Consider the following 144179-nt stretch of genomic DNA (forward strand, 5'->3'; position numbering starts at 1 on the left):
ATTCCCAGCCTGCCGAATGAGGCTACAGTGGTGAAGAGAGAGAGAGAAAGGAGACTAATGGACAGTTTAGTGTTTAACAAAAGACATCGTGTGAGAGATCTTCCTCAGCTTTCACCAGGACAACCGGTGTGGATCACAGACACCAAGAGTGAAGGGACTGTTATCTCACCTCATTCTACACCCCGCTCATACATCGTGGAAAGCCCTTCAGGAGTCATCAGGAGAAATAGACATCATCTATTGCCATTGCCTGAAATCACACCAAAGGTTCAAATTCCAAGTACACCAGTCTGTCCAACAGAGGGCGCCAGGCTCACACCAAACTACTCAGAGTCTGCAGTTAAGACTCCAAAGGCAGCTTCCCCAGGTCCTGTCAGAACCAGGTCTGGTAGAAGTGTTATAAAACCTCAAAGACTGGACTTGTGAATACAAAAGAGTACGGGAAAAAAATAAAAATAAAAAAGAGAATGTGTTCTATAAGTTGTTAAAAGAAAAGAAAAGAAAATGTTTTCGTTCATGCAGTAAATGTTCATTTAAGTCTGCATTCATCTCCTAGAAAGGGGGATGTGGTGTAATGGGTTTTATTATGAAAGGGGGGTTTTATTATGAAGCGTCTAACAGGAAGTACCGGAACTACTAGGTGCTCAGGGTTATGTGAATCAATGTGAGTTGGAAAATGACGCATGAATAAATGCTGTTCAGTTGCTCTACAATGTGTCGCTTGAATCTATGCCCAATAACACGACATGCGTGTTTCTTTGTTTGCGTGCACCTGCATTTATTTAGTCTACTTCCTTTATCCGTGAGTTTTATTTGTTCACAAACAGGAAAAATGTCCACATTCACAATACAAAATGTTATCTTTATTGGTTTGAGTTACTAGGAGTATGCAATGGAACAGATTGTTGTCATGTATTTAATTTACTGATGCATTCATTCATTAATCTATCCATTCATTAATTTTTTCTTCTAAGATAATGGTTGCAAAACATTTTGCGACACAGTGCTTTCCCTCACTTTCACCAGCAGAGGTCCTCGTTGAGCTCTGATTTGAAAAGCTTTGAGTAATGAACCTTTGTCTGATACAATTGTGCTGAAAGCTTCACTGGTTCAGAAAGCTTCACTTTGCCATCACTAACTACAGGTTTTTGGCAGGTGGACAGTGTTAAATAGAATCGAGTCATGGGTGTGGGAGAGAACCTGGCGGGAGTCTTGCAGTTTGCACTAACGTCTCAACAGTTTCAATCATTGGACGTGTCAATCAAACATCAATTTAAAGAAATATTCACGTACAGTAATAATCATGAAATATTTTGAATGGGACTCGAGTGGACTCAGGAATGAGTCGAACTCCTTATATGTTCAAGTACGAGTCAATACAGAGTCCAAATGCACACGAGTCCATGACAAGACCAAGACCACAAATATGGTCTCGAGACCGAGTAAGAGTCTGAGTACTTCAACACTGGTGTCAGTAATGAACATATGCTTTTTTTATTGACCCAGATGGCCCTTATCTGTAAATATGAACAATAATACTCACAATTTTATAATTTACTGGATGCATGGAAATATTATGATGAGATGATGAGTGTCATTCTGTGTTCAGATGTTTTCAGAGCGTCTGCCAGCGCAATGATCCAGGAAACAGGCGAGTGAATCAAACTGAAGGAAAGATTTGAATCACATTTAAGAGCTGAAGCAGACAGATGGTGTTTTAATGAATCTGAATGTGTTTCTCTCAGGGATCCTGAATCTGATGATGAGACGCAGATGAAGGTCAGATCTGATTCTCCTGATTCACTTCAGTTCAACGGCTCCGTGTCCAGAGGATGATCATGGAACAACTCTATTCTTGGGTCATTGTGTTACCGATGTCTTTGACATCTACAGATGCTTCAGTATAAAGTCTAACGGACACACTTTGTGGTTATGGAACTGAACTGAATCAACACTGACTCAAACTGAGCTGATAACAATGACTCTTTTGTCTTTTAGAACATCCGTTTCTTTCTGTGAAGCTGTACTTTATAAAGCGTTGTAGAAATAAAGCTGATGGATGATTCCAGATGAAAGCCAGTGGTTGGTCCAGTGTGTGTATTTAGTGTCTCTGTTCAGACAAATGAAGTTGTTTGTGTGAGAGGATCACAGACGCTGTTCCTCATGTATGTGATGATCTTCTGTGCTGTCTATGTAGGGAGCGAAGAATCTCACTATTGCTGAAGCTAAACTAGAGAGGTTAATGACTAGTTCATCTGTGCTCAATCTTATAAATTAATTTATTACGTGTTTGATGAGGTTTGATCTTTCGCAATTCATTAATACAAAGCTTCAATCTGATCATGTCACCGTTATTAAACATCACAGCGTCAGATCTGGTATATTATTGCTGACAGAATCAAAAACGTTAATTCTGTTCTGAACAAGTGCTCTTGTGTATGTGTGTCTGTCCGTGTGTGTGTGTGTGTGTGTGTGTGTGTGTGTGTGTGTGTGTCCGTCCATAAAGGCACATGCAGGAACATCAGGCACCACCTTCGTGTGATCACGCGATGACGTCGACGAGAGGATTAAATGATGTGGAACTAAAAAGTGAAAGTAAACGACCTTGAACAGCAGCTCGACCAGTGTTGCCACATTGGGCGGGTTTTTGAATTTGGTTGTGCAGGTAAAAATGGGCTTGGGCGGGTGGACAAAATTTGGGCTGCATGTTTGGGGTCAGTTTGGCAGTTTTCAAAAATCAAATTTTTTTTAGTCTAACCGGTTAAAGGTCCCATGGCATGAAAATTTAATTTTATGAAGTTTTTTTAAACATTAATATGAGTTCCCCTAGCCTGTATATGGTCCCCAAGTGGCGAGAAATTTTGATGGGTGTAAACCGAGTTCTGGCTGTCTTTCTCTGCCTTTGAGAAAATGAGAGCTCAGACGAGCTGATCTGGAATTTTCCTGTTATGACGTCATAACAGGAAAGGTTACCTCCCCTTCCTCTGCTTTGCCCATTCAGAGCACTCAGAGAAAATGGATTCAGTGTATGTCAGCACAGGCTTTACAAACAGACTTTACAATATGGATTTGACTGCACCGCGACAAACGGTGAGTAACAGTGTTCATTACACTGCACAGCAAAGCTCTTTGAACTGTATTCATGTCGACGTCCTGTTTGCTGTTAGTTGTGGTGAAAGCATTTTGTGAGAGAAAACGCACTGCAATGACAGAGTTTGGGACTGTTTATTCAGAACTCTCAGATACAAATAAGCTTGCGCTAACAGCAACAACTCAGTACAATAAATGAAGCGGACCCTGTCCGAATGATGGCTAGACTTTACTGATGTTTCAGGAGTTTATTGAAACCGTTTATCTCTAAAAATCACTGTAAGAGCTGAACAAAAATCAAAGTGCGCATAAACACCTCTTACACAAACTCTCTCTCCATAGCATTATCAATAACAATACAGCGAAATACACAAACATACTCATTACAAATGACAGTAAACAAGCCCATACACACCTATTGTCTTTTCGGGGGGTGCTAAACAAACTGTAAACTTTAAATCTGCTTAAACCCACTGAATGATGAACCGCAAGCTCTCGTGAGCGCTCCCTCTTTTTTCATATCGCTCCGTAGACTGCAAACCCGTCAAAATAAAAGTCCCGACTTATTTGCACAGATAATACAGACCTAAAACCTATTTAAATTCACAGAAATGTCAAAAATGTACACAAAAACGAATTATAAGATACATTACAGTGAATTCTGTTACAATAAAACTTCCTCCAGCTCTCCATGGTTCATGAGTGCCCAGTCAGTCTCTCTCTCTCATGTATGCAGTGCCTCGCTAAACCACGCCCCCTCCGCAACATTTCAAATGCAAAGATGTCAGCCAATCACAACAGTGGGCGTTTTGCAGACACAGCAGACACGCCCCTTGAAACAGGGCATTCAGCCACAGGGCAAACAGCAGTATAGAAAAAATGCCTTTTATTTCTAAATTATGACATCAAAAAATCATACTAACAATATAAGTACACCTTGGAAGACATTATAAAATAACAGAAAAATGCCATGCCATGGGACCTTTAATAAACTAAAACTCAAGTGTGCATGTACTCCATAAAATTAGTCATTTATTTACATTTATGCATTTAGCAGACGCAGATGGGTTAAATGCTAAGCACAAATTACAAGTATGGGTCACCATACTTGGCCACACGTCACTTCACTTCAATGTTACAGAATCACACATGCATGCACATCATATTGTAAATAAGAATCATCTACATTCTGATGAGCATCTTCAAGCATGGATCTTCATGTGTTTCTTCAGGTGACTTTTAAAAGGGAAACTCTTCCCACACTGATCACACGTGTGCGGCTTCTCTCTGCTGTGGATCCTCTCGTGTGTTTTCAGACTTCCTGACTGACTGAATCTCTTGTCACAGTGTGAACACTTGTAAGGTTTTTCTCCTGTGTGAATCCTCTGGTGCAGTTTTAAACAGTTTGCTCTAATAAAGGTTTTCTCACACTCAAAGCACATGTACTCTCTCACACCGGTGTGTATTTTCTCATGTGCTTGTAAACTATACAGCAGTGAGAAACTCTTTCCACACACAGAACATGCATGTGGCTTCTCCTTCGTATGAACTGTCAGGTGTTTCCTCAGGTCTGATGCCCTGAGAAATGTTTTCCCGCAGTGATCACATGAAAAAGGCTTCTCTCCGGTATGGATCCTCATGTGTTCTTTAAGGTGTGCTAATTGTGTGAAACTCTTCCCACACTGATCACATGTGAATGGTTTCTCTCCAGTGTGGATCCTCATGTGTACTTTAAGGTGTGCTAATTGAGTGAATCTATTCCCACACCGATCACATGCGTGTGTCTTTTCACTGGTGTGAATGCTCATGTGCATTGTAAGATGTACTTTTTGTGTGAAGCTCTTCCCGCACTGATCACATGTGAACGGCTTCTCTCCGGTGCGGTTTCTCATGTGTTCATGTGTTTGAGGGAAACTCTTCCCACATTGACCAGGTTTGACATGATGTTCCTCTTCCACTTCACTCAGTTCTTCACTCCTCTCATTCTCTTCAATCACATCTGAAATGAAAAAAAGTTGGCACTTTTTTATTGCCTTTTTCATTTCACATTTTTTAGTAATCATAATAAATTAGGTATCATTCGAAAGCTTATAAACTCAAAATTCCTCCTGTTTTCCCATGGAAACGGTACTCCAAATTCTTCTAGCAGGCTCCTCCCCTTGTGGGCATGTTCATGTTTAATATTACAAAATTCATTATAACTACTCTATAATCAAAACCTTTTCTAATCGTGACAAAAATACATATCGTCAGAAAGATCTGAGTCTGTCTCACTGTTTTTATGATAGAAGTGATATTTGGACAGAAATGTATTAAATGGTTATTGGACGATACATAAAAAATAAACATTGGAATGTGGATGACACCTGGTGGCTATTTTTGGTACAGCACAAAAGTAATTATGTAAAAAATAATGAAGTTTTAAAAAAAAAACTGTTTAAGGGTGAGTTAAACCATTGATTGTCATTTTTTTACCATTCAGGCTCATAGAGAACTGAAATCGGGATTTGATTACTACGCACAATAACTTGATAAACTCGTTTTGCGCATGACTTTATCAGCCACATTCTCTAATATACCGCCTTCACTAACTGCAAGTTAACCGATAACGAATTGGACCACCCATCAAAGTCAGGACATTAAAAATAGAGCTAAAGTACGGTCAGGTCAGCCGACAAAAGAGGCACATCATCAGTATGAAGACTCTCTCGTTCCAACATAAGAAAACATTTCTCAAATGGCCACAGGAGTCCATATTCTGGGCTTGAGTGGAAAATTAAATCAACTGAGGTTGTGCGGGCACTTGTTTGCACATTTGCAAAGAAATTTAACCATTTATCTAACTTGAAAACACCAGATACACACAAAAATGAGAAAAACCTGCTTGCTTCTGTGTTCTTCAGATGTTATTTTGTAGTAAGTAATGGGAAATGCAATGGAGTATACAAGTATACATTTTATTTAAAAAATGTAGTGGCGTAAAATTAAAGGTTGGGAGAAAAATTTAGGCAAATGCAGATTCTCCCAAAATACTTACTATAAAAGTATTATAATTGTTATATTACACCACTGCTGAATTTTTTTTTACTTAGTTTGGTGTTACTGCTTATATATATAGTTATATACAAGTTCTCCCACTTGGAAATCATGGAGGGGTCTGAAATTGTCACCGTAGGTGCATGTCCACTGTGAGAGACATAATCGGAAAAAAAAAATCCAGAAATCACAATATATGATTTTTTAACTATTTATTTGTATGATACAGCTGCAAATAAGTATTTGAACAGCTGTCTATCAGCTAGAATTCTGACCCTCAAAGACCTGTTAGTCTGCCTTTAAAATGTCCACCTCCACTCCATTTATTATCCTAAATTAGATGCACCTGTTTGAGGTCGTTAGCTGCATAAAGACACCTGTCCACCCCATACAATCAGTAAGAATCCAACTACTAACATGACCAAGACCAAAGAGCTGTCCAAAGACACTAGAGACAAAATTGTACACCTCCACAAGGCTGGAAAGGGCTACGGGGAAATTGCCAAGCAGCTTGGTGAAAAAAGGTCCACTGTTGGAGCAATCATTAGAAAATGGAAGAAGCTAAACATGACTGTCAATCTCCCTCGGACTGGGGCTCCATGCAAGATCTCACCTTGTGGGGTCTCAATGATCCTAAGAAAGGTGAGAAATCAGCCCAGAACTACACGGGAGGAGCTGGTCAATGACCCGAAAAGAGCTGGGACCACCGTTTCCAAGGTTACTGTTGGTAATACACTAAGACGTCATGGTTTGAAATCATGCATGGCACGGAAGGTTCCCCTGCTTAAACCAGCACATGTCAAGGCCCGTCTTAAAGTTTGCCAATGACCTTTTGGATGATCCAGAGGAGTCATGGAAGAAAGTCATGTGGTCAGATGAGACCAAAATAGAACTTTTTGGTCATAATTCCACTAAATGTGTTTGGAGGAAGAAGAATGATGAGTACCATCCCAAGAACACCATCCCTACTGTGAAGCATGGGGGTGGTAGCATCATGATTTGGGGGTGTTTTTCTGCACATGGGACAGGGCGACTGCACTGTATTAAGGAGAGGATGACCGGGCCATGCATTGCGAGATTTTGGGGAACAACCTCCTTCCCTCAGTTAGAGCATTGAAGATGGGTCGAGGCTGGGTCTTCCAACATGACAATGACCCGAAGCACACAGCCAGGATAACCAAGGAGTGGCTCTGTAAGAAGCATATCAAGGTTCTGGCGTGACCTAGCCAGTCTCCAGACCTAAACCCAATAGAGAATCTTTGGAGGGAGCTCAAACGCTGTGTTTCTCAGCGACAGGCCAGAAACCTGACTGATCTAGAGAAGATCTGTGTGGAGGAGTGGGCCAAAATTGAGATCAGATCTCAACCCAATAGAGCATCTTTGGGATGTGGTGGAACGGGAGCTTCGTGCCCTGGATGTGCATCCCACAAATCTCCATCAACTGCAAAATGCTATCCTATCAATATGGGCCAACATTTCTAAAGAATGTTTTCAGCACCTTGTTGAATCAATGCCAGAATTAAGGCAGTTCTGAAGGCGAAAGGGGGTCAAACACAGTATTAGTGTGCTGCTCCTAATAATCCTTTAGGTGAGTGTACAAAGTATGTAAATGAACACAAATGAATACAGTCTCACACTTTTTCATTAAGTTTTGAATTATGTGCTGGTAATGTAAATATTTTATTCATGCCATGTATGTAAATTCAAGTTCACTCAAATACATATTCATTATTTTTAAACATTTGCTAACTAACAAATCAGTCGTGATGAGAACATAATGTTAAGTGTGGACAGATATTAACGTGGGTGACTTATGCCTGATGGTCAAAGCTTATTATTTTCTGTTATTGGTAAGAATCAATACTCTCAGATGACCAAAACCAGCTTTGCTATTGCCTGATGCATGATAATAATCTGTACAGTACTGTGATTGGAGCACAGTGTACATATATTGTTAGCTAGCATTATCTATACGCTAACACTCACCGAGACACCTGCTCTGTTCTCCACTGTTTCTCCTCACACGACAACTAAATTTGTCTCCTCTAATCATTGATCTGTGTAATCCTGGTCTGTCTCTAGTTGTGTGTCATAATTGTATGGCTGTGGTCTGCCATATGAGCACCATGACGCATGCGCGAGAATATGACGCAGATCCGGCGTTCGGGAATCCATGAAATGCACACTTTAGCCCCATTTTGAGCTCTACGCCGAGACCTAAAGCACGATCAATGTAGAATTCAACAGCTTAGATACGGCGCGTCTTCCTCTGCTTGTAAACACATCTCCTCCTCGCTTCTGGGTCATGTGTCCGAACGCCGGATCTGCGTCATATTCTCGCGCATGCGTCCTGGTGCTTCGTGAGTTCACGCCTAAGGCCAACAAGGAAGACAAGAACAAGTTGAATAAAGTCGTTATTTTGATTTAGTTTTTCGCACAAAAACTATTGTCGTCGCTTCGTAAAATTATTGTAGAGCCACTGTAGTGAGATGGACTTTGTAACAACGTTTTTAGTACCTTTTATGGGTCTTGTGAGTGTGAATGTACTGAATGCCTATCTGAGGCCTTTCTCAGCCATCAGCTTTCAACAAAAATATCTTCATTTGTGTTCCGAAGATGAACGGAGGTCTTACGGGTGTCAAACGACATGAGGGTGAGTAATTAATGACATGATTTTCATTTTTGGGTGAACTAACCCTTTAATAAACATATCATTTCCTCAGCGTCCAAACTGCCATTGCGATCCATTGTTCCCTTTCGAGGGAACTCTCACTGCGTCGGAACGACACTTTGGGGATACTCCCTAAGCACTAGCGAATCTGAAGTCCGTATAGCCACTAAACCAATCTGATTGGCGTGCGTGATGACGTCATCGTGACGGCGTACCCGGAAGTATAAAGCGGGAGCCGGCGCACTGAAACGGCAGTTATTGCTCTTCAGCATAGCGCTCTCTGTTGAAATTGTCTGTCTATTTACTGTTGTTTGTCACAGTTGCAAAAGTGTGTGAATGAAAAGGAAAGAATGGAAAAAAATGTGAGAGAGTTTAAGCAGTGTGTGCATCTGTGTCACTGCTTTATTCGGGGTCAGATGCACACCTGCTTTGTGTGCAGTGTCTGGGTGTTGAGCATGCTCGTGCAGTTCTCGAGGGAACTGCCTGTCAGTGGAAAAGCTGCTCACACTCAGACTGCTCCACTCTCGGCTGGCCGTGTTCGATGAGACCGGCCAGCTTTGTGAGCCCCAGGGTTCTGGACCCGCGATCGCTGAGGCGTCTCGGTGTCACAGACCATGGGGTTCACAGAAGGACTTGTCAGCGGGATCTGGGACTGCTGCGGCACTTTCCCAATCCTTGTCTGACAGTTCTAAAGATCTTCCTCCCCGTGTGGAAGCCCGCGCTGCGGCTTCTTCCCCCGGGGTTGAGGATCTGATGCTTAAAAGCTGGACCCGCGATCGCTGAGGCGTCTCGGTGTCACAGACCATGGGTTTCACATAAGGACTTATCAGCGGGATCTGGGACTGCTGCGGCACTTTCCCAATCCTTGTCTGACAGTTCTAAAGATCTTCCTCCCCGTGTGGAAGCCCGCGCTGCGGCTTCTTCCCCCGGGGTTGAGGATCTGATGCTTATTCTCTCCGGTTCCGAGGAGCCAGATGAGTGGTGCATCAGGGCAGGTGGAGAAGCAGGAAGTGTTTCATCGCTTCATCCACTCGCCCAAGAGGAGCTAATTGAGGTTTTTGACTCGTGTGGTGGCCAAATTGAAGAGCAATTGGCCACAGGAAGTGCCGGAAATTCAGCCACCTAGTAGGCTGGACGACCGGTTTCTTTCTCGCCGGGTCCAAACACCTCGCCGGGGTTTACCTTTCTTCCCGGACCTACACATCGAGGTGTGTAGGTCGTGGAGGAAGCCCTAAAGAGCTCGATGAGGGCGACGGTCCCTCTTCGGAGGATGTGCTGGAGCTACGGAGGGCTGCAGATTTGTCTCTCCGCATCACCAGGGAGATGGCCCGTGCTATCGGCCGGGCCATGGCCTCCGTGGTGATGGTGGAGAGGCATCTCTGGCTGAATCTATCGGGGATGAGGGAGAAGGATAAGTCCTTCCTCCTAGACTCCCCGATTTCGCCTTCTGGTCTATTTGGTGACGCGGTTGAGACCGTTGTCGCCGGGTACCAGGAGGCAAAGATGCAGTCAGCAGCCTTCTGTCAGTGCCTCCCTCGCCACTCAGAGCCTGGGAAAGCGGCCCCTAGGGGGCAGCCTCAGCCGTCTACCAGCTCCTCGCACCGCCAGGTGCAGAAGGAGAGCGTCGCCTCTAGAGCCCCTCCTCCAGGAGCCTGGCAACAGAGGCGGCGTTCTCACCAGCAGTCCCAGCAGCGGTCTTTCACTCCTGGAGGCGATCTGAGGAACGTACTCCAGGGAGGGAGGCTGCTGGGAAGAAGTCCTAGCTTCGGCTGGACTTCCAATAGCGGTCCCCCCCGCGGGGGAGCAACCGAGGTTGCTTCCTCTGCGGCGCTCTGGGGAAATCGAGGTAATCCCGCCGTCTATGACGCTTCGGGCCCCATCGATTTCCCGCGAACGCATGCTGCTCCAGCCGCCTCCGGAAGGACTTGCGGCTGGGCAGCTAACGCGTCCGCGCATAGAGAATCGTTCCCAACCACTTCCTGCCGGTCATCCGCTTCAGGGGGTTGGGGACGACGCTCGTGTAACACCCGAAGCCAGCCTCGAAATGCTCATGGTCTCCATCATCGTGAGTTAGATCCAGTTCGAGGACTGGTTCGTCAGGATAGATCTGAGGGACGCATACTTCCATATCTTCATCCTTCCATGTCACAGGAAGTTCTTGAGGTTTGCTTTCGGGGGCGAGGCGTACCAATATCGAATGCTTCCCTTCGGTCTAGCTCTTCACCCATGCACATTCACAGGGTGCATGGATGCAGCTCTGGCTCTATTAAGACTCCAGGGCATCCGTGTGCTGAATTTTCTCGACGACTGGCTCATATTGGCCCAGTCGTACGGGATGGCAGTTCGGCATTGAGGTGTCGCTCTGGCCCGTATAAAGTGCTTGGGGCTGAGACTCAACACAGCAGGTGTGTTGACGCCGTCCCGGAGGACTACGGTTCTAGGGATCGTATGGGACTCGACGACGATGCGGGCACAATTGTCTCCCGCGCGAGTCGAGACCATACTGGCGATGGTCTCAGAAATTAGGCTAGGCCACAGCATCACTGTAGAGCACTTTCAGGAAGTGCTGGGGCTCAGGGCAGCAGCGTCCAACGGGATACCCTTTGGCCTGCTGTACATGAGACCTCTACAGTGGTGGCTGGAAACCAAGGGGTTTCCCCCAGAGGGAATCTTTTCCGTATGATCAGGGTAACGCGCAGATGCCTTCGTTCCCTAGTCACATGGAAGAAACCTTGGTTTCTGTCCCAGGGGTCAGTGTTGGGAGCATCCTGTTGCCGGGAAACCGTTTCAACAGACGTCTCCTTCATTGGCTGGGGCGCCGAAGGCGCTTGGGTTTCCCTAGTCCTAGTTGTGCCCGGTCTCCGGCTTCACACTAGGGCAGGCACGACCCTCGGTAGGTCCCAAGGGTCAGTGTTGGAGCGTCCTGTTGCCGGGAAACCGTTTCAACAGACGTCTCCTTCATTGGCTGGGACGCCGAAGGCGCTTGGGTTTCCCTAGTCCTAGTTGTGCCCGGTCTCCGGCTTCACACTAGGGCAGGCACTACCCTCGGTAAGGTCCCAAGGGCCAGTGTTGGGAGCGTCTTGTTGCCGGGAATCCGCTTCAACAGACGCCTTCCTCACTGGCTGGGGCGCGGTCATGGACGAGGCCAGCCTTGAGAGGCTGGTTCCCTCAGTAGATTATCTCGGCGCATGGAATGCCTTCCGAATATTTCTACATGGGTCCTGCGTACTGTAGAAGAGCAGACATCCTGTCGAGGCAGGGGCTGAGGCCCGGGGAGTAGCGACTCCACCCAGGGGTGGTGGCGTCTCGAGGGACGTCCCACTGTCCACTGTGGTGTTCCATCACGCATCCAGCCCCGCTGGGGTTGGATGCCATGGTTCAGACTTGGCCGAGGCTGCGTCTGTATGCTTTTCCCCCGATTGCTCTGCTCCCGGGAGTCCTGGACAGAGTCCGCCAACAGGGGGTCAGCCTACTTTTAGTAGCACCCCGTTGGCCGACGCGAGTTTGGTTCTCGGATATCATAGCTTTGCTGGCAGGTCCTCCATGGCAGATTCCTCTGAGGAGGGATCTCCTATCTCAGGCAGGGGGCACTATATTTCACCCCCGGCCGGAGGTTTGGAACCTTTGGGTCTGGCCCTTGAGGGGGTCAGGTACGTAGATATTGGCCTGTCGGCAGAGGTGATAGAGACCTTACTCAGTTCTAGGGCTCCATATTTCAGGAGACTGTACAGCCCCAAGTGGTGAGCCACTTGGTGCAGGGAGCATGAGGTGGTCCCAGTTAACTGGCCGGTGGCTTCAGTGCTGGAGTTCCTCCGAGATCGCTTCTCTGCGGGTCCAACCCCGTCCACACTCAGGGTGTCCGTGGCTGCCATAAGGTTTTCCACACTCCTTTGGGTGATGGGCTTGGGTAGACACCATCTGGTTGTATAGTTCCCCTGTGGGGTTCGGTGGATGCGGCCTGTGGCTCGTTCCAGAGCTCCCAACCTGGGATCTGGCAGTGGTTCTCGAAGGCTGGCTGAGGCCCCCTTCGGACCATTGGAGTCAGATGAACCAGGGAATTTAGGATTGGCAGTTCCCTGGTTCTTCAGGCATTACATCCCCCGCCTCACGTGACGGCGGAGTAAGATACCTTCACTGTGCAGCACTTTTGAGTGCTGGGGCTCAGTACAGCAGCGTCCAAGGTGAGACCTTTTGACCTGCTGCACGTGAGACCTTGACAGTGGTGGTTGGAAACCAAGAGGTTTCCCCCAGAGGGAATATCTTTCGTATGATCAGGGTAACGCGCATATGCCTTCGTTCCCTAGTTATATGGAAGAAACCTTGGTTTCTGTCCCAGGGGTCAGTGTTGGGAGCGTCCTGTTGCCGGGAAACCGTTTCAACAGACGTCTCCCTCATTGGCTGGGGCGCCGAAGGCGCTTGGGTTTCCCTAGTCCTAGTTGTGCCGGGTCTCCGGCTTCACACGAGGGCAGGCACGACCCTCGGTAGGTCCCAAGGGTCAGTGTTGGAGCGTCCTGTTGCCGGGAAACCGTTTCAACAGACGTCTCCTTCATTGGCTGGGGCGCCGAAGGCGCTTGGGTTTCCCTAGTCCTAGTTGTGCCCGATCTCCGGCTTCACACTAGGGCAGGCACTACCCTCGGTAAGGGTCCCAAGGGCCAGTGTTGGGAGCGTCCTGTTGCCGGGAAACCGTTTCAACAGACGCCTCCCTTCATCGGCTGGGGCACGGAAGGTAAAGGAGTGGAGAAGTTCTCCCTACGGTGCTGGCGCTAGGGTACTCAAGTCCTAGTTGTGCCCGGTCTCCGGTTTCACACTAGGGCAGGCGCTACCCTCGGTGTGGGCTAGTGGGTACTCGTTCCCCAAAGTGTCGTTCCGACGCAGTGAGAGTTCCCTCGAAAGGGAACGGCTCAGGTTACGTCTGTAACCCTTGTTCCCTGAGAAGGGAACGAGCACTGCGTCGCGTCACCACACCTCGGCACGCCTGGAGCGCATGCTTCAGAGCAATAGCTGCCGTTTCAGTGCGCCGGCTCCCGCTTTATACTTCCGGGTACGCCGTCACGATGACGTCATCACGCACGCCAATCAGATTGGTTTAGTGGCTATACGGACTTCAGATTCGCTAGTGCTTAGGGAGTATCCCCAAAGTGTCGTTCCGACGCAGTGCTCGTTCCCTTCTCAGGGAACAAGGGTTACAGACGTAACCCGAGCCGTTTTCCTATCGTTGAAATTCACTGCACTCCCTCCCGTTATGTCCGGTTTTAGATGAAGAAGTAAAATTCTCTCACAAAAACGACTCCAAAAGCCTTAATAGTTTATTAATAAGTATATTTTAAAGAAAATCTAGTTCCTACATTATTTTTATATACATTGACTCACTGGGGTCTCTAATCTGCAATATGCCCTTTAAGAATCCATCTCATTCAGTTCTGATCGACTGCCTGCTGTGTCTCTCCATTAATATCAGCATCAACGAACCCCTCCATTTCTCCATGGATCTTCATGTGTTTCTTCAGGTGACTTTTAAAAGGGAAACTCTTTCCACACTGATCACACGTGTGCGGCTTCTCTCTGCTGTGAACCCTCTCGTGTATTTTCAGAGTTGATAACTGATTGAATCTCTTGTCACAGTGTGAACACTTGTAAGGTTTTTCTCCAGTGTGAATCCTCTCGTGTGATTTCAGAGCTGATAACTGATTGAATCTCTTGTCACAGTGTGAACACTTGTAAGGTTTTTCTCCAGTGTGAATCCTCTGGTGCCGTTTTAACTCACTCCCCCATATAAAAGTCTTCTCACACTCAAAGCACATGTACTCTCTCACACCAGTGTGTATTTTCTCATGTCTATGTAAATATTGGAGCAGTGAGAAACTCTTTCCACACATAGAACATGCATGTGGCTTCTCCTTCGTATGAACTGTCAGGTGTGTCTTCAGGTCGGATGCCCTAAGAAATGTATTCCCACACCAGGGCCGGCCCTGACCAATTTGCTGCCCTAGGCAAGATTTTACTTGGTGCCCTTGTATCAAGGTTTAGCACTACATGTTATCAGTCTAAGTTGCGGAAACACTGGTACTGTTTTATTTTTTTAATGCATTGATGTTTTTTTATTTTTATTGTTGTTGTTTTATATGATGTCCAGTCCATTCTACCCCATCATTATGTTCATGATATTATTATTATTTAATTTTTTTTAAAAGGCTTGTGATAGTTAAACTATACAAAAATAGCACCTACGCCACATTACAGCCTAAACACAAATAAGTACAAGCACAAACTATTGAGAACTAGCAAAAGTGTTTGTTTTCCAGTAGATGGCAGCAAACTTCCACTAATATGCACATTCATGTTTTCACCATGAATTAAACTGAGAAATTTAGATATTTAATGTCAAATTTACATAAAATTTTGCTATTTTAAATAAACCTGTATATAAATATCATTACTAATTTCCGCAAATTCATTTTAAAATGTCCATATGTCCCCTTAAAACTGCACAACTGTAGAGTAAAAACATTAGGCTATTAAAAAAGTGATATTACATGCGTTTAAAAAAACAGATATGATTTTTTTATTTTTTGACAAAATACACTGTCTGTGGCCACTGGAGAACCCAAAACAGCTGCTTGCATATAGTTTAAGGTAAAACTGGAATTAATTAGCGTACATTAGTATTTTACTACTATGCAATTAAATAAACTGTTCATTCATTACATCACTTTACCTCTGTCTTTACACTGCAAAAAATGCTCTTCTTCTTTAGTAAATTTTTCTTGTGTCCAGTCCAAACATCAAAAAATTCTTAAATCAAGATGTATTTACTAGTAAAATGACATTAGATAAAATTTTTCCTTGTTTTCTGGGGGGAAAAAAAATCAAAATTAAGTGAGTTTTAGCTTAAAACTAGCACAATTATCTGCTAAATGGGGTGAGAAAAATGATCTTATTTCTGTTTGGGACAGAAACATGAAACAAGATTTTAATCAGAAAAAAGATTATTTTTCTCACCCCATTGGCAGATAATTTAGCTTGTTTTAAGCATAAACTCACTTAAGAAAAAATAAAATTTTACTTATCTAGTAAATGCATCTTGGTTTAAGAATGTTTAGATATTTAGACTAGAAACAAGACAAAAATACGAATAAGAAGAGCATTTTTGCAGTGTTTCCCTTATCTTGCCTGCATCAGAGGGCTTCTGTTTTTTATGACACTACAAGTCGGCCATCCGTCATAAATTATCAGGCAACTTTCACCGTGTCAAAACCTGGAGCGAGCGGCCAACACCCTTAAAAATGAAAGCAATCCTGTCTACATTAGATGCGGCGAGAGGCGACGCGACACAACAAATTCCCAACGTTAAACTGATCACGCGTTATATTTCTGACGCACTTCAGTAGCTCGGCGGGGGAGATCGATGAGGCGGACCGGGAAGATGCGGGGGACTTAGTTACGTTTTTTTGCGCTTTATTTGGTAATATTTCAAATGAATGTGAATAAAATAGTATCAGTAATACATTTTGGCGCCCCTATGGATGAGTGGCGCCCCTAGCATTTGCCTATTCCGCCTATGCCACGGGCCGGCCCTGTCCCACACTGATCACATGTGAACTGCCTCTCTCCAGTGTGGATCTTCATGTGTTCATTAAGGTGTTCTGATCGTGAGAATCTCTTCCCGCACTGATCACACGAGAACGGCCTCTCTCCGGTGTGGGTCTTCATATGTTCATTAAGATGTGCTGATTGTGAGAAACTCTTCCCGCACTGATCACATGTGAACGGCCTCTCTCCAGTGTGGATCTTCATGTGTTTCTTAAGGTGTGCTGATTGTGAGAAACTCTTCCCACACTGATCACATGTGAATGGCCTCTCTCCAGTGTGGATCTTCATGTGTTTCTTAAGGTGTGCTGATCGTGAGAAACTCTTCCCACACTGATCACATGTGAACGGCCTCTCTCCAGTGTGGATCTTCATGTGTTTTTTAAGGTTTTCTGATCGTGAGAAACTCTTCCCGCATTGATCACATGTGAACGGCTTCTCTCCGGTGTGGGTCTTCATGTGTCTCTTAAGGTGTGCTGATTGCTTGAAGCTCATTCCACACTGATCACATGTGAACGGCTTCTCTCCAGCGTGAACTCTCATATGGACATCAAGATGTTGTTTGGTTGAGACACTCTTCCCACACTGAGTGCAGGTTGTAGATTTCTTGGCTCTTGTTTTCTTTATAAATGTGTTTTTAGTCTTTGAGCCACTCAAAGGTTTCTTCTCTCTTCTACTCTCTTCCATCACGTCTGAAATGAGAGGAAAACAGTTTCATTTTATTTTCAGTACATCAGTTGCAGTAAAGTGGAGTAGACTGTATATTTTTACATTATAAAATGATTATTATTTATGTAAGTTTGTAATAGTTTTTTCTTATCATTAACTGTGTCCTGCATGTTTCACTCAAACTTGTTACTTCTGACATGATTTTCCTCCTTTTAAAAATTGACATCATCTGGGCTCTTTAGACAACATGGTGTGTACTAAACTGAGGTCTGTGTTATTCAAGTCTTAAAGATAAGATTTGGTTTTATTTCACAATGAGCTTGTGCTCAAACTTTAATGTAGGTGTTCTGCCCCCGCTTCTGTGTGTGTGTGGCACAGTCTAGCCTTTTACATCAGCTCGGCAGATAGTTAACAGTTTCCCCAAGACAAAGAATGAAGCTTGTTTATCCTTTCCAAACTTTACTCAGGAAGCACTGTAAAACTGCAAAGAACAATACATTTCAGTATTCCATTCAAATACAGAAGTTGTTTATGAATAATATTGCAATTTAATCTGATAAACATAAAAATAAATGCGCTAGCTTAATGCTAACTTCTATGGGAATTTACATTACGAAGCTAGGGTTTAGCATATGCGATCAAAATGCACATTCAGAACTAACAAAGGATATCATACTATTATTCTTAGTGCTAGATGATGAGATAACTATATGACTTCGTACTTACAGACAAACGTGTTTTCTGACCAAATTAAATCAAGAGAGAAAAATGAGGCCGCTTAATTCACCGAGAGACACTGAACTGACGCGAGACTGCTAGTAAAATGTAAACAACATGCTAGGTTAGGAATCGCCACAAGAGGTCTCTCTTTGCCCAGATAAACAACAGAACATAACACTCCCCGCTTGTTATAATGTATTATAACACTATTCCCTTTTTACAAGTAGAATAACTTCTGAGACTGGTCTAGAATACACCCGCTGAATGTCTCGTCTGCCCACCCTCACATCCACTTTGCGAACTTTAGAATCTTTGCTGGGAATGGCGTTCACCACCACTCCGACGGGCCATTCATTCCGCTTGACCTGAGCATCCTTGAGCAGCACAACATCTCCTTCGCTCAGGTTTGGCTTGTCCACGTGCCACTTTCTCCTCGGTTGGAGTAACACCAGGTATTCTTGACGCCAGCGTTTCCAGAATGAGTCGGCTAACGCCTGCACTTGCTTCCACTGCTTGCTGTAAAGGTCTTTAAGGTCATACTCTCCCGCTGGTGGCAGCACTGGGTCGACTTTCTGTGTTAGCAGCATGGCAGGTGTGAGCACTGTGGGCATGTCTGGGTCGGATGACACAGGAACAAGGGGTCTAGCGTTCATAATGGCCATAACTTCAGCCATGAGTGTGACCAAAACTTCATGAGACAGGTGGGCAGTGTTTGTCTGCAACAACAGTGCATCCAGTATCCTACGGGCAATACCTATCATACGCTCCCACACTCCACCCATATGGGAAGAGTGGGGGGGATTAAAGGTCCAGGTGCAGCTTTGATTGTGAAGGTAAGCATTTAGTTCCTGATCATCAGATTTGATCTGAAGTTCCTTGCATGCCCCAATGAAGTTCGTTCCCTGGTCAGAACGAAACAGGCGGACAGGACCACGGACCGCTGTGAATCTCCTTAATGAATTAACAAAGCTTGAGGAGGACAGAGACTCGAGAACTTCGATATGCACAGCTCTTGTTACCATGCAAGTAAAGATGACTGCCCAGCGTTTGTTCTCTGCAATGCCGCCGCGAGTTCGTCTTGAGCTTATGGTCCATGGGCCGAACACATCGACACCTACATTTGTGAACGGAGGACCTGGGTCGAGTCGTTCAGCAGGTAGGCTTGACATTTTTTGTTCTTCCATTCTTCCTCTCAGCTTATTACAGGTCACACATTTATGTATGATGCTTGACACCAGTCTCTTGCCTCCAATCAGCCACAATCCAGCAGAGCGAACAGCACCCTCTGTCAGATGTCTTCCCTGATGAGCGACCTTTGCATGGTAATGTCTCACCAATAAGGTTGCTACGTGGTGCTTTCCGGAGACAATGATTGGGTGTTTCTCTTCCCAGGGTATGTCAGCCAAAGGAATGCGTCCTCCAACTCTCAGAAGGCCGTCCTTATCCACAATTGGATTCAGTTTCCTCAGAGGGCTCGACTTTGGAACGACTTCACCTCTGGAAAGGCATTTCATCTCCTCAGCAAATGTATCGTGTTGAGCGTTTCTGATGACTATTAGTCTTGCTTGTGTCGGCTCATCCGTATTGGCGATTGAGCCCTTTGTATAAGACCTGGCCTTGTGTATGAGCTTGGAAAAGGCTCGAATAAGTGACTTCCAGTTGGAGAAGCGTTCAAATCGGTTTGATCCCAGCTCTCCTTCAAAGGTCTTGGTTATGAAAGCTTGGATCTGTGGGCGTACGTCTGCGTCTGCTTCAGGGTCAATGAGCTCAAACTCCTCTGGCGGTGTGGTGTCTTTGGCTAAGAAGGCTGGACCTTTGAACCAGTTGGTGTCTTTCAACATGGCAGCTGGCACTGAGCGAGTCCCATGGTCTGCAGGGTTGTGTTCTGTGCTGACAAAGTGCCATTGTTCCGGGCTTGAAGACTTTCTGATGCGTGTGACTCTGTTGGAGACATATACATAGAATCTTCTACTTGTGTTGTTGATGTAGCCCAATACAATCCGACTGTCTGTGTAGAATGTGACCTTGTGGATGTCTACGTCAAGCTCTTCTTTAATTAAGTCTGCCAATTCAACAGCCAAGACAGCAGCACAAAGCTCGAGCCGTGGAACAGTGTGTGGGGGATGAGGAGCCAGCTTTGCCTTGCCCATGAGGAATCCAATGTGAGTGTGTCCATTTTTATCTGTTGCTTTGAGATAAGCCACTGCTGATATGGCCATAGTGGAGGCGTCGGAGAAGATGCAGAGTTCTCTGTGTTTTGTGGAGCACAAGGAAACTGCCGCATAGGGTCTGTCAATTTGAAGCTGCTCAAGCTCACAGAGTGAGTCCGTCCACATTTTCCACTGTTCCTCTTTCAGCGCTGGCAGAGGAGCATCCCATTCAGCTTGCTCGGCAGACAGCTCTCTGACTAAGACCTTTCCTTTGATTGTGACAGGTGCTACAAACCCCAGGGGGTCGTAAAGTCCATTGACTGTAGAAAGGATTCCCCTTCTAGTAAAAGGCTTCTTTTCTCTAGATACACGGAATGTGAACGTGTCTGACTGTAAGTTCCAGGTGAGTCCCAAACTCCGCTGCAGTGGCAAGGGGTCAACAGTTAGCTCTAGATCCACCAAGTCTTTGGCCCTCTCCTCAGGGGGAAAGGCATCCATCACAGTACGACTGTTAGAGGCTATTTTGTGTAACTTGATGCTTGACTCTGCTAATATCTCTTTTGTGTTTTTCAGTACAGCGATGGCCTTTTCGTCGGTGGGGAATGAGGAGAGCCCATCATCAACATAGAAATTTCTCATGACAAACTGTGTAGCTTCACTGTCCCGTTCCTTTACTCCATGCAAGGCTGCTCTTCTCAGGCCGTAGATGGCTACTGCAGGGGAAGGAGAATTGCCAAAAACGTGCACTTTCATGCGATACTCAGTGATGTGTTTGTTTGGGTTGTTGTCTTTGAACCACAAAAATCTTAGAAAATCACGATGATCTTCATGGACAATGAAGCAGTAGAACATCTGCTGGACATCTGCAGTTACCGCTACAGGCTCTCTACGGAAACGCATGAGGACCCCCAATAGGGTGTTGTTCATGTCGGGCCCACTGAGAAGAACGTCGTTAAGGGAGGTGCCTTCGTGTTTCGCACTGGAATCAAACACTACACGTATTTGGTCTTTTTTCTGTGGGTGATAAACGCCGAATATTGGTAGGTACCAGCATTCTTGTTGTGGCCTCAGTGCTGGGGCAAGCTCCGCTTGATCAGCATCAAACATTGCTTGCATGAAGTTGAAGAAGTGTTCTTTCATGCCATGTTTCTTCTCCAGCATGCGACAGAGGGAGGCGAGGCGATTGAGAGCATGTTGTCTGTTGTTGGGCAGACGCAGCCTGTTTGGCTTAAATGGCAGCGGTGCTACCCAGCAGTTTGCTTCGTCTATGTAGACTTCCTTATCCATGAGGTTAAGGAACAACTCATCTTCGATGGACAGGCTAAGCTGATCGTCGCGCCGTGTTCTTTGAAACACGTCTCTGCTCAGGCTATCTGCTTCATTGGCTGCATGAGACACACATGGAAAGGTGTGGGGTGGTACAGCACTGTCAATCTTCTCTCTGACCATTAAGTTGCTGATGCATGGGTTTAGGATGGAGTGGCGTCCGCTTGTCAGCACACTGGTTCTGAAGACGCTGGCAGTAGTGGTTTTATGTGCTCTTCCCAGACACACATCTCCGATTATCACCCATCCAAGGTCGAGTCGCTGTGCAAACGGTGCATTGTGTGGCCCATTACATTGTTCACGCACTTTGTGCAGCCGTATTATGTCTCGCCCAAGTAGGAGGAGGATGGACGCATTGGGATCCAGGGCTGGGATTTTGTCTGCCAAGTGTTTGAGGTGCGGATGATGTCTGGCTACCTCTGGTGATGGTATTTCGGACCTGTCGTCTGGCAGCATGTCACACTCAATCAGAGTAGGCAAGGAAATGTGGATGTTACCGTCTACTGATTCCACTATGAAGTTGCTGGCGCGTCTCCCTGCTGTATCCACCACTCCTGAGCATGTCTTCAGAGTGTACCTCGACCCTGCACCTTGAATTCCAAAATGTTCAAAGAATTCTGTTCTTCCAAGGGACTTATTGCTCTGCTCGTCAAGAACTATGTAGGTCTTCATGGCTTTGTCTCTTTGTCCAGCAGGATACACTAAGGCGAGACAGATTTTGGAACAGGATTTTGACGTGTTCACACTCCCACAGATTTCTGTGCATTTGGACGTCACAGACGGAATGGCCTCCTGCGGCTGCCGCTCCCCGCTGTGATCCACGGTACTCACATGTACATCAGTTTTCCATGGGGCGGGCCCTGGATGTAGCGCTGACAGGTGTTTGTCACTGTTGCACTCCTGGCACAGCAGAGGCCTGTTACAGTCCTTAGCAACATGAGTGGATGAAGCACAGCACTTGAAACAGATGCGTTTTTCTTTCAGATACGTTTTCCTTTCCTCCAAAGTTTTGTTTCTGAAGCCACGACATTTTCTCAATGGATGAGGCTTGTTATGTAGTGGGCACTGTTTGTCGGGATCCTCTTGTTTCCTGACTATTGTTGTATTATCTCTGTTGCTGTCACTTGTTGAGATTTCAGTCCTCCTTACAGCAACTGATGTTCTCACGTGATGACTGGCTGGCTGATAAGCACTCTTTTCTGTCTTTGTTGCACACCATGCTCCTGTAATGCTGGCAAAACTAGGATCGTTGCGTATTTTTGCCTGTTCACAAACAAAGTTGACGAATACTCAAAAGGGAGGATATGGCACCCTGTGTTGTTCTTTGTAACGTGATCCTACAGTAATCCACCTCTCTTGTAGGTTGGGAGGGAGTTTCTGGACTATTGGGCTTACTCCACGGGAGGTGTTGAGATATGAGAGACCAGGTAAGTATCCATCTGCTCGGGCTGCTTCAAGTTCCATGAGAATGTCTCCCAGTTCTCTTAACTTGTGGTTTTCTTTGGCTGAGATCTTAGGAAATTCCTCAGCTTTTCTCAGAAGAGCATTTTCAATCTCCTCAGGTGAGCCATAAACATCCTCCAGTCTTTGCCATAACATCCTGAGGCCAGTGGGTGCATTGTGAATGTGTACCGCTCTGATTCTTTTAGCTTGCTCAGATGACGAAGGCCCAAGCCATTTGCACAGCAAATCAAGTTCCTCTCTAGCGGAGAGTTTCAGGTCATCAGTTGAACTGATAAAGGACGCCTTCCAGGCCCAGTAGTTCTCCGGCTTGTCGTCGAACTTCAGTAGACCCGAGCTCACCAGCTCTCGTCGCATCAGGTACTTCCCTAGATCTGTTGCAGTCATTGCACTGGGTGGGCTTGTGTTGTACATAGGGAGTTGGGAGGGCTGTGTGTAGTAAAACTGGGGAGGCTTGAAATCGTCACTGGTTTGTTTCACATTGTGGGAGAGCTCACTGTATGATTTTCTCTGTGCAGTGCTGGTTATCTGATTTGGGGTCCAGATTGGTTCTCCTTTGTACGAGTGATTTTGAGTTTGTTCAAGAAACTTGTGTTCACTGATTTTACTTGGTGACGCGTTGACCTGATTGTCATATCTGTTCGCTTCACTGCTGTCCATGAAAAGCTGGCGCACTGGTGAAGTCGTCTGTGGTCTTGTATCTGATTGTGAAACTGCAACTAAATTTACTGTATTGGCTGCTTTTGCACTCTGATAAAGCTGGTGACCTGGATGTATGACAGGAATCTGCATTGCAGCATTTCCACAATGAATTTCGACTGGAGTTAGAGGCATTGGGGTTTTTTCTATTTGTTGAAGTGGATTTAACAGTTCATATTCCTCCTCAGCAGCTGCTTCAAGACTTTCAGCTTCGGCGTTAGCAGCAGCCGCCGCCTTTGCTAATTTCAGTTCATGCAAACTAGCGTTTAGAATGGCTTGTTGTTTTATTAGTTCTGCCTCTTTTCTAGCAAATGCAAGCTCAGCACGTGCGGCTTCTGCTTTAGCCCGTGCTTTCAATGCCATAGAATTAGCCACAGATTGTCTGCTGGTTCTTGAGCAGTTAGATATTTGTGATCTGGTTTCTAATCCATCCAAATCTTCTTCTTGTATTCTGTGTGTCATGATGGTTGCTTTAAGTGATTTTCTACTTACAGATCGACAAACGCTGGCCGTTAGAAGAGTTATGTCTTTTTACTGTTCTGCCCCCGCTTCTGTGTGTGTGTGGCACAGTCTAGCCTTTTACATCAGCTCGGCAGATAGTTAACAGTTTCCCCAAGACAAAGAATGAAGCTTGTTTATCCTTTCCAAACTTTACTCAGGAAGCACTGTAAAACTGCAAAGAACAATACATTTCAGTATTCCATTCAAATACAGAAGTTGTTTATGAATAATATTGCAATTTAATCTGATAAACATAAAAATAAATGCGCTAGCTTAATGCTAACTTCTATGGGAATTTACATTACGAAGCTAGGGTTTAGCATATGCGATCAAAATGCACATTCAGAACTAACAAAGGATATCATACTATTATTCTTAGTGCTAGATGATGAGATAACTATATGACTTCGTACTTACAGACAAACGTGTTTTCTGACCAAATTAAATCAAGAGAGAAAAATGAGGCCGCTTAATTCACCGAGAGACACTGAACTGACGCGAGACTGCTAGTAAAATGTAAACAACATGCTAGGTTAGGAATCGCCACAAGAGGTCTCTCTTTGCCCAGATAAACAACAGAACATAACAGTAGGAATGAACATCACCCAAACCTCGCCTGAATCTACTCTTCTTCATATCCCACACACACCATGGTCATATCACTAGATAATCTGCTGGTCACATTGGGCATTACAGTTGACTCACTACATATCAACACAAGGTCCAGTCATTTACTGTGTTTATACAGTTCTTTGTAAATGTGCAATAGTTAATTCTCTGTTATTTAGTCAGGAGTCAGTAACTCGCCTGTTGTTAGGGACCAGGTGAAAAGGACCCGGATGCTGACGCAGTTTAGTTTCATTTACGAGCATTATTACTACTAGAGCAAGACGAATCTAACGCAATGATAATGCCAGTTCATCCACGAGGCTGCAATACTGAGTAATCACATGTGTGAAAGTGTGTCAAAGATAAAGTTTGTTTCTTTATTATACTGTGTTAATATTATCATTCATTTACGAGCATTATTACTACTAGAGCAAGACGAATCTAACGCAATGATAATGCCAGTTCATCCACGAGGCTGCAATACTGAGTAATCACATGTGTGAAAGTGTGTCAAAGATAAAGTTTGTTTCTTTATTATACTGTGTTAATATTATCATTATAGTTTGTCTTTTGAGACGAGCATATCAATCGGTGTATACACATATTTCTAATGTTGATGTCATACAAAATGCGGATTGCATTCATTTGCATATTGATGTTTTATCAGTGTTGTATATTTATAATGTATTGTTGTTTCTCTGTTTAGAACCACACTTAACTACTGTGCAAGTCTGGAATGAGTGGTGTGTGCATCTGAATGCAAAAATCATTTAAAGGGTCACTTCAGCGCTGGGAAGATGAATGTGTATTTAAACTGTCATTTATGTAGTAGAAATGTGAAATTATTTTTGAATTTGGGGCCATAACTCTGGAAGACTTGGAGTTTGGAGCTTTTCTTTGAGAAAAGAACAAAGTACAGCACTGAAGTCATCCTTAAGAAAGGAAGATGTGTTCAGAGTTTTGCCGACCGGATATGGTGAGAGTTTAATCTATCATCTAGGCTTGCTCCGCTTCACCTTCTCCATAGCTCTGGTTGGTTGTAGCACTATCCTATTGCGTGCAGAGGAAATATGAAAGACAACCGTTTATCCCGACCCTTGGATTGAGGCCAACCAATGGTGTGTTCCCAGACCCAACATCTTGATGTGGGTCTGGCTTGTCAGGCTAGTCTTAGGCTGCTGTCACTTTAAGATTGAATGCTAGGATCTAATATACTGATACAAAACTAGTGTTCACAGAGATGTTTACGTTCACTTAAGCCATAACCGACTGCATTTACAGGTGATACTCCACATGATGGGCATTTTGACATCTGTGTATGTACAGGGGGTGGTCATATAATTAGAATATCAACAAAAAGTTGGTTTATTTCACTAATTCCATTCAAAAAGTGAAACTTGTATATTATATTCATTCATTACACACAGACTGATATATTTCAACATTTTCAAATTATTTATCTTAATTTTGATGATTATAACTGACAACTAAGGAAAATCCCAAATTCAGTATCTCAGAAAATTAGAATATTGTGAAAAGGTTCAATATTGAAGACAGCTGGTGCCACACTAATCAGCTAATTAACTCAAAACACATGCAAAGGCCTTTAAATTGTCTCTCAGTCTAGTTCCTATAGGCCACACAATCATGTGGAAGACTTCTGACTTGACAGTTGTCCACATGACGACCACTGACACCTTGCACAAGAAGGGCAAGACACAAAAGGTCATTTCAAATGAGGCTGGCTGTTCACAGAGCTCTGTGTCCAAGCACATTAATAGAGAGACGAAGGGAAGGAAAAGATGTGGTAGAAAAAAGTGTACAAGCAAGATTGTGAAACAAAACCTATTAAAAAATATGGGGGAGATTCACAAAGAGTGGACTGCAGCTGGAGTCAGTGCTTCAAGAACCACTACACACAGACGTATGCAAGACATGGGTTTCAGCTGTCGCTTTCCTTGTGTCAAGCCACTCTTGAACAACAGACAGTGACAGAAGCGTCTCGCCTGGGCTAAAGACAAACAGGACTGGACTGCTGCTGAGTGGTCCAAAGTTATGTTCTCTGATGAAAGTAAATTTAGCATTTCCTTTGGAAATCAGGGTCCCAGAGTCTGGAGGAAGAGAGGAGAGGCACACAATCCACGCTGCTCGAGGTCCAGTGTAAAGTTTCCACAGTCAGTGATGGTTTGGGGTGCCATGTCATCTGCTGGTGTTGGTCCACTGTGTTTTCTGAGGTCCAAGGTCAACGCAGCCGTATACCAGGAAGTTTTAGAGCACTTCAAGCTTCCTGCTGCTGACCAACTTTATGGATGCAGATTTAATTTTCCAACAGGACTTGGCACCTGCACACAGTGCCAAAGCAACCAGTGCCTGTTTAAGGACCATGGTATCCCTGTTCTTAATTGGCCAGCAAACTCTCATGGTTCGACGCATGCGCAATGGTATGTTACCTCAGACAGTCGGTATCCTTTTCGTGCAAAATAAGAGGTGTATGTTAACATACAGTAAAAGACAGTAAACACAAAGTGCTGCAGGTCACATCACGTGTAGATATAAAAAACTAATTATTACTGTACATTACTAATAAAATAAATAAGGTTGACTGTATCCTAAATTGTGGATATTTATGATATATACAGAACCAAAAACCGTGACCCTAAAACTGTGATATGAACCGAAACGTGGGTATATATATTTTGAGACTACAAGCTAGCTAAAGCCAGGCAATTTAAGCTTATTCGCCATATTTTAAAACAATCCATGTCAGCCATTTCACAACAAGACTGGAGCCGCCTGGCCGAAGCCCCTTCCATGACGCAAATTCACATCTTGAGGAAGCTCAAGATAGTCAAGCGTCCAACTGCGTGCATTATTCACACAAGTCGTGTCTGGTGTGAACGCAAAGTAAGAAAGAATAATCCCTAGAACTATTAATAACTTCTAAATTTATGAGAAACACTTCATCAGCCATTAACAATGGCCTAGGCCACTGCTGTCACATTCTGGAACAACTGATGAGCACAAACAAATTTAAAGCACGTGCGGCTCACGTGGCAAGGTTCAATCTGACGGCGAGCGTCCTATTGGTGATGAAAATTGTGTCATGTAAAAACTGAAGAAGGAATATTCTGGAAGTGTCTCTGTAATCTTGATAAGCACCACAACAAATACAAAAATATGAAAAAATACAGTTTGATGTTCTTTTAAATAAGCAGGTTTAAGAAACAGAAAGTTTCTGCTTTTCCATGAGCGACACATACTGTCAAGAGAGTGAATATGCATTTTTTGCATGGGTCTGAACAGACAAATCTTGTGTGAAAATCAAACTTAATATTCATTCCGATCATTCTAAAAAACGAAACTCCTCTCACAGCCCTATTGCTAGCCTGTGCTGAATTGTCACCATGCATGAGAGTCACACGGCAGCAGGGGCATAAATTTCCTCTAAAAGTTGGGGGGACAATAAACATGAAATTTCTCAAGAGCAAAAAAAAAACTAAACAAAAAAACATTTCGTACTTATTTGGCGTTTTGGTGAACTGAAAAATGACCTAATATCATTTCTTTTCTCTAACACAAAGCGATAGTAGTTTAAATACGATTAAGGTTCACCACGCAGTCATATTATAATTATTAAATTATCTTGCGTCCTCCACAGTATTTTATACTATGATATTCAGATATTTAGATATTCATGATCTGCCACTTATTATCATATTGAGCAAAACCCTACACACATCTGACTGAACTTTCGGTTCAGAATTAGCCAATTTTTAGTATTTGGGGGCGGTTGCTTGAATTTTGGGTTCATTAGCCGATTATTCGTAATGAAAAACACAACAACAATACAGTCCAATGACACACTCCCTTAAATAGGCGCTTTTACGCTTTGAAACCAAATCTTTGATAATCTTGTCTATCAGCGGTTTGCTCGTTCGGCTCGTGCTGTATTGAGCAGACACGTTCAGTTTTTAATTGTTTTGTCAGTTCTCTAACTGAACTAAATGATGTTATTACTGTACAGCGGAGCGGGGCGGTGCGGCGGTGGGCAAGGGATGTTAACAGTGTTTTGCCTAATCTGTATTAAAGAGAAAAGAATCACTTCATCTGACGTTTAAAGTGAATAAAATAGCCTTGACAGCTACTTACTGGTGTTTCACAACTGCTGTCTGAAGAGCCTTGTTCTCTCCCCAAACTTGTGTGGTAGTTTTTCTACGGTCTATGGGGAACGTTAGTTGAGGTGCACGGTGGATCAAACCAATGTGAGGCAAGAGGGGAGGGGGCCTCAAAATGTTTCTAAACTTAAAACGCATTTTTTGTCCCGTTTGCGTTTGTATTGTTTTACTACTTACACATTTATTTTAAGTATATATTGTTATATTATTTACAAAACTCTGCATGGTTTTTAGGGGGGGACAGCGCTCATATTGGGGGGGTCCTGTCCCCCCGTGATTTACGCCCCTGCGCGACAGAGACGCGCGATATAATATAGGCAGTCATTGCTGTAGTTTTTACATTATTATGAAGACATTAAAGATCACAATCTCTACGATTCTCTTGAAAAGTAGTTCATAAACTTCTACAAGATCAATCACGATAGCTCCTGTAGCTCAAACAGTACAGCGTGGTGCTAGCATGGCCATGGGTTCGATTCCCAGGGAAAGCAAGAACTGACAAGATGTAAATGTGTTCCTTGACTGCGATGTAAGTCGCTTTGATTAAAAGCGTCTGCCAAAAGCATAAATGTAAAAGTAAAATGTCCCTCATCATAAACTTATTGATTTCTCCACTAAGTGGTTTCTCCACTGCATGGATTCTCATGTGTTTCTTCAGGTGACTTTTAGTAGAGAAACTCTTCCCGCACTGATCACATGCTTTCATGTGCTCACTCACGTGCTTTCATATTTCCTAACAGACTGAATCTCTTGTCACAGTGTGAACAGTTGTAAGGTTTTTCTCCAGTGTGAATCCTCTGGTGCAGTTTTAAACAGTTCGCTGTAGTAAAAGTCTTCTCACACTCAAAGCACATGTACTCTCTCACACCAGTGTGTATTTTCTCAATTATATTTTCTATTCTATTTTCTCAATATCAGCAAAGGTGTTTTGCAATACAATTTGAACACAGTAAGTACATTGTACTTATTTTTTTGATGTAAGTACATAAAAGTTAAGGCCACCTAATATAAAGTGGGGCCGGGAAAGTTTATGTACTGTTTATTGCTAAAATAAAATTGATTAACTGGATAAAGTTAAGAGACCATTTAACATACCGTACCAACTTGGTATCAAAGTACCGGTACTAGTCCGGACATCTCTAAAGGACACCAGTCATTTTTCCAAGAGATTTTCTTTTTTATTATGTTATATGACAACATAGGAGAGAAAGACAATTTTCTGGAGGGATGGTCTTCATTCCAGCTTTCTGGACACAAGGTTGTTTTTTATAGGGTACTTAAACAGAGAATTAATTGTATAACCAGAAAAACAGGTTGTTTACGCTATACCTCGTGCTTTCACGCGGCACAATATACCCTTGAACAAATGCATAGAGAAACATGTTGTTCATTGTTCAAAATAGATGTCTTTTGGAGAACTTGTGACTTGTGTCATGTGCATTAGTGGGAAAACAACATCATGCTACACAATTCTTCCTTACAGAGAATTTCAGTCACGTGTGCATAATTGGAGAATTTATGCTACATATTCCTGTGTTTAAGATAATCTCACCATGTAACCCTCACACTTCAGACCCACTCTGACTAAATAATGATTATGAATATTGATATTAAATAATAAAATCTTAGTCTTCACAGACATTTGAATTTGAATTTGAATTGAATTTATTTCACACACTTCATCATTTTAAAGACAAAATTAACAATTAACAATAGTTTCAGAAAGGTTATTGTGTGTAAAATTCAGTTTTGTGTGTGTAACATTCAGTTTTATATTTAGGTTATTTTCAGGCCTTTAACATTTATGTCTCATCCAAAAGAATTTCAATAAAAAAATCACTTGCATGTATATTTATTTCACTTGTTTTACTCTGTTGCTACTGACTCAACAGTTTTCAAGTGTCTAGTTTAAAATGAGACCAGATTTATGAACATAGACCATAGGGTTTAAGAGCGGCAGACATTTTTACTTGGGTATGTTGTTTTAAGAAAAAGACGCAAAATGGCATTCTGCGGCGCGATTCGCGCAAATGAGGCGGCGAGATTTGTGCGATTTGCGCGATTGAGGCGGCGCGAATAACGCGGATTGAGCGTTTTGAATGCGCGATTTACGCGAATCGCTCAAGTTGAAAAATCTGAACTTTGGCGGATATTTCACGATGCGTTAACCAATCACAAGCTTGCTCTAGTAGTGACGCATTTACAAGCGGAGGCAGAAATCCCAACAACAATGGAGGACAAGATAATCGTGGCCGCATGTGGATACCCGGAGCTGTATGATACATCATCCTATCACTACAGGAACAGGAATAAAAAGGATCTTGCTTGGAAGAAATTGAGTTACCCTCTCAACAAAATCTATGTCAGCCATTTCACAACGAGACAGGAGCAGAAAAAAAGAGCCAGAGCCAGCGGCAAATGTGAGAAGGACTAGCCGAGGAAAGGCGGGTCTCGCCGGGTAAACGATCTCACAACTCCGAAAACGCCAGATAAAATGCTCAAATAGGCACTCTTTTTATAAATTAACCACAGATTTGAGCTTTAAACAACTATATTATCGCCTGAAAAAGTCTTTAAACCATGTTTTGTCATACATTAATAGTAGTATTTTTTACAAAAAGACGTCAAGTGACCGAGACGAGCTGGCTCATATAGGCTTATATAGGCTCATATAGGGCAGAAGCCCCTCCCATGACGCGAATTCGCGTCTGTTGTGTAGTTGTCACACACGAATTTCACACGCGAATGAAGCGAGTAAACTCAAAATGTTCAAGCGTCCGGTGTGAACGCCACATAAGAGATGAATGTCTCTAGTATCGACAGCAGAACCGGTAACGTCAGAGCTTATTGATACTGTGGCCTTTCGTATTTTAGCGCCGGGGCTCGTTTAATATCGGGTTTTGGTAGCCATTCCTACTTAAGCCAGAATTTTGACTCTGAGCGGCTTTATATATATGGCACAGGTTTTACTTAAAGGTCCCATGGCTTGGATTTTTTTATTGTATTCTATAATGTATCTTGAGGTGTACTTATATTGTTAGTATGATTTTTACATCATAAAATGTCATAATTTAGAAATAAAAGGCTTTTTTTAACTGATTACTGATTTTAGCCTCTGGCTGAATGCTCTGTTTGAAGGGGCGTGTCTGCTGTGAGACTTCAGTGAAAACGCCCACTGTTGGAAGCAGAATGAAGTGTACCTCCCCTTTAAGAAACTTTGGACGGGTTCTCTCCTCGCTCAGTTGATAAACTACGCTGAGATGAGGATGTATGGTGGCTCACGGAGCAATTTCACGATTTAAGTCATGTTTACCCATTTGGTCACAAGCTAGTGTCACATCTCTGAAACCTCTTCAATCACTTTACAAACGAACTGTAAAAATATTGGATAAGAAACCATGCATTTCTCATCATTGTCCAATATTACAAAAACACATATTATTCAGCTGGGAAAACATGGTAAAATTTGCAGATTTATGTCTTTTCTATAAAATTATTCATGGTCTCTCATCCCCTCCTCTACGTCAGTTTGTCAATATTCGAACAGCTGATTATAGCAGAACCAGACGAGGGGAGATTGATTATTCCTTTTAGGAAAAGTGTATTTGGCCAAACCGCTTTTTTTGTTCGAGCTGCTACTGAGTGGAACCTAACCCCCATATACATCAGAAAACGTAACCACATATAGTACATTTAAGATTCAGTTAAAGAAATGGTTAATTGAAAATCAGAGCTGTCAACATTAGCCCAATACTAGACCTGTTTCGCTGCCTCCTGTTTGATTCTTGCGTTGTGTGTATGTCCTCATGTATTTGTCTGCTGTTTGTCTGTTGTTGGTCGGATGTGTTTTTATTGTACATCTTAACTTAGTACTTTTTAAAATTGTATTGTAATTGTTATATTGTTATGTAAAATGTAAATTTTTTACTCTCTTTTAGGATGACATCTGTCTAGGGACTGCAGGTGAAAAATAGCCTTTTGGCTAACTCTGGCATATTGACAGAAATGTTAATTAATATGCACTGTCCCTGTAAGTAAATAAATAAATAAATAAATAAATCAGAAATACAGTAACCAGCAACAACCCCCTTACATAAAGCACGCGCCTCTCACTCTAGGCTGGTCGCGACTATGGTTGATATGACGGGAGTCACACGCGTGACGCATGGAGACAGGATCTATTATTCGCCTTGGCCAATCACGTTGACAGGACAAAAATAAACAATGTAGCGACTGCAGGTTTAGGGAAAATAGCGCAGTAAAAGTACAGATACAGCACTTAAAATGAACTCAAGTAAAAGTAAAAGTACACTGTTTTTAAACTACTTAATAAAGTACAATTCCTGAGAAAAACTACTCAATTACAGTAACGAGAGTATTTGTAATTCATTCCTTTACACCACTGGAAATCACTGATCAGAGATCAGGCATTAATGAATGTTTGTGGCGGTGCTGTCGAATCCATTTCGTAAAAGCCTGTGCTGACATTGTGAGTAAAATAAACTGAATCCATTTCCTCCAAATTCTCTGGGCTGGCAAAGCTTTTCCCCATATGACGACATACAGGGAAGATTCCAGATCGGCTCGTCTGAGCCCTCATTTTCTCAAAGGCAGAGAGAGACACCCAGAACTCGTTTTACACCAATCAAAATCTCTAGCCACTTGGGGACCATAGACAGCCGAAGGGGACTCATATTAATGTTTAAAAAACCTCATAAAGTGACATTTTCATGCCAAGGGACCTTTAAGTTATGTTTACAACCCTGTCAGCCATTTTGAAAAGTGTATGTACTTGATACAGTTTGGTGTTTACTGTTTATTGCTAAAATAAAAAAAATTAAATAAAAAAAACACAATGTATGAAATGTGAACTATATTGAGAAATGTCCAAAATCTTGGTACCATCGTAGATATAAAATATGGAACAGCTAAAATCATACATTTCATTTGACCTGATGTTGACAGTCAATATGAAAGCTTCTCAAAACTCCCTTTACTGACCATTTGTTGAAAACAAACAAACAAGACTCGTTCTGTTCTCCAGCATCATGAATGAATGAAGAATAAACACCAACCTCTTTGTTCTTCAGGATCTTCAGTGTGTTTCATTCTGCAGGTTCTGGATCACTCGTGTTCTCACTGTCCTCTTTAATAAACTCAGTCTTTGCAGATTTCAGCTCTTCCTGATGCGCTGATGCTCGTCTTCACTTGTAGTCTGATGGGAATATTCCAGCATTTATTGATCAACTGATGTGGGCGGAGCTTCACTGATGATGTAATTTATATGGGAGGAGCTTCACTGATGATGTAGGTGCAGTGGGATATATATATAAGTCCCTCCAGTTTTTTTGCGATTCCACGATCGCTGAATATCAACATAATGTCACGTTTTTTTTGCGATCCTGCATAATTTGTAATTTTACCGCAAAATAAATTGCAAAAAAAAAAGACAAATACACTCATAATTACGCCTAAATGTCCATCTTGGTGGTTATGTCTTGAGTGAACAAGTTTGGAACGTGTCTGTCAGTTTTGAATCTGTGCATTACTGTAGGTCTTAGAGTGAAAGCAATCTAATATCTAGCCCATAATCGCTCCTGTCTGTGTGTTAATGCTCATCAAACTACAACAACAGGGGAAAAACACACAGTAGCCTATTCAAACTTAACGTGCTGTTTGTATCTGTATCTTTATGTTGTACTATTTACTTGTCCTATTGTCAATTGTTTTTTAGTACTTATTTTATTTCTGACTGTTTACTTGATTAATTAATTACTTTAAGACGTTGGTCATATTCCCCAAGTTATCATGTTATTAAAGCTAGACAGTACAGCACTGGATTAGCCTTTTAAGATACCAAAATAAACCAGATTCGTGCATTTTGTTTGCTCTATTGTCATGTATGACTATTGTGCATCTAACATAAAACATAATATGGTAAATAGGCCTGTCACGATAACTACTTTTTGTTTCGCGATATATCGTCCCAGAAATATTTATGATAAACAATATTATTGTCATTTTAAGACAATTTCATGCCACTGAATATACAGTGAGGAAAATAAGTATTTGAACACCCTGCTATTTTGCATTAGAAATCATGGAGGGGTCTGAAATTGTCATCCTAGGTGCATGTCCACTGTGAGAGACATAATCTAAAAAAAAAAATCCAGTAGCCTTTGTTTTAAATTACAGAGGTCAAACGTTTCCTGTATCTTTTCACCAGGTTTGCACTGCAGAAGGGATTTTGGCCCACTCCTGCACACAGATCTTCTCTAGATCAGTCAGGTTTCTGGCCTGTCACTGAGAAACACAGAGTTTGAGCTCCTCCAAAGATTCTCTATTGGGTTTAGGTCTGGAGACTGGCTAGGCCACGCCAGAACCTTGATATGCTTCTTACAGAGCCACTCCTTGGTTATCCTGGCTGTGTGCTTCGGGTCATTGTCATGTTGGAAGACCCAGCCTCGACCCATCTTCAATGCTCTAACTGAGGGAAGGAGGTTGTTCCCCAAAATCTGGCAATACATGGCCCCGGTCATCCTCTCCTTAATACAGTGCAGTCGCCCTGTCCCATGTGCAGAAAAACACCCCCAAAGCATGATGCTACCACCCCCATGCTTCACAGTAGGGATGGTGTTCTTGGGATGGTACTCATCATTCTTCTTCCTCCAAACACGTTTAGTGGAATTATGACCAAAAAGTTCTATTTTGGTCTCATCTGACCACATGACTTTCTCCCATGACTCCTCTGGATCATCCAAATGGTCATTGGCAAACTTAAGACAAGCCTTGACATGTGCTGGTTTAAGCAGGGGAACCTTCCGTGCCATGCATGATTTCAAACCATGACGTCTTAGTGTATTACCAACAGTAACCTTGAAAACGGTGGTCCAGCTCTTTTCAGGTCATTGACCAGCTCCTCCCTTGTAGTTCTGGGCTGATTTCTCACCTTTCTTAGGATCATTGAGACCCCACGAGGTGAGATCTTGCCTGGAGCCCCAGTCCGAGGGAGATTGACAGTCATGTTTAGCTTCTTCCATTTTCTAATGATTGCTCCAACAGTGGACCCTTTTTTCACCAAAGCTGCTTGGTAATTTCCCCGTAGTCCTTTCCAGCCTTGTGGAGGTGTACAATTTTGTCTCTAGTGTCTTTGGACAGCTCTTTGGTCTTGGCCATGTTAGTAGTTGGATTCTTACTGATTGTATGGGGTGGACAGGTGTCTTTATGCAGCTAACGACCTCAAAGAGGGGCATCTAATTTAGGATAATAAATGGAGTGGAGGTGGACATTTTAAAGGCAGACTAGCAGGTCTTTGAGGGTCAGAATTCTAGCTGATAGACAGGTGTTCAAATACTTATTTGTGGCTGTATCATACAAATAAATAGTTAAAAAATCATATATTGTTATTTCTGGATATTTTTTTTTTTAGATTATGTCTCTCACAGTGGACATGCACCTACGATGACAATTTCAGACCCCTCCATGATTTTGAAGTGGGAGAACTTGCAAAATAGCAGGGTGTTCAAATACTTATTTTCCTCATTGTATAATCCTAATATAACAGCATAATAATGCAAGTAGACCTACACACTTTCAAATGACAACCTTTTAATTCTTTAGATCATGGAAATTAAGGGTAAAAATATATTATTCTAAATAAAAAAAGAGTAAATAGTAAATAAACATCTTGTGGAATGGCTTTAACACTCGTCATTCTGCGTTATATATTTACAGGAGATGTGAAGACATCATCATAATAAATGAGGTGAAAACAGGAACTATGGAGATGAAATAAAGAGTCTTTTCAGCAGCTCTGTTAATATTGATGAGCCTCAGACTATCAACACTCATTCAACAAGACATTCAGATCATCAGCAGATCATCTCACTTTATTCTGACTGTTTGCTCTTACAAACACATTATTCCACTCAGGATATATGACAAAAGACTGTTAAACTGCTCTACTGAGAGACAATACTGTAATATCTCACAATAGGACAAAACATAAAACAATAGCCTAATCTTCGTCAATCACCACAGATAAATAACAATAAAGTAGCCCAATTACTCTAATAAAAGTACACACACACTCGCTGCTGCTGCACTAAATGTTTATTTCAGGAGGAAGCCGCTCCAGTAGCGCTGAGCCCGATGAGAACAACACAGAAATGAGCCTTCATCAAACTCTATAAAGTGTGTGTGTGTGTGTGTGTGTGTGTGTGTGTGTGTGTGTGTGTGTGTGTGTGTGTGTGTGTGTGTGTGTGTGTGTGTGTGTGTGTGTGTGTGTGTGTGTGTGTGTGTGTACGTGTGTGCCCAGAAGAACATATGGTTTCCATTCAAACGGAATGTATAAGTCAACATATGCACTAAAACCTCTCTCTCTCTCTCTCTCTCTCTCTCTCTCTCTCTCTCTCTCTCTCTCTCTCTCTCTCTCTCTCTCTCTCTCTCTCACACTCACACACACACACACACACACACACACACACACACACACACACACGCACATATAGGGGTTTTTTTGTGAAATGTGTTGTTGATCTGAAAATTCAGCTTTGTCCCCGTTATGATTGAATCACAGGACCGGGTACCAGTTGCCTTGCCAAAAAACTCTTTATTGTCATATGTATCAGACATAGGAGAGAAAGTTGTCTTCGTGCCAGCTGTATATGTTTCTCTGGGGTGGTGCATTAACAGTAAGCATTATATATCACTGACTAGACAATTTGCAATTCCTTACAAGGTAAAGAAACATGTTGGTTTGTTTAAAATAGAATGTATACTTCATGCTTACATCAGTTGATATTATAAGCTACTATTACATCATTGGAAACAGGTGCTACACATACGTTAAGGTCCTTCATACAGTCCTTCATGTACACACATGACCAAAATTATCTCCCTGTGTCCCTCTCCCTACCATATGACAGTTATATGTCATGCAAACTTCAGCTCATGCAGTATATATATCTTTCTCATGCACTTAAACTTCACAAATACATTATAAATTCAATTATGAATATAAATAATATTAAAATAACATTTCTGATCTACATGTGGGGATAGGCGTAATGGTTTTTATACCGTACAAACCGTATTTTCTATCCCCTTACACTGCCCCTGCCCCTAAACCTACCCATCACACACACACACACACACACACACACACACACACACACACACACACACACACACACACACACACACACACACACACACACACACACACACACACACACACTGCCCCTGCCCCTGCACCTACCCATCACAGGAAACTGCACAGTTTAGTGGAAACTACATGTGTGCACATTCCTGTACCAAATATAACTCCTCCCATCTCTCCTTGGGACACATGTACGGACACTGCCTGACTCTACATTATACAAATAATTATGAAAATAATAAAACAAAATTAAACAATAAAATTTCCATTCATTAAAATATCTTCTTGTGTTCAGCAGAAGAAAGACACTCGTACAGGTTTGGAAGTAAATGATGACAGAATTTACATTTCAGGGTGAACTATTCCTTCCCCTTGTTCATCCTTATGGACATTTCATGGCTTTTTCAGTTTTTGGTTTAGTTTTTTTGATAACGTTGCCTGTGTTCATGCTAACTGCATACACGTGTGTGTATTTTTATTGGAATTGTAATATTTTACCGCCATTTTGGCACACAAGATACTTCCCCATTGAAACCCGTTAAAACTGCAATGTTTAATCCCAGTGGCATTTGATGCAATCTTTGTTAATAGGCTTTTATTTTTGTTGGCAAATTTTAAATTTATACTATTTTTTTACCAGATGGTGCCATTTTCTCAGGTTTGGCCTATAAAGCAAATACTCACTTTATTACTGTTTTCTTTTTATGCAAATTATAAAGCCAATTTGATAAATTATGTAGCTGTAACTGTGTGGTGTCTTGGTATGGATGTCAGAGTGTGGTGTGTATGCATGTAATAAAAAGAAGTGTGTGTGTGTGTGTGTGTGTGTGTGTGTGTGTGTGTGTGCGCGTGCGTGCGTGCGTGCGTGCGTGCGTGTGTGTGTATCAGTGGAGATCTGCTGGCACCTATTGGGGAACAGTTGGCACTGCGCCCAAATAAAATCTTACTGAGAGCTCATTTATTCAGATATCAACCTCAAATTTGAAACAGTTTTTTTTTTTTAGATTTATGGCTTTGATATTCTAGCAGTTTTAGAGTTTAACATGTTTCAGTTTTTTTTTTTATAAAATATTATGGTAACACTTTACAATAAGGTTCGTTAGTTAACATTAGTTAACTACATTAGTTAACATGAACTAATAATGAACTGCACTTATAAAGCATTTATTTATCTTTGTTAATGTTAACTTCGACAGTTACTAATGCATTATTAAAATCTTCATGAACAGCTGGATTTTTTGAACTAACGTTAACAAAGATTAACTAATGCTGTTGAGGTGTTGTTCATGGTTAGTTCATGTTAACTAATGCCTTAACTAATGTTAACTTATACAACCTTATTGTAAAGTGTTACCAATATTATTCATCAATCATTTTCATAAACTGAAACCTCTATAACTTTTTTGGTTTCACTTTTAAACATTTTTGATTTCAACAATAATCTGCCATCTTCTTTAAAATGAGACCAAACTTAAGTGTGTGCGCCCAATATTCATTTGTATGACTGTTTTTTGACATGGACATTTTTGTTCATTGATCCTAATGACCTTGATTCGCTGCTTCAGGTGTGTTTTATAGGGCTGGAGAAACTAAATCAGACACACTTTCTTTTGATATTGACGCATTAACAGATTTTAGAAAACTAGAATAAATATAAAGAATTTAACGGTACTATAATCATAATTTGAATATTTTGTTTTGAGCAACTTTTTAAGTGAATCATATTGTGGTTAGTATATTAACATTATTGACTGAATTGACTTGTTCTTAAGAAATATCATGCTTTCTTTTTCCGATTTCAGAGAACCAATAGGAAAAGAGTCGTCTGTAATGATGGACAGACCGAGCCTTCCTCATTGTGAATAACTATAGGTTCTTTTTTGGTCATGAAAAATGAAGATTAATAAAATAAACAAAGCCACATTTGTTACATAACATTTATATTCCTAAATATTAATTGCTCTGCTGTTGAAGGATTTAGCCGACTTCTTTTTTTACATATTATTTCTCCAAAATCCTCTCACAAGGGATACTTGTTGATAACATGCACAAATATTTTTTAGCAAGTACATACAAAAGAGGGAAAATTACTGATCTCTCTGTACAATAAGTTAAGTTAAAGGATTAGTTCACCCTAAAATGAAAATTTCCTGATGATTTACTCACCCCAATGCCATCCAAGATGAGGGAACGATCGGCCGTTTTAAAAATAAAAATGAATATACTTTTTAACCTAAATTGCAGCACTGCGAGGTGCTAAGGATGACATAATCATGTCGGAAAGGTCACGCTATATGTAGAGGGAAGCACCTCCCCCGTGTTTACAAAGTACTCATGTAAAGACTAATGCAAAAAAAAAAACCTACTACATTTTCAACTTCAAAATCGTCCAATATTGTTGTTTTGTCTTTTTTTTTTGTTGCTAAAGGGCGTTTGTAATATTATTCTTCACATGACAAGGTGGGTCGTGGAGTGGAGTTAGTCCAGGGGACTGTCTTAGTGAAGCAGGGGCGGGCCTGGACCGTAGAGCAGAGGTGGGCCTGAACCATAGAACAGAGGAGGGCCTAGACCGTGGAGAAGAGGCGGGCCTGGACCGTGGAGCAGAGGCGGGCCTGGACCGTGGAGCAGAGGAGGGCCTGGACCGTGGAGCAGAGGAGGGCCTGGACCGTGGAGCAGAGGCGGGTCTAGACCATGGTCAGAGGCAGGCCTGAACCGTGGAGCAAAGGCGGGCCTGGACCATGGAGCAGAGGCAGGCCTGGACCGTTGAGCAAAGGCGGGCCTGGACCATGGAGCAGAGACAGGTCTGGACAGTGAAGCAGGGGCGGGCCTGGACCGTAGAGCAAAGGCGGGCCTGGACCATGGAGCAGAGACAGGTCTGGACAGTGAAGCAGAGACAGTCCTGGACCATGGAACAGAGGCAGGCCTGGACCGTTGAGCAAAGGCGGGCCTGGACCATGGAGCAGAGACAGGTCTGGACAGTGAAGCAGAGACAGTCCTGGACCATGGAGCAGAGGTGGGCCTGGACCATGGAACAGAGGCAGGCCTGGACCGTTGAGCAAAGGCGGGCCTGGACCGTGGGGCAGAGGCACGTCTGGACAGTGGAGCAGAGTAGGGGTTCACCGTGGAGTTCACTGTAGGGATGGTATTGGCCAGGTGATGAGTGGTAGGAGCGAGTCAGAAACATTTGATATATCTTCATATCTTCATATGAAGAGTGTGTGAGTGATTTGAGCAGCTCTCGGATGAAGAAAAATGATCACTCAAATGTTCTGTGTTTCAGGCACCAGTGGAGCTGGTGATGATCATGTGTTCATTAGTTCTGGTGCAAATGTCCATCTGCCCTGTAATAATGCTCTTTCTGATTCTGACTGCACATCAACTAAATGGAACAAAACAGAAATTTAACATCAGTTGAACTGATAAATGGAGGGATGAAGATGAAAGACACAGAGAGACATGAGAGACAGAGTCTGGGGTCTGACTGCTCTCTGAACATCAACAACATCACAGTAGAAGATTATGGATCTTACACCTGCAAACAATATGTGAAGAAACATAAACAAGGACCTGATGCACGTGTTTCTCTGCATGTTCTTCATGGTTTATGATTGTGTGGTCAATTAAAAAAAATGGCAAATTATCCCTTTAATCTTTCAGATGATGATTGAAGAGTCTGTGATTTGTGTCTTGTGTTGTGTTTCAGTGTCTCCATCATCATCATCATCATCATCATCATCATCATCATCATCATCCTCCTCACAGACTGAGATCAGTCCAGGCCGCTCTGTGACTCTCTCCTGTCAGTTGTATTCATATGATGGATCCTCCTGTGATGATTGGGTCCGTTCTGAGGGAATTGAGCTGTTGTGGTTGAATCAGGCTGGTGTTGATCTTCAGACAGACTCCAGATATCAGATATCAGCTCCAGATCCCTGTATCATCTCTCTGACTACAACACTCCTGAATGAAGATCACAACAGAGAGTGGAGATGTGAAGTTACTCACAGGAAAAAAAACTCAACCCCCATGGAAAGAACCTATATAAACATATATGTTTTAATATAGGTTTTGATATAGGTTTTCAAATCAAATCAAATCACTTTATTTGTCACTCTACCATATGCACAAGTGCAACAGTAGGTGAAATTCTTAGGTGCAGTTCCAAGCAACATAGTAGTCATGACATGACATGTACAACATTTAAGCAACAACAGATTACACATCTGATGCGCCCACAATTACTCACAGCACAGTATACACTACAATAAACAATAAATGATTTACAATAATGTATATACAATAATTATTGTATATAATAATATACAATAATTAATATATGTGACATATATAAAAATGGCCGTTTTCCTATATTATATGTACATATATGCACATATATGTACACCTATATGTGCACCTATATGTTTATCTAGAAACTGCATTAAGACCATACAGAAATTTGGTGGATGTAACGGTGAATGTGTGGATGTGTATGAGCTGTAATGTGAATCTGGAAGTGACTTGAAATTGGAAAAAAGGCTCGATTGACAAAATAAAAAAAACACAAACCATTTTGTTATACATTTCCTTCTTTTCCACTATCTTCATACAAAAACAAAAACAAAAACCTTGTAAATGTTTCAGGAAGACGTGTAGACATAGCTTTCCATCTCCTCTCACTTAATTGCCATAGATAAATTCCATAGCATGCCAATTACACGTGTTCTTTTTTTTAGTTAGTTCTTAGTTATTGCAGTGATAATAGATAATATTATAATATGATCACCACCAGAGGGCCCTGCCTTGTTTGCCTGTTTGGACTTTTATTCTATTTCTATTTTAATTTCTTGTAACTGTTATTTGCACTGTCCATGGAGCGGACCTGTTTACATTTCACAGCCAGTTGTATATTGTGTATATAACTGTGTATGTGACAAATAAAACTCTTGAATCTTGAATATGAGCTAGGCATCATGTATGACAGTTGCCAAAGTGAGATATGAGCTACAAAATGACCAGATCCTGCCATGAGCTATATAGGAGACATATCTTGTATGTATAGGGCTTATGTGTGGATATAAATAAGCAATACAGGAGACCTATATATGCACATATATGCACCTCAATCTTGCCTATATGTGGCATATATACGCATATAGGTTTCATATATGTGCATATATCCTCATATAGGTTCTTTCGATGTGCAAAGACCTCAGTCACATACACTTTCATGTAGTCAGGTGAGACAACACTCTTTATTTCCTAAATACATTTTGGAAATATCAGTGGTCAAAGCCAGAAAATGCATAAAAATCCTTATATTTCCTAAAACTGACCTCCTATATGGGTCATACATTGAATATAAATCAGAATAGTCCACTAAAGCCCAGTGTGAGCCGTGTAGGACAGTTGGCAACCCTATTTTTATCTCATGCTGTGTAATATTATAGAGCATATAATGTTGTACTTGTATCTTTATTTAGCATTGAAAGGTTGCCTACCTATTTCATATTTCAACATGTTGCCATTGATTTCAAACATTATAGTCTGGCAATAGTTCAAATAGTAGCCTACTGTCACAACTCACCAGTGTGAGTGTCCATGATCACCACCAGAGGGCACTCCAACCCGGACTGTCTTAATGTCACAGACTACATTTCCCATAACTCACTGCTCCTCATCCCTGATTCCATGCACCTGTGTCTCATTACCCTGTTTACCTCAGCCTATATAAGCCATGTTCATTCTGTCTTTCACTGTGAATTTTTGTTTAGTGTTACACTGCAATTCTGAGCGTTCTTCCCTATTTCCTGTCTTGTTGGTTTTTGGATCTCCCTGACAACCAAAAACACACATCTTTGGATGTCTTGCCTGTTTCCCGGATTACTCTTTTGCCTCTGTCCCCTGCCTTGTTTGCCTGTTTGGACGGCCTGCCTGTGTTTTGACCTTGCTGTACTTTTGACTACGATTGTGGATTACCCTTCAATAAAGCTGCATTTGGATCCTCAATCTTCGTCCCTCGGAGCAGTATGTAACAGAAAACGTCACCGCACCATGAATACAGCAGTTCCTCTCATGTGTCTCCAAGGTAACCGCAGTTTGAGGACTGTGGCTGAGTTTTTGGAACTCATCCCTCAAGTGAGCTTTGAGGAGGTGTCTCTTAGAGACTTTCTTTGAGGGGGACTGAGTGAACCACTATATTCAATGATGCCACTGTGTGTCTGATAAATATTCCCATGACTTTATTTTTCAGGGAACAGAAGAGGCACTGATGACTCTGTGGTGAGTATTGCAGGTCGATCCGTGAGTTATTAATGTTCATAAGCTCTACTCTACAGAGGACTGAAATGTGTATTAATCAGATCAGATAATGACAAGTTCGCAAATTTGTACTCTTTCTGGTCTAAAGTCACAGATAAGAATAAATATGATGGAAACAATAGCCGTGTTTCCATTACTCTTCAAATTGCGCAAATTTAAGTTGCGAATTGAAAATACGCCAAATGGAAACATGTCAATTTCGCAAAAACTCCCATATATTGCAAAAAAGTTTATGCTCGCATGAGGTGGTTTTTCAGGCAATTCGAAAAAGGAATGTTTCGCAAAACTGCAATGGAAACGGTTTTTGCATTTACACGTCACCTGGTGAACATTTTTTGAACTCAAGTATGTCGTAATAAGATCTTATGACGTTAAAACGTCATTTTCTCCTAATAAGGCAAGGCAAGTTTATTTGTATAGCACATTTCATACACAATGGCAACTCAAAGTGCTTTCCAAAAGAAATAAGAATAATTTAAAAGATAAAAAGAAAAGAAAAGAAATATACAGTTGTAAAGAGAACTAAAACCAACAATGAACAAAGGAAATAAAAACTTAATAAAAGAATAAAAAGATGATGCATAGATAAGATAAGGTGCAATCAGTCATACGTACAGTGGCACAGCTCATTCAGTAAATGCACAGCTGAACAGATGTGTTTTGAGTCTGGACAGATGTGCACAGATGTGTTTTGAGTCTGGACAGATGTGCACAGATGTGTTTTGAGTCTGGATCTGAAAGTGGCTACTGTTGGAGCACATCTGATCTGTTCAGGAAGCTGGTTCAGCTGCGGCTGGCATAATAGCTAAAAGCAGACTCTCCTTGCTTTGAGTGAACTCTTGGTATTTCTAATTGACTTGATCCTGATGATCTGAGTGATCTGTTGGGTTTGTATTTAATCAGCATATCTGCAATGTATTGAGGTCCTAGGTCATTGAGTGACTTATATACAAGTAATAGTACTTTAAAATCGATCCTAAATGTAACTGGAAGCCAGTGTGCAGACCTGAGGACTGGTGTGATATGGTCAGATGTTCTGCTTCTGATCAGCGTTCTGTATGAGCTGCAGCTGTCTAATGGTCTTTTTGGGAAGGCCGGTGAGAAGACCATTACAATAGTCCACCCTACTGGTGATAAAAGCATGAACGAGTTTCTCTAAGGGCATTTTCACACCTGAAAGTCTGCATCAAGGTCCGAACCGAAGTTCATGTTTTGATGCATTTTATACATTCGGTTAGTTTTGGTTTGGTTTCACATTGCAATTATGCGAGCGCACTAAAGAACTTTACATGACACACTTGCGTCCACTCGTCATCATCTATGTGGACTGCATCTGGACATTGATTGGTTTGTAAACGGACGTGCGTCTGACGTCAGCGTCTTTGACAAGAGTGAATGAACGGACGCATATCGTTGCCATTATTGAAAAGTGCCCATTGCTTGACTATTTTCTCTTCGTTACGTTTAAAAGTGGACATTTCAAGCTTTATATACACATTTCTCATGTCTGTGAGACAAGTAGCTGCTGAGTTTCGGTTTGAGACGCGCTTCAGTTTATGTGCAAAGCATGTGATCACTCCCGCGATTATTGTCTGCTCTAGACTATTTGCTTCTTATTTATTAATTCCAGGCAATTATCTGATTAAACGTTGATTAAAATTAAGATACAATTTATACAAAATGAAATTCACATTAAAGAAAGGCTTTCTAAGCTAAATTTATTTCAAAATCATTTGCCCTTCTGTCTTCTGACATATTGCGCATCTTTTCACTTTTCATAATCAATGTAGCCTAGATGAAATTTAAAAATAACATTATAATATTTAAACATAACCAGGAACTTCCTGTAAATGGTCTGAAAGTCCGAACCATACAGAAAATGCTTTCACACTACAAACGAACCGAACCTTTGTTCAGTTTGTTCAAATTTTGTCTATTTGGTCCGGACCGTGGTACGGGGGAGGTTTCACACCTGCAATTTTGATTCGGACCAAACTGAAAAGTCAGAAAATCCGGACCAAACAAGGCGTGAAAGCGCCCTAAGTCTTGCCGGGAAACAAAGCATCTAATTCTTGATATATTTTTGAGATGATAGTAAGCTGATTTAGTTATTGCTTTAACATGACTACTGAAACTCAGGTCTGACTCCAAAATCACACCAAGATTCCTGACTTGATTTTTTTGTTATTAGACCTTTAGCCTCAAGGTATGCGTTCACCTTGAGAATTTAATCTTTATTTCCAAATGTAGTGATTTCAGTTTTGTTTTCGTTTAACAGAAGAAAGTTTTGACATATCCAGTTGTTAACTTCATAAATGCATTAGCACATAGAGTCAATGGAGCTGAAGTCATTAGGTGATAGGGCTAAGTAAATCTGGGTGTCGTCTGCATAGCTGTGGTAAGCCATTTTGTTCTTTCATTATTACTTATGGTCACCTATACTCACATAATAACCTCTCCCTTCTAAGTATGACCTGAACCATTTGAGGACCATCTCAGAGAGCCCAACCCAATTTTCTAGCCTGTCAAGAAGTATGTTGTGGTCAACAGTGTTGAATGCAGCACTGAGGTCGAGTAGTACTAGAATTGATGTTTTGCCTGTATCTGTGTTGAGGCGAATATCATTTATTATCTTTATGAGCGCTGTCTCTGTGCTGCGATGCGGTCGGAAACCAGAATGAAAATTGTCAAAGTATCCGTTTGAGCATAAGTATTTGTTCAGCTGACTGAAAACGACTTTTTCAATGATCTTGCCTATGAAGGGGAGATTTGAGATTGGTCTGTAGTTGCTCAGTATGGAGTTATCCAGATTTCTCTTTTTCAGGAGAGGCTTAACTACTGCGGTTTTAAGGGAGAAGTGGGGAGTGTGTCAAAGGCGCAGGTTGATGTTTTAAGGTGCTGTACCGTTTTTTTCTAAAAATGTACCATTAATTTCTTTGAAATCAGACATGGTAACTTTCTGAGGTTGTGGTCTGATCTGACTCACCCCAGAGCAACTCAAGGATGTGCTGATCACCTTTCTGATATTATTGATTTTCTCGGAGAAGAAGATAGCAAACTCACTACATTTGCTGTCTGAGAGCATTTCACTGAGAATGTGACTCGGAGGGTTTGTTAGTCTCTCTACAATAGCAAAAAGAGTGCATGTGTTGTTTATGTTTCTGTTTATAGAAGAAGGTCTGTCTAGCTTTGCCTAGTTCCACATTGAAAGCACGAAGACTGTCTTTATAGATGTTGTAATGAACTACAAGTTTTGACTTCCGCTACATGTGTTCAGATTTCCTGCATTGTCTTTTCATACTTTGGACTGCTGTTGTGTTTCTCTAAGGTGCTTTTTGTCTGCCCCTATTTTTCCTGACTTTTTTGACATGTCCAACTGGGAGGAGGCCCCGGGGAAGACCGAGGACACGCTGGAGGGACTATGTCTCCCGGCTGGCCTGGGAACGCCTCGGTGTCCCCCCGGAAGAGCTAGAGCAGAGGTCACTAATAGGCGGACCGCGGTCCGGATCCGGACCCAGCCGCCGTTCTGTCCGGACCCGGACCAATAACCCATAAATTATTGAGAATTATTTACTTTTGACGGAGCGTTTCTATTTTAACTGCGCAGCTTTTCTAGCATCTATGGTACTGGTTTAGCGCGGCCCAGGAAACTCAGACCAATAGCATGCGTTGTAAACATGTCACGTGATGCTACTCGAGTCAGACAGCGAGAGATATATACACACACACAGGGAGAGACGAGACGAAAGAGAGACAACGTTTCACATGGTGTGCTCTAAAAAAAGAAAAGTGGACAGCGAAAACAGAACTTTTAATCAAGAATGGACAGATTCTTACATGTTTATTCTTCCCACGGGCAGTTCCAAACCGGTATGTCTCATATGTTCAGAGACTGTCGCGATTATTAAAAGCGGCAATGTGAAGCGCCACTATGAGACAAAGCACAAATCTTTTGACCAAACATACCCACCTAAATCCGCACTGAGGGCACAGAAAATAAACGATCTAAAAGCCCAATATGATCGATCCAGCAGAATCCTAACACATTCATTCACTGCCCAACAACGTGCTAACGAATGTTCCCTTAAAGTTTCTTGGATTTTGGGCAAACATAAAAAACCATTTACTGATGGAGGGATTGTCAAGGAGTGCATGAGTGCGGTAGCTGAAACCTTATTTAAGGGAAAACAAAAAGAAGACGTGTGTAAAAATAAAGCAAATACCTATGTCAGCATCATCAGCCACAAAGAAAACAGAAATATTAACCCATGATGTGCTAGCTCAGCTGGATGAAGCAATTCACAATGCACCATGCATAGGCTTAGCTGTAGATGAGTCCACTGATGTGTCTGACAATGCTCAGCTGTTAGTTCTTGTGAGGTTCTTCAACAAGGACAAGGAAGAGTTCTGTGAAGACCTGTTAGGTGTCACAGCCCTTCAGACCAGTACAAGAGGAGAGGACATCTACCTGGCCATAAAGGAGATGTTACAGAAGAGGGAAATAGAGCTGAAGCAAGTGGTTTCAATAACCACAGATGGAGCCCCTGCCATGGTAGTGTAAATCTCCATCCATTAGCCCAAAAACCGAAAACTAATGACGTGGTCAAAAGGAATTCTGCGTGTTAGCCTTTTCAGTTTTTCGGTGAAGTTCTTTTAATTTATTGATATCTCATTTTAAATCTGACTCCATTAATAATTTTATCTGACTCCAATTCTAAGTGACTCCATAAAGTGTGCTACATTTAGAGTTTATCAGCTGATTTTACGATTAGTTGCGATTTAATTTAGATCGTTGATTTTCTTTATATCTTCCTAGTTTTTATATTCGTTCATCGAGAGACCCTAAATCGCACAGAGACATGACGCGTCCGGATTTTGCGCGCTCACGGGCACAAAACGGTTACTTCTGTGATTAGTCAGAGGATGTAGGGTGAATATTTTACCTTTAAGTGGTTGCACATGCTCACTCAACAAAAAGTGTAATTTTAGCAATATTCACGGACTACAACTTGCTAACCCAGCGAGAGTCCGAAATCGGAATATCGCGCACGCTGCACTCCATGCTTCAGTCGTGGCATCATCGGTTTGATCTATCATAACCCTAGATTTTGCGGTAATAAAGGACTCTACATCGATCCATACTAGAATAACGATTTCGGAACCATACAAGAGAAATCAAGGTTAACATTTATTTTGGCCAGACAGGAAAAGTAAATACGTAAGCAAGAATCCATGGTACACAACTGATCAGCGTAAAAACATAAAACACAATTGCAAAGCAATATGAAAATAATTTAAAAGAGTCATCATGTCTGGCACATCTACATGCAGTTTGCACGGGGGGTCTGACTACAGAATATTCCCCCAGAGAGTTAGAACATCCAGCCTTAAATACTCCAACTAGAACAAAAGGTTTGTAAATATTTGCAACACCCCCACCTGGTTTTGGGGAGTGGATCAGATATCTTTGAAGAGACTACTCAAAGGAGAACTGAATTCTCATTAGTTTTCCAATCTTTCTAATACTACCAGTGACTGCAGTGAAACTGGGACCATTTTACCATTCGCACTGAGACCTTTAAAAAGACATCAAACATGAAAAGGATAAAACAATAAATTTACAAATAACATCATCACTGATATATCTGCATTTGGTGACTTGAAACCAGGACAAGGAGAGGGCAAAATGGGGAGGGGGGAGGAATGTTTGTCAGGGTGTTGTCACAGTTTCTGTGAGATCTTTTCCTCAAGATTAGTGACTTTTATTGTTCAATTGCTGAGGTATGTATCTCAGCTTTTGTCTTAGCACCAAAACCGACTCTTACAGACGGCCCCTGGCCAATTGGGACAAATTCAGATTAGTTCCCAAGGGGACATACTTGGACATTCCTTGTTTCCATATTTTGGATGTAATTTCCGAAGTGTTCATGGTGCTGATCCTGGAGTTAACAACACAAATCAATGAGTGCCGGAGTCAAGCAGTCACCTGAAATAACAACATTAAGACAGGCTGAACATGAAGATGAAAACACTGCTGAAATACACCTCAGCGGCACAGTTCCTTTAGGTGTAGGCGTACTGTGCTGATTGGATGCTGAAGCACTTAGGCAGGATATCTGTTATCCCGTTGGTCAGGTTTGTTTCCACCTGCCGATGATTGTGAGGGTTTTCAGTTTGTAGAATGACTTGTTGTCCCAAGTTAGTTGCGTTAGTAAGCATGAGCAGAAAGTGTCAGTGGAAAGTGTCTTTACACTTTGAGGAAACATCTGTGTCCTCCCCAGGATTCTTATCAATAGCTGACCCTTAGAGAAATCCTCGGTCACCTTCAAGCAGAAGGTTTGGTTTGCCGGGCAGGTCAGATCTCCATGGGTGAAGGAATCATTTCACTGATGATGCTCCATCGTGTGCTAGACACCTGAACAAATTCTGAATAACCATGCAATAATTGAACACTGATGACTTTGTGGTTATTGTGAGATGGAAAAAGAGAGTTGTTGGATAATCACAAGAACATCAAAATAACAACACATGATAAACTCCTGTCAGAAGTGCGAGTGGTAAAAACGGTCTCATTTCTCAGTGTCATATATTTAGTGAGCAAGTCTCATTTGATCGCCAGATTCTTCAATACCACTAGTGATATTGAAGTGGAATTTAAACACGGTCTGGATGAATTGAAGGAAGGGTATCAAAACCATCAATAGAACAGTAGGTTTACCAGCAGTAAGCATAATTAAAATATATCACATAATTAAACATGGAAATACACAATTGGATAATTGCCATTATAAAATTGTTTGTATCAGTTGTTTTGAATGCAAATCATTATTGAATTCTTATGTTTCAATCAGATTACTTAGAGAATGAGATTTACAGAAAAAGAGATTTAAAATCTTTAGTTAAACTTTGGCACTCATCTTCTGCGCATTTGATGTACAGGCGGAGTCACACTCAATGATGCAGGTCTGACTGAGAATTGTTTACTTAATTTATAGAAATGCCTGCATCCCAGATCTAAGCCTTTAGATATATTTTATTGTCATTAGTCATATGTTGGAAACCAGGGGCCCTTCCAGTTTTCAACAATGCTAAGGACTGGACATATTAAACATTTTGTCCATCAGTTTACTGATCAATTAATTGTCCATTAATTAATGTGTGACAAAGCCATGCACATGTTTTATGCATCTTGCAGTGTTTACATACAGGAAGTTGACATGGCTGTAAGCCGTAAAATTATTAAAACCAAATAAAAGGTAATTATGAAAATAAAATTGTTCAAACCAAATAAAAAGGGAATCATGAAAAATAATTCATTTTGTCCTGTATGTATGAAGATTAATAGTGTATGATAAATTTGCATTATGTGTATGATTTTGGCCTGGATAGTCCCATGATCTATGCCAGGAAAAATGTGTTGTGCGGTGATAGAATTAAGGATGTGTGTTGTGTATGGATGTGTATAGGAGATGGGTGGTGTCTATCCTACCATAATCTGTGTTGTATAATTTTATTCCAGTTTTTATACTGGGAAGCCATGTAACTATGTGTGCTGTGAAGTGTGAATGGCTTCATGAAGTCTTTTCACACCCATCTCCGAGATGTTAAGTTGTGTGTGTGTGTCCTGACTTCAGACCCAGTGGAATCTGGATCTGAAGGGTGGCAGCCATTCACCTGAAAGGAAAACAAGCACAGAGCGAAATACAGTTTAATCTTGAACCTTTACACAAATTTAATTAAGATAGATGAGGCTATCTTATTTTTTTCTTTACTGGTCTTAACCAGATATATTGTTGTAGATGGCTTTAACCTGTTACGGTTTTATGCCATTAGGAGAAAATTTGTTGTAGTTTACAAAGACATGTATCATTATCATGATCATGTTTCTGTGAAGAAAAGGTTAGATAAACTGATTTATAATGGTCAGATCTGACTATGTGTAAATGCAGTCAGACCAGTTGCACCTCAAGTTGCTGTTGCAGTTGTGTTTACACAATCTGCTGCATTGTGATTTTATCACACCCAGGTCCCCTGGGGCAATCTCTTTAAATGATGCTGTTTATACAAGTCAGATCTGTTGTTTAGAGCATCAGGTCACCAGGTGTTTATGGTGTCATTTGAACTCTTGACCCTTTGGATCTCTGTGATGTGTGACCCTGTAGAGTGAATGCCTCAAGTTAACATAACACACAACTTTACATTCCCAGTAAAATGACTTCCCCAATCAGGTCCCCTGTAATCTGCTGCTCCCAGAGAGGAATTTGCTAACACTTGCGAGTTTCTTTGCAATGGAAAACTTGTACCTCCCCTTTCTTATTGGGTTGAGATCAATGAAATGTAAATTATTAGGCCTTGCCTGAATTCAACCTATTCAAGTTACAACAATCAGGTTACTAATTTAACTGGGCATTGTAATTTTTCTCATTTAAATTCTTGCACAAATAGAAGGAACATGGCTCTTTCTCTTTAGGTTTTTTCCCTCTTCAGTTTCTTCCTTCACATTTCTTTCATTAACCATTTATATTCTCCTTCCCATCATTTCAACACTAATAATGCTCTTGCCTCCCTACTTGCACATCCCATCTTTCTACATTCTAAACCTTCTCATACTTTCCCAACCTTCTTTCCTCTTCTAAATAATGCTGAATTATCCTGAGATTAAAACCATTTCTGGCATTTATAATATAATTTACATTATAATCATAATATAAATCATATTATATTAAAATAGTATGAATTAAATAATCATTTTATTTGCTGGTCTCAAGAGGATCTCTGCTGAGTCATTTGTCCATAATAATTTGTTATCATCTCACTGATCTTTAGATTGACCTGCAGCTGCTGCTGTGCTGGCCTGATCATTGGGTGCACAGCAATACGACCAAACTGGAAGCCAGTTATAAACTTAGTTGCTGTGAACGCTCAATAAACTGCAAACACTGAGAGCACAGATCAAATAATTGCTCAATTCAAAGATTTTTGTGACTACACAATATAGAATTGGGCACAATTTTCTTGTTTTAGGCTGAGAAGTTATCAATTGCATTCTTTGGAGAATCTATTTGCATATGAAAAGGAAGGTTTGACAAACACAGGTCTGATGGAGAAAGCCAAAGATTATCTTTGGTCTGTTAATTTTCTCAGTCTCTTCTGAGACATTAATAAACACACAAAAGTGCAGTGATTGCAAAGTCTGAAGTAAGACCATAGTAAAACGATATGTTTTATAAGACATTTATAATTGTGACATCAGACCTGAACCAGTTTTGTCCACCTTCACATTTTACACACAAAGGATTCCAGTGAGATCGTTTCAATGTTATTTTAGCTCATCTACTCACAAGATTTCATTCACAAGTTAACGTGACCATTTGTTCTTTTTCTTTGTCGCGTTGTTGCAGCAAAGCAAATTAACAAATGTAACTGGACATTTTCCTCAGAATTCAAGGTTTTAATTTACAGAGCTCTCTTGAGTACAGAAATAAAATTTCCTCTCTTGCTGCGTGTGCAAACAAGGAGAATTTTAAAGCAAGGGATATCATTTCTACTCTACGCTGTTGCTTTCATGTCCCTGATAAGCAATATGGTTGTCTTCTTTTCACGCCCCATCAGATTTATACAGTATTCAGTACTATACACTCCCAACATTTCTAAAAGGCAAATAAGAATGGACTTACCATAACAGCTGAAGAAAGAGAAGAAGATCAAACCTCTCGCTTGTAGCAATCCCAATATTTAGCTGAAAAAACACTCGCCGCCACCGGGAGATCACGTCGAGGTCACCAACTGTAAAATTCCATCCAGTAGCCCAAAAACCGGATACTAATGACTTGGCCAGAAGGAATTCTGTGTGTAAGCCTTTTCAGCCTTTCGGTGAAGTTCTCCTAATTTATTGATATCTCATTTTAAATCTGACTCCATTAATAATTTTATCTGACTCCAATTCTAAGTGACTCCATAAAGTGTGCTACATTTAGAGTTTATCAGCTGATTTTACGATTAGTTGCGATTTAATTTAGATCGTTGATTTTCTTTGTATCTTCCTAGTTTTTATATTCGTTCATCGAGAGACCCTAAATCGCATAGAGACATGACGCGTCCGGATTTCGCGCGCTCACAGGCACAAAACGGTTACTTCTGTGATTAGTCAGAGGATGTAGGGTGAATATTTTACCTTTAAGTGGTTGCACATGCTCACTCAACAAAAAGTGTAATTTTAGCAATATTCACGGACTACAACTTGCTAACCCAGCGATAGTCAAAAATCGGAATATCGCGCACGCTGCGCTCCATGCTTCTGTAACCGAATAAATGAGAAGTGGTGCTGATTGACAGCTTTGAGCACCTATCAGTGAGGAGTGCCGCCTATTTAAGAGCTGGTTGGTTGTAGCCTGTGATGCGCCACGTCCGTTATGTCCGGCCCCTCCCCTTTGTTGTTGACGGTAGCTGCAGGTATGTCGTTAGCATGTAGCAGTTTTGCCCTGAGTTGCTGTGCGTGTGGCATTAACAATTCATTGTTGCGTTCTAGCCTGTCTTTTTCATCTCCTTCTGGTTCCTTCGACTTGCTGCATTGGTGGAATTTAAACTGCTCACCTCTCAGGTATGTGGAACTGTTCAGTGTAAAGCAGATTGTTTTGCGTTGCTGGGGCTCATGGATAGGCTGACGTTCTGAGTGTGTGCAGTTCCCTGTATCCCAGTTGAACGACGGTGTATACAAATGCTGTGTATCCATGCTTGAGAAGGGATAAAAGTGCACATAGTCCTTTCCCGGTGAGTGTTGTGCATGTAGGATATTTTCAGCAAGTGATGCATATGTTTTTAGTAATTTTGTTTCCCTTTTGTTTTATATTTGGTTCAGGATTCTCCCTCTCGTCTGTGATCATTTTCTCTGCTGTCGCCATAGTTACAGCCTGTCGTTTCTCCGCGCCCATACAGAGTGAACGTCGTTATATTCCAACTAATCAAGAGGATTGTTGCTGTCTGGTTTTACTGAGTTTTATAGTTTATATTTACTTTTGGGGTTGACGCTCACTGGTCTTTGGAACATGAGCACAAACATATTTGCTTTACGCACGCCTGTCGCCCCTGTCTTTTGAATTGAGTTGATGTGTTTTCTTTATTTTTGATTGTTTGAATCATTTTGTATATTTTTGTGATTTTGATTTGTGTTGGTATAGTTATTATTACTTGCGGTTTTGTACCGCAATTAAATTGTGGTTTAATTGAGTTGTTTTGAAGTTTGTTGTATTTATCTTTGATTTATCCTTTCAGGAGCTGGGGTCCCACGGGTGTAAAGGTCTCCACTGGTGGTGGTGCTCCTCCGATGTTTGCCGTGTGACACTTTTTGAAGTGTTGTGTGACCTGAGTGCACTGTGGCGTGTGTGTGTGTGTGAACCGTGTGTTTTTGGAGAACTAGTTTGGTGATCACTTCCCTTGTGGTGAGCCTCAGCTCCGTGAGTGGTTTTCTTTTCTTATTTGTTTTTCTTTGGAATCTGTTGCCAGCTGTGCACCTCAACATCCCTCTGAGGTTGCTTGTATCATTGATACCATTTTAATTCAATTTGTCCTTTTTCACTTAACCTTGTATTAATAAAATTTTGTACTTTTCTATGATACCCACGTTTCTGCCTACCTTATTAAAGAGAATCGAACCTGTGTGACCTAATGACAATTTGTTAGGTATCATTCATATTTCCCTGGGTGAAATTCCCAGGGTGGCGTAGTCGAAATTCCTTTGAGTAAGAAATCTGCACCGCTCCGTCACACTTCAGTCGTGGCATCATCGGTTTGATCTATCATAACCCTAGATTTTGCGGTAATAAAGGACTCTACATCGATCCATACTAGAATAATGATTTCGGAACCATACAAGAGAAATCAAGGTTAACATTTATTTTGGCCAGACAGGAAAAGTAAATACGTAAACAAGAATCCATGGTACACAACTGATCAGCGTAAAAACATAAAACACAATTGCAAAGCAATATGAAAATAATTTAAAAGAGTCATCATGTCTGGCACATCTACATGCAGTTTGCACGGGGGGTCTGACTACAGAATATTCCCCCAGAGAGTTAGAACATCCAGCCTTAAATACTCCAACCAGAACAAAAGGGCTGTAAATATTTGCAACACCCCCACCTGGTTTTGGGGGAGTGGATCAGATATCTTTGAAGAGACTACTCAAAGGAGAACTGAATTCTCATTAGTTTTCCAATCTTTCTAATACTACCAGTGACTGCAGTGAAACTGAGACCATTTTACCATTCGCACTGAGACCTTTAAAAAGACATCAAACATGAAAGGGATAAAACAATAGATTTACAAAATACATCATCACTGATATATCTGCATTTGGTGACTTGAAACCAGGACAAGGAGAGGGCAAAATGGGGAGGGGGGAGGAATGTTTGTCAGGGTGTTGTCACAGTTTCTGTGAGATCTTTTCCTCAAGATTAGTGACTTTTATTGTTCAATTACTGAGGTGTGTAGCTCAGCTTTTGTCTTAGCACCAAAACCGACTCTTACAGTTCCTCCATCATGTCCTGCTACATTACTGTAGCAGGACATGATGGAGGAGCTCAGATTACTGTATAAACCGAAGCAAGACAGTCTGGACATCTGGGGCTTCATTTATAAAACTTTGCGTAGGATTTGTGTCAGTGGCGTACGGATGAAACATAGGACGTGCGTACGCACAGAAATATTGGGATTTATAAAACCGTGCGCACACACATCCTACGCAGTTTTCCCTTAATAAATCACAATCAATTCTAAATGTAGCGCAGCTTTTGCGGCTTCATGTCAAGCCCATAGTTGCCCATAAATAGTCAGTGAAAAAGTTAATATTCATCGATTGCGAAATCATGGCAAACACAGAGAGGAAATAAAAAAAACGTAACTTAATTCAATTTTGAAGTAGCAGTTATCGTTGGCAAGGTTGAAAAGAGGAGAAAAATGTTGTTTTGGAGGGCACAGTGTAGGCATTACTAATGCCAAAAACGCACTTGAGTGGCAAAAGGTTGCAGACGCCGTAAATGCTGTAGCCTCACAACCTCGGACCATGGCCCAAATAAAAAAGAAATGGTCGGACATCAAAGTCGAGGCAAGAAAGCGTCTAGCACTCCATCGCCAGAGTGTGGCCTCGTTTGCCAGCAAGTCTTCTTGCTGTCTGAAGATGCGTTCACTCCGAATCCTTCCATTTGCCACATCTTCAAGAGCGCAAGATCAGCCATTGTGCGTCATTATGCATTGTGATAGGGCATTTTATTTCCTTCCATTTCATTGCATCTGACAAGCTACAGATGTTTGTTATAATCTACGTGGAAATTGGACATAGTTCAGTGCAAATGTAATGTCTTGCAGCTTTCTGAATGGTTGAGACAGACGTCATACGTTATTTTATCAAAAATAAAACTAAAGGCATGAATACCATGATTCCGTAGCTGATGAAGACATTTTACTATGAAAGCAACTTTCCCTAGTGGACAATTAATACATCTATCTATCTATCTATCTATCTATCTATCTATCTATCTATCTATCTATCTATCTATCTATCTATCTATCTATCTATCTATCTATCTATCTATCTATCTATCTATCTATCTATCTCCCTAATTATCTATCTATCTATCTAATCGCATCTATATCTGCTCCGCCAGACGGACACATTGACGATCAGTTTTGTACATTAGCCATTTTCCCGTCAAGTTTGCTTTTTATAAATACCAATTATTGCGTGGAGAGCGGCGTACGTCTTCTTTTGTGCGTATGCAACGTTTATAAATGAGGCCCCTGGACCTGTGCTGAAGGGTCAACACACAGTTACTCCTGCAATGACTGATCTGAGAGCAGAGACGGAGTATGAGATCAAATGTGCGGCAATGGGGAAACTCAACTACACCAGAGAAAGTGATCTGATCAGAGTCACAACACAGGTATGAAGAGAGACATTTTTTAAGAGACTTATTTAAAGTATATGTAGCTATATGATAGGAGTACTTTATAGATTAATCAGTTGTTAATTCGTATTAAATGTGTCTTTCAGCAAAGTACATGGAAACAAGCAGTTATGGGCGAGTCTATCAACTTTTGATACATTTCTAATACCTTTTTTAATGGTGTCATTTTCACACAAATTGCTGTGAGATTGTAAAAGACAGACAAAATTACAAAAACAAGGATGAATGATGTTTGAGAGGCAACATGTATTAGTCTTACCAATAGCAATACAATAATTTAATATACAATTTAATATGAATATAACAGATTTAATGCTCCGTTGAACTACAGAGAAACGGTGCTTTAACGGGAGCAACACCACAAACACTAAGCCATGTGACACCACATTTATTTGCATTGTTGTCATGTTTTTCTTGACAACAATTGTTTCCAAACTAGTTTTCACAAAAAAAAAATCCTTGCATGGAAACCTGGCTAGTGACACAGAATGCAGTTTCTCCCTCAAGCATTATAGACATACCATTATGAATTTCGCTGAAACTGCTGTAAAGCAATGAGTTTGGGCGGCCCGACCACGGAAACGCCGCCGGAGAAGGGGAAGCAGAGCCGGCGTGCTCATCAGAGTAAGACGCCGCGCAAACCGACCCCCGCTTCCCAGTATTTTACTGGCAAATGTTCAGTCTCTGGACAATAAACTCTGCAAGCTGAGAGCACGGATCTCTTTCCAACGAGAGACGAGGGACTGCTGCATTATCTGCCTTACAGAAACTTGGATGTCCGCTGAGATTCCAGATTCGGCCATCGAAACCACGGGGTTCTCCGTGCATCGGATGGACAGAGAAAAAGATCTCTCCGGGAAAAGCAAAGGCGGGGGTGTATGTTTTATGATCAACCGATCCTGGTGTGATCAGAGGAACGTACATTCTATCAAGTCTTTCTGTTCTCCTGATCTGGAATTTCTCACGGTTATGTGTCGACCATTCTGGCTACCGAGGGAATTCACAGCGGTCATCATCACAGCGGTGTATATTCCCCCACAAGCCGACACAGACCGGGCACTGAAGGAACTGTATAGGACAGTGAGTGAGCAGGAAACCGCGCATCCTGAGGCTGCGTTTATTGTGACCGGGGACTTTAACAAAGCCAACTTCAAGCGCATCGCACCCAAATACCACCAACATGTTAGCTTCAACACACGAGGGAACCGAGTTCTGGATCATTGTTACTCTCCCTTCAAGGATGGTTACAAATCACTCCCGCGCCCACCATTTGGCAAATCGGATCACGCTTCCATCATCCTTTTGCCCGCATACAGGCAGAGGTTGAAACAGGAAGCACCCGCCCTCAGAACCATCCAGTGCTGGTCGGACCAATCGGACTCTATGCTACAAGACTGTTTTGATCACGCGGACTGGGAGATGTTCCGGTCGGCCTCTGATGACGACATCGAGGTCTACGCTGATAGCGTAACGTGTTTCATCAGGAAGTGCGTAGGAGACGTTGTTCCGACCAAAACAATACGGCTGTACCCAAATCAGAAGCCGTGGCTAAATGTGGATGTTCGCGCGGCACTCAATGCGCGGACCTTCGCCTTTAACTCCGGTAATGCGGAGGAGCATAAACAAGCAAGTTATGCCCTCCGGAAAACCATCAGAGCAGCAAAACGCCAGTACAGGGACAAGATTGAAGGACAGTTCAACACCACCGACTCCAGAAGCATGTGGAGGGGAATTAACACCATCACGGACTACAAAGGGAACACAAACTCCACCGTGAACACCGCTGCCTCTCTCCCGGACGAGCTAAACACCTTCTATGCTCGCTTTGAGGGAACTGACACCGCCCTCGCGGAGAGAGAGCTCGTGGCTGAAGATACAGAGGTTAGTGCACTCTCCGTATCTGTAGCGGATGTAACCCGATCCTTCCGGCGGGTGAACGTCCGTAAAGCCGCGGGTCCAGACGGCATTCCGGGCCGCGTCATCAGAGCGTGCGCGCGCCAACTGGCTGGAGTTTTCACGGACATCTTTAACCTGTCCCTCTCCCTGTCTGTGGTCCCCACATGCTTCAAAACGTCCACCATTGTTCCTGTACCGAAGCAAGCAAAAACCACCTGCTTAAACGACTGGCGTCCTGTTGCTCTGACCCCCATCATCAGCAAATGCTTTGAGAGACTAGTCAGAAACCACATCTGCTCTGTTCTCCCCCCCTCACTGGACCCACTGCAGTTTGCATACCGCAAAAACCGCTCCACTGATGATGCCATTTCATCCACTATTCACACTGCTCTCTCCCACCTGGAAAAGAGGAACACATATGTGAGAATGCTGTTTGTAGACTACAGCTCAGCATTCAACACCATTGTGCCCTCCATACTTGACATGAAACTCCGGGCTCTCGGCTTAAACAGCTTGCTATGCAGCTGGATCCTGGACTTCCTGTCAAACAGACGCCAGGTGGTCAGAATGGGCAGTAACATCTCCTCATCACTGACTCTCAACACTGGAGCCCCTCAGGGCTGTGTTCTCAGCCCACTCCTGTACTCTTTGTACACACATGACTGTGTGGCAACCCACAGCTCCAACACCATCATCAAGTTTGCTGACGATACGACGGTGGTAGGTCTCATCACTGACAATGATGAAACGGCCTACAGAGAGGAGGTGCACACTCTGACACGGTGGTGTCAGGAGCACAACCTCTCCCTCAACGTCAGCAAGACCAAGGAGCTGGTGGTCGACTTCAGGAGGATTGAGAGAGAACACCGCCCCATCACCATCGATGGAGCACCGGTGGAGAGAGTCAGCAGCTTCAAGTTCCTCGGTGTCCACATCACAGAGGAACTCTCATGGTCCGTCCACACCGAGGCCGTTGTGAAGAAGGCTCATCAGCGCCTTTTCTTCCTGCGACGGCTGAGGAGGTTTGGAATGAGCCGCCACATCCTCACACGCTTCTACACCAGCACTACAGAGAGCCTGCTGACTGGCTGCATCACCACCTGGTACGGCAACAGTACTGCCCGCAGCCGCAAAGCCCTGCAAAGGGTAGTGCGCACGGCCAGCTGCATCATCGGAGGTGAGCTTCCCTCCCTCCAGGACATTTACGCCAGGCGGTGTGTGAAGAGAGCTCAGAGGATCATCAGAGACTCTAGCCACCCGAGCCATGGGCTGCTTTCACTGCTGCCATCAGGCAGACGGTACCGCAGCATCAGAACACGCACCAGCCGACTCCAGAACAGCTTCTTCCCACAAGCAATTAGACTCCTGAACTCTTGATCCATCAGGATCATAACACACACTGGACAGAATATCACTCAGCACAACCCACTGTAGATACACACACATTATATACACATTTATTATAATTTATTATTTATCATATAGCACCTATTGTACATTGGATCTCTACTGTGAATAATAATGTATACTGTACATTGTATATTATTATTATTATTATTATTATTATTATTATAGCGTAATGTATATTGTTTAATGTATGTTTTAGTGTGTATATTGTTTAAAGTATATTGTTTAAAGTATATGTATATTGTAAGTATGTGTATATTGGTTAAAGCTGTGAGAACCACACTCACATTGTGTAAATTATTTATTGTTTATTGTAGAGTTTACTGTGCTGTGAGTAATTGTGGGCGCATCAGTGTAATCTGATGCTGCTCTAAATGTTGTACATGTCATGTCGTGACTACTATGTTGCTCGGAACTGCACCAAGAATTTCACCTGCTGTTGCACTTGTGTGCATGGCTGTGTTACAATAAAGTGATTTGATTTGATTTGATTTGATTTTGATTTGATTTGTATTGTGAAAAATTATATGTAAATCAAATTTAACTTGTTTGTTTTGTGTGCGACTGACCTTGTCTTTTTCTTAGCAGGTGTAACACATGAGGTTGAGGATGTGAGGATTGTGCTGCTGGGCAAGATGGGTGCTGGGAAAAGTGCATCAGGAAACATCATATTGAGAAGAGAAGCATTTAAATTAACAATTAAATCAATTTCAGTGACCAGAGACTGTCAGAAAGAAACGACTGAGTTCAACAGAAGACAGATCACTGTGATCGACACTCCAGGCCTGTTTGATGCTGGAGTTGATAATGTTGAGATCAAGAAGGAGTTTGTAAAGTGTGTCTCAATGACGGCACCTGGTTTCTTCTGGTGATTCCACTGGGACGATTCACTCAAGAGGAGAAAGATGCCGTGAAGATGACCTACGAGACTTTTGGAGACACATCCAGAATGTACACCATAGTGCAGTTCACTAGAGGAGATGAACTTAAGGGAAGAAGAATGGAAGATTTCATTGAAGAAAATTACATTTTACAGTACCTCGTCCATCAGTGTGGAACGAGATACCACGTGTTCAGTAATAATGAGACTACAGATCAGACGCAGGTTTCTGAGCTGCTGGAGAAGATTGACTGGATGATAAAAGCAAACGGAGGGAGTTTCTACACCAATGAGATGTTCCAGCAGGTGGAGAAGAACATCCAAGAGGAACAGGATATAATCATGAAAGAGAAAGAAGAAGAGATCAAGAGAAAAGAAGAAGAGCTGAGAGACAAATATGAAGCAGAAATAGAACAAATGAAGAAAGAAAAAGAGAGAAATACAAGAGATGGAACTGAGAAAAGGTGAGGAGAAGTTCAAAAACACAGAAGAGGAGATCAAGAAAGAAACAGATGAAATTCTACGAGAAGAGCTGCAGAGGAAACTAGAGGATGAGCAGAAACTATCTGAAGAAGAGAATAAAAGACAAGAAAAGGCTTTAGAAAATCGTCAACAGAACTTCATAAAATACCTGGAAGAAAAGCATAAAAAAGACAAACAAAATCTCCAGAAGAGAATTCAACATGAATCAAGAGAACAAGCGGAACGTGAATATCTTATACACCTTAAGAGCAGTGATGCCAGTAACGCGTTACTTAGTAACGCGTTACTCTAATTTGACCACTTTTTCCAGTAACGAGTAATCTAACGCGTTACTATTTCCAAACCAGTAATCAGATTAAAGTAACTTATCCAAGTCACTGTGAGTTACTTTTTTTTGTCATTTTCCTTAGTAAAAATATATATTTTTGCTTTCTTTTTTAGTCTCAGCAGGGTTTTTCCTGCATAGAGAATTACGAGGCGGCCGCTCCGTCTGTCGACAAAACTCAAGACAGGCAGTCACTTGTTCAGATTAGGCATGTCGTGATAATTAAATAATCATCAGAAATATATATTGTCACATTATCCTTCAGCAATCATTATTAGTATATTATTATTTGCTAGTAGCCTACAAAGTCATCTAAAGCCATAGCTGAATGTCTTTCCTCCGCTGCTCTGTCATTCTCCGTTCAGCATTCAAACTGCGCGTCGTTCGGTTCCAGTCAGCAGCAGCACGGTAAAGCTCACTCCGTATGATATATTCCCGTTTTAATACTTGATATGTTGATAAAATAATTTATCTTCCTGGAGTTTATCTTGCGTTTTCTGAAAGATGTTGTGCTCACTACTCAGGTGACAACACAAGGACTAATTAGCATCACACGCACAATAACCAGAATTAAAAACTGTGAAGAAACAAATAATCAGTGAATGTTTGGACCGATAGGCTACATAGTAGACTAGGATTTGTGGGCTCGACGCTCATCTTCTCTTTATGCCGTGGACTTTTCAATGTGCACTCGCGCTGCACTGCACACTCTGATTCCATGTTGCTTTAAGCGCATCATTCTGCACCCGGGATGCGCATAAGCGCTTTGTTGCCGCTCTGTTTTGAAGCGTTTCATATATTTTCATAGTTTTGTGCACTTAAAGATTATTAAAAAATTTATTGTTCTCACGGATCGATCATATATTTGTTGTCCCTTTACAGAGCTGCACATTACTTTTACAATAAAATATAAATCTTGTAATTTTATATTATTTGTGTAGGCCCATATAATTATTTACATTCATATATAAATATAAATTAAAAATTAAATATAAATTGTTTTTCATAAATGTATTTAATAAAAACAAAGTAATTTGTACCTTTTCATTAACATGTTTAGGGTTTTATGTTTAGTGTTTTATGTTTAGTATAGTGTAACATGTTTTATGTTTAGTGTTGGCAAAAACGGTTGTCATTTTTATGTTGAGGCTGCAGAGGTGTTGTCGGCAACTGATGAATGTAACTAATAAAGTAACTTGTAATCTAACTTAGTTACTTTTAAAATCAAGTAATCTGTAAAGTAACTTAGTTACTTTTAAAATCAAGTAATCTGTAAAGTAACTAAGTTACTTTTTCAAAGTAACTGTGGCAACACTGCTTAAGAGAGAAGTGGATAAAGATTTAGAAAAAGCTGGAAAAAAATCTAAGGAGGAAAATGCTGCAGCTTTACAAGTCGATGAAGCAAAACCTGTATATAGATCAAATCCAGCTTGTGACTTGAGATCCTACACTAACGAGATTCTCCAGCGGGTGGAGAAGAAGATCAGAATTCAAAGATTGAAGAAAGTCAAATATGTTGCAGACATTGAAAAATATAAGAACGAATACGAGAGAGAAAGACACGAGACGTGGAATGAACTGAGAAAAAGAGAAGATGAGCTTAGAAAAGAAGAAGAGGAGCTCAAGAAATGAAAATGCACGATAAGAGCTGCATAGAAAACTGGAGGAGAAGCAGAAAGAATTTGAAGAGGAGAAGGAAATCAGAAGGAAAAACATGGAAGAAAATGTCCTATCAAATGAAATGGCTATACTTATTCACATTGGAGACTGCCTCGATACGGATGACCGATTACAAGCTCTGCTCTCACAGATAGAAAATAGTTATATTCGGACCATTATAGCAAAAAAAATGATCAACTTAAAAAATTTACTTCATGCGGTGACATCAACAATAACTGGTTTTGTTGAATTGAAATAAATAATTTAAGATAGCTGATTATAACTGAATTCAACCAACCTGAAAAAGGTTTTACTGAAGCATGACTGTCAGTAGATATCACCTGATTTCTCCAGCTAGGTAAAATTACTTAATACGTTTGATAAATCTTTTTGTAGTCCCACTTTATATTAGGTGGTCTTAACTACAATGTGTGTGGAGGTGGGAGGGGATCATTTATGAAGCATTATGGGGGACCAGGATGTTTTAGTACAATTTGGTACATGGTTTGATTGTTTATATCACATTTATTTTCATCTGTCATTATACAATGAAATACCTGTTGTTTTACAGATATTTGCAGTAAATAAATAAACAGATATACCATAGAAAACAAGGCATTCTGGGTAATATTTGTCATTTTCGAGAAAGTAGCCTATGAATAGCCTATACTGTATATTAACAGTGCTCAATTTCAACACTCAGAGGCTGATCCATATAACACCCTATACCCTAATTCACTATTCCCTACATTAGTTGACTGATATAGTCCACTTGACCGTGTTAATCCAGACACTGATGAACACCTGCTGTTAACAAGCAGAATCACTGGGAAATACAGGAACTACAACTGACTTCAGCCACAGCTTTAAATAAAATCAGCTGAAGATAAATGAAGATTTAAAGGGGATATATTATGCCTCTTTTTACAACATGTAAAATAAGTATCTGATGTCCCCAGAGTATGTATGTGAAGTTTTAGCTCAAAATACCCCACAGAATGTTTTAAAGCATGTTAAAATTGCCAAGTTTTTGGGGTGAGCAAAAATTTGCCGTTTTTGTGTCCCTTTAAATGCAAATGAGCTGCTGCTCCCTGCCTGTTCTTTCAAGAAGAGGGTGGAGTTTTAATAGCTTGTGCAACAGAACATGAAGCAGTGTTCAGTTCGACCCGGACTCTGACAATAATGCCTACAGAGCCAGAGAATATCTGCCGCATAGAGATAGAACAGGTATAGTTTAATTTATTATGCTTATAATTTATGTTGCCATCTTGCTTTGTTGCATCTCTCCCTTGCATTATTATCAGCAAACACAGCAATATACATTAACACTTCTTAGAACTAGCAAACAAATATATACAGACATTATGCCTTTTCAGTGGGTAAACTGGTAAACTTTATATCTATAAATCAAATCAGATGAACTGTAATAAAGTGTGTGCAGTCCCTTTCATGACTGCCGTAACCAGTATCACTCGCAGACTATAAGCTGGATCATGAATAGTCGGTACTGATCAATCCTTGAGCTTTAACTGTTTAGCAAAAACTGCCTTGAATTGCCCTTTGTACAGGTAATGCACCTGCATTGATTACAAGACATTGTTGCTACAGCAGCTCGAGGAAATGGCAGACAACGGACTGAGGGCGGGAACTATGCTAATACGGGACAGTCCGTCAGTGCCGTGGGTGGAGACGTGCAGATTAAGGGGTGGTAATATTACCTCACTTATTATAAGTGGCTCGTTTTTCCACAGGCTTGTAGAGAAAGGCTTACCAACACAAAGTTACTAGGTTGTCCTTTTTTTAGGTTTTCTGTGTTGGAAGATGCACTGGGACCCGATTATAGCACTTAAACAATGATAAAGTCAGATTTCCGTGATATGTCCCCTTTAAATATGTTATTTATTATTTTTTTTAATAGTTCTGATGATTTTAATTTAAGTAAAATGTTATTTCAATGAGAACCTCATGAAAGATAGGTATCAGTGTCTTAGGGGTTAACTCTTTAAAATATTGTTTTTAAAGGGATAGTACCTAAAATGTCATCATTTACTCACCCTAATGTAATTCCAAATGTATTTTTCTCCATTCTTATTCTCAGTGAATAAAGATTACTTATTAAACAAAAAGACTGAAAAAAAATGATTGCACAACCAACAAATAGGTGGCGATGTGCACTAAGTAGGTTGTGTAACTCGCCATTAAACAAAAGAAGAAGAGGAAGAAGAATCAACCGAGAGTTCAAGGGTATATGTGACGGCTTTCTGGAACACCCCCCAGAACAGAAAGAGAGATCAGAAACAAACTCTAAACGTGAACAAACTCAAAATGTGACACTTTTGTGTTTCACAGAAGAGAGAAAGCCGTACAGGTAGGGAACGACACGAGGGAGAGTAAACGACAGCATTTAATAGCAGTAAATGTACGGCATCCAAGCTCCAAACCAGTGCTTTACTCTCAAGTGCATTTCTGTGTGACAATTAAATGTGTTAACTAAATTCAATAATATCATTATATGTCCTTGTCCTTGTTTTATTCATTTATATTCAAAAACATTCATGGTTAACCTGTGGGCCGCATGGGCTGGGTTTGTCCAGAGCTGAATTTTAGCCCCAGTCCAGCTCTGTCCACCCCAGTTTTTCATTCTTCCTAAATGTTAATCTTCTGCTATCATGTTGTTCTTTCCAATCCAGTAATGGGCTGTATTCTTTTAAAACAAATAAATGCATTCTTGAACCTTTTTGTCTATTTGATGTGGCTTCTGTGTTGCCATTGCACTGTTAAAAGGGCAGAAGGAAATGAATGTGAACATGAGTTTCAGTGTAAAAGGAGCCTTTTTTGTAAAAGTTTTTTTTTGTTGCTTTTTTTACCTAATTTGACCCATTTCATGCCAAGTCATACTCATTGCAGGACTGTAGGTCTTCATATGCATGATAATCAGTGAACATCTGCAAATAAGAGGTTAAAGTTGCACTAAAATCAAAATCAAGACAATTTGCTGTTATAATGTTGACTGTGAATTGTTGTCTTCTCTGTTCTTTGCACGTGGGTTTTTGGCCATTGTATTGTGTGCTTATAGCGCTCATGACACAATGAAGAGATAGTGCACTAATGGAGACACAGAGTGCATCTTAACCCTCCTGCTACCCTCAAATCTGCTAACATTTTTTACCCACTGGGGTCAATTTGACATTGACAATTTGATATTGGAAAAATACCATGATGTTAATTTTGTTTACACAGTTGTCCCCATTAAATTAGGAAAAGACATTCAATCTGAAGCACAAAAGAAATGATGTTAATTGTGTTTTTACAGACATTAAACATTGAATTTGGTCAAATTGACCCCAAAGATAATATAAGGGTTAAATATTGTTGTTGGAGCCATGATATTGCGTAACAACTGCGTAACAACCTGTAATAAACCTGTTCGCACATCATACTCCTGTTTACACATTATACTCCTATTTGCAATTATACCTATTGCTTACACACATACTTCTTATATATATATATTTTATGTTAACCACTTATTTTTAAGTCTACAGTTTATCTCACTTATCATATCCACTTATTTTTATATTTATATTTTTATTTTTATTTTTATCTTATTTCCTATTTTTATCTTTTACTTGATTTATTTATAATTCTACTTATGTTAATACTTTTTATTCTAATTTTATTCTATTTCTATTTTAATTTCCCCTTGTGTTTCTTGTAACTGTTATTTGCACTGTCCATGGAGCGGACCTGTTTACATTTCACTGCCAGTTGTATATTGTGTATATAACTGTGTATGTGACAAATAAAACTCTTGAATACACTTGAATACACTTGATATTGAAGTGTAATTTTTGTTTGTGACACTAGAGGGCGTACTAGTTTTTTGAGTATGTTTAAGTAAGAGGATGATGAGTTACATGTGCGCATATGGAAGGTCAAACAAACTTTTTGACCGTGCTGTGTTGAGCGTGCTGTGGAGCGTATTGTGCAAGACTGTGCTTATGCACAACCTTTGTTTTAAATTAAATATATAATTTATTAGTAGTAAGAAATTAGTAAAGTTTGAAGTATTGATTTACTCGTTGTTTGCAATGCCAAATGGACAATAAATGGATTGGCATATCCGAATGTATCCTCAATGTATGGACGGTAACTTGATTTACTCAAAGCAAAGGCACGCGTCAGAAACAGACTTCTAAAAGCCCATGTGCGTCCCTACAATTGTGTTTGGGTCGGGATGCAGAAATATGCTATTGATCAATGACAGTGTTGACGGTGGAAAAACAAATGATAAAATCAGAAAATACAAATGCTGAGGTAGATTTTTCATATCAAGCCGCTGCACATTCAAATGAACATGTTTCCAAAGAATTACAGCAACAATGACCAACACAACACAAGATGCGGATCCACGTCTTCAGCACGTCACAAATGATGTGATGCGCTGAATGAGGGATGAGAGCAGAGATAATAACATCAGACTCAGGACAGAAACACACCACCTCTAAAGTAAGAGCAACTCACATGTTCATTCTTCAAACACAATTAGATAACTCAATGATTGTGTATGGTGCATTTATGTTCCTGTGTAGATGGATTTTTAATTCTCACTTGAATTTTTCAGAAATGGACCAAACTCTATATTTCATCCTCCTCATCGGTGAGTGTGTTTGTCATTTGATCTATGGTTTATAGCAGTGTTTCTCAAGAGCACTTCTCTGCACATTTTGTATGTCTCTCTTATTTTACACTCATTACTCATTATGAAAGAGCTCCATGACAGAGATTGACTTATTATGGGAGATGAGAGTGTCTGTGTGAATAAATGCTCTATATTTGGTGTTATATTGCTAGTAAATATAAAGTAGGTTTGCATTGCTTGTGAAATGTGCTTTGCTGAGCGGAAAAGAGTGCAAATATTTCTATTAACAAACTAAAAGTGCACCACAGGGCGCATAACATTTTATTGTAATTTTTGTATTTTTACCATCATTCATTAATACGCATCTCATCATCATTAGACACACAGCAGTCATATATCATTACAATACAAGACTAACTATACAATATAACACAAAATGTATAAATAATTAATTTATTTTCTCTTTATTCATTAAAATGTATAATATCAGCATCATGTAGGCTATGCTGTTATAATGGTTCAATCATAACTGGTGAAACCTGAGAGCCAATTCTGGGCCATGTATGAGCCATCGCATCAGGGCAGGGTGACCGAGAGAGAAGTAAAGGGGACATTGCGCTGTCTGATAAGAGGCGATGACGTCCACTTCTTCTCTGTAAAATCTTGTCCAGATCTGCCTGACTACTTCTGGGTGGAGTTTTCATTCCCCCGCATGTAATTTCTGTCTGGACAGTAAATCTGCTCCCACATTCAACTGCTCTGAGTGACAGGAGCTTGTCCTGGGCCCAGAGAAAAATCTATCTTGCTTAGATCGCGCGAGCGCAGACCTCCCTGGTGATTTATGTATGAGACTGCTGCTGTGTTGTCCACCCACACTAGTACATGACAGCTCCTCAAACGGGGGAGAAAGTATTTCAGGGCCAGAAATACAGCCATCAGCTCAAGGCATTTGATGTGCCAATCACGCTGATGACCCTCCCATTCCCCTTGAGCTGGACGACCACACCAGCCCGTCAGGGAAGTGTCCGTCGTTAGCAGTTTGCGATGACAAGGTACACCTAGAGTGGGACCCAAGGTAAGGAACCGGGGTCTGAGCCACATAGTTAGTGTCACTTTTATTAGCCTCTGGGGGTTGGCCCTTGGATGAAACCCCCTTGCTCTGAGCCACAACTGAAACGGTCTCATGTGCAACAGCCCCATAGGGATCACCGTGGATGCCGAAGCCATGAAACCTAACAATCTTTGACACCGATGAATAGTGAGATTTTGACCTAGCCTGACTTTCTTCAGGGTATATAAAATGGTCTCGACTCGAGCGGGAGACAGATGTGCCCGCATTGTGATCGAATTCCAAACCACCCCTGAATAAGTCGTTCTCTGGACAGGAGAAAGAACTCTTTTCTTGGCATTATGTCTCAGCCCGAGAGAAACTAGATGAGCTAGCATGATGTCTCTGTGCTGAAGCGCCATCTCTCACGATTGAGCTAGTATCAGCCAGAGCTGCATCCATGCATTTGGTGTATGTGTGGGGTGATAAGGCTAGGCCGAATGGAAGAGCTCGAAATTGGCCTCCGAAAGCGAACCTCAGGAACTTCCTGTGTTGTGGCAATATTTCTATGTGAAAATACGCGTCCTTCAGATCGATCGTGACGAACCAATCGCGATGTTGGATTTGCGACATGACCATCTTTATGGTTAACATCTTGAACTTGAGTGCTTTGACTGAACGGTTTCAGCCTCGAAGATCTAAGATTGGACGCAACCCCCTATCCTTCTTTCATTCTTCTCCGCCACTGGACAGAAACCGATCCTCAAGCTTACTGCGTTTGGGGATCTCTTGTTCACTGGGCAAGTCAATCGGCAACCTGGCCACCGTGCGAGTAACCCCTTCCAATAATTCCTAGACGGATTTACTATTGTGCGAGGAACGCTCGGAAAGTGGCTGCTCGAAGTCCGCAGACCCAATCGCGCGGGGAGAGATCTGGATCTGGTAAACGAGCAGTCGAAAGGGACACACCCATCTCCTGCTCGTCAGCCAAATCCATCCTAGAGCCCCACGACCATAATGTGGGTGCGGACTGAAAGAAGCCAAGCCGAGCGCACAGCATTTTCAATGAACAGTTCACAATGCTGGCACTCGCCTGACTCCAATGCAGCCATCGCGTGCTCTTCCCCCAAACACACAAAGCAGTAATCGTGTGTGTCCTCGTCCGCTATTGGGCAAGAGCATGGAGGCACACACCGCTTCTGCTGACTCATTCTCTTAACTGATTTTCTTTCTTTTGGCTGAACTCTTTTCACTTGCTTCTTCTTTCAAAGACTTTGCCACACACCAAACACAGAGTTGGTCTGAAAACAAAAAGACCTTTTGGCTCCAGTGTAGCAGGTGCGCCTATGACGTCACCGGCCGAGGCTATAAATACCTCCTGGTCAATTTCATTGATGTTTTTCACACTATTTTCACAGCTGGTTATGTCGAAGACATTTCCCATTTGCATATGCTTATGCAACATTGAGTGTAGCTTTTGAAAGGGAACATTCATTCACTGCATGGAGTGTGTGTGGCCGAGCAGTGTAGCGAAAAGATCATCCTTGATATCGGGTCAGAAAACAAGACAAGGGACATGCAAATGAAGTCTCATTTGAATGCATTTTTAATAACATAACATAAAGGCAGAGGCAAAAATATCACAGAGCATGGACTAACAACCTTATTTGTTAAATGTTCTGTTTGCTAGGAATGGTTTTATTTTGGATAGTTCAATATAAATAAAATGTTCAATACACATGCATAGGCCTAATAGATTTTACATTATACGTTTTTTAAAACAAAAATAACGTAAAATTTAAGGTTATATACTGTACAGTATAATTACATTTATATATAATTTCAGTGAAATATGTGCATACATATCAACCACAGGCCAAACATTAAAAATCCAGAAATACTAAATGAAGAGCCATAACGCCAGACTCCACTTTAATCTACTGGAAATAATGATTTCAGTAATAATAATACAGAATAAATCATATATAGCATTTTATTTGTCAGGTTAAAATGCATCATGCCAATTACATAAGTAAACAATTAGAAGCCAGTTCAGAAATAAATGCATAACATCAAATGCACAAAGATGACTCTATGCATACACAGGACACACAGTGTCTAAAAATTCTAAAATAAGTGTGTTTTACTTAAACCAAGTAATATTATCTGACAGTGAGGTAAGAAAAGTAATCTTAATGCAAACAGAAACAAGATAATTTTCCTTACCCCACTGTCCGATCATTGCAAAATATGAAAAATGCACTTCAATTAAGTTTCCCCCAGGAAACAAGACCAGGTACCTTGTCAATTTCTTATGTAGAAAATGCATCTTGATTTAAGAATCTTTTGATATTTTGACTATGTTAAATAAGAAAAGTGTTTTTTGCAGTGCAGGTACATTCATTCATTTCATCATGCAGGCACCATCCCACAAATGGCATGTCCTTTACAGGATCCTGTAGATGAGGAGGCTGCATTCATTCATAGGGAGTTACGTTGAAGTGCGGAGAGGATTTGTTTTGTTGCCATATCCACATGCAGATTAATTTGAGCACATCATAGTAGTTGTCTATATAACATCGGGGTTGAAGAACACATTAGTAAGGCGCTGTATTTAAAGCTGTAACATCTGGAAGAAACATAATCATTAGAATTTCCTTTAGGATTTCCAGTGTGGTGGGATGCATTGATGACGCTCATATTCCCATCATCACACCTTCAGAAAATGAAACGGATTACTGTATGAAATGGAAGGGTAGTCTGAAATTTATGCCATAACCACAGCTGTTAAATAAACACAAATTATTCACAATTCATTTGGTCATGTTTATTTCCTAAAAATACAAAAGCAACAGTTTCATACCTTAAATGAAAGAACATTTAATTGTGTGAAAAGAGCATTAGACTATGTGGGAAAAAGACACTGAATGATATTTATTTAATATGTCAAATGTTTGTAAAGTCGTGTAGTCTTTTTATAAATATATTAGTATTTTAGTCTGGTGAGTAAATAAAATAAAGTGTACTAACCCAGTGGTTCTCAAAGTGTGAGAACCACATGTGAGATGGTGGTCCAGTGGGTTAAACCATGGAACTGATATGCAGAAGGTTGCTGGTTCGATCCCTGCGGTCTCCACCAGTGTGTCCTTGAGCAAGGCACTTTACTCCATGTTGCTCCAGGGGGATTGTCTCTGTAATAAGGGCACTGTAAGTCGCTTTGGATAAAAGCGTCTGCCAAATGCATAAATGTAAATGTGTGGAACTGAGGCTGCCTCTAGTGGTACGCAGAGGAATCACTAAATACATCAAACACAATACATTTTAATTTAGTCTTTATTTGAGTAAATCTTTTTTTTAATTTTTTTTATTTAAGTACAGTACAGTTTTAATTTACCTTTACAACACATTTTAATTTAATCATTTAATTATTTTATTTACCTGTATCAGTGTACAAACTGTATTTACAATGTTAAAGTGGCTGACAACAATAAATATTATAATATTAAATAAACTTTTTGAGCTGTGCAGAGCTGTAGCTGAATAGTTAGGCCTACTACGCTACTGTATTTTAATGTTGGTCATTATGGCGGTACTTGGAGAGACAAATATTTTCTAAGGTGGTACTTGGTATAAAAAGTTTGAGAACCACTGGACTAACCAATGGCGATTCTATTATCAAGGTGTGTGTGTAGAGGGTTGAAAAGCATTAAATCAAACCCTCTCTTTCACAGCTCTCTGCTCCGTATCTGAATGTGTTCAGCGTCAGTATCACTTTATAAACGTGTTGAAGACCTGGACTGAAGCTCAGAGATATTGCAGAGAGAATTACACAGATCTGGCCACTGTTGATGGCATGAACGACATGAGCGAGCTGAACAAGAGTGTGACTGGTAGAGGTGTTCTGTATGTCTGGATTGGGCTGCAGAAGACGGGTGTTGATAAATGGCAGTGGTCTTCAGGTGAACCGGTGCTCTATATCAACTGGACTGCTGGACAACCAGAAGGCAGAGATGATTGCGGAATGATGATGAATGGACAATGGGAAGATTTGCCATGTAGTGATGAACGTCATTTCATCTGCAACAACAGTGAGTGCTCATTTATCATGTACTATATCAAATATAACGGCTCCCACATGCTTTCTTCTGATTATAAAAAACATGCCTAATGTTCTTCTTCAGAAAGAGTCAGTGCCATCGCCATCGTCACAAATAACATTTAGATGCATAATGTGTGAATGCATTTTATGTCCATGTCGCAGTTTATCTGCAGTGTAACATCTTCATCTGTTTGACATTTCTTCCATCCGGTTCTTTGTTTTCAAATCAAATATTCCAGAGAATAAGTAATGGACAAATAGAGAGTAGGCGCGTCACGTCGCTATCGGCCGGAGTGACTGCGGTTACGCCCACAAAGACTGGGCGGCAGCATTGGTTTCAGTGTGAATACTGCGAAAAACACTCAAAACACATCTAAAACAGGAAAGAGCTTTGAGATTGACTGTACATATTTGACAAGAAATCTGAGGTAAATTTTTACAGACCGCCGAAAGCTACAGAAAAGGATCACTGCAATTCACAGAAACGACGGATTTGCAGTTATCATTTTGCTGTCAATATTTTGGGGTAAAAATATACCCTATACATTTTATTGTTATACACTCACCTAAAGGATTATTAGGAACACCTGTTCAATTTCCCATTAATGCAATTACCTAATCAACCAATCACATGGCAGTTGCTTCAATGCATTTAGGGGTGTGGTTCTGGTCAAGACAATCTCCTGAACTCCAAACTGAATGTCAGAATGGGAAAGAAAGGGGATTTAAGCAATTTTGAGCGTGGCATGGTCGTTGGTGCCAGACGGGCCGGTCTGAGTATTTCACAATCTGCTCAGTTACTGGGATTTTCACGCACAACCATTTCTAGGGTTTACAAAGAATGGTGTGAAAAGGGAAAAGCATCCAGTATGCGGCAGTCCTGTGGGAGAAAATGCCTTGTTGATGCTAGAGGTCAGAGGAGAATGGGCCGACTGATTCAAGCTGATAGAAGAGCAACTTTGACTGAAATAACCACTCGTTACAACCGAGGTCTGCAGCAAAGCATTTGTGAAGCCACAACACGCACAACCTTGAGGCGGATGGGCTACAACAGCAGAAGACCCCACCGGGTACCACTCATCTCCCCTACAAATAGGAAAAAGAGGCTACAATTTGCACCAGCTCACCAAAATTGGACAGTTGAAGACTGGAAAAATGTTGCCTGCTCTGATGAGTCTGGATTTCTGTTGAGACCATCATGCCTTGTTACCACTGTGCAGGCTGGTGGTGGTGGTGTAATGGTGTGGGGGATGTTTTCTTGGCACACTTTAGGCCCCTTAGTGCCAATTGGGCATGGTTTAAAATGCCACGGCCTACCTGAGCATTGTTTCTGACCATGTCCATCCCTTTATGAGCACCATGTCCCCATCCTCTGATGGCTACTTCCAGCAGGATAATGCACCGTCACAAAGCTCGAATAATTTCAAATTGGTTTCTTGAACATGACAATGAGTTCACTGGACTAAAATGGCCGCCACAGTCACCAGATCTCAACCCAATAGAGCATCTTTGGGATGTGGTGGAACGGGAGCTTCGTGCCCTGGATGTGCATCCCACAAATCTCCATCAACTGCAAAATGCTCTCCTATCAATATGGCCAACATTTCTAAAGAATGCTTTCAGCACCTTGTTGAATCAATGCCACGTAGAATTAAGGCAGTTCTGAAGGCGAAAGGGGGTCAAACACAGTATTAGTGGTGCTCCTAATAATCCTTTAGGGGAGTGTATATTGTAATGATAACTCAAAAAATTAAATATGTATCTTCGTATATTCTGCATAATTGGATGTTTTTAAATAAATGCTAACAAAAACTACACAAGTTTTAGGACTGAATTATATATCGATATAATTATATATGAATTATATATATATAACATTGATATAAGTCATCACCCAGATTAAGACCTGCCTATATTGCATTTATATAAAGCATTCACACACATTTGCTTCATGTATTTCCCCGGGATCAAATCAGGCTCATGTAAATGTCAGGAAACACGATTCCTGGCTGCATGTCAATATCCATGGATCACGGGATCTTTGGTAAGATGTAAGGAACACTTATAGTGACCTTTAGTTTAAACTGAAAATAGTTAGTTTTACTCAGTTTCCCTTATTAAAGTCCCACTGAAGTGCCTTGGAGCGCACAGCATTATTCAATGTGTTGACGTAATTTCCCCAGAAACGGCTGCAGCTGTTAGCAGCTCCTCCCCTTTTTTGAAACGGCTAATAGCGTTTCGTTATTACCACAGTTTGACTAGAGCCTTTCTGTTTTTTTTAAAGCCAGTTTCCTCCTAATCTAACCGTTTATCATCATAATCTCCTCCATATCTCCTTGAAATACAGCATTCTGTGCAGCATTTAAATGGGTCCGATATGTTTTGTTGTCTGCACCGACTCGCGCATGTGATCCGCACTGCGCTCTCATGTGTGTAGTCAACGGCTCTGCTCTAGACTGTGTGTGTGTGCTGCAGCAGTGCACGTGAAACTATCGTGAACCCAGACTTCATTCGCCTCAACTGAAAGCATATTTACACCGTCTGAATCGTTTCCTATCACATGTATAGTGCGCTATGTGCCGTTCACCATGTAGAAAATAGTAAATGCGTGAATAACTGACCGTTTTCAGACGCAGTTCAGGGTCTATTTATAATGCAGGGGGCGGGACTTCAGATTCTAGAGCGCATTTGATTGGACAGAAGATTTGATGAGAAGGTGAAGTCTGCGATGATGTCATCAAAATCTGTAATTCGTGTTAACGGAAGTGAGAGTTTTGAATGCTTATATCTCCTAAATGCAAATTTTGTCATTGTTTTGGAACACACCAGCTTACTCATATCCTTAAGGCTAAGATAATTATACTAAAAGCTAAAAAACTTTATTTTGATTTCAGTGGGCCTTTAACTCCAGTCATACAGCAGCTCTTCTGCCACTCAGTCCGGCGTCAATGCATACCCTCTATACCAGGGGTTTTCAAACTTTTTGTGTGTGTGGACCACTAGTTGTAATCAAGAAATTTCGCGGACCACCTCATAATACACATAATAAAATATATGTCTACACACAGACCTACCTGAATTAATCCGCACCTCTAAATAGGCTTACTAGCACTAAAACTATAACTGGTCATCACATCAGTACAACAGGCTTGTTAAAAGAAAGTTTACTGTATACAACGGCTGCCACATTTTTATTTGATTTATTTACTCAAGTGCATAATCAGGTTCATTTAAACAACGGGCTTATTTTGCAATGGAGTATGAAATCTATACAGTAATAAGAACACTTGGACATAGTCAACATTTCAGAACCTTTGGCAAATTTAGGGGATTATTAATAATAGTTATTATTTAAAGTTTACAAGTCCTCAAAAAGTGAGGCACTGAACTTGAACGTTGCGGCCGAGCGCCACTAGCCTATTTTAGTAATCACACAATAACTTGACAATTTAATTTAAATTTTATATCAATATAGGCTGACATATTCTTTTAAATTTTTATAGACCACTGTCAGGGTCCTGCCCTGTCAGTCTTGTCTGTCTTGTGTCTGTTCAATGTTTCTTTGTTTGTCTTGTGTCTGACCACATGGTTCTGTCTTTGTTTGTGTTGGCCATGTGCTCCTCTCGTCCCACCTCCTTGTTTCCCTTTACCACGCCCCCTTGTTTAGTCCTTGTCTAGTCCTTGTTTGATTAATTGTGTTCACCTGATCCTCATGTGCTCTTCCCTTTTATATTGAGCTCATTTCCCTCTTGTCCTTGCTGGTTCATTGTGTGCTTTTGTTGTATGCCTCGTGTCTAGCTAACCTTGTCCTGGTGATAGTAGTTTATCTCGTCTAGTATAGTTTTTGGTTACTTTTTCCCTATCCTTATTTTCTCTCTCTAGTTTCCTGCAACGTTACAGATTTAGTTTCTAGTTCCAGTTATTTATTTTTAGTTTTTATTTATTTTGCCTTTTCTCTCTTTTGAGAAATCTTTCTTCTGTTTTCTGTTTTGGATTCTACTTACTTTGTTGGCATTTATTCCTATTCTTAGTTTTTGCTTTTTGCTCATGTTTGTTTCTCTTGTTGTCTCGTCTTGAGTCTTGTGTGTTGTCTTGTGGTGTTTCCCGTCCTGCATCCTGTTCCACCCTGGTCACCCTGGACTCTTCTGGCCTGGCAACCAGTCTGGTTTCACAGCAAGTCACATCACCTACTGTCAAGCCTGGTTCCTCGAGCTGCTGCCTCGTCTCCATCATTGGCCATCCCATCCCTGCTGTCTCTACCCTGACCAGCCACTTCTCCCATTGTGTCCTGCCCCTATTGTTTGGACTTTGTTCCTATCTCACCAGTCTTGTCCTGTGTCAAATATTGTTAATAAATTTCACCCCCTGCTCATTCTGCACCTGGGTCCTCACTCTCAGTATCCTGACAGACCACAGTTTGGGACTGGCTGCTCTATACAAAGCGCTTTAAAATTATCATGATGATCACAAATAATCCTGAAGATATTCAACTTTATTTATATAGCACTTTTAACAATGTAGATTGTTTCAAAGCAGCTTTACAGTGTTAAACAGGAAAAATAATAATTTTATTAAGCTGTATAGCCATTTGATGTCATCAGTTCATTTCATTTTCCATACGGTGACAGTGTGGGCTTTAGATCAATAATTAGATCAGTAATTTAGTTTATATGGTTAATTTAGTTTATTAATTAGATTTATTTCGATGTTTAGTTGATAAAATGTAGTGTCCCCAACTGAGCACGCCAAGCCAGAGGCAACAGTGGCAAGGAAACCAAAACCCCATCAGGAGCAGAATGGAGAAAAATAAACCTTGGAGAAACCAGGCTCAGTCGGGGGGGTAGTTCTCCTCTGGCCAATTAACAAACAGCGTATTATTATTATTATCATTATTATTATTATTATTATTATTATTCTGGCCGCTTTACAGGTCAGAGGTCATAATAGATCAGAATATTCGAAGGACCGGAGGCAACACGCTGGAGACGGGTTTATTGTGGATGACATATCGATTTAAGTATTATTTAATTGTAATATTCGAACAATCGGAGTCAACACGCTGAAGATGGGTTTATTGCGGATGGCATATCGATTTAAGTATTATTTAACTGTAATATTCGAACAATCGGGGTCAACACGCTGGAGACGGGTTTATTGCGGATGACATATCGATTTAAGTATTATTTAATTGTAATATTCGAACAATCGGGGTCAACACGCTGGAGACGGGTTTATTGTGGATGACATATCGATTTAAGTATTATTTAATTGTAATATTCGAACAATCGGAGTCAACACGCTGGAGACGGGTTTATTAAGGATGCCGTGTCGATGAGGCAGTTGCAGGGAGAGGCTAATTGACACGGTCTCTGCAGACAATATAATATATTGTGTATATTCAACATATCAGCAGCTGTAGAAAAGTCTTTGAATGACGTGTTTGTGACGCTTCCAGCACTGCTCCTGTTCACTTTTAAACCATAAAGCAGCATAAGAATCATGAATTAACTGGTTTATGAATCTGTTTCCATTTGTTTTTCTTAAAGCGAACACAGGACTCATCTTTGTCAATCAGACGATGAATTGGAGCGATGCTCAGAGACACTGCAGACAGAATCACTCTGATCTGGTCAGTGTGAGGAACCACGATGAGAATCAACAGGTGGCAAAGATCATTAGTTCTCATCAGTTAACTGGATCACATGTGTGGATCGGCCTGCTCAGAGTGAGAGACTTATGGCAGTGGTTAGATCACAGTGACTCCTCATTCAGATACTGGAAGTCTGGTGAACCCAGCTTGAATAAATATGGTGAAAACTGTACAGTAGCTGAACCGAATGCTCAGGGACAATGGACTGATGTCTCCTGCGACCAAGAGACATATCCTTTTGTGTGTCATGAAGGTGAGCAGATCCTCACAAAACATCACCTCCAGATATCTTAAAGTTCACACTTCCCCCACAGTATTGTTTTTGGTCAGTCTCTCTCTAGCTTCTGCTTGTGGTTTTTGTGTCCAGATAAACTGATCCTGATCAATAAGGATCTGACGTGGTCTGAAGCTCTGAGATACTGCAGACAGAATCATGTGGATCTGGTCTCGGTTCATTCAGGCGAGAGGCAGCGTCGTGTGATGAATGTGGTTAAACGGGCGTCTTCTGCGGAGGTGTGGTTGGGTTTACGTCACTCCTGCACAGTGGGACTCTGGTTCTGGGTGTGTTTTGGGTGTGCGCATGTTTTACTTTTACTCTTTCAACATGTTATTAACTCTTTCTTTGTGTTATTTACTAACTCATTTTGAAATGACTCATTTTGTGAGGGGTCAAAAGGCATCATTAATTAAACCATTTTATTTCTGTTTTATCGTGACATAATTAATGTAGCTGAAGAATGTTGACTTTACAGTTTGAAATATAATTGATGAGAGAATGATATAGAATATATGTATATACAACTTTACACATATGATCCATTTCTGTCTAGTACTTGATGAAGATATGAATAATAAAGAGGTAAATCTAGTCTCAAGAGAATGTTGTTTGTTTTTATCCCCTTTTTGCTCCATTGGAATTTCAGGTTTAGCTCTTTTATCTTCTAAACGTGGTTATTAATAAAATAAGACATAAGATATGTTCCTTTCTATAATAACTAGATAATAACTGGTCATAATAAGCGGGTGAATCTGTGAAGTGGCCCTCCATAGACCTGATTCCCAGCAGCCATCTTTGATTTGAACAGGAAGAATGATGTAACTGCTGTGGGAAAAGTTAATCTGCCAAAAATCTAAAGTATTTCAGTTTGTTTTTTATTCTAGTAAATGACACATCTAAGCATGTCTGTCTGACTATCTTTAAGTAACTGATGCTCATTCAACTGAGCATTCTCCACATTATTCTCCTTCATTCATAAATAGGCAAATATTGTTGTGGAGCCTGTCACTGCTTAAAAATCACTCTTGAAGTCTGGGGGTTTTGATGCCAGAAAATACATTTTAATACCCAAGAAACTTTATCATCTAACAAAGCGAGCACTTCTGCAAAAGCAAGAGTCCAGTCTCTAACATACACACACCTCAAAGGAAATCAATACATTACGAGACAAAGGCTTCACCATATTTGAGCATTTCCCCCCCTAGGCCTGAAACAGGGATTCATAAGCAGGAACATCCTTTCCAGTCATATATATTAATATCTCTCAGGATTCTGCCCTGAGTCGGATATAATTATATATAGTTTATTTAATTATTTTAAGAGAGGATTCTTATATAAATATTGAAAGGTATTGTGAACTTACAAACACACTTCCAGATACATACACACGCACACACACACATACACACACACACACACGAGACAAGACCCTAAGCAAAGAGGAAGAAAGGGAAGGAAGAAAAACGGCAAAGAATGAAGAAACCAGCATCCTCTGTCGGGGTGACACAAGTCAACTGACAGCCGGTCAGCAGTTTCAGTTCCTCTGGAAAAACCCAAAGAAACTGCATTGAGATCAATGTAAACGACTCTGCACAAATACCCCTGTCTTTTGTTTCTTGGGTGTGCATCGTTTGATTTGTTTGATAAGAGCATCCTCGTGGAGAAATAAGTTCTCTACGAGTATTTGCTCAAATTGCTCTGCTGTATTATTTTAACTTGAATTGCTCGGATGAGAACAAGTTATTTTTTACATCTATTGCTTTGAACCGCATACAAGGTCCACTCATACAGGACGGCCCTGGTGAGATTGGATAAACTGAAGTATTATAATCTGTAACAAATATTAATCATTGTGTAACCAGTATTTTTTTTATCTTTTGTTTAAATAAATTTTTATTTTATAAAGACAAAATACTGTTCAGTTTTTACTTCAGCTTATAAGGACAGTTCTATAAGAATAGAAAGAGCATTCTAGTACATCTTACAAGGCCAACAACCATCCATGAGAGAATCTGCTGGAAGGTAAGCATGAATTCATTCAAATGGTTATTGACTGATTATTGATTTTGTGTTGTTCAATAAAGGGTAAGGGCTCATACACCTAGATTACTGGTATAAATTAAACAAGCCAGTGAAGGTTTAGACCTAATTCTGACCTGAAAGCACAAGACTACTTAGTTGCAGTTATTATTATTTTATTCTAAGGGTTAATCAGGACCTGAGATAAATACCAGATCTCACCACATTATATTATAAGATAATTTGCATTTTCATTTGCATTATTGCATTTAGCAGACGCTTTAATCCAAAGCGATTCACAATTGAGGAGTACAAGAAGCAATCCATCATGAAGAGGCAACAAAATGCAATAAGTGCCTGCAGTACTAAGTTTGGACATTGCACAGAGCATTATACACTAGGGCAGGGAGGAAGTAGAGGGAAAATGGAAGGAAAAGGGAAAGTTAGAGGGATTTATTTGGGAATATTCTCACAGATTACCCTCAATTCAGTTCTAATCAATAAAAACATTATACAATATACAGAAATATTAAATAAACTTCATTTAAACACTTCCGAATATAAATAATGCTAAGAGTTAAAAGCATAAACTCAGAGATAATTTGTGACCATCAAACCCCCTCAGTCTGTTGAGCCCAATGAAATGAGCTTTAAGTGTGAATTTACAGGAGATGTGAAGACATCATCATAATAAATGAGGTGAAAACAGGAACTATTGAGATGAAGTAAAGAGTCTTTTCAGCAGCTCTGTTAAAGGGTCACTTCAGTGATTTAGCATTAGGCTTTGTATCAGTAGAAACCCGGTAGTATATTCAAATCATGGTACTTTCCCCCCTCATATCCCCCTGAGACGAGACAATTATACATTTTATTTCTGGAAAAATTCCTCCGATGACGCAAATATTGTCATTTTGCGTCATCAGAGGATTTTTTGGCCAGAGTCAGAATTCGGTTTGAAATCGGACGAAAATCGTACAGTGTATGCCCAGCTTAAGACACAGACGGCCAAACTAGCAGAGTAAAGTGAGTGTTTCAACTTTTCAATGAATTCCTGTGATAGTTTAGCTTCCATATGCGATCTGAAAACAGACTGGCGCTTAACGTTCCCTCAGCTCTTCGTTCGGCTCACTCACACTTTATTGAAAAGACACGTTCAGTTTTTAATTGTAGTGTTTATTCTCTAACTGAACGAAATTATTGTATTATTATGAAGATCAAAACGACGGTGTACGGAGTGGCCTCGGAGGGCAGCGAAGCAAGTGCATTCTGGGAGTTGTTGTCTTTCATCCACATGAGACAAAAATACATTTTCTGTCTTTTCTCAGTCTAGAAGGCACCAAATTCAAAAATAATTTCACATTACTACTGCATAAATGACCCAGTTTAAATACAAAGCTTAATGCTAAATCACTGAAGTGACCCTTTAATATTGATGAGCCTCAGACTATCAACACTCATTCAACAAGAACATCAGCAGATCATCTCACTTTATTCTGACTGTTTGCTCTTACAAACACATTATTCCACTCAGTATATATGACAAAAGACTGTTAAACTGCTCTACTGAGAGACAATGCTGTTATTTATGGGTAATACATCAGTAATGTAAAGAAGGCCACCCTTACAAATGGACTCTTCCAAACTCCCCCACTTCTGCTCGTGATTTGGACTGCTCCAAAACTTCCCTCAGAGAACCAGAGATCAGAGAGTGAGGATGCAGAGATGTGCTTGTGTTTAGTTATTAACAGTTAAAGTAGCCAGAAGTGACAGACTTTGTGGATTGTGTGTAAGTATCTTCTCTTCATTAGTGATAACTATATTGCTAAGAGACATTAAGGAGCGTCTGAATGTTTACATTAATAATTCGGTTTGCACATTATCTTGCCGCCTAAGTTTGTTTTATTCGGGTTTGTAATCTATTTCTTTAACATGCTTTATAACTAATAGTTAAGTACTGCTTTATAGATCTGTGGCTATAGGTCTATTATTATACAAATCTGTGAAATCAATTTCAAAATATGAGCCTCTTATGCATCCACTGTGGGGATAAAATCTCCTATACATTGAAGAAAAACAAACATATGGATTATCATATAAATGTATTATAAATAAGTATTATTTTCTTATTTTTTGCCCAAAAGTTTCATTCATACTGAAGCCAGAGTAATAGTGTGCAGGAAATTCCTAATGTGAAGCTGAATAAAAGACTATAGAAACGCTTTGATTAAATATGTTGACAATAAACACGACTGCATCAAGATATGGTGTATTTGAGTTCTTCAAGCCTTCTCAGGTATTATCATAATAATAAAGTATGCAGTGCTGATTGACTTAGACTTTATTACTGTATAGAATACTATAAAATAATCCATCATCTGTCTCATTCTGTGAAGAGAAGCCACATCAACTCACAAACACTAGTGAGTTAACGTGTTATTAAACGTTGTATTTTGTTGGACATTTGGGATTTACTACTTTGTGAAGATGTTTGACACGTGTTGTTTTTTCAAACGCACATTATAAGCGACTCAAACTCGCAGTACTTTCGGTTCGATTCCGATTAATCACCCTAGTTCAAATGAACAACATGTTGCCATACAAATCACAATTCATTAGTTGTTTGCAGTTGTTGTAAATTATATTTAATTGATTTGCAGAGTCATACATTTATTTTACTAATCAGATGGACAATTAAACATTTATCTGAACTTTAGTTTCAAGTTTACTAAAACTACATTTCACCAATCTACCAATCTTGTGTGGAAATACAATTATGATGCTGCCATCTTTCTTTATAACAGTCAATGTTCTCATAAAAGCAAAACATATCTCGATTCACAGTTATTTAGCAGTAGTGGTTGATGATTAGAGATTAGTGTCAATGGTGTTTGTTTTTGTATTACTGATGTTTTAGCCATAAATATCAGTATTGTCTTAATGTCTTTCAGTAGAGCAGTTTAACAGTCTTTTGTCATATATCCTGAGTGGAATAATGTGTTTGTAAGAGCAAACAGTCAGAATAAAGTGAGATGATCTGCTGATGATCCTGAATGTCTTGTTGAATGAGTGTTGATAGTCTGAGGCTCATCAATATTAACAGAGCTGCTGAAAAGACTCTTTATTTCATCTCAATAGTTCCTGTTTTCACCTCATTTATTATGATGATGTCTTCACAGCTCCTGTAAATTCACACTTAAAGCTCATTTCATTTGTAGACTGAGAGTATTTGTCGGCTACTTTATATGTGCATGTTTCTGTCTTTATGCTTTCAACAGCTTTCCCACCATTATTTGGAGGAATTGACTATTGTTGTGTCCCTATTTGGGGGTGGAGGTGGGGTAAGACATATATTTGTATGGGTCCATTGACCCTAGAGGTTATCATGCTCCTAAAGTTAGAGGGTCCAGGTGTCCAGAAGTAGGACAATGGGGTTATTTGTGCATGTGCTTCAAACTTTGACCATGTGTGGAAAACTACAGCAGAATCCGAATACTGACATTGATCTTAGAGAGGGAAGAAGAAGGGACTGAGAGTTTAGTCTGCAGACATTGATGGTGGCTGTGTGACTGTTGACTCTTCTTTTGCAAAAGAATAAACCATTTAGTAAATCTACAAATATGTCTCTTATTCTGAAAATTTGCCATGGCTAGAACAATAACAGAAGTATATACAAACAAATTGCAAAACAAAAAGGACATACATTCTTAGATGTTTCAATTAGTTTTTGACAAACTCAGTAACTGATATATTTTTTCTTCAGTGAAGCTCCTCCCACAACAGTCACATCATCAGTGATGCTCCTCCCACTGCAGTGACATCACAGGTGAAGCTCCTCCCACATCAGTTGATCAATAAATGCTGGAATATTCCCATCAGGCTACAAGTGAAGACGAGCATCAGCGCATCAGGAAGAGCTGAAATCTGCAAAGACTGAGTTTATTAAAGAGGACAGTGAGAACACGAGTGATCCAGAACCTGCAGAATGAAACACACTGAAGATCCTGAAGAACAAAGAGGTTGGTGTTTATTCTTCATTCATTCGTGATAAAGTTTCTCTTATAGAAGTTACTCATAGTTATAGAGATTATTCTTCTCACAGTAACTTTGGTAACAGGGTTGATGAATGCGAACACTGTACAGTTTGTGTCAAAACTGAGAAAATGGAGAAAGGGTCTCATGCTGTAGTAAGGGTCCAGATGATGTCACTTCCTGTGTGTCAGAGTTTTAAGAAATGCTCTTTTTTTAAAGGAGGAAACTCATGTCAGAAGTAGCTCAAATCAGTTTGAGTGGAACATGTAGGACAGTGGTTGTCAAACTTTTTTTGTTGCAACCCCTTTTTTTTTTGTCACGACCCATATACTAGGCCTACAACCATTTACATTCAAACAAGTCAAGCCCAGCATAAGAATACTTATATATAATTGGCCATTTGACTCTACTCTCCATTAAACCACTAGATGGCACAACAATTTAGTTCAGCACTTTTCCACACAACCGCTTTTGATTATTAATGCATTCGCAATAAAAGGTGATTCTGCACTAATTTAAATTATTAATTTGAATAATTTGAATATTGAAATATTTCGCGTATTTATGCCTTTTATATAGGCCTATATGCTTATTTTGTGAAACTATTTATTTTTTATGTAGCTTGTTGGACACAGTTAATGCTAGAATTATAATGTCAATTGATGTCGCACTCTGTGCATTTGTGTTATTTTATAAAACATAAATGAGCATTACCAAAGCTAACTAGATAATAAGTCTGTCAGGACCAAAGCCTAGCAGAAAGGTTTAAAGGGGTGGTAAAACACATTCTTTTGAAGGCTTGACTGTGTTTGTGGGCTGCACTGTAACATGTGTTCATGCTTCGTTTAAAAAAAAATTGCCTTATTTTTCATATATTTGACCTTTATTCTACACTGCTCTGTCCCTCCTTGTAAAACGGTCTGATGCTTTCCGGGTTGTATGAAGCCAGTCCCTCAAAAATACGCAGTGGGCTCTGATTGGTTAGCTGGCCCAGTGTGTTGTAATTCGCTAAACGCCTAGTGCAAGTATGTCGGAAACGTCACGCCCCTTACCGGAGGCTGTGGTTTGGTCAGTGTTAGAAACAACGGCGTCAATAAAACCATATGAGCCCGAATCAGACCCAGAACATTTGAGTGAAGATGATCGAGCAGAACCTGTTCAGTCCTAAGAGTAAAGACTGCGGATCTATAATGATCGCTACTGAATGGCACTTTAACTTTTGTATTTTTAGAACGATTATAGCCAAATATCTGTCGCAAGAACTAACCCAAAACAAACACTAAGCACTGGCTTTAACTAGTAAGTTAGCCAAATCACACACAGAACCATGTTTAGCATGCCTGTAGATAAATAATACATAAAAGCTCTAATCAAAGAATCATTTACACTAATGTCAGGTTCGCTGTTGAGATTTTAACGTTAGTGTTTGTAACGTTAGGTGTTCGTCGGATAACGTTAAGTATGAATGAGCATTTAACAGACTGGTTTACAGAACAGCGCTGTCATCTGTTTACTTCCTTGCTACAACCTATTACAGGAAAACACATCGATGAAACATAAATCAGACTTACAGGTTGTGGCCCGTAAACAGCTTCTGTTTGTAAATCCAGCTTTCAGGACAAGCCGTTGTGCATATCCTGTATTGAACTCGCGAAGTTTGTGGAAGTTTGTGTTGTCCTCCGTGAAATGTGCAGCGCGCGCGTCGTGCATCCACGCACCGGCAGTGTTTTTTTCACGCAGCTGACGTTGTGCAAATCTGGCATTCAAATCGCGAAGACGGTGGATGTTTTCCTCCATGAGATGTGCTGCAGGGAGCCCTGCGCGCGCCTGTTCCCCGCTGACTCAAACACACGTGCATATAACATGTTTTATGTTAAACGCTCTGCAACGCACCCCCGTCCCTATGAAGGCTGAACAAAGCAAGTACCCCAGACCTGCAATCCGGATGAAAATAACAGCATTTCCTTGTCATCGCGGCAACAACACTCCAGCCTAACTAACTTATACCACAACAGCGCCGCGATACAAAATGGCCTCACCCCCCCCTTATTTAATATTCTCGGAGGAGGGGTTTATGTAAATATTGGGGCTGGTGATGTCACCAACCCTGGAGGAATGTGTGTAGTCGCCTACTGGCCGTTTGCTGTAGTTCTTAGAAACTGATTTCTTTAAAAGCAAATATCTCCCTTTGCTTTAAACTTTGAACGTTGTAACTTTGCAGATGTTGTTTATGCTCAAGCAGCAACATTACACGCTAGCTAAAGTTAGAATAGTGAAATCGTGGTTTACCACCCCTTTAAGTACATTTAAGTCTCTAAACTACAACAAAATAAAGATATCTCTAGGAAAAATCACTCTGAGTCTGAGACTTGATTTAAAAGTGTTCGAATCACCACAGAATGGCTTTGCTTTACTCAAAAAATAAGTTTCAGAATAATACAAATATTAATGATCCAAAATGCAGAAATAACAAAACAATGTGTAAGTCTTCACCCGAAGAGCGGCCCCGAAAAACCCTGTACAAAGCTTTTTATACTTGGACATATCCTAGGGCCTTAAGAGGCAATGACTGTCCTCACAATATAATAACTCCTTATAAACTATTTGCCTTGGACTACAGCAATCATAATATGTGTCTCAGGTTATTATAACTTTTGCAGCAAGCACACACACATTTCTTTCATCTTGATTTGCAGAGACAAAACAATGACTCTTATCACAGCCGACAATCAGCTTGAATTTCCCTTTTTTCATGATTAGATTAGATTAGATTAGATTCAACTTTATTGTCATTACACAAGTACAAGTACAAGGCAACGAAATGCAGTTTAGGTCTAACCAGAAGTGCAATAGCAGCAAGTGCAGGATATACAATGGTTGCGTAAGTGCAGGACATGGAAATGTACTGAATATATATAAATATGTATAAGTAGAGAGATGGTTATTACTATAAACAGAACTGAATTTACAGGTGAATATGTACAGTGAATAAATATACAGATGACTATTACTATAAACAGAATTTACAGGTGAATATGTACTATGAATATAATATACAGATGGCTATTACTATAAACAGAATTTAACAGATAGAGGTATACAATAATATGTTAGGCTAATATGAGGAATAGCAGTGGATTAAGTTAGTGCAATAAATTATGGACAGAGCTATCCGAAAGAAAGTGTAAAAGTGCAGTGGAAAGTGGTTGCATATTACAGTTAGAAGTACGGTGCAAAATGCAAATGTAAACATTGGTACTATAAATACAGTCGGTAGGGCAAATAACAAAGTGAAGGCAGATGTGAGGTAGGAGAGTTAGCAGTTTATGAGGGAAGTGGATCAACGGGGGTTTGAGTTCAGTAAAGAGACAGCTCTGGGGAAAAAACTGTTCTTAAGTCTACTGGTCCTGGTCCGGAGGATCCTGAAACGCCTGCCGGAGGGCAGGAGAGAAAACAGTCTGTGGGCTGGGTGAGAGGAGTCCTTGAGGATGCTGCGAGCTCGGTGCAGACAGCGTTTCCTCTGGATGTGCTCAATGGCAGGTAGTGGAGTCCCTGTGATGCGCTGGGCAGTTTTCACCACCTGCTGCAGTGCCTTGCGCTCCGCAACAGAGCAGCTCCCATACCATACTGCCACACAGTTGGTTAGGATGCTTTCTATTGCGCAGCGGTAGAAGTTCACCAGGATAGCCGAGGAGAGCTGATTCTTCCTCAGTGTCCTCAGGAAGAAGAGGCGCTGGTGAGCCTTCTTGACCAGGCTGGAGGTGTTGGTCGTCCACGACATGTCCGCTGAGATATGGATCCCCAGGAACTTGAAACTGGAGACACGCTCAACAGCCATTCCATTGATGTGGATGGTGTCGTGTGTGCCTCTTGACTCCTTCCTGAAGTCCACGATGAGCTCCTTCGTTTTGGTGGTGTTGAGGAGCAGGTTATTATCAGTGCACCATGTGGCCAGGTGCTAGATCTCCTCCCTGTAGGCAGTCTCATCGTTGTTGCTGATGAGACCAATCACCGTAGTGTCGTCCGCAAACTTGACGATGGAATTAGATCCATACACAGGCTTGCAGTCGGAGGTGAAGAGGGAGTAGAGAAACGGACTTAGCACACAGCCCTGTGGTACACCAGTGTTGAGTGTGATGGACGTGGAGCAGGTGGATCCTGAACGAACATTCTGGGGTCTGTCAGTTAGGAAGTCCAAAATCCAGTTACACATTGAAGTGTTGATGCCCAGGTCTCCAAGTTTGGCTATTAACTTGGATGGGATGACAGTGTTGAATGCTGAGCTGAAGTCAACAAACAGCATGCGTGCATAAGTGTTTTTACTGTCCAGATGGGTGAGCACAGAGTGCAGCGCCATGGAAACTGCATCCTCTGTGCTCCTATTGCTGCGATAGGCAAACTGGTGTGAGTCCAATGTGGATGGTAGGGAGTCTTTTAGGTGTTCCAGGACCAGCCGCTCAAAGCACTTCATAACGATGGGTGTGAGTGCTACAGGGTGGTAGTCATTAGGGCACCTCGGGCTGGAGTGTTTCGGCACTGGCACAATGGAAGTGCGTTTAAAGCATGATGGTACAGCTGCTTGGGCAAGAGACAGGTTGAAAATGTCTGTAAAAACCCCAGCGAGCTGCTCCGCACATGCCCTGAGAACACGACCAGGGATGTTGTCTGGTCCAGCAGCCTTGTGCATGCTGATCCGGCTCAGTGCCTTGCAGACATCTGTGGAGGAGAGTGTGATAGGTGGGTGGTCAGCTGAGGGTTTGAGCTTGGTGGCAGTTTCTCTGTTGTCTCTTTCAAAGCGAGCATAAAAGTAATTTAGCTCGTTCAGGAAGTTGACATCAGTGGCTGCGGGGGTGGACCGGGTGGGTTTGTAATCACTGATGGCCTGAATGCCCTGCCACATGCGTCGAGGGTCAGAGTTGGAAAAGTGTCCCTCTATCTTTAGCTTGTAGCAGTGCTTGGCCTTTTTGATGCCCCTCTTCAGGTTTGCTCTGGATGTGCTGTAGGCTTGTGCATCACCTGATCTGAAGGCAATATTGCGTGACTTCAGCAGGAGTCGCACTTCCCTGTTCATCCAAGGCTTCTGATTTGGGTATGTGATGATCTGTTTCTGGGTTGTAACACTGTCAATGGTGGTATTGATATGGTCCAATACAGAGGAGGTGTAGGAGTCAATGTCCGTGTGAGCGCCACTGGTGGCTTGAGAAGCAAACATACTCCAGTCTGTGTTTAGAAACCTTTCCTGGAGTGTGGAATCTGCCCCCACAGGCCACACCTTGATGGTTTTCACTGATGGCTTCACACGATTGATGAGTGGTGCATATTTGGGTCTGAGAAACAAAGAAAGGGGATCTGACTGTCCCAGGTGGGGGAGGGGTGTTGCAACGTAAGCTCCGGCCATGTTTGTGTAAACATGGTCTAAGGTTTTGTTTCCTCTGGTGTGGCAGGAAACATGCTGGTGAAACTTGGGTAGCACTGACTTTAAGTTTGAGGGATTAAAGTCACCTGCAACAATAAACACAGCTTCCGGGTGATCAGTCTGTTGTTTACTGATGGCTGCGTGAAGTTCTTTCATAGCAAGCTTAGCATCAGCATCCGGGGGAATATAGGCAGCAATGATAATGGTGGAAGTGAACTCCCGCGGTAGATAAAACGGTCTACATTTAACCATGTAGGATTGGAAATGTGCAAGCAGTAATACTTATTAAAGGTCCCGTTCTTCGTGTTTTTTTGAAGCTTTGATTGTGTTTACAGTGTGCAATATAACATGTGTTCATGTTTCGCGTGTAAAAAACACAGTATTTTTCACACAATTTACTCATCTGTATACCACTGCTTTCACTGTCCTAAAAACGGGCTGATGAGTTCCTTGTTCTATGAAGTCCCTCCTTCAGAAATACGTAACGAGTTCTGATTGTGCCAGCGGTTCCCGTGTTGTGATTTGACAGCAGCTTAGCGCACATTGCCCGGTTCCTGTGTTGTGATTCGACAGCAGCTTAGCGCACGTAACTTGCATGGAAAGGTCACGCCTCTTAACAGGAGATATATGCGCTCAATGATCTCTACAGCATCCCTGGGAAAGCCAAACAAAGGGGATTTTACTCCGGGATGAAAATAACAGCGTATCGACGACATGGCGACAAACACAGTCAAACGCACCACTTCCTTTTCTCCACGCAACCGTCCTCTTCTCCACGTGGGACAGCAACAAGACCACGCCCCCTTTTTCGTGTATTCTTGTGGGCGGAGGTTAGTCTGTTCTACTGTTCTACTGACTGACGTAATTAATGAAGGAAGTACCAGGATGTAGTCCAAGCCGGCCGTTCGCTGTAGGCTTTGAAAGGGAACTTCTGTTAAATAAAATATCTTGCTTGGCATTGAACTTGGAGCTTTATAATTTTACAGGTATTATTTATGCTCTAACAGCAACATTACACACTAACTAAAGTTTGAACAGTGGGATCACGAAGAACAGGACCTTTAAAGCAACATAAGAAAATAAGCAATTAAACTCACATCTTAAATGGTTAGTTCGCACAAAAATGAAAATTCTGTCATCATTTACTCACCCTCAAGTTGTTCCAAACCTGTATGAGTTTCTTTGTTCTGCTGAACACAAAATAATATATTTTGAAGAATGTTTGATGTAGAGCAACCATTGACTACCATCCCAGATAGCAATGAGTCGGCGGACCACCGGCGGTGATCCAGCGGCTGTAGAAGCGTCAGAATTGCGTAATCGCAAACACGTTTGACGGCGCACCGCCGGCGGCAGCCGCTTTTTAAAAGCGGCAGCCGGCTTCCTACCACCTTCGTTCCGCCGCCGGCCCGCAGGCAAACCGCCGTTCCGCCGCCTTTATACCAGAAGGCGGCCCGGCGGAGGCAAACGCTTTTTTCGAGCGATCTGCCTCCGCTTATTGTGTAATAAATAATATATATTTATTTATTTATTATTCATATATTTGTAACATGCAGTTTATGATGGATAATAATTGAACAAACCAGATAAATTCCCATTTGCCATTTTTATTCCACATTTCAAAGTACAGTAACTGTCAATGATACAAGATAATATAAATGAAATATAAATAACAGACAATAAATAAGCTTAAATAGGCCTATAAATAACAAAAACAAACATTTTTACTAAAGAACCTGCATGTTTCCAATTCAATTTTGGTTTAAAAAAAAAAAACAGCCTTACAAGCAAATTATAACACTTACAATATTTGTTAATAACAAAGAGGTCAGCTCTGGGATGAAAAGAATTACCATTAAACATTATATCAAATAATGATGATATTCGGTACCAAAGAATGTGCAGGATACCAAATAAATCGAGGTATAACATCACATTTAACAAGCCATTTCTAACAATAGGATAAATGGTAATAATTTAGAGTAAAGCTCTGGAGAAGAATAGAACAGTAGTAGAACAGACCATTATAACAAGCCTGACTATGGGTTCTCTGGTTTTCCCCGACCTCCAGAATGAGGCAGCGCAAATTGGCTTATCTTCAGTGATTTCTTGTGCGCCTATATAAAGGACAAACAACCTCGCCATCCCATATCTATCCAAGGAGCTGCCTTCAAGGCAGGGTCACAGGGAATAAAAAAAAAAGTAATTTCCACAGTGAACAGTGTGGATTGGGTGAGTGTAGCCTGAAACTTCTGGCTTCTTTAGGGGTCTTGATGTTACTGACTGCAGGATAAAGAAAGGGTTCCAGGTGTCAGTAGTCAGCCTAGGTGTAAGAGGTCGGCTGTGGGTCCCTCTCAGCTGTGCGGCGTCTTTTTCCACCTTCACGATCAGATGCTCCTTTCAGGTAACGCATAACGTTAACCTGGACCGCCTCATCAGTGGCATCCTGGGTTGCCGGCTTCTTCCGGATGGCTCCTGTAGAAAATACAGATCTGTCATTCCATTTGAATGGCATAAGGCTACACACATCTACTTAAATATATAACAAATTTATATATTTTTATATATATATTACTTTGAACAATGGTCTTCAGGAACATGTCTCTAAAACATGCTTTATCCCCTACACCAGTCCAGGTTGTATTAATGGAAAGGTGATTAGAGAAGATACTCTGAAGCATTCGCCACACGGTTGTTTTTAGGTCCCTCCCACATTTGATTGCCAAAAACCGAAGCTGAAAATACAAAAAAGTGTTACAAATTACATCTCTGAAGCTTCTCATACATAAATATAAAAATGTGACAGGCTGTGGATTCAGACTGTAGAATATGCAGTGTACAATCTTAAATTTTACTTTTTAGATTACCCTACAGCATTATAAACAAAATCAGCACACTTACTGGAGCTCTTTATCCTGCCTCAAACTGTTGTCAAGCAACGCCAAATGGGTTGTCTAGGGGGAGTAACAGACCCCCTGGCAGGGAGAACTCTCCAAAAGACACATTGGCACTGAAATGTTGCCGCATAGTGTCCATTTTGTTGTCCATGCTACGCACAACATCGCCAAACTATCCAAGACGTCGCAGCATTAGGGTCTGATCTGCACCTACAGGGGTTCACAGAATAAAAGAATAAAGCAGTCAGTCCTGGTCCCTCAACTACTAAACTATGACATTTACAACTAGGTCTACTACATGTACAGGTGGCCCCAGTGGGAATTAAACCAACAACCACAGGTGTTGTTTGCAAGTTGTACCTGATTGCCCAGTACGAGCAAACGTCATCAACATTGTTTCACTTGCTTCACCTGCTCTTGAAGTGAGCCGCTGCCATCCGAAGCTACAAAATGAAAGGCATTTGGTAATTTTGGACCTACATCACAGTCAAAGAAGTAAAATTTAAGAAAGAGTGCATGTTCTCACCTGCTCGTGCATTGCTTTCCCTCAGGACTTGGTTCTCATTCTGGAAATCTACATTAAAAAAAAAAATATATATATATATAAATAAAACAACAACTAAAGGCACAATTTTCCATACTGTTTAAGTTTCCAACAGCTGCAATTTCCTGTTTGTCCATCTCAACTCCTTTCAATATTCTTCTCCTTATAGCCCAGTAACTAGACATTGTGACTAACAATTTATTTACCTTGAAAGCCGAAACGATTGTCCAACAGTAGGTCTCTTGGATGAAGATAACCGATTGTGCTCTGGTCAAGGTATCTGCAAGAAAATGTGAACAAAACCGCATTGTTAACGTTATATACAGAATATACAGTAGCTATGCTGTGGGGGGGGAAACTGGTCAGCCAAATGTGGAACAGTAAAATGTATTCATTCAGTGTAGTGATTCAAGTAAACTGCATTGTCCTCAAACATAAAAAGTACAGCAGTTCAGAGAAATAACTCATAAATCACCTTAAATGCTAGAAGAACAGTAGCAACACAGCACATGTTAGCTAACACTTGCTAAAACTGACCTAGCAGCATGCTTGTTCGGACTAACAAAATAATTTAAATAACCTATATACATCATTCTGTTTTGTTAGAAAACACCAAAAGTTAAACTTAAGTCTTTCTAGATGTAAAGCTTTGGCTAATTTACCTACAGTAGCTAGATACATTTTAACATGTAGAACATGCTTGAACTCAGTGTGTAAAAAAGGCGAAACAGCACGTGTTAGCACTGTGTATTGTGCTCTAGACTAGCAGCGTGCGTGTCGGAACAAACAAATTAAAACAACCTACCGGTATATACATCAAAAATGAACATAATATTGTGTTACACAAAAAGGAAACATGTACTTACTTAAACGCTCGTAGTCGAGGATATTTTCTGATCTCCTCTCTTCAAATACTAAAACCGTGTGATGAGTTGCCGGCCGCTGTTGGTAAATCTGTTTCATATGTTTTTCCGGTTTGTCTTCCGTCTTTTTTAGGTATACTGCCCCTCTCGGCCGGTGGAGGTACTTCTCTGTTTGGTTTGGTTTTATTTTTATTTAAATTAGTACATTTATAGACAAGTACAATACAAAAAGTACAATGAGAGAAAAATAAAAATAATAAAGCATTGTGGTACAGTTCCGAATATGTAGAACAAAGAATAACAACAAATGTAACAATGTATATAAAATAAATAATAAAAATAAGAATTCTGAGATAGAAATACTTTATAATATTAAGGCAGTCACATGAAATTGAAAAGCTTTCAGGTTTTCTGTTTTTGTAAGCTTTTTGTTTTGCGACCTCATGTTTGAAAGGGTTTCAAAGTATATTGTAAAAATCAGCTTTATAAAAGGTAATATTAGAGGGCTTCTTTTGAGTTATTCTTGTCTTATGAATGTAGAATTTTTCCTAAATAATTAATAATATATTTTTGTTTTTCAGAAAAATATGGGTTTTGAAAACAAAGTAAAATGTCATGAAGTTCTAAGTTCTAATTTTTTGTCATGTCTATTTTAAAGTCAGTCCAAAAAGAAATAGAAAAAGGGCAATACAAAAATAAAAGTGTTCAATATCCTAAAATGAACTTTCAAACTTTCTTAACCCTCCTATTATGCTAAAGAAAAAAAAAAAAAAGTATTACATCCATTATGGGTCAAATTGACCAACACTGTTTAAACACACTCAACATGCAAATAATCAAGTGAAAATTTAAATGTAATTTCCTAAACCTAACCTTATCATGGAATCAAGAGTCAAGAATCTGTTATAAACCCTAATGGCTTTGGAGCAAAAAAAACTAATATTTGATATAATTCACATATAGGCTAGGCTATTATGATTTTATAATCGCTTCAAATGTGAGAACTAGTTAAAATGCTGTCAGTTCCACTCTATTTCCCAACAAGCCAAACATAGCCAACGTGGCTGGTCGAATTTGAGAGTAGAAATCCTTGTATATCAAAGCGGCTTGCCGCCAGCCGGCCGCGGTCCATTAGGCGGAGGCAACCGCCAGAGAAAATGAAGCCGGCGACCCGCCGGCTAGTCGGCCGCGGCATCTCGCAAGAAATGGGAGTGACGTATTCGGCGGCAAACGTTTCATCACCGCCAGCGGGACGCACCTATAGCCGACAGCTTAGGGCCGGCGGCAAAAAGAAGCCGTGCTGATATTTTTTGCTATCTGGGATAGTAGGGAAAAAATACTATGGTAGTCAATGGTTGCTCTATCTGCTTAGTTACAAACATTCTTCAAAATATCTTCCTTTGTGTTCAACAAAAAAACTCATACAGGTTTGGAACAACTTGAGGGTGAGTAAATGATGACAGAATTTTCATTTTTGGGTGAACCATTCCTTTAAAATATAAACTTGGTTCCAAAGCAAGTTTGAATTATACTATATTTCTCTTGCAAGTTGAACATTTCAAATGGAGTTTCCAACATAACATTTCTAACATCATGCATTAATTTCTTGTTTGAACTTATCCATTTGTCTGATGACTGGAATGATCTGTTTTCCCTTCCGGATCAGTCCTCCACTTGTAGGGTAATTCTTGCTTCTTTTCTCTTTCTTCTCTGCTTTCCGGAGGTGCCTGGTGAACTAAAAGATTGTCCATAAACATTTCAGTTTTATCTGTCTTCTTTTTACACATAAATCATTTAGGATAGATCTTGTTTCCGGGAAATCATCAGAGGAATGGCCAACATGTACATTTTAGGATTAGTATCTTGCAAAAACAACTAGTATAATAATATGTACTGTTGTCATTGCAAAGACAAAATAAATTAGTTTAAACTTCAGAAAAAGAATTGTTAATGCTCACAAAGGAGGAGAAGGATCTACATCCTTGTTTATCAAATCATGGCAGAGGCAGGAAGATTCCAAAAACTTTGGAAAGAAAACTAATGAGAGAGCTTTCTAAAGACCCCAGAACAATTGCCAAGACACTAGTGAACCATTTAGCCAAGTTTGGGATTGAAAATCGTCAAGAAGACGGTCACTAGAGTCGTCTCTGATCTTTTGAATATTCCCATCTAATAATTGCCTCATCCACACATCATCCTCAATAAACCCGTCTCCGGTGTGATGACTCTGATCTTTTGAATATTCCCATCTAATAATTGCCTCATCCACACATCATCCTCAATAAACCCGTCTCCCGTGTGATGACTCTGATCTTTTGAATATTCCCATCTAATAATTGCCTCATCCACACATCATCCTCAATAAACCCGTCTCTGGCGTGATGACTCTGATCTTTTGAATATTCCCATCTAATAATTGCCTCATCCACACATCATCCCCAATAAACCCGTCTCCGGTGTGATGACTCCGATCTTTGAATATTCCCATCTAATAATTGCCTCATCCACACATCATCCCCAATAAACCCGTCTCCGGTGTGATGACTCCGATCTTTGAATATTCCCATCTAATAATTGCCTCATCCACACATCATCCCCAATAAACCCGTCTCCGGTGTGATGACTCTGATCTTTCGAATATTCCCATCTAATAATTGCCTCATCCAAACATCATCCTCAATAAACCCGTCTCCGGTGTGATGACTCTGATCTTTCGAATATTCCCATCTAACAATTGCCTCATCCACACATCATCCTCAATTAACCCGTCTCCGGTGTGATGACTCCGATCTTTCGAATATTTCCATCTAATAATTGCCTCATCCAAACATCATCCTCAATAAACCCGTCTCCGGTGTGATGACTCTGATCTTTCGAATATTCCCATCTAATAATTGCCTCATCCAAACATCATCCTCAATAAACCCGTCTCTGGCGTGATGACTCTGATCTTTTGAATATTCCCATCTAATAATTGCCTCATCCACACATCATCCCCAATAAACCCGTCTCCGGTGTGATGACTCCGATCTTTGAATATTCCCATCTAATAATTGCCTCATCCACACATCATCCTCAAAAAACCCGTCTCCGGTGTGATGACTCCGATCTTTCGAATATTCCCATCTAATAATTGCCTCATCCACACATCATCCTCAATAAACCTGTCTCCGGTGTGATGACTCTGCTCTTTCGAATATTCCCATCTAATAATTGCCTCATCCACACATCATCCCCAATAAACCCGTCTCCGGTGTGATGACTCTGATCTTTTGAATATTCCCATCTAATAATTGCCTCATCCACACATCATCCTCAATAAACCTGTCTCCGGCGTGATGACTCTGATCTTTCGAATATTCCCATCTAATAATTGCCTCATCCACACATCATCCTCAATAAACCTGTCTCCGGTGTGATGACTCTGATCTTTCGAATATTCCCATCTAACAATTGCCTCATCCACAAACTTTCATCTTGATTTATCTTGTATTATTCTGAAATCATTATTCTAGTATGGATTAATGTAGACTCCTTTATTACCGCAAAATCTAGTGTTATGATAGATCACACCGAGGACGGCACGACTGAAGCATGTGCGCAGAGTGCGCGATAATCTGATTTCTGACTATCGCTGGATTAGCAAATTACTTTCGTGGGTATTATTAAAATTACACTTTTTGTTGAGTGAGCATTTGCAACCACTTAAAGGTAAAATATCCACTCTGCATCCTCTGACTAATATCAGAAGTAACCATTTTGTGTTTGTGAACACGCGGACCGGACGCGTCTGTTCTGTGCGATATCGGGTCTCTTGATGAATGAATTTGGAAATTAAGAGATTCTAAGAAAATCAACGATCTAAATTAAATCACAATTATTCATATGATCCGCAAATGTAACTACTTTTAAGGAAATCACATATAATTGGAGTCAGATTACATTATTCATGTAGTCAGATAGTAAAGTTGGATCTTCATATTTTAATATCTTAAAGTGATTTTTCCAGAAGTGCCAGAAAAGACTAACACGCAGAATTCCTTCAACCAGCCTCTGGATGTCGACATTGAGCTAAAGGGTGGAGTTTACACCCGTCTCCGGTGTGATGACTCTGATCTTTCGAATATTCCCATTGAATATTCCCATCTAATAATTGCCTCATCGACACGGCATCCTCAATAAACCGTCTCCGGCGTAATGACTCCGTTCTTTCAAATATTCCGATCAAGTATTCTTGGTTTGGGTCAACGTTTTGTCTTCCAGCATGATAACCTTACTTTTCATGTAGAACTACCTCCAAACAAGCAAAGTGAGTCCTTAACTGGCCTCCACAAATCCCAGACTTGAATCCAATATAAAATCTGTGGGGCCAACTGAAGTCCATGTCAGGAGACCAACAAATCTGGAGGAGCTTGAGAGAATTGCTAAGGAGGAATGGGCTGCGACACAGGAGACATGCCTGAAACTTGTTGAGAACTACAACAAATGACTAAATTTTTTTCAATTTGTATTATAAAACCTCCAGGTTTCCTAAATAAAGTATTGTTTAGAAATGCTGTGTTGAAAGAAATCTTTGCTCTGTTAAACAGCACTATATGAAACATAATGAAACCTTTCATATGGGGTTAATTATATTGTCTTTCACTGTATGTCCTTTCATAAAAATTTGAATTTTGATGTACTAAAAGTTCAATTTAATTAATTATCTCATTTCAGACATGATGGAAGACAGCGAGGATAGTGAAGAACAGAGTGAAGTGGAGGAGGAACATCATGCCAAACTTGGAGAAAAACCTTTGAATTGCTCAAAGACTAAAAAGACATTTATAAAGAAAACAAAAGGCAAGAAATCTACAACCTGCACTCAGTGTGGAAAGAGTTTCTCAACCAAACAATGTCTTGATGTCCATATGAGAGTTCACACTGGAGAGAAGCCGTTTGAATGTGATCAGTGTGGAAAGAGTTTCTCACAGAAAGGTGATCTAGAGCGGCACATGAGAATTCACACTGGAGTGAAGCCGTTTGAATGTGATCAGTGTGGAAAGAGTTTCTCACAGAAAGGTGGTCTAGAGCAGCACATGAGAGTTCACACTGGAAAGAAGCCATTTGAATGTGATCAGTGTGGAAAGAGTTTCTCACAGAAAGGTGGTCTAGAGCAGCACATGAGAATTCACACGGGAGAGAAGCCGTACTCATGTGATCAGTGTGGAAAGAGTTTCTCAGGGAAAGGTGGTCTTGAGCTTCACATGAGAGTTCACACGGGAGAGAAGCCGTACGCATGCGATCAGTGTGGAAAGAGTTTCAAACAAAAGCCAAATCTTCAGATTCACATGAGAATTCACACTGGAGAGAAGCCGTACTCATGTGATCAATGTTGGAAGTGTTTCACGGTTGCATCAAGCCTTACAGAACACATGAGGATTCACACCGGAGAGAAACCGTACGCATGTTATCAATGTTGGAAGAGTTTCACGTTTGCATCAATCCTTAAAGAACACATGAGGATTCACACCGGAGAGAAGCCGTACTCATGTGATCAATGTGGGAAGAGTTTCACGGCTGCATCAATCCTTAAAGAACACATGAGGATTCACACCGGAGAGAAGCCGTACTCATGTGTTCAGTGTGGAAAGACTTTCACACAATCATCAACCTTTAAGCGGCACATGAGGATCCACACGGGAGAGAAACCACACACATGTGATCAATGTGGGAAGAGTTTCACACAATCATCAAGCCTTAAAGAACACATGAAAATCCACTCTGAAGAGAAGCCGTTCTCATGTGATCAGTGTGGGAAGAGTTTCTTACGATCAGCAGATCTTAAAGGACACATGAAAATCCACACTGGAGAGAAGCCGCTCACATGTGATCAGTGTGGGAAGAGTTTCTTACGATCATCAGATCTTAAAGGACACATGAAAATCCACACTGGAGAAAAACCTTTCAAGTGTGATCAGTGTGGAAAAACGTTTTATGGTCCAACAGACCTGAAGACACACCTGACAGTTCATACGAAGGAGAAGCCACATTCATGTTCTTTGTGTGGAAAGAGTTTTTCACTGCTGCTAAATTTACATATACATCAGAAAATACACACTGGTGTGAGAGAGTACATGTGCTTTGAGTGTGAGAAGACTTTTACTACAGCGAACAGTTTAAAACTGCACCAGAGGATTCACACCGGAGAAAAACCTTACAAGTGTTCACACTGTGACAAGAGATTCAGTCAGTCAGGAAATCTGAAAAAACACGAGAGGATCCACCGCAGAGAGAAGCCACATGTGTGATATGGGGTGTTTCCTGCTAGGAGGCAAGGGAGGCAGTGCCTCCTCAAAACAAAAAAACTGGATGACAAAATAATTCATATTACAAAAATGAAACAAAGCAAATATTAATAAAATTGACTAATAAAAGAGTAAAAGTCGCTGGTTTTTATAAAGTAAGACTGTCCAGCAGCGACACCCGCAGGTGAAGTTACAGAAGGAGACGCGCCTCCTCCCTCTGCATTGACTTAAAGCAGATTCCCTAATGCGTGAAGTCACGTGAGAGGAGGCAATGCCTCCATCGCTTATGATTGGATATGATCAGTTATGATTGGAGATGATAATTTATGAGTGGATATGATTGGTTATGATTGGATGTGATTGTTTTGTTCACAAATAATATACCGAAGGGTTGGGTAAGAAACCTCGTCAACATATAATCAGTGATAATCATTTTTATATAATCATTTCTATATTCAATAAGTGACTCAAATATACTTTTAGTCATATGTTTGCTGTGAAGTGTTTTTTCAACTTTTTCAGGCACATTCTGATGTTGGTTTTTGGGTATTTTGAGTCCCTCAACATGTCACTCATATCTGTTCCTAGTTGACCTTAAGGTTACAGGGGTCAAACCGTCCATGACTTCACCTGGTTTACAGAATTGCACCTCTTCCATGTGTATTCCTCTAAGGCAGGGGTCACCAAACTCGGTCCTGGAGGGCCGTTGTCTTAAAGAGTTTAGCTCCAAACCCAATTAAACTCACCTGAACAGGTGATGCCTTGTAAGACACTGTTTAGCTGGGTCAGGTGTGTTTATTTGAACAGGTAATGCCTTGTAAGACACTGTTTAGCTGGGTCAGGTGTGTTTATTTGAACAGGTAATGCCTTGTAAGTCACTGTTTAGCTGGGTCAGGTGTGTTTATTTGAACAGGTAATGCCTTGAAAAGACACTGTTTAGCTGGGTCAGGTGTGTTTATTTGAACAGGTAATGCCTTGTAAGACACTGTTTAGCTGGGTCAGGTGTGTTTATTTGAACAGGTAATGCCTTGTAAGACACTGTTTAGCTGGGTCAGGTGAATTTATTTGAACAGGTAATGCCTTGTAAGACACTGTTTAGTTGGGTCAGGTGTGTTTATTTGAACAGGTAATGCCTTGTAAGACACTGTTTAGCTGGGTCAGGTGTGTTTATTTGAACAGGTAATGCCTTGTAAGACACTGTTTAGCTGGGTCAGGTGTGTTTATTTGAACAGGTAATGCCTTGTAAGACACTAGGTGTGTTCGATATCGGCTGCGTCCGGATGTAACCGATCGGCGAGAGTAGCCGAGTGCAGGCGGGGAGGAGCTGCAAACGCAGACGTGAAGTCGGACACTATCTGCTTCCCACAGTGACACTCGCGCTATGTTTGCATACTTTATCAGCTGAAGTGAAATAAATGCAATATTTGTCAATACACAGATGTTTCAGAGACATTATTGTCATGTAATACTTTATGCACTGCTTAATACAGCGTGTGTTCGTACAAGAATAAAGTTCAACATATAAGCCTAGCTACACTATCAATGAAGTGGGGTCTATGTTTTTAATCAGTTTTAATTTGATAAACATGACAATATAACATTGTGACTACATGAAAGGAGGTTTTACTGTTATAAAAAAACAGATTTGTGCACATTAGTGGAGCTGAAGGTTTTAGAATAAACACTAAACGCACGTGATCGCTGTCATGCGGTGAATCTGGCCAATGGCATGGTTGTTGGTGCCATACTTGGTTTTAGTGAATAAAACATTACATAGTGTAAAAATACAAAATAGAACGGTATATGGTCTCTTTTATGTAATGTTTATTAAGTGTAACAGACATAGATTAACATTTGATGTAAATAAAAAATGTGATGACATTCGCTATTGAAAGTCACCTGAAGAAACACATGAGGATCCATGCACAGTCTGAAATCACGGTAAGTAGTTGATCTTTATGTGCTAAGCACAGTTAGTCAGGGAAAGAAAATGACTGCTGCTGGAAGAGGTGTTGGTGAAGGTGGATCAGGACTCACACAGACCACAGGGTGAGCAGCGCCCCCTGCTGGCTTCACTAACACCTCTTCCAGCGACAGCCCAGTTTTCCCTAGTCTCAGCCCATGGACCATTGGCTGAACGTCTGATGCATATGGCGCACAACAGGCACCATCCTTCAGATGAGAAGCTAACCTAGGTCCTGACTCTCTGTGGTCATAAAAATCCCATGATACTCCTCATAAAGAGCAGGACTTTTTGTCCTGGCCAGATCCCCTCCATTGGCCTTCATCAATCCTGGCCTTCTAATAATTCTGGTCCACTAAACTGGCTCTATCTCTCGCTCCTCTCACTTATGGCTAGTGAAGCACAGGTGCTGTATCACTGTGGCTGGTGTCATCAGTGGTGGGTGAGGACAGACCTCGGGGTGTACAGTAAATCAAATCAAATCAAATCACTTTATTGTCACACAGCCATATACACAAGTGCAACAGCAGGTGAAATTCTTAGGTGCAGTTCCGAGCAACATAGTAGTCACGACATGACATGTACAACATTTAAAGCAGCATCAGATTACACATCTGATGCGCCCACAATTACTCACAGCACAGTAAACTCTACAATAAACAATAAATAATTTACACAATGTGAGTGTAGTTCTCACAGCTTTAAACAATATACACATACTTACAATATACATATACTTTAAACAATATACACTAAACATACATTAAACAGTATACATTAAGCTATAATAATAATAATATACAATGTACAGTATACATTATTATTCACAGTAGAGATCCAATGTACAATAGGTGCTATATGATAAATGATAAATAATAAATGATAAATAAATGTGTATATAGTGTGTGTGTATCTACAGTGGGTTGTGCTGAGTGATATTCTGTCAGTGTGTGTTATGATCCTGATGGATCAAGAGTTAAGGAGTCTAATTGCTTGCGGGAAGAAGCTGTTCTGGAGTCGGCTGGTGCGTGTTCTGATGCTGCGGTACCGCCTGCCTGATGGCAGCAGTGAGAGCAGCCCATGGTTCGGGTGGCTAGAGTCTCTGATGATCCTCTGAGCTCTCTTCACACACCGCCTGGCATAAATGTCCTGGAGGGAGGGAAGCTCACCTCCGATGATGCAGCTGGCCGTGCGCACTACCCTTTGCAGGGCTTTGCGGCTGCGGGCGGTACTGTTGCCGTACCAGGTGGTGATGCAGCCAGTCAGCAGGCTCTCTATGGTGCTGCTGTAGAAGCGTGTGAGGATGTGGCGGTTCATTCCATACCTCCTCAGCCGTCGCAGGAAGAAAAGGTGCTGATGAGCCTTCTTCACAACGGCCTCAGTGTGGACGGCCATGAGAGTTCCTCTGTGATGTGGACACCGAGGAACTTGAAGCTGCTGACTCTCTCCACCGGTGCTCCATCGATGGTGATGGGGCGGTGTTCTCTCTCATTCCTCCTGAAGTCGACCACCAGCTCCTTGGTCTTGCTGACGTTGAGGGAGAGGTTGTGCTCCTGACACCACCGTGTCAGAGTGTGCACCTCCTCTCTGTAGGCCGTTTAATCATTGTCAGTGATGAGACCTACCACCGTCGTATCGTCAGCAAACTTGATGATGGTATTGGAGCTGTGGATTGCCACACAGTCATGTGTGTACAAGGAGTACAGGAGTGGGCTGAGAACACAGCCCTGAGGGGCTCCAGTGTTGAGAGTCAGTGATGAGGAGATGTTACTGCCCACCTACCACCTGGCGTCTGTTTGACAGGAAGTCCAGGATCCAGCTGCATAGCAAGCTGTTTAAGCCTAGAGCCCGGAGTTTCACGTCAAGTATGGAGGGCACAATGGTGTTGAATGCTGAGCTGTAGTCTACAAACAGCATTCTCACATATGTGTTCCTCTTTTCCAGGTGGGAGAGAGCAGTGTGAATTGTAGATGAAATGGCATCATCAGTGGAGCGGTTTGTGCGGTATGCAAACTGCAGTGGGTCCAGTGAGGGGGGGAGAACAGAGCAGATGTGGTTTCTGATTATTCTCTCAAAGCATTTGCTGATGATGGGGGTCAGAGCAACAAGAAGCCAGTCGTTTAAGCAGGTGGTTTTTGATTGCTTAGGTACAGGCACAATGGTGGACGTTTTGAAGCATGTGGGGACCACAGACAACGAGAGGGACAGGTTAAAGATGTCCGTGAAAACTCCAGCCAGTTGGTGCGCGCACGCTCTGATGACGCGGCCCGGAATGCCGTCTGGACCCGCAGCTTTACGGATGTTCACCCGCCGGAAGGATCGGGTTACATCCGCTAATGATACAGAGAGTGAACTAACCTCTGCATCTTCAGCCACGAGCTCTCTCCGCGAGGGCGGTGTTAGTTCCCTCAAAGCGAGCATAGAAGGTGTTTAGCTCGTCCGGGAGAGAGGCAGCGGTGTTCACGGTGGAGTTGTGTTCCCTTTATAGTCCGTGATGGTGTTAATTCCCCGCCACATGCTTCTAGAGTCGGTGGTGTTGAACTGTCCTTCAATCTTGTCCCTGTACTGGCGTTTTGCTGCTCTGATGGTTTTCCGGAGGGCATAACTTGCTTGTTTATGCTCCTCTGCATTACCGGAGTTAAAAGTGGAGGTCCGCGCATTGAGTGCCGCGCGAACATCCCCATTTAGCCACGGCTTCTGGTTTGGGTACAGCCGTATTGTTCTGGTCGGAACAACGTCTTCTACGCACTTCCTGATGAAACACTTCCTGATGAAACAGTAGAACGAACTAAAGTGCTATCTTGAGGGGTAGTCCATCGTTGTCTGATGATAACTTCTATGATTTGTGGGTTCTTTGATGACTGTATAGTCTGATGCGGGAAGCACACTGTCTTTTGCAGACAGGGCATATAAACATTTCTCCGGATTGTCTTGGGGGTGCCGGAACCAGCATTGCCTGCTTTCTCTGATGTCTTTTAGACAGTTGAAGTTCAGTTCTCCTGTCTTCATAGCTTTGCACTCCATTCTGACAGAGTTGCCGCCAGAGTGTGCGGTTCATGGCGCTACTCTCCAGGGATGTGGGGTTTATCCCACATTTCTTAAGGAGGGCTTTTAGTTGGTCTTTCAGTCTCTTTTTTTGACCTCCTGCAGAACGGCAACCAAGATGTAATTGACCGTACAGTACCTTACGTGGAAAGCGACTTGATGGCATTCTCGCAACATGGCCAAGCCATCTTAAGTTGGTAAAGCATTAAAGTTGCTTCTATACTCCAACAGTTAGCTTTTTGCAGGATCTCAATATGTGGCACTCGATCTTGCCATGTCACTTTGAGGATGCGCTGTGGGCATCTAATGTGGAAGGATTCCAACATTTTCAGATGTTTAGTGTAGAGTCCATGTTTCAGAACCGTACAGAAGGGTGGTGAGGCAGATTGCCCGATAAACAGCAATCTTTGTGTGTAGATTTAAATTGGTGTTGCTAAATACTCTTTTCCTCAGCCTCCCAAATGAAGATGCAGCCTGCTTGATCCTGTGTTGAATAACTTGGTCCATGCTACAGTCACTAGATAAAAAACTGCCAATATATTTAAAGTGTGGCACTAAGTGGGGAATCATAAACAGTGAACACTGTTTTTGTGGAGGATTAGATGATCATTGACAAAGGACTTCTGTTTTCTTGATATTCACAGCTAAGCCCATCCTGCTATATGCTCTAACAACAGCGTTAAGAGTAGACTGCAAATCTTCTGGAGTGTGTGATACTCTGTCAGAATGAGTCTCGGAGTCAAATGCAAGTTCAATGTTTATTTGGAAGAACAAAGAGAAGTCTAGGCAAGGCACATATCACACTCCACAGAATTGAGTCCACACGCGGTGTCCCACGACGTAATCCACTCTGGTGGGTAACTGGAGAGAAATCCTCACTTTGAATGACTGACGAAATACTCCATGCACTGGACAGAAGACGAGGCAGCGTCTGGTAGAAAAGACAGCTCGCCGAACTCAGGATGAGACTGGATCTCGCCTAAAAACGAAGCGTACCAGTCACACCGACAAAGCAGGGTGGAGTTCTCTCAAGGACAAGTTCACGGATACCACAAGCGTGTGAATTCCGGGCGTTGACAAGCCTCCGGATGCCTGCGACCGAACCTGCGAGAAACTGAAGAGAGACAGAAACCAGGACCTCCAACTGGACAGGACAGAGACTGAAACCAACCAAAAACAATGAGCGCGCGACGAGAGACAGGACAGCGTGACAACTGATGAGACACGACAGGTGAACAATTAGTGAAACGAGTGGGAGGGACCAGTGAACCCGTGAGGAACCACCACCAACAGGTAAGAATTACATACACACAAACACGATCACCCAGGAATCCTGACAGTATCCCCTCCCCCATGACCGGCACCGGACGGGCATGGAGGAGACTCACCCTGTCGCCGACGGAGATCCTCGATCAGACCAGGGTCCAGTATATCCCGAGCCGGAACCCAGCACCTCTCCTCCGGACCGTAACCCTCCCAGTCCACTAAATACTGAAAACCTCTGCCCCTGCGACGAGAATCTAGTAATCTCCTAACAGTATAGGCAGGAGCACCATCCACTAGACGAGGGGCGGGGGGTTTAGGGGCAGAGACAGGGGGATTATTCCGGGCAAAAATCACAGGTTTAACCCTGGATACATGAAAAACTGGGTGAACCCGACCAAGAATAGGAGGTAACTTAAGCTTGACCGCTACCGGACTAATGACCTTAGATATACTGTATGGCCCAATGAAACGAGGAGCCAGCTTATGAGAAGGCTCACGGAGAGGCAGATCCTTGGTGGAAAGCCATACCTTTTGTCCACACACATAACCGGGTGGAGGTCGCCGGTGACGGTCAGCCGCAGCTTTGGTTTGTCTGGAGTTTTGTAATAAGAGTGATTTAGCTTTCCTCCAAGTGCGTCTGCACCTGCGCACGAAAGCTAAAGCAGACGGAACCACTGCGTCGGGCTCCTGTGATGGGAAAAGGGGAGGTTGATATCCGACAGATAATTCGAACGGAGACAAATTAGTGGATGCGACGGGAAGAGAATTATGAGAGTACTCGACCCAAGGAAGCTGTTGGCACCAAGAATTCGGATATTTAGACGACAGACAGCGAAGCGTTCGACCGAGATCCTGATTAGCCCGTTCGCATTGCCCATTGGTCTGCGGATGATAACCAGAAGACAGGCTGGCTGTAGCGCCGATCTGTCTACAAAACTCCTGCCAAAAATGAGAGATGAACTGAGGACCCCTATCTGAAACTACATCAGTCGGAATACCGTGTAACCGAAAGACGTGATCAATCAAAACCTGAGCCATCTCCTTGGCAGAAGGAAGTTTAGGCAGGGGAATAAAATGAACCGCTTTAGAAAAACGATCCACCACAGTCAATACGACAGTGTTACCATTAGACGCCGGTAAGCCGGTGACAAAATCAAGGGCTATATGAGACCAGGGGCGGGAGGGCACGGGCAAAGATTTAAGCAGACCAGCGGGAGGTTGATTAGATGCTTTATTACAAGCACAGACTGAACAGGCTAATACAAACTGTCTGACATCTGAAGTCATAGAAGACCACCAAAAACGTTGACGGATGGCAGCCAACGTTCTCCGAATTCCCGGATGTCCGACAAACTTGGATTCGTGACCCCACCGGATGACATCGGAACGTAAACACTCGGGAACCCATAGAGAACCCACCGGACACCCCTCCGGAACTTCCCCCTCTCGGCCGGCCTCTCTCACCCGCTGTTCGATTCCCCACACGAGGGCACCGACCACCCTCCCCTCCGGGAGAATGGTTTCGGTCCGCTCCGACCCGGAACCCTCGAACAAACGGGAGAGAGCGTCAGGTTTAGTGTTTTTAGACCCCGGCCGGTACGAGAGGGTGAAGTTAAAACGTTCGAAGAAGAGTGCCCAGCGAGCCTGTCTAGATGTTAACCTTCTGGCTGAACGGATATATTCCAAGTTCTTATGATCCGTCCAGACCAGAAAGGGCTCCGAGGTTCCCTCCAACCAGTGACGCCACTCACCCAGAGCGAGTCTAACCGCCAGCAGCTCCCGATTACCTATGTCGTAATTTCGCTCCGCTGGGTTTAACCGATGAGAGAAAAAAGCGCAAGGATGCACTTTCCCGTCAACAGAGGATCGCTGAGATAAAACGGCGCCTACCCCGACATCAGATGCATCCACTTCCACTATAAATTGTCTAGCCGCATCTGGTATAGAAAGAACAGGTGCAGAGATGAAACGGGACTTTAATTCATCAAAGGCTTCCTGAGCTTCTGTATTCCAACGGAAACACACTTTAGAGGAAGTAAGTACGGTAAGAGGTTTAGCGATCTGACCAAAATTTCTGATGAAACGCCGATAAAAGTTGGCGAAACCCAGAAATCGCTGAAGCTCTTTACGAGTGTCGGGCACTGGCCATTCGGCGACCGCTTTAACTTTAGCGGGATCGGGACAAATCTCTCCCTCGGCTATAACAAAACCCAGAAACAAAACCGACTCCTTGTGGAACTCGCACTTCTCCGCCTTAACAAAGAGCTGATTCTCTAACAACCGTTGTAAAACCTGGCGAACATGCTGGGTGTGTATCTGCTTAGAGGGAGAAAAGATGAGAATGTCATCGAGATACACAAAGACAAACTTGTTAATCATGTCACCCAGCACTTCATTGACCATGGTTTGGAAGACAGCCGGTGCGTTACAAAGGCCGAACGGAAGAACGCAGTATTCCCAGTGCCCTGATGGTGTTTTAAAAGCTGTCTTCCACTCATCGCCCTCTTTGATACGTACCAAGTGATAAGCGTTGCGCAGATCTAACTTGGTAAACACGTGCGCTCCCTGTAATAACTCGAACGCTGACGACATTAAAGGCAAGGGGTACTTATTCTTAACAGTAATGTCATTCAGCCCTCTATAATCAATGCACGGACGAAGAGACCCGTCCTTCTTTTTGACAAAGAAAAATCCAGCACCGGCTGGAGACGAGGAGCGGCGAATGAGACCGGCATTAAGAGATTCATTAATGTACTTATCCATAGCCTCTCTCTCTGGTTTAGATAGGGAAAATATACGACCCTTAGGCGGAGAAGTGTCTGAGAGAAGTTTGATCTCGCAATCGTACGACCGGTGAGGAGGTAGGGAAGTAGCCCGGGTCTTACTGAACACCCGATACAGATCAGAGTACTCCGCCGGCACTCCCGAGAGATCAACATCAGGAACCTGAAAAGTTGAACAAACAACAGGAGAAGGAGCAGGACCAAGACATGAAACATGACACGAAGACTTCCAAGATAACACAACACCGTTCTGCCAATCAACGTGAGGATTGTGTTTGGTCAACCAGTCATGTCCTAAAATGACAGGCGATTGAGACTCCTCTAATAAATAGAATTCGATCTCCTCACGATGATTGCCAGAGACAAACAAACTGACAGGGGGTGTGCAATGGGTGATCACAGCCATATGCTGTCCTTTTAAGGTCCAAGCGGAGAGAGAGGAAGACAGAGGAATAGAAGGAATGTTCCACGATTCGGCCAACCCGGCATCCAGAAAACTTGCCTCCGCACCCGAATCCAGCAACGCCTGTGAATGAAAAGACAGTTTATAGTCAATGATTACAGGTAGTGTGGTGCAGCTTACGGGAGATTTGAATGACGACACGCCCACCGAAACTCCTGAAGTCATCGGCGGGCGGTATCCTTTTACCGGACAAACTGCGGCGATATGCCCCGCTTTACCGCAATACAGGCACAAACCACAGAACAAACGTCGCTGTCTTTCAGTGGTGGTAAGGCGGAGCTTGCCCAGTTGCATCGGCTCCTCCGTCTGGAGAGAAGATGCGGTGAATTCCTCCGGCTCAGAGACGCCGAAATGACGAAACGACCGGCGGATGTCTCGTTGACGGTGGCGAGTCTCGATCCTCAACGCCAGGTCGATCGCTGTCTCGAGAGAGGTGGGAGGATCCCGTGCAGCGATCTCGTCCTGAATGGCAGGATTAAGACCCTCGAGGAATTGAGCCCGTAGTGCAGCGTCATTCCAGCCGCTGGTGATGGCTAGCGTCTTGAACGCGATGGCATAATCGGTGACGGAAGAGGTCTGTTGCAATAGTCTTACCAGCTCGGCGGCTGCCATATCCCCACGAAGTGAGCGATCAAACAAGCTCAGCATCTCCGTCTCGAGAGCCTCAAACGACGCCGTGCACGGAGCCTTGGCCCCCCATACAGCCATTCCCCACTGTCTCGCCCTTCCGGTGAGAAGTGTCAACACATATGCCACTTTAGACGTTGAAGCGGCGAAGCGCCGTGGCTGGAGAGCGAAGACCAGGGAACACTGCTGTAGGAAAGCCCGGCAGGTGTTGGGGTCGCCGTCGAAGGACGGAGGTGTCGCCGCGTGTGGCTCACGGTCTGCAGGTGCAGTCTCAACAGGTGCAGACGGAGAAGGAAAACGTTCACCGACCGAGGAGACAATCTGGTCTACTCTGGTATTGAGCTCAATGAATTGTTCAGACAGAACACGGAAATCTCGGGAAGCCTCAGTCAACAGGGATGAATGCTGTTCTATGACCACTCCCTGCTGATGAAGTGCGGCGTACACCGATTCCGAATCCTCCGAACTCGCTGACTCCATCATTGGCGCGCTCATTCTGTCAGAATGAGTCTCGGAGTCAAATGCAAGTTCAATGTTTATTTGGAAGAAAAAAGAGAAGTCTAGGCAAGGCACATATCACACTCCACAGAATTGAGTCCACACGCGGTGTCCCACGACGTAATCCACTCTGGTGGGTAACCGGAGAGAAATCCTCACTTTGAATGACTGACGAAATACTCCATGCACTGGACAGAAGACGAGGCAGCGTCTGGTAGAAAAGACAGCTCGCCGAACTCAGGATGAGACTGGATCTCGCCTAAAAACGAAGCGTACCAGTCACACCGACAAAGCAGGGTGGAGTTCTCTCAAGGACAAGTTCACGGATACCACAAGCGTGTGAATTCCGGGTGTTGACAAGCCTCCGGATGCCTGCGACCGAACCTGCGAGAAACTGAAGAGAGACAGAAACCAGGACCTCCAACTGGACAGGACAGAGACTGAGACCAACCAAAAACAATGAGCGCGCGACGAGAGACAGGACAGCGTGCTATAAAAAGAAAACAACTGATGAGACACGACAGGTGAACAATTAGTGAAACGAGTGGGAGGGACCAGTGAACCCGTGAGGAACCACCACCAACAGGTAAGAATTACATACACACAAACACGATCACCCAGGAATCCTGACATACTAGGGCACAATCATCCAGCACACGAGCAAACTGAAGCTTAGAGACTGCCTGGAACCTCCTGATGTTAAAGAGGTTACCATCCAGTCTATAAGCCACTGAAACCTCACTTTCTTCTTCCATTTCTTTATACAGAAGCTTTGTGACACACAGTAAGAAGATGTTAAACAAGACTGGTGCAAGAACACAGCCCTGCCTTATTCCAGTGCCTACTGCAAAGTGTGCAGATTCTAGTCCACCCAATGTCACTTTGGTAGTCATCCCATCATGGAACTGTCGTAGCATTGTGATAAACTTTACAGAGCATCCAAAAGGCATAAGCACTTCCCATAAGAGGTCACGGTGTACAGTATCGAAAGCCTTGGAAAGATCCACAAAAGCAATGAACAAGTTCTTATGTTGTTCGCGACATTTCTCCTGCAGTTGGCGTGAGGTAAATATCATGTCCACTGTACTTCGACCTGCTCTGAACCCACTTTGGGATTCTGGCAGGAGATAGTATTGACAAGTCGATGGAGCATGACCTTTGTCAGAACTTTACCTGCAACTGAAAGAGAGAGAGAGAGATCCCCCTACTATTTTCACAGATGGACCTGTCACCCTTGTTTTTAGATATTGTGACAATATTAGCATCCTTCCATTGTTGGGGAATGATTTCTTGCTGCCACACTAGGGTGATGAACTGATGGATTGCCCTTGTGCAGAGGTACCCTCCTTCCTTCAGGAGCTCAGCAGGAATACGATATTTCTTGATTGCAGCATACACTTCAGAAAAATAAGGTGGAACATCAAGACTCTGTATGATTGGTAAAGTTGGTAGTTCCTCCAGCACTGTAAGATCAACTGAAGCCTTTTGATTTAATAAGGCTTGAAAATGTTCCCCCCATCTTTGAACAATGACGGTTTGGTCCTTAATAAGGGTCAGTTCATCAAATGATCTCAAGGGGCAGAGAAAGTAAGATATTTGGCCGTAAATGGCCTTCACTGCATTGTAAAAATTATGAGTATCATGCTTGTCTGCAAAAGATTGAATCTGCTGAGCCTTAGATATCCACCACTGATTCTGCAGTTGCCACAAGATCTGTTGCGTTGCTTTTCTCTGTTCATGCCAGACCTTCTTGAGAGATTCATTAGATGGGCTATTAAGGTAGGCTTTATGGGCAGTATGCATTTCTTCAAGGAGGGTGGAAATATGTGCAGAATTTTCATCAAACCAATCCTGGTTTCTTTTCTTGTGCTTACCAATAGACTCAGCTGCTGCGTCATAAAGTGATGTACTTATATAGCTCCATTTGCTGTCAATTGCCTCTTCATTCCTGAGAAGAGGCTCAATGTCCTGAAGCTTCTTAGCAACAGAGCATCGGTAGTTGTTTTGCACTTCAGTGTCTTGGAGCCTTGCACAGTTTAGCTTCCCTGTCGCTGCCTTTCTAAGATGTACTGTCCGCAGGATCCTCAGGTTTAGCTTGGCAACAATTATCCGATAATCAGTCCAGCACTCAGCTCCCCTCATAGCTTGAGTTAAGAGCACATCTCTCATATCATTCTGCCGGACAATGACATAGTCTAGCACAGGGGTCGCCAACTAGCGGACTCCGGTCCGAATCCGGACCGCGAGATGCGTCCATCCAGACCGCAAAGCCTTTTGACGAAATAAATATGCCACATGCCAAAAAAAAAAAAATCACATTTATATCAGGCAGCTCAGTAGAACCGCTTCGGTCCCATGTCGCCACGGGTTGCAACGACAGTTAACGTTACTGCTGCTATGTTCAGACGCGTGGTCACGCATGCAGTGAAGAAGAGACTGATGGTGACCCACCCACCATAATGGTGCGTTCACACCGAACGAGAATGACGCGTCATGCACGCCGCTTGCGCGAATCGTGCCGCAGAATGTCTATTCCCTTCTTTCCATTGTCTTAAATCACTCGCGCGAAACGCTTAATTCACGTCCGGTGTGAACGCACCATCAGAGCAGAAAGCAGCGTGCAAAAACAATGGCATTTTTGAAAATTAGGAAAGTTGACGCTGAAAGTCGAGTTTTCCGAAATGAATGGGTGGAGAACAAAAAATCGCATTTATTCTTCCTGCATCCTGTACGAGGCCTGTGTGTCTCATGTGCTCTGATTCTGATGTGGTTGTCAAAAGTGGAAACATTAAATAAAACGTTTCTTGCACTTTTGAACTTTTCCAACACTGCTGGCACTTTATTTTTGCCTGTTTCTGAATGATATTGCTAATGATATTTTACCAGTGCAATGGTGGACGTTGCTTCAAAACGTCCACCATTGTTCCTGTACCGAAGCAAGCAAAAACCACCTGCTTAAACGACTGGCGTCCTGTTGCTCTGACCCCCATCATCAGCAAATGATTTGAGAGACTAGTCAGAAACCACATCTGCTCTGTTCTCCCCCCCTCACTGGACCCACTGCAGTTTGCATACCGCAAAAACCGCTCCACTGATGATGCCATTTCATCCACTATTCACACTGCTCTCTCCCACCTGGAAAAGAGGAACACATATGTGAGAATGCTGTTTGTAGACTACAGCTCAGCATTCAACACCATTGTGCCCTCCATACTTGACATTAAACTCCGGGCTCTCGGCTTAAACAGCTTGCTATGCAGCTGGATCCTGGACTTCCTGTCAAACAGACGCCAGGTGGTCAGAATGGGCAGTAACATCTCCTCATCACTGACTCTCAACACTGGAGCCCCTCAGGGCTGTGTTCTCAGCCCACTCCTGTACTCCTTGTACACACATGACTGTGTGGCAACCCACAGCTCCAACACCATCATCAAGTTTGCTGACGATACGACGGTGGTAGGTCTCATCACTGACAATGATGAAACGGCCTACAGAGAGGAGGTGCACACTCTGACACGGTGGTGTCAGGAGCACAACCTCTCCCTCAACGTCAGCAAGACCAAGGAGCTGGTGGTCGACTTCAGGAGGAATGAGAGAGAACACCGCCCCATCACCATCGATGGAGCACCGGTGGAGAGAGTCAGCAGCTTCAAGTTCCTCGGTGTCCACATCACAGAGGAACTCTCATGGTCCGTCCACACCGAGGCCGTTGTGAAGAAGGCTCATCAGCGCCTTTTCTTCCTGCGACGGCTGAGGAGGTTTGGAATGAGCCGCCACATCCTCACACGCTTCTACACCAGCACTACAGAGAGCCTGCTGACTGGCTGCATCACCACCTGGTACGGCAACAGTACCGCCCGCAGCCGCAAAGCCCTGCAAAGGGTAGTGCGCACGGCCAGCTGCATCATCGGAGGTGAGCTTCCCTCCCTCCAGGACATTTACGCCAGGCGGTGTGTGAAGAGAGCTCAGAGGATCATCAGAGACTCTAGCCACCCGAGCCATGGGCTGCTTTCACTGCTGCCATCAGGCAGACGGTACCGCAGCATCAGAACACGCACCAGCCGACTCCAGAACAGCTTCTTCCCACAAGCAATTAGACTCCTGAACTCTTGATCCATCAGGATCATAACACACACTGGACAGAATATCACTCAGCACAACCCACTGTAGATACACACACATTATATACACATTTATTATAATTTATTATTTATCATATAGCACCTATTGTACATTGGATCTCTACTGTGAATAATAATGTATACTGTACATTGTATATTATTATTATTATAGCGTAATGTATATTGTTTAATGTATGTTTTAGTGTGTATATTGTTTAAAGTATATGTATATTGTAAGTATGTGTATATTGGTTAAAGCTGTGAGAACCACACTCACACTGTGTAAATTATTTATTGTTTATTGTAGAGTTTACTGTGCTGTGAGTAATTGTGGGCGCATCAGTGTAATCTGATGCTGCTCTAAATGTTGTACATGTCATGTCGTGACTACTATGTTGCTCGGAACTGCACCAAGAATTTCACCTGCTGTTGCACTTGTGTACATGGCTGTGTGACAATAAAGTGATTTGATTTGATTTTGATTTGATTTGATTTGATTTGATTTGATTTGATTTGATTTTGAAGCACAGAAGAGAGCAGTGTTCAATATTAGATACATTTAGTTAAGACTATACATGTGAATGAACATAAAATGTGTTATGAGATTTCTGATTTTCTGATACAGGGGGGTTTGCATTCATTGATTGTTATTATTTATCTCAGTTCAGCAGGAAAAAGCACTTTAGTTGCTAGTAATGTTGAAATGAATGTATTTTCAGTGCAGATTTAGAGATGAAGGCATTTTTAGTTCATCGTATTTTTGTCAGGCAAAACAGAATAACAACAAAATGAGATCAATTTTGTGAAGAATTAGCCTACCTATGTTTGCAATATGAACAGACATGTTTTGTCCATATGAGAACATATTATATTTTGTTCAATTAAGAACAAATGCCATCTACACTAATTTCTTTAGTCTGGCAATAAACATACATTATTGTTTTTAGGTATATAATTGTCCGGACCTCGGCCGCTGACGAGGGTTCATTTACTGGACCTCAAGCAATTTTAGTTGAAGACCCCTGGTCTAGCAGATGCCAGTGCTTGGATCGTGGGTGTAACCAAGAGGTCTTATATTTGTTTTTTAATTGAAACATGGTATTAGTGATGCTAAGACTGTGTTCAGCACAGAGACTCAAGAGTCTTAATCCATTGGCATTAACATTTCCAATGCCATGACGTCCAATTATTCCATCCCAGATATCACTATTTTTTCCTACTCTTGCATTGAAGTCGCCCAGCAGCAAGATTTTATAATTTTGCGGAGCTTTCCTAAGGGCCTCATGCAGTGTCTCATAGAAGCTGTCCTTCACCTCTTTTTCTGATGGAAGAGTAGGTGCATAAGCACTGAAAATAGCGGCATATTGCTTTCCAGCAAGAGGAAGGCTAAGGTTTGGGAGGATGCTATTTTTAATGGCCAAACCAACACCATGCAGATGTTGTCCCTCTGTCGGGTATCCTGTCCAGAAAAAAATTTATAACTAAAATAAAATGATTTTGCGACCGCTAGAACGTAATGACCTGATAGGTGTGGCATCCTATCCAGGTTTGGTCTGAGTGGGCAATGTTTAGATCACCTTTTCTAGATCCTTCCCCAGTTGGGGTGAGCAGTGCGACTCCTTAATAGGGCTGCTCAGACACACGGGTCTGCCGCGAGCAGCTGCCACTCATTCCAGCTGCTGACAACCATATACCCTGTGTCGCCACTGTGCAGAGTCTGAGCTAGGGGCTCCCAGATCATTCAGTCCTGCCCCCGTTGCCAAGCACTCCATCACCACTGGACTTGAAACAGAGAATCTTGAAGACACACCACAAGATAATAGAAGATACCTGCGCAAAGAAGCGATTTAAGTGATGAGAGAGATGCGCCTGCTCCAGCACCACTACTTTGCTGTAGAGGGATGTAATCCAATGGCAAGGAAAGAATCCAGGATGACCGCTATATATTCATTCATTCATTCATACATACATTCATTCATTCATGGTGCTGTATCACTGTAACGCATTACACATACGTATTACATATTATCTCTTTTTTAAAGTAATGTGGCTTTTTTTCTCCATATAAAGTCATAAAGTATCTCACCCAACTCTTTAATCACCTTAAGAGGCACATCTAATGATAATGATGTATATACAGATCAAGATATACCTTCCGCCTTTGACAATAACACCCTCCCAATTATTGATTTAGTCCTCATTAACCAATTTTTTTTTCTCTCTCTCAAAAATTGGTTCAAAGTTTAACTGACTCCTCTATTTTTCCTTTTTACAAATTATTACACCTAGATATGTAAATTTGTGTTTAACATGTTTTCTATTTCTGAGGAGCCGTCTAAGGGGAAACAATACAGATTTATCACAATTCATTTTAAGGCCTTACACAGCAGTGAATGCCTCAATATATCTAATTATTTAGGGTACCTCGAATTTGTTTCTGAGTGTCATCAGCAAACTGGATAAGTTTAAAATCTACACCTAAAACTGAGATACCATTATACTGATTGATTTTTACATGCATTGGCAAAACCTGGGTGACTAATACAAATAAAAAAGGAGAGAGAGGGCACCCTTGCCTAATGAAAATGATCTTACAAAATGGAGTTACTTTTGATAAAATTAATTAATGAAACTGAGTTTGAGAAATCACATCACATCCAAACAGCAGTCGAATGAGGACAGCTCTCCATCACTGCATTCACGAGTGCAGGTAAGCACAGATGTTCACCGAGTGACAGCGAGATAACGTATATGATAGCAAAATGATCTTGAGACAAATGCTTCCTTTAAGTTTCATCAAGGGTTTAAGAAAAGAAAACACAAAGCGCTGTTAGACACTTCACTTAACACCGTTATCTGTGTCTCTGCAACGTCTGTCAGCGGGGCTTGTTTTCTCACCCGAGAGTATCGTCATACACACAATATTATTGTGTTTCCTCAACATTATAAAGTAAAAAAATATAAACACGATAACTATATTCTGACTTGAGTGTATATGTACGTTGTGCACGATAACTGGCGCGCTCTGCTTTATTAGTGTTTCTTTTTTCCCCCTCGCGCTGCTTGCGCTTATAATGCTTTTGTTCTTTAGGCCTATAATTTTTGTTTACACATTGTTCAATGTTTTGAACTGAACGAAAACCTTAAGATATAACGCAAACTTGTTGTGTATATTGCCTATTTCTCTAACACACTATTTAATATGCTCCTTATAACTAATAGTTAAGTACTGCTTTATATACCTGTGGTTGTTTATAGATCTGTGATTGTTTATAGATGTGTGATTGTTTATAGATCTGTGATTGTTTATAGATGTGTGATTGTTTATAGATGTGTGGTTGTTTATAGATCTGTGATTGTTTATAGATGTGTGATTGTTTATAGATCTGTGGTTATTTATAGATCTGTGATTGTTTATATATCTGTGGTCTGTGGTTGTTTATAGATCTGTGGTTGTTTATAGATCTGTGATTGTTTATAGATCTGTGGTTGTTTATAGATCTGTGGTTGTTTGTAGATCTGTGGTTGTTTATAGATCTGTGGTTGTTTATAGATCTGTGATTGTTTATAGATCTGTGATTGTCTATAGATCTGGGATTGTTTATAGATATGTGATTGTTTATAGATCTGTGATTGTTTATAGATGTGTGATTGTTTATAGCTCTGTGATTGTTTATAGATATGTGGTTGTTTATAGATGTGTGATTGTTTATAGATCTGTAGTTGTTTATAGATGTGTGACTGTTTATAGATTTGTGGTTGTTTATAGATCTGTGGTTGTTTGTAGATCTGTGATTGTTTATACAGTGAGGAAAATAAGTATTTGAACACCCTGCTATTTTGCAAGTTCTCCCACTTGGAAATCATGGAGGGGTCTGAAATTGTCATCGTAGGTGCATGTCCACTGTGAAAGACATAATCTAAAAAAAATCACAATATATGATTTTTTAACTAGTTATTTGTATGATACAGCTGCAAATAAGTATTTGAACACCTGTCTATCAGCTAGAATTCTGACCCTCAAAGACCTGTTAGTCTGCCTTTAAAATGTCCACCTCCACTCCATTTATTATCCTAAATTAGATGCACCTGTTTGAGGTCGTTAGCTGCATAAAGACACCTGTCCACCCCATACAATCAGTAATAATCCAACTACTAACATGGCCAAGACCAAAGAGCTGTCCAAAGACACTAGAGACAAAATTGTACACCTCCACAAGGCTGGAAAGGGCTATGGGGAAATTGCCAAGCAGCTTGGTGAAAAAAGGTCCACTGTTGGAGCAATCATTAGAAAATGGAAGAAGCTAAACATGACTGTCAATCTCCCTCGGACTGGGGCTCCATGCAAGATATCACTTCGTGGGGTCTCAATGATCCTAAGAAAGGTGAGAAATCAGCCTAGAGGAGCTGGTCAATGACCTGAAAAGAGCTGGGACCACCGTTTTCAAGGTTACTGTTGGTAATACACTAAGACGTCTGAAACTCCTGACCCTCCTTCAAATCTTTACTTGCTGGAACGAAGGCATGAACACAGGCACGGACCACTTCCGAAGATAAATGTCCACCCTCTCCACATGGGGCTATCCCATCCTCTGTAGTCTTGCGAGAAGTCTCATTCACAGGCCACCTGGAGAGGGCATCAGCATTTCCATTTGTCCGCCCCAGCCTATAATGCACCTCAAACTGAAATCCGGCGAGCTGGGCTGCCCATCGTTGCTCCACTGCCCCCAGGTTTGCTGTATTCAAATGAGCCAATGGATTATTATCTGTGAAGACAGTAAAGGGAGACACAGCAAGGTATTCCCTAAACTTTTCTATTATGGCCCATTTTAATGCCAACAGTTCTAGTTTGAATGAGCTGTAGTTCTTATCATTTCTTTCTGTTGGACGGAGACTTCTGCTTGCATAGGAGATCACTCTCTCCCTCCCCTCTTGTACCTGTGCCAGCATTGCTCCCAAGCCTGTCTGTCTGGCGTCGGTGTACAACAAAAATGGCAACTGGAAATCAGCATAAGCCAGTATGGGTGCTTGTAGGAGGCTCTCCTTTAATTTCTTAAATGCCATGTCCTGTGCCTCTCCCCATGCCCAGCAGATTTGTTTACCTGTGACCGGTCGGACACATCGTTTTGATGTCCCCCACATCATTGAGTTCAAAGGTGCCGCAATCTGGGCAAAATCTTTAATAAAACGTCTATAATAACCTGCTAATCCCAGAAAAGCACGCAGCTGGGTGATATTCTGAGGAGTTGTCCAGGCCTCCACTGCATGTAACTTCTCTGGGTCTGGTGACACCCCTCCTTCTGCAATCACGTGACCTAAATAATGCACTTCATGCTGGAAGAGAGAGCACTTAGTAGGTAACTTAGTAGTAACTTTCAAACCAAAGTTCTCCAGGCAGCTGAAAACCAAGTCCAGGTGTGCAATGTGGGCCTCGAAAGAAGGAGAGAAGACAATTATATCATCCAGATAGAGCAACAATGTTTCAAAATTTTGGTCACCCAGGCAACCTTCGACCAGTCTCTGAAATGTTCCAGGAGCATTGCATAGCCCCACTGGCATCCGATTAAATTCATATAATCCCATGGGAGTCACAAAGGCGGTCTTCTCCTTGTCAGCTGGGTACACCCCGACCTGCCAGTACCCATGTGCTAGATCTAATGTTGAAAAAACTCTAGATTTCTTCAATGAAGCCAGTGATTCTTCACTTCTGGGGAGGCGGTATGAATCTTTATGGGTTACACTATTCAACCGCCTGTAGTCCACGCAGAAACAAAGGGTGCCGTCCTTCTTTCTGACCAGCACCACAGGTGCTGCCCAAGGGCTATAACTCTCCCTAATAATACCATTTTCAAGCATGTTACTCAAAAGTCCCCTCACTACTTGGAACAATTTTGGTGGAATCCTATTATACCGTTCTCTAACTGGGGCTGCATCACCTGTTGGTATCACATGTAACACCCTATCAGTACACCCATAATCCTCATCATGTTCTGAGAACACCTTCTGGTGCTTGGATAACAATTTGGCAATCATCTCTTGTTGTTCCGTGCTAAATTGCAGTGGATCCAATGGGACCGTTACCGGCCCAAACACCTGCTCTTGTTCTACCTCCTGCACTCGATTCTGCCTTACCCCCACCTCCACAGTCTCATCATCCAACGGTCTTAACTCTACATCTCTTTGCTGACTTGGGCACAAATCAACATCAAAAATCTGCCCTATTCGACGACGCTGAAAAAGTGTCACTGGGACTGGAGAAAGATTTAGAATTCTAACCATAACTCTACCTTTTGAAACTGTGCTCAGTGATCTAGCTACCAATAATTGGCCCGGCAATACATCTTGACAAGGTTCTACCAAACCCACATAATCCTTCCTATCAGTTCGTACACGTGCACATGCCTCTATCACCACCTCTGACTGTGCTGGTATCGTCTTTCGTCGTCCCTGCGGCCAATAAATTGAACTTATCTGCCCGGACTCTTCAGCAAACTTTAAGAGATCTTCACACACCGAAAACATCTGATGCCACACCTTAACCTGCATTTCACCTTCTGATCCCACACAACTATCCCCAATCTGGCTCATCAGGAAATCTCTGCACTCCTTAATCACATTCATGCCAATCAGTCCTGGATATGATGAACCATTTGAGTCTTTAACAATCAACACTCCCCTTTTTGGTATAACATTCCCACATATGTTCAAATCCACCTCGATATATCCAGTATATCACATCGCTGGCCCTCTAGTATCAAAATATTTCTTAAAATAACTTTCAGTCAATGTAGTTACTTGTGAACCTGTATCAATCAAACAAGGCGTTTTAACCCCCTGTATCATCACTTCCACAACTGGACATTGTCCTACTACATGATCTTTCTTTTCTGAATGGCCACTACCCAATGTACCCACTGTTTGGGCCTGTACAGTGGGTTCTAACAGTTTAAAGGCCCCTGAGCTCCCTCTACAACCCCACTTCCCTTTTTGCTTCCCCATCCAAATTATTTATTAAAGCGGAGACCTTTTGCGCCTCAGAAAAGGGGTATATATTGAACATTGATGTCTGCATATTATACCAATCCTGAAAATAAAAGTGTACTGCTAGCTCCCTTACCCACTACCGGACTGCAACAAGCCGGTCCTGCAGATTTGCGTTATACAACATTAGGAAGATTACACCCTTCCTATCAGAGCATGCCACACAACTCCTGGTCCAAGCTCTTGTTCTCTCCAGACTGGACTACTGTAATGCTCTTCTAGCGGGCCTTCCGGCATGCACTATCAAACCCTTGCAGCTGATCCAGAATGCAGCGGCAAGGGTGGTCTTTAACGAGCCGAAGAGAGCACACGTCACGCCTCTCTTCATCAGTCTCCACTGGCTCCCAATAGCCGCTCGTATTAAATTCAAGACACTGGTGCTTCTTCTATTGCTCTCATTTGTAAGTCGCTTTGGATAAAAGCGTCTGCTAAATGACTACATGTAATGTAATGTAATGGGATACAGCGTTCGGGGAAATCAACAGCAGCCACCAACTTAATAGGGGAAAACCAAAATACAACAAACTATCCCTCCCATCTATACGCATGCAGTAATCTTCAGCCCACGTCGCGACACGGCAGCCACGGCAAGGAACTCAGCAGCATTCACAGCAAAACCCCCTCCCAACAACAAAAACATCATACCCTTATAGCCTCATGCTCTGATTGCTAATGCAACACAGGTGTTTATCTCTTGCCCGGCACCACAAGGAAAACACTATAGACGCTACTGAAGTCGCCAATCCCCTTATTTGGGATGAGCAGCTTACAACTGCTCTACGGCCGACTGATGCTTCAGTTTATTAATGTAACTTTTTCCCCTTTGATTGTGTAATGTTTTTTTTTTTGTGTCAGAGTGTTTTCTTTCCATTTTCCCCCTTACTCTTTTTACATGTATGAGAAGAGTGTACTCTTTTGTGCAAAACCCTTTATAAAGACTCGTGGGACTACCAGTTCATTTGACCCGTGTCTTTCTTCTCGCCTCCTGTTTCTTTTGTTTTTCATCTGGGCAGACTTCACCCTCTGGTAGACGTTTAGGGTTGCCTCCTTCAGTGTGGCAAAATAAGGGACACCCATTCAGTCCACCCCCCCAACCCCCCCCCCCCCCCCCCCCCCCACACACACACACAAAAAAACCCCTAAAAAACAATTGCATTAAGGGCAGAAATAAAGAATACGTCATCAAATGATTATTTCATCATTGAAAACTTGACAGCTCGATAATAAACCATAAGAAAACATGAGATCAAGTATGTGAACATGCGACAGAACACATTTTATATTATTTTACATTTGATTATTTTATTTATTTCTAAAGAACTCTTTAGTAGCTTATTTGGTGCACTTTAAAGGGATAGTTCACCCAAAATTAAAATTCTGTCATAATTTACTCGCCATCATGATGTTCCAAACCTGTGTGAGTTTCTTTGTTCTGCTGAACAAAAAAGAAGATATTTTAAAGAAAGTTTGTAAACAGGCTTCTTTGGGGGCTTCATTTTTTGGGTGAACTGTCCCTTTAAACAGTCATTCTGAACCAGTAATCACTTTTTTGAATTTCAAAAATGTTTATTTTTTTAAATGTCATAAACTTTATATGACAGGATTATGTATTATGTATGATTAATATAGCCTAGCTAAATTATAAGTTATTAACAATTATTAGACTATAATCTATTAATTAACCTGTCAAAAAAAAAAAATTCTGTCTGCCAAGCTCTGATAATGTATGGAATATTATATTAATATATTATCCATTAAAAAAAAACTATAGGCCTATACCTTTAGAAGCACGGATGTGTCTGTCACATAGACCGGTCTGTCACCGCTGCTGCTTTAAGTCAGACAGTCTGAGCAAATGAAATGCTTCTCATAAAGTGTGCAGTTGGCCTGAGGTTCATCATGAGTTACTGGACAGACCCATTGATACCTTTTTGATATTCAGCTCTATATCTGGAGACAGGGACGTTTTTAGGGATAGCTAATGGGGCGCCAATGAACGCATATTGGGTGCCAAGAAGGATTTCGCCTAGGCTAGAAAATGGCTAGAAACAGCCCTGTCTGGAGATCCTCTTGCGTTCAAACGGTGAATGCGACGCAAGCTCGACATGTTTTAAAAAAAAACGTGCAAGTGTACAGGCACACTGGCACAGCGCATGTTCTCGAGACTCCGCCGCTATGGCAACAAAGCCACTAAAACGCAATCACGCACAAATAACCTTCTCTACGACTCATTGTGAAATTGATTTCTTTATATTTGCTATCAGTATTCTGCACACTGCAAAATCCTTATGTGTTTATTGAACTATGTGTGGACCTATGTAAAATATGGGACAAATCGCTTGTCATTTTTCACAAATCGCAAAAGTAATTTTGCTTGTAAATATGGGACAACCCTATAGACGTTACACATAGGGAAGAGTGAACTGAGAATATTAAATAACCAATGAGTAGTTACAGTTGTGATTTATGATGAATATAGTGAGTTTATCTAGTTTTAACATTTGTATTTGCTTCATTTTAGTGTCCTGAGGGGAATTGTGTTGACTGTGCCTCAGAGAATTAAGCAGATAGATTTAAGAACACAGGTACTTCTATTAATGGAATTTACTGAACGGGGAGATTTGGTTTTAAGTTGTTATTTGTGTGTTTTATGTTTAATGGTTTTAAATGTTTTAATTCTTGTAAATCTTTTATAGGGCAATCTGAAGTAGTTTGATTTGATGATTTACTTTTGCTTTGGAGTTTGGCGTGAAATGGTGTTTTATTTGTAATTTGAGTGTGCATTTTATTTGTGAAGTGTGTAACACTCCCCTAAACAGCTTAGTGGAGTTTACACTATTAAATGGGACCACTAGTTCCTATTTGCTAAATCAAAACTAGGGAGGAATATAAAACACAAGACAAATCAGATTGTAAAGCCAAAATCACCAGTGTATTAACAAGACACAAATATACCCAAAATAACATTTACTCAATCGTGAATGTGTGTGTGTGTGTGTGTGTGTGTGTGTGTTTGTGTGAGCGAGGTGCATAAGTCTTTATGTCCAGCGTGTAACGTTACTATGTACAAAGTCAGATCCGTCTCACCGGCAACGTTGACAACTCCGGGAGCAGTATCTGTGTGTTGTCCAGCTGTTTAAAGTCCTCCGGAACGAGTAATCCACAGTCCAAGGAAACGGTTATACTCCACAGAAGATCGGCAGTCAATGCTCATAAAATCAGCCATCAAACAACTCAGGTAATCCGACACGATCGGGTCCGTAGTGAGAATGAATGAGAGAATGAATGAACTGCTCCCGGAGTTGTCAACGTTGCCGGTGAGACGGATCTGACTTTGTATATAGTAACGTTACACGCTGGACATAAAGACTTATGCACCTCGCTCACACAAACACACACACACACACACACACATTCACGATTGAGTAAATGTTATTTTGGGTATATTTGCGTCTTGTTAATACACTGGTGATTTTGGCTTTACAATCTGATTTGTCTTGTGTTTTATACTCCTCCATAGTTTTGATTTTGCAAATAGGAACGAGTGGTCCCATTTAATAGTGTAAACTCCACTAAGCTGTTTAGGGGAGTGTTACATATTGGTGGCCCGTACGGGGACCGTTTGGTTTCTTTTTGATTTGTTTATTATTGTGGAAGTTTGTAATTATGGAGGAAGAGACAAATGTAAATGCAGAAAATGTTACACCAGCTGTTGTTCACAATGATAATGTACCTGAAACTAATAAAACTGATGAGACACGCAGTGCTGATTTTACTGCAGGCCCGTTTGTCACTAGACGCAATCCCACTGGGGAAATAACATCTATGCTTAGCTCATTGTATATTACTGATGATGAGGATGAGGATGATGATGAGGATGATAGCTGTGTAGTGAATGTAAACCTGGTACAAAGAATGCAATCTGAGATTGATGGGCTCAAAGTTGATTTATTGGCTCTTAGTTCAAAAGTCACATCCGTTGAACAGGATTATAAGCACTCGGCTGACAGTTCACTTAATAGGGAAACTAGTTTCCGGGAGGCAGTGGACAATGGCTTAGCAGAGTTAGAAGATTATTTCCGTCGCTCACTGGAAAAGTTGGAGACGGCTGTGGCTGATTGTTTCCTGAGAAGAGATGAAAAATGGGAAAATAAATTGAAAAAATTACGTTTCACCAGTACCCCTTCTCCCTCTAGATTACAGCCATATACCCCTATTACCGCCATGTCAACTATGCATGATCATAGAACTCCGATACCGGCTACTAGAGTTAAATTCCCTCCATCTAAGACTGTTAATGCTACGTATGAGATCTCCCATGCATCTCCACCACTTACTGATGTGCTTATTCCTCCGGTGGTTCCAAGTTCGTCGTCCTTCTGCGGGCAGCCCCCGATTCGGCTGGAGTTTCCCACCTTTGGTGACTCCTGCGAGACATCGGATGTGCTCAACTTCATCGAACAGTGTGAAAACTTTCTGGATATCAGGCCACTTCCCGGTGTGGAGCTTGTGGGCACCCTGAGCACGGTTCTGAGAGGACCTGCTCTGAGCTGGTGGAAGGCAGAGAAGAGCAAGGTAACAGATTGGCAATCTTTCAAGGAGGCTTTTATGTGTGCGTTTCTTCCAGATGATTACCTCACGGAAGTGGAAGATAAGCTGAGATCTCTGGTTCAGCAGCCACGTCAACGTCTGAGAGATTTTGCCTATGATTACCGAGCACTTTGCCTGAAGTGGAAGCCCGATATCACAGAGGAAGAAATGGTGAGCCGCATCCTTAACAACATTAATCCAAGAGTCGCGGGTTGTCTAAGAGGGACGGTGAGGACGGTGGAACAGCTGGTTAAGGTGGGCTCTATGGTGGAGAAGGACTGTATGGGGGCGAAGGATTACTGGCAGAAAGTGGACAGTCAGAATGGTAAAGAAAAGACCCATAAAAAACCACCTGAACGTCAGTTTTCCAAAAACTTGGCAGGTCTCTCTATAGCTCAACCCCATTCACTAAATGCTCTTCTCTTGGTGCCTGTAATAGTAAAAGGTAAAGAGGTGAAGGCAGTGGTGGATACAGGGAGCACGTACACACTGATGCAGGAAAACCTTTGGAGACAGCTAGGAGGTGAGGCTTCATCAGACCCTACAGGTTCCCCTCAGCGCTTCATCATGGCCGATGGAAAGGTGCACCAGGCTATGAACCAGAAAACCATCTGCTATAAGTGGCATGATAAAGTGTGCAGAGTGGAGACGTATATAATGAAGGATGATCACCTGGCGTTTTCCATTATAGCTGGCTTGGATTTCCTGAGGGCGGCTGAAGCCATCGTGGATGTCAGCCAGGGTAGATACGGCCTGAAAGTGGGAAAAGGATATATGTACTATCCCTTCTTATCCGCCCTGATTAATCCGGAGCTGTCAGTAATGCCGGTGGGTGAAAGAGGATCCCATAGTGCCATGGTTAGTCTTTACTACGCCTTACCTCACACCTGGGAACCAACACTCACAGTCCTGGACACTGAGGGTGCATCGAGATGGGACTCCGACAATCCCGAGGAGTTGTTGAAGCTGATGAATACCTGGCCTCGCTCCACGTCGAATGTCCTGGGAAAAACGTCAGTGGAGCATCACAAAATTACCCTATCGGATGAATTACCAATGAAATCTAGAGCTTACAGGGTCTCACCCTTCAAGAAAAAGATCATTGATGACCAAGTGGACCAAATGCTAAAAGAATACATCATTGAACCTTACTGCTCTCCATGGTCTTCCCCTGTAGTCCTGGTCCCTAAACCTGATGGATCCTACAGGTTCTGTGTGGACTATAGGAGGCTCAACAGCAAGACCATTCCTGATGCTTATCCAATGCCGCTTATTCATGACATCTTGGAATCACTAGACGGCGCCACCTGGTTCAGTACACTGGATTTGCAGTCAGGATATTGGCAGGTGGATATGGAGGAAGGTAGCAAAGAAAAAACAGCCTTCATCACCAACCAGGGGTTATTCCAATTCCGATCCATGCCATATGGGCTACGGAATGCCGCTGCCACATTCCAGAGGCTTATGGAGAAGGTTCTGGCAGAATTGAGAGGAAAATTCTGTTTTGTGTACATAGATGATATTATCATCTATTCTCGATCATTAGAGGAACACATAAAACACCTGAACTCCATAATGCAGAGACTGGAAAAGGCATCTCTTACCCTTAACATGAAGAAGTGTCACTTTTTTAAAAGACAGTTGAAGTTCCTGGGCCACATAGTCTCAGTGAAAGGAGTAGAGGTTGACTCTGAAAAGACAATGGCTGTTGCCCAGTATCCTCCTCCCAAAGACCTCAAAGCTCTCCAACGCTTCTTGGGATTAGCAGGCTGGTACCACAAATTCATTCCCCATTTCGCTGACATCACTGCACCTTTGAATCACCTGAAAAAGAAGGGAGTAAAATGGGACTGGACTTCTGAGTGTCAAGCCAGCATGGATACCATCAAACAAGTGCTACAAGACCCACCGGTATTGATGCAGCCAGACCTTAACCAATCTTTCCAGGTGCATACGGACGCCAGTGATGTAGGTCTAGGAGCCATTATCACCCAGCAAACACCTGAAGGGGAAAGAGTGATAGCTTATGCTTCTAGGACATTACGAGGAGCAGAACTAAATTACTCCACCTCTGAAAAAGAGTGTCTGGCCGTGGTTTGGGCAGTGGAAAAATGGAGGCATTACCTTGAAGGGAGTCAGTTTGACATTTACAGCGATCATGCTGCATTAACATGGGCCTTCAATAGCCCCAAGACCTCCTCTCGACTGACCCGATGGACTCTAAGGTTGCAGCAGTTCAATTTCCAAGTACATCATAGGAAGGGATGTCTCAACCTGGGGCCCGATGCCTTGTCCAGAGTCGGTGAAGCTGAGGAGAGGGAAGATGCGCACTGTATGACCATCATAACAACGACTGGGTGTTCATCAGACATACCTCACACACTAGCGGAAATTTCGTTAGCACAAAGTACTGACAGCACTTTGGCTCCCCTGAAGTCAGACACCAATGTCAGGAAGGTACAAGACCAAAAGATTACCTTCGAGGTCCAACAGGGGGTGTTGTATCGACGGGTACCTGTAAAAAACAACGGAGACAAATTCCAATTGGTTGTTCCTCAGGCATTAATGTCTGGCTTTTTACATTACTTTCATGACAACCCACTAGGAGGACATCTGGGTCGACTAAAAACTTTGCTGAGGCTCTTGGAGGTGGCTTGGTGGCCTACGGTCCGCAAAGACGTCTGGCAGTACGTCAAGGGTTGCGATATCTGTCAAAAATATAAACATGACAACACCAAACCCAGCGGTTTTCTACAGCATACTCAAGTGACAGAACCAGGTCATACACTGGGTATGGATTTAATGGGACCCTTTCCCCTCAGCAAGAAGCAAAACACTTACCTCTTAGTGGTAGTGGATTACTACACTAAATGGGTAGAGATGTTCCCCCTTAGGGATAGTAAGACACAAAAGATTGTCAAAATTCTAAGGGAAGAAGTTTTTACTCGTTGGGGCGTTCCCAAGTACTTGATCTCAGACAGAGGAGCACAATTTACCTCCAACATACTGGCTGAGTTATGCAAGACCTGGGGAAGTATCCAAAAACTCACCACCAGCTATCACCCTCAGACAAACCTGACAGAAAGGGTAAACCGGACATTAAAAACAATGATTGCATCATACGTGGGACAATACCATCAAGCCTGGGACCAGTGGTTACCTGAGTTAAGATTCGCCATTAACACTGCACACCAAGAAACCACCGGTAGAACACCGGCAGAGTTAATGCTGGGCAGGCAGCTTCTCGGACCGCTGGAGAGGTTAATCCTCAAACCTCCCACCCCAGACCAATCCTCGTATAATCTACTGGAACGACAGAACATCATTGCAGAGGAAGTAAAGCAAAGAGTGGGTGTGCAGCAAGCCAGACAAGCTAGATATTACAATTCCCGACGGAAAGATGCGCAGTTTCAGCCGGGTGATCTAGTCTGGATAAAAACTCATCCTATCTCTTCTGCCTCTAATAAATTCTCTGCTAAGCTAGCGCCCAAGTGGGAGGGACCGGCTGAAATAACAAAAAAAATGGGGCCAATAAATTACACAGTTCGTTGGGGTGACCCACTTAAAACACACATTGTAAATGTGGTTAACCTGAAACGCTGGTTCGGACGATCTCCTCCGATGCCGATGGCTGGGGGGGGGGATCTATGTAGCGTGGCCACATAAGGGGAAGCATATTTATATTAGATCAACTAATAAGAGTGATTAGTTGGTCATTTGTTTTAAATGCTATCTCCTGTGTTCTGTATTTCTTCCTAACCTGTCTGTGTTATTGAGCTTTATCTCCCGTCTCGCGAGATGCGTTCCGGGCGAGACGGAGTGTCACGTGATGACACGTCACCCAAACAGGAACTGAGAGTGTGGGTTTTAAATATATAGTACCGGCAAACCGGCGATCGAGAGCGCGCTCATTCATTCTCACTACGGACCCGATCGTGTCGGATTACCTGAGTTGTTTGATGGCTGATTTTTTGAGCATTGACTGCCGATCTTCTGTGGAGTATATCCGTTTCCTTGGACTGTGGATTACTCGTTCCGGAGGACTTTAAACAGCTGGACAACACACAGATACTGCTCCCGGAGTTGTCAACGTTGCCGGTGAGACGGATCTGACTTTGTATATAGTAACGTTACACGCTGGACATAAAGACTTATGCACCTCGCTCACACAAACACACACACACACACACACACATTCACGATTGAGTAAATGTTATTTTGGGTATATTTGTGTCTTGTTAATACACTGGTGATTTTGGCTTTACAATCTGATTTGTCTTGTGTTTTATACTCCTCCATAGTTTTGATTTTGCAAATAGGAACGAGTGGTCCCATTTAATAGTGTAAACTCCACTAAGCTGTTTAGGGGAGTGTTACAAGTGCCTCTGCAGTTCAAAATGCTAACGCTACCAGTAACGCTAGTCAGACGTATGGCGTAAGCATCTTGAATTGCAGAGGCACTTCAACACTTTTTCCACGGAAGGCCAGAACTTTACTTGATAAAGTTTGTAATGGAAACATACTTCAATGACCAGGATGCAGTGCAACAAGTGGGAGGAGTCAGAAACTAGCAGGGGAGGAAGTCGAATTAATTAAAAACACAGGTGTGTGGGCATGTGAGGAAGAGAGATGGGTTTCTTTGTTCTATGGTTGTTGGGGAGCGAAGGTGAAGTTCACGTTTGAGATGCGCTCCGTCCACTGCACTGCAGAGGAATTCTGCGACTAGTACAGTTCCAGGAAGCTGATCCCTAGTGGTGTTTTAAACAACGGGAGCTGAATCAACGGACCAGGAGAGTTGTGATGGAAGGATGCTGCCAACAGAACGAGAAACTGGAGATTACAAGGTTATGCCGGCGGCTGCACAGTGGGCGAGTGTCGATTTGTTTACAGCTGTGTTGAACTTGTTGGAGTGTTGTGACGGTGGATGAGTTGGTCTTTCCCAGAACAGATCGCAAATCTTCTGCAGTACACCACACTGGACTTCAGGTAGGCCTTGAACAAATATATATTGCTTTCAAGAGGCCTTAAACCCCATTGACTCTCTAAGACAGATATCGCACGCACACACACACACACACACACACACACACACACAGACACACCATACACAAGCACACTAACCTCACGTTTCTTTCTCTCTGCTTGTGACAAAGACATTCAAACGTGATATCTGAACTGAATTTGAACATGTGAAAGAGACTGAGTATGTTGTGGTGATTCGTTTCCTGATATGTTTTGTTTTATTTGATCTGAATAAGCGTGGTACAGGGCCATAGAGATGAGCCTCTTTTGAGATTAATTCAAAGGAAAACAAATAACGTGTGTGCGCTTTTAACGAGTTTATTTTATATTTGAACTGTTCTGTGAGGAGTGATTCTAGATCCACAACGACACAAGTTTTAAATATGGATATTTTTCTTTCACAAACATTCGCTTCGCTTCAGAAGGCCTTTATTAACCCCAGTTATTTGACGGACAGATGCTTTTTTTATGGACTTCAAAAACAGAGCAACAAATATTGCTATAATTAGCCAGGACTTCTTTAATAGAACTCTGATTGTGTCCATCTAAAGAAGAATGTCATGTACACCTAGGATGACATGAGGGAGAGTAAATCATGGGATAATTTTCATTTTTGGGTGAACAATCCCTTTAACTCTAGCTAATACACACTAAAGTCACGTGTTAAATTCTACACAACGTGTCATTTTTAACACATCTCTTTTTAGAGTGTGACAGATTATTTGGCTTGTTTTTCCTTTCTTGTTCACATCCATCAGATCTAAAAGAAACATTAAATCATGTGAGATTTCAAATGTGAAGCTCAAAGTCAAGATCACTGAATAGTCATTTCAATCCCATCAAATCTGCTCGAAGATGAATGTCATAAGGATGATTTGTGTTATAAATCACTAGTTTGGTCCTGAAACTCTAGAGGGCGCAGGGGGAAGAACAGGAAGCAGGAGACAAATTCATGGCAAAAAATAGTTTATTGAATAATCTAGTTGAATTCAACAAGTGTTCATTACTGTTTCGCAATATCATATTATGACACTGAAAACATTAATATGGAGACATTGACAGGTCTCTAACTTTCTTGTAAAGACACACCGCATAGCATAAGATTAAACAGCAATAGAAAAAAAATGTAAAATTTAAAATGATTAAATGAATATATGTTATATGAGTAGATAGTGTTGGACTCGGCATTTCGTTGAATGAGGATAGCAGAAACAAAATATAGTTTAACTGTTTAATGATTAAGTCAGATGAAGAAAGCATACAGAGCTTTCTCATTATGTTTCTCGTGTTTCTCATTAATGTACACACAGCACCCCATATTGACAGAAAAACACAGAATTGTTGACATTTTTGCAGATTTATTAAAAAATAAAAACTGAAATATCACAAGGTCCTAAGTATTCAGACCCTTTGCTCAGTATTTAGGAGACGCACCCTTTTGATCTAATACAGCCATGAGTCTTTTTGGGAAAGATGCAACAAGTTTTTCACACCTGGATTTGGGGATCCTCTGCCATTCCTCCTTGCAGATCCTCTCCAGTTCTGCCAGGTTGGATGGTAAACGTTGGTGGACAGGCATTTTCAGGTCTCTCCAGAGATGCTCAATTGGGTTTAAGTCAGGGCTCTGGCTGGGCCATTCAAGAACAGTCACAGAGTTGTTGTGAAGCCACTCCTTCGTTACTTTAGCTGTGTGCTTGGGGTCATTGTCTTGTTGGAAGGTGAACCTTCGGCCCAGTCTGAGGTCTTGAGCACTCTGGAGAAGGTTTACGTCCAGGATGTCCCTGTACTTGGCCGCATTCATCTTTCCCTCGATTGCAACCAGTCATCCTGTACCTGCAGCTGAAAAACACCCCCACAGCATGATGCTGCCACCACCAGGCTTCACTGTTGGGACTGTATTGGACAGGTAATGAGCAGTGCCTGGTTTTCTCCACACATACCGCTTAGAATTTTCTTTTTTAATAAATCTGCAAAAATGTCAACAATTCTGTGTTTTTCTGTCAATATGGGGTGTTGTGTGTACATTACTGAGAAAAAATGAACTTAAATGATTTTAGCAAATGGCTGCAATATAACAAAGAGTGAAAAATTTAAGGGGTCTGAATACTTTCCATACCCACTGTATATTTTGAAGTATTATACAGCTCAAACTGAAGAGCATAAGAGCAGTGCCAAGGTCACAGGGTCCTCATCAATTTCTCGTAAAAGGGAGAGTGCATGGCTTCTATACCTTGAATGCAATGTAAATCGCTTTCCACCAAAGCGTCTACCAAATTCATACATCCTAAATTTTGGTCTTTTTGTTACCGACTCTTTTGGTTTGTTGAATAGAGCACAGTTCAGGTCACTTCTTACTCCAGTGCTTTCCAACACAAACACAGTGTCACACCAGAGATCTTTCTGCTCTGCTCTTGTCTTGACAGCAGTGACTTTAAACTTCTCATATGGAGGAATCAGCACCTCTTTTTGATCAGGATACTTTGAGTATTTTGTCACATCAGCACCTTCACAAGTTCTGATTTCAAAACAAGATTTCTTTCCAAAACCTTCTGCTACTGCACGATTAAGAGAGGATGAAGCAAACTGGCCAAAACGAACCTGTTTGTTCAGAACAGTCTTAAACTCAACATTTGTTCCACGATAAGTTAATTTGCATCCATTTTGTGTTTCCTTCAGAATCTGTATCGCTTCTGTCAGCAAAAACTGAAGTCAATACCATGTGTATGTTATGTCTTTGTATTTTTGTTTATCACTACGAACAGCATTATTAAATACCCAATATGTCTTCAAATCTACGTTGGTGTACACATAAATGGCAACTGAATGATTCTCTTCCAAGTTATCGGCAGGAGGCTCATGATTCTTTAAAGCATCTTCCCAAGCCATTCTGAATTCAGGTGACTTATTCAGTTCATTCTGTAGCAATTCAGTCTCAACCAGACATTCCATGCTCTTTTTGCAACCAACATAAAGGTCATCAACAGACCTTTCTGCCATATCCAATGGATATTTCTGTCCTTCAACAGCAGTTCTGTGATCCTGCAGTGACAGGAATCATAATGATCGGTCATTAGTATTCATGTCTGTAATATTCATACTAGAACACAAGCTCACCTGTCCAAGAGCAGCTGAAATGAGCAGAAGAGCTTCAATGATCAGCAGCATCTTCATTCAGTCGAATCCCTCATATGATCCAGAGAATCTCAGATACTGAAACACAGCAAACAATCTAAGACAAAACAGGCAAGATAAACCCTAACAAAATAACGAAACCTTTTAAGAGGAAGCGAGAAATGTCATGTTAATCTTTTACTTTACCGTCCTAATAATTACTGGTGTGCTTTTATGAGGTTCTTCAGAAGCTCATGATCAATGATGAGAGGAGAAGATCGGAAAAGGCATCAAGCCAGACGACAGCAGAAGTATTTAAACCAACAGATGAGGAAGTTTGCTTCTTTATATATATATATATATATATATATATATATATATATATATATATATATATATATATATATAAATATATATATATATATATATATATATAAATATAAAACTGTGTGTGCATTGGTTCTGGGACATTATAAGTAGAACATAAAACAACATACTGCATCCCAATTCGCTTATTTATACTACGCCCTAAAAGTATGTGCTCTTATTGTGAAGAAAAAGTCCATATTGGAGTGTGTAGCAGAAGAGTAGACAAGCTTTGGGACATACTATCACGTCATAAAATAGTGTCTTTAACGGTTGCTCTGTCTGTCACCGTAAACTGGCCAGTCAATCCTCGCCACAGTTAAAATCCCCCACATTCAATTTTCTACTGTAAAATGTGATCAGTTGACTTTACTTTAAAAAAGTGAGGATACCCATTGCCTTAAAATTATTAAGTAACTAAACTTAATAAATGTCTTGTTATAAATAAGTTATGTGGAATTGATAAGTTCACATAACTTTGAAAATCTACTGCAAATAGTAGGCCATCAGGGGAATTTTGACATACTCTTTTGAACATACGATGCTTTGGGACACACTTAATCTCACATAATATTTAGGATGGATAATATATGCATTAGGATGCAGGAGCGGTACAAACTTTGTTTTTTTTATTCAAATTCAATTATTTATTTTTTAAATTGCACTGTCAGGACACCTTTAACAATCTATTATTTCATAAAGTCAGATATAATTTGTTTTTCTCAGAATCTCTGCATCAGGATATGAAACTGCATGTATGCATATTCTTAAATAAACCAGTGTTTGGTTCCCCCTGAGGCTCTTTACTCATGACAAGCCTGATTCATATCTCGATTCAACATGTAGTGGATGTTATTTTCAGATGTAATTTATCACTGCAGTAATCTTGTGTTATTGATAATAGCAGCCCTGTCATTCTACAGCATAAGGTCCAGTAATGTTGTTTGAAGAACAGTTCAGTTATCACAATTGGAAAATGTGACATCTTCCACGGGTACCAGAGTAGATAAATCTAAAAATGACACCCTTGAGTTTTCGTGTGTACAGCCAATCTGTATATTTTGTGAAACGATGATGTCATCACCCCACGTCTCGACACTATTCAGACACCGCTACGTCACGTAACAACAACAACAACAACAACAACAACAATGGGAGAACAGAATGGGAGGCAGGTCAAATCCAATAAAGCAGGGTAAAACAAGCCCATTTCTGAAAGAGATGTAACTTATACTTATGCCGAGTTCCCACTGCACGATTTTCAAAGTAGTCGGATCACTGCTCTTTTCACACTGCATGACTATCTGGGCCAGCATTCAGTCACTGCTGTGTTCACACTGACCGATGGATCGGCGACAGGAGGTTTCACACTGCATGACTGTACAAGAGGAAGAATCGCCGACAACTGTCTCGTTCGCAAACTACAGTACGTTTCGCAACCAAACGCACGTGAGAAGTGACAAGGACGGCGAAATGCGAGATCACACGTGTGTGAGACCGGAGTCACGCAAGACTGGAATTATTATTAAAAATGATAAACTGCACAAAGCTTGTGATCCAAATTGTCTGATTTGTAGTGAAAATGAGAAAAAGGAAAAAAACATTATATGGTGGAGGAAATTATTGGGGAGACACGGGGTGCAAGGATTGTGTGTTCTGCAAAGAGAATTGGAGGTAAATAAATCATTGTGCAATGTGCTGCTGTTGCAGCCGGTCAAGCAAATGTTTGTTTTCTGTTTCTGTTTGATTTCCTTGTAAATATATCAATTAAAGTTAACGTTTCTATTAAAATACTGATATTCTGGCTATAACTCCTCCCCACTTTATCTTGCTCTCTCTCATTGGCTGTCGGTCATCGCCGATGTAGTTTTCAGTCAGAAGTCTTTTCACACAGCAGGATTTTGAATCGGCGACAGGTCCAGATATTTAGCATGCCAAATATCTCAAAGGTGTCGACGACTCATCAGCGATTTTCTCTTTGATAATGTCATTGTCACTCACGTGAACGAGTATCAATTTACCTATGATTTTGGGCATTTTATGCATTTGGCAGACACTTTTATCCAAAGCGACTTACATTGCATTCAAAGTACACGCATTTGTCTCGCGATTTCGCAAAACCTGTCAGCGAGTGAAAATCAGGCCTAAAGTCATGCAATGTGAACTCTGCATTAGAGTCAGTTACCATGGTAAACCCACACAGAAAATTTCCCAGTGTTAAATTAACACTACTCGGTGTTTGTGTGCACACTCAGAGTGTTAAATGTAACACTGAATCAGTGTTGAAGTTAATTAGGTAATTAAGAGATTAATTGAGTGATGTTTGAGCATTAGTGATGAACACTTAATGTTAACAAGCAGAATCACTGAATGAAAGAGAAACACAAGAACTACAGCTGAATTCAGTCACAGCCCTGAAATCCACTCAAGATAAAAGAAGACATTAAATCTATGAAGATCTCAGCAAAGGAAGATTAAACAACTCCACAAACAACATTACCAGCGTCACACATTACTGGCGCAACAAGATGAATGACAGACATTTGACCCAAAGGTTGTGGGTTCAAGTCCAGTGCGGGGTAACTTTATAACATTTTTTGCATTGTGTAATTTCAATTCCTTTATTATCCGGGTAAGTGTTGTACTTATCTTTCTTCCTCTTGGATTAGAAATAAGTGTGTTTTTGTTCATCTGAACATCTGCTCATTTTGAGTTCATCCTTCCTATACTTAGTACATTCTTAGGACAGTATATTTCTGCCATTTTTGTTCTTCTGGTTCTGCATTGCACTACAGCCCCTTCTAGGACTTCAATCGCTGCTTGCAGCTATATTTGTGTTTATATCTCTGTTGTTTTGAGACATTGCACATTGCATGACACATCATACATTCAAATGGTGGAGGGAAGAGGAGTTGCACCAAGTACCTCAGGAATAAGTGTTAAATCATTTTATTCTCAGAAAACCAAACAGGTACACAATTATTTTTCAGCTAAATAAGATGTTAGAAAAACTTTTATCCAGATTTTAAAAATATTTCTCTTGTACTTTTTTTTTTCTGTGACAGAAAATACATCTGTCCACTCCAGTGGGGTATATTGTGCCAATTGGGCCTTAGATTCCACCTTATTTTGTATGTTTTAGTTAAAATTATGATGTAATTTTCATGTTAGATTTATTAAACACACTGTAAAAATAAAGTTGAGAACTTAAAAGTTTAAGGCAACCAGCTGCAGATCATTTGAGTTTTCTCAACTTAGGGGTCAATTAATTGTACAAACTTTTTTCATGTTAAATAGTTGAATAAACTTTAAAAGCTGAATTTGTCATACAAAACATAAGTTGGATTTTTTACAGTGCAGTAATATTAAATAGTCTTCAGATTGTATTTCCTTCAATGCTTACAGTCTATATTGTATTTTTATTTTAGGCTGTCAGTGTACATTTTAAAATGAATAATACATATTTTATTAATAGTTTTATTGGTGGAAGAAGGTCAATCAAATAATACTAGGTATGATACAGGTTTTAATTGTTTTAAATAAAAGTGGGCCATTTTTTAAATAAAGTTTCGATACATAGATTGGTATGTTTTTTTTTTAAAGGTCCCATGGCATGGCATTTTTCTATTATTTTATAGTGTTTCCTGAGGTGTGCTTATATTGTTAGTATGATTTTTACATCATAAAATGTCATAATTTAGAAATAAAAGGCATTTTTTCTATACTGCTGTTTGCCCTGTGGCTGAATGCCCTGCTTCAAGAGGCGTGTCTGCTGTGAGACTTCAGTAAAAACGCCCACTGTTGTGATTGGCTGACATCTTTGCATTTTAAATGAGCGGAGGGGGCGTGGTTTAATTAGGTCTACGACGCACGAGCTGCTGCCAGAGAGACGGATGGATGGACCGGAGTTCACTTCTCATCAGTTCTGTCAGTCTCAGTTCAGTGAACTGTTATAGTTACAGCATATACTTCAGGTTATTAGTTTATTTCTAGTCGGAGGGGCTGTCACTCATGTCAGAAAGTTAGTAACTTTAGTAAATTATGGATCAGCGCTGACTCGAGACGCGAACCGTTTAGAACGATTCAGTCCGATTTGGTGAACTGGTTCGGTTCACTAAAAAGAACCGATTCAAAAGAATGATTTGTTCGCGAACCGGACATCACGGAGACGGAGCGATTGCTAACAAAGTTATTTATAGTAACTACTGAGTTGTGAGAGCGCTGTCTGTCAGCGCGAGTTTATTGTGTTTGTATCTGAGAGTTCTGAGTAAACACGAGTCCCAGTCACGCCGAGTCCGTCTTCATCATTATTCTACCAACTTTGTCACACATGCAATGTACCATTACAGCTGTCGAGATGAACGAGTTAGTAAGTGTTGATTAAAGCAGTATTTCTAGATATGTTCCAATTATATGAAAAGCGTCAGTGCATTGAGTAACTTACACAGCGCAAACAAAGACACAACAGCAGTAATCGAATGTAATCCAGTTTATTGTGGGGATAGCTGGCTAGCCTAGCCGGATACCCTCACGCTTACCCCCGTCTGCTTAATCTCGCGCCGCATATGGTGCCTCCGCTGTGGGCCAGATGCAGTACTGGGGGTCGGGGATGTTGAAGGCCGAGCTTCGGCGTGTGTTAGGTTTATCTCTAAAGATGCTGCTGTACAGTCTAGTACAGACTACTCTGCTGATGTTGAGCAGAAACGACTGTATGCACATTTAAGAACAGATAGACGCGACGAGGACGTACAAAAACACTGACTCACAAGATAGAAAACACGAAAACACCGTTCTGTCGGGAGAGAGAGAAGCCGCCGTGTGTGCAAGAATAATAAATAATTAGCTTCACATAAGAAATCAAGGATCACAGATCAGAAGGAACTGAAGAAAGACTTCTGTTTTCATTTGTACATCCAAACACTGAGAAACTGCCAGCTTTCACTCGTTCACAAGTAACGTTAATGATCTCTCGAGCTTTGCATGGGCGTGCCAGATTCTCTGGGCGGAGGAAAGGGAGGTAACCGCTCCTGCTTGGACGTCAAACCAGGAGACTTCAGGATTGGCTAGTCTGGCCTGTCATTTTCTCAAAGGCAGAGAAAGACAGCCAGAACTCGGGTTTACACCGATCAACATTTCTATCCACTTGGGGACAATATTCAGGCTAGGGGAACTGATATTAATGTTGAAATACCTCATAAAATTAAAATTTCATGCCATGGGACCTTTAAATGTACTCTCAATTGTTGTTGTTATTTAATGACATTTTTTGTATTCATATCATTTGCAAGTAAATGTTTTAAAAACAAACTCACACAATGAGTTTTATTGAATCACTTTTCATACCATGGTTCACTGCTGTGGACAGATATGTAACTCTCTCAAAATAAAATATATTGGAAATAAAAAGTTATTGGCATGATTTTTCACTTGTTAAAAAGTTTTACTTTGTGATTCAATAATTCATGCATGAAAAGGTTAATTATGTTGGAAATATTAGAACCATTTAAATTACACCGAGTTACCATTGTGGAGCTGAGGGAAGCATGTGCTCAGGCTGTGGACTGACGTATGTATTATTCCATAATCCATATTTAGATTTTCTTAGAATCTCTGCATCAGGATATGAAACTGCACTTATGCATGTTCAGTGGTTTGTTCCCCTGAGGCTTCATACCTGATTCACTCATGTTTTCAGCTGAAATTCAGTGTAGAATTAGAATTTGAAAAGCCCAGTCTCACACCACACACCGCTCTGATCTTCACTTCACACGTCCCCAATCTCCTCCTGCACCCCCTCTCCTCCCCCCTCCTGTCATCCAACCCGAGCTTAAGGTCTGTGTGGAGGATGTGAGCAGAGTCTTCAAAAAACAGAAGACTAGGAAAGCTTCAGGCCCAGACGGCTTCTCATCTGCCTGTTTGAAAGCCTGCGCTGACCAACTGGCCCCAGTCTTCACGCAGATCTTCAACAGATCATTGGAGCAGTGTGAAGTTCCCTGCTGCTTCAGACACTCCACTATCATTCCCGTCCCCAAAAAAAACAAAATCACTGAACTTAATGACTACAGACCTGTCGCTCTCACGTCTGTGGTCATGAAGTCGTTTGAAAGACTGGTTCTGGCCCACCTGAAGGACATCACTGGACCCTTGCTGGATCCTCTTCAGTTTGCCTACAGAGCAAACAGGTCTGTGGATGATGCAGCCAACATAGGACTGCATTATATCCTGCAACATCTCAACAGACCTGGGACTTATGCAAGGATCTTATTCGTGGACTTCAGTTCGGCCTTCAATACCATCATGCCTGATCTTCTCTCAGCTAAACTGACCCAGCTCTCCATGCCATCCTCAATCTGTCAGTGGATCTCCAGCTTCCTGACAGACCGGCAACAGCGAGTGAGACTGGGGAAACTCACATCCAGGACTCTCACTACCAGCACTGCCGCCCCCCAGGGGTGTGTTCTCTACCCACTGCTCTTCTCCCTGTACACCAATGACTGCACTTTTTAAAGACCCCTCTGTGAAGCTCCTGAGATCTGCAGACCACATCACTGTCATCGGCCTCATCCAAAACGGTGATGAGTCTGCTTACAGACTGGAGGTTGAACAGCTGCTGTCTGGTGCAGTTATAACAACCTTGAGCTCAGCACGTTCAAAACGGTGGAGATGATAGTGGACTTCAGGAGGAACAGCCCATCATGAACAGCACTGTGGAAGCAGTGGAGTCAT

At 41.6% G+C, this 144179-nt stretch overlaps 2 protein-coding genes and 2 pseudogenes across 6 annotated transcripts; 3 read left to right on the forward strand and 1 right to left on the reverse strand.

The window, feature by feature from the left end:
- The first annotated feature begins 58010 nt into the window (after positions 1-58010).
- LOC307123543 lies at positions 58011-64759 on the forward strand (annotated as a pseudogene). Its single transcript has 4 exons — positions 58011-58112; positions 58223-58226; positions 62028-63026; positions 64428-64759. The product of its transcript is annotated as an uncharacterized misc_RNA (transcript).
- A 4418-nt stretch (positions 64760-69177) lies between these two features.
- Positions 69178-81098, forward strand: LOC307126157 (C-type mannose receptor 2-like). 2 transcript variants are annotated; one of them, XM_079816561.1, is made up of 5 exons: positions 69178-69295; positions 69411-69446; positions 74208-74564; positions 80122-80478; positions 80593-81098. In XM_079816561.1, the coding sequence occupies exons 2-5, from the start codon at positions 69413-69415 to the stop codon at positions 80871-80873; spliced, it is 1029 nt and encodes a 342-aa protein (XP_079672687.1). In that variant the 5' UTR covers positions 69178-69295; positions 69411-69412; the 3' UTR covers positions 80874-81098. The 2 variants fall into 2 exon arrangements, with proteins under 2 accessions (XP_079672687.1, XP_079672686.1); XM_079816560.1 differs by lacking the exon at positions 69178-69295 and having other exon boundaries at positions 69330-69446.
- A 1026-nt stretch (positions 81099-82124) lies between these two features.
- LOC307123971 (uncharacterized protein) lies at positions 82125-104097 on the forward strand. 2 transcript variants are annotated; one of them, XM_079812859.1, is made up of 3 exons: positions 82125-82524; positions 86282-86537; positions 100987-104095. In XM_079812859.1, exons 2-3 carry the CDS (start codon positions 86504-86506, stop codon positions 102558-102560), a joined length of 1608 nt encoding a protein of 535 aa, XP_079668985.1. In that variant the 5' UTR covers positions 82125-82524; positions 86282-86503; the 3' UTR covers positions 102561-104095. The 2 variants fall into 2 exon arrangements, with proteins under 2 accessions (XP_079668985.1, XP_079668984.1); XM_079812858.1 differs by lacking the exon at positions 82125-82524 and adding an exon at positions 84210-84307 and having other exon boundaries at positions 100987-104097.
- Positions 104098-136121: 32024 nt separating this feature from the next.
- Positions 136122-137141, reverse strand: LOC307123554 (T-cell ecto-ADP-ribosyltransferase 2-like; annotated as a pseudogene). The gene is made up of 2 exons: positions 137091-137141; positions 136122-137015 (listed from the first exon to the last, which is right to left on the reverse strand). The product of its transcript is annotated as a T-cell ecto-ADP-ribosyltransferase 2-like (transcript).
- Between the last annotated feature and the right edge of the window lie 7038 nt (positions 137142-144179).

The sequence above is a fragment of the Gobio gobio genome (assembly GCF_949357685.1).
Source record: "Gobio gobio genome assembly, chromosome: 1".
NCBI classification, from domain to species: Eukaryota; Metazoa; Chordata; class Actinopteri; order Cypriniformes; family Gobionidae; genus Gobio; species Gobio gobio.

Bases quoted from the DNA above. Each gene is read 5' to 3' on its own strand.
- LOC307126157 (XM_079816560.1), top strand. From the start codon at position 69,344: ATGATTGTGTATGGTGCATTTATGTTCCTGTGTAGATGGATTTTTAAT. The intron at 69,447-74,207 runs GTGAGTGTGTTT...TCTCTTTCACAG, and splicing joins ATATTTCATCCTCCTCATCG to CTCTCTGCTCCGTATCTGAA. The intron at 80,479-80,592 runs GTGAGCAGATCC...TTTTGTGTCCAG, and splicing joins TCCTTTTGTGTGTCATGAAG to ATAAACTGATCCTGATCAAT.
- LOC307123971 (XM_079812859.1), top strand. From the start codon at position 86,504: ATGAAACACACTGAAGATCCTGAAGAACAAAGAG. The intron at 86,538-100,986 runs GTTGGTGTTTAT...ATCTCATTTCAG, and splicing joins AGATCCTGAAGAACAAAGAG to ACATGATGGAAGACAGCGAG.